Raw genomic sequence first — 121730 nt, forward strand, 5'->3', positions numbered from 1 at the left:
GATTATTTATTAAAATATTACCCTCCCGCTCGCCTTCTCTCCTCCCTCTTTTTCTCTCCTTCCTTCTTCTATTCGCTACTTAATAAAAGATTATTGCATATCATATACACAAGTATACGTACGTATAACTTTTAATTTTAGATAAATATTTATTATTGAATAGAGTTAATGCACTGGCGGCTACCGCAGGAATTAATTGTGGCACGAACGCAGGTGTTTAGGTCTAATCATTATAATTTGTTTCTTCAGTTGAAATGATTTACTTAAGGCACCCACACACACACGTACCCCAAAATATCATCGTGACATACTTATTCTATGTTGCATCGGGATTAATTTATTTTATGTTGCACGGGGTAAAATTCACCCGATGGATGCTACCACCATCTAAGCAGCCCGGGCTCCACATCATTATGTGGAGTCGGGACTCCTTTTCATGGGGCCCGAACCCTATAAACGGTCCAGATCCACCGAGTGAAATTCATCCGATGGATCATAGAACTTCCATCGTCACAGTTTTTTTGATTGCCATATTCACTGATAGCTAGGGTTACAGCCAGCACCTGCTTCCGTCACTGCAGTTACTATATTTACCTCAAAATAAATAAATATATAATTAAGTTCTATATTTAATAATACTTTTCTTAGATTTTGAAATTAAAAATAATATTTTTATATAAAAGCTGTAATATAATATTTTTCATGAATCGAATCGAATTAAATATTTATCTTACAAAATTAATCTGTGAAACGGTTTGAAAAAAAATTACGGTAAAATTTAAATAATTTTAGTTTATTTGCTTTATTTTTGTTTTAGTTTTATGTATACGTACCCAAATAATCTGGAGATTCTTCTTACAAAACATTCAGATAATATTGTGCAAAACACACATGCATACATTGAATTTGAGTTTATAATTTATTGTAATGATAGACATTGAAGATAAAATTGTCATTTATAATATCGAATATATTTCTTTTAAAAAAATCTTTATTAGATATCAATTATGTAACTAACATATCAAATATGGTAAGATATTGTATTTTTAAAAAAAACAAAATAGAAACTGAATAGGAGTGCTGTTCGAAATTCGGATAATGCGGATAATAATCATACATTTTATTCAATAATCCTGATGAAACATGGACAGTGTTTTAATCCATCATTTTTCCAATCCAAATGCCTTGAAAACGAGTTAAACATGAGATAATTAAACAATCTTGGTTTAATCAAGTTTATCAAACATGACCTTATTAATTAATCAATAATCCTGATAGGATTCTTTTTCGCAGTTTAATATTGTATATAGTATATAAATAGCGACCACACCCATTACCAAGAACAAAAATTATTCATACCTGAGAAACAAATTCCTTTGTCCCGTGTTTTGTCCGTAATTACTCACATCGATCGATCTCTCGCTTTTTTCACTTTTCAGCCATAAATAATCATCAATTACCACAGTTAGATCTGTATAATATCATGGTTCCTTCAACCACAACCAGTTCTTCCAAGCCCCTGAACCCTCTTGCACCCGAATACCACCGCAAAACCTCCGCCGCGGTCGCCCCAGAACCGCCGCAGTTCGTCTCGCCATTTATTCCCGCGTCCCCACAACCGTTCTTCCCGCCACCTTCTAATTCTCTTGCCTCGCCGTCGTTTTTCTGCCACCCTTACGAGTTCTATATGCCCACTTTACGACAGCCCTCGGCTGATATCTGCACGTACTATTGTTACCCACCTCCAGAAAACCCTTACAGTGGACCTTCGACGATGCCGCCGACGAATGATTCTTCTGCCGCTGTCCCGCCTGCAGGGGTGACATCCAGAACGGTCGGTGACCGGAAACCTTTCCCCCAGGTTAGCATAACACTGCCTAGTGGAGGTTTCACGCCAGACAACGAACATGTTAGAAAATCTGTGCCTAAAGAGGAAAACCGGCACGTGGTGTTGTCGCTTAATCAGGATGAGGAGAATACGACTATCATGTTGAAGAATATACCATATGATTGCCCGTATGTACTCTTGACCTTTTATCAAATCTCTGGTTTTTTTTTTTATTTTTTTTGGAATATTTCTAATGTTCTTTATCGGATTTCTTCCTCATGCATGTTTAGTAACATTATATATATATCCTTGTTTTTTGCAGACGGGAGTACCTTTTAGAGTTTTTGGATCGATTTTGCGCAAAGTGCATCCCCGAGGAACAAATCAACGCTTCATACGATTTCTTGTATTTGCCGATCGATTTTAAGTAAGTACTTGCAGTTGTAGTTTAATATATATTTTAAATCTAGATCAATTTCGTCAAGAAAGCATGTCACGTTATTTAATTGTGTTTGTGTATATCTATATATAAATTAAAGTTTCATTAATTATCTAATTTCATTATTAATCGATGATCAGAACTAGGAAAAGTAGAGGCTTTGCTTTCTGCAATTTCACTACCGCCGCGGCTGCATGGAAGTTCTTCGATACTTTTAATTCCACGGAGTGGGATCCTCTGAAATGGAACAGATGGCCCAAGAAAATGGAGATCGCCCGCGCCAAAATCCAGGTATATATATATATATATATATATATATATATATATATATATATATATATATATATGATGATCTTATGAATGAATGCTATATGTGAATCAACATAATACATACATATATTCTTCTGGTTCGATTGTTGTTCTGAAATGGGTGTGTTTCTAATAATTAATAGGGCAAAGAAGCTTTGATAACCCACTTCTCCAACTCAACATTCGAGTGTGTCATCGATGAATATCTGCCCGTGTCCTTCAACCCACCTAGAGATGGGTCCGGCCAGCACGTTGAAGTGAAGAGTGTAGGGAAACGTATAAGAGCAATACCACATTGGGAACCCCGCGCGCGGCAATCATTAGGCCTAAAAGCCACATCTGGTGGAACTCGAGCTCTGTGTATCTGAAACTTTGAATGATTGGATTTTCTGCAGTTGTAAACCGATACCACCGTCACTACTAGGCCTAGCTCCTTGCTTTACAATATATATATAAATTACATTACATGTTCAGATTAGGGAGTTGTTTGATAATCCTGGCCGGTACTGTGTAATGTGGATATATATTTTCCTTACGGAGATCTTAAATTTGTTTCTTCCTTTTTTTTTTTCAACAAAAAAAAATATGTATTTGTTCTATTCAATTTAACATGTGAACTTGTGTTAATGGTAGGTTGTTTACATGCAGTGCGTTTGGTTACAAAAATAAACTCAAAAAAAATATTTTGCTTTTAAATATAATGTTTTTATTAAAAAAATGAAGTGTTTGGATAAAAAAATAGTTTTTCAAAAGATAGAATTTTGGTTTTTGGTTTTTGGTTTGAACTTTTTTTTAATAAACGTACTCCCTCCGTTCCATATATAATGTCTTCTTTGAATTTTTACACAGATTAAGAAAAATTTATTGGGAAATTAAATTTTATATAAACTTCTTATTTTATCCCTATTTAATGTATTAAAAATTGATTGCACAATTTTCAAGGTGTAGTTAATAGGGGTATGTTAGGAAATGAGTGTAAAAAAATATTACTAATTATGGTATATGACTATATATTTGGGACAAATAAAAAAGAAAACATAGATATTATAATTGGAACGGAGGAAGTATTATTTAGTTCACGTAAACAGCGAACAACAAATATAACGACACTTGCATGAGCTATAAGCATTTGAAGTAAAAAGTTAATTCCCTGCATGAAAACCACAAATCCGATAGCTAATGTTGATAAATATTTATTACGGATAAAATTAAAAAAAGTCATTTAAAAAAGTGAATTGTAAATTAGATCATTAAAATTTGTAGAGGGAGATTTATCCGTTTGGACATGTACTTTAAAAATATTTTTAGTGTTTTATAAAAAAAAAACTTAAAGTATGTGTTTGGATAAAAGTTTGGTAAAATATTTTTGAAAACTATTTTTAAAAAAAGTGTTCTCTAAGTATAGTTTTTTAAGAACACTTGAAAGATAATTTTAAATATTTTTAGCAAGGAACCATGTAAGACAAATATGAAAAACATGACTTTTAAAATGTTTTTATAGAATAGTTATTCAAACACATATTTATTCTTAAAACAGTTTTAAAAACATTTTATAAAAAAAATTTTAAAAACACTTTTATAAAAATATTTTATAAGTACATACCCAAAGATAACCTTATATTTTTTTTAATAGTCAGTGACATATATATTTTAGGAGTTATTTGCACCAAACACCCATGTGAAATATTGAAAATGCACACTTTTCCCCTATAAAATTTTAATAGACATCTTAAACCCTGACCTTTTAAAAAATTGGCACACTCGCCCCCTCAGATGAGTGATTGTTGCGCACGCGTCCCTCATGCGAATGGACAAAGATTTTGATATTTTTTTTGAACCAAATACCCCTATGAAATATTTAAAATGCATATTTGACCCATGTGAAAGTAATTTTTAAATCTATTCAACTCATAATACATAATTTTTATTAAAGTCTAATTATAAATAATTTAGCAAACACTTTTCGTTTTATTAATTTTATTTTTAATTTTTAATTTATTATGATTATATAATTATTTTTTAAAAAATATTATTATTTTATCTTGTTATAATTATTTTATTAAACTTTCTTCGTGTTTCCAACTTCTCAATTAAAAATGCATTCATAAACGAGATTTAAATACCTAAAAGTACCAAAATATTAAATCAAAATGATAATTTCATGCATATTACTTTTCAATTTAGGATTATAGATTTTTGAAACAAAATCTAAACTTTTTAAATGCATTGCAGAATTTGCATTAAATAATAATACACGATATTTATTAAGATCTAATTATAAAATATTTTTCAAACATTTTTAATTTTATTTATTTTTAGTTTTTAGTTTTTAGTTTTTATTTTAAATTTATAATTTATAATTTATTTATTTCTAAAAAAATTATTATTTTATCTTGTTATCATTATTTTATCAAATCATTTCGTGTTTTCGACTTTTCCATTAAACTTGATTCATAAATAAAGATTTAAATATCTAAAAATACCAAAATATTGAACCAAATGATAAGTTCATGAATGGTACTTTTCGATTTATAATTATATAAGCATGTTATTTTTTTTTATTATTTATTACAAATTGTGCATTGCATATTCTCGAAAAATTTAAATTTGGTTCCATAATATATAGTACTAAATAGAAAAAATAATATGTTTGAACTTATCTGTTTGGTTCAATATTTTGATACTTGAAATTATTTAAATACTTGTTTATGAATGCATGTTTAATAGAAAAGTTGGAAACAAGAAGAAAGTTTAATAAAATAATGATAACAAGATAAAATAATGATATTTTTTAGAAAATAATTATATAATCATAATAAGTTTAAAATTAAAAATAAAATTAATAAAACGAAAAGTATTTGCTAAATATTTTATAATTAAATTTTAATAAAAATTGTGTATTATGTGTTGAATAGATTTAAAAATTATTTTCACAGAGGTCAAATATGCATTTTTAATATTTCACAGGAGTATTTGGTGCAAAAAAAAATATCAAAATCTTTGCCAAGTCGCATGAGGGGCGCGTGCGCAACAATCACTCATCTGAAGGGGCGAGTGTGCTAATTTTTTAAAAGGTTAGGATTTAAGATGCCTATTAAAATTTTACAATAGAAAAGTGTGCATTTTCAATATTTCACAGGGATGTTTGGTGTAAATAACTCTATATTTTAGTTATATTATATTATATATATATATATATATATATATATATATATATATATATATATAGAGAGAATAAATGATATAGTTAATTCACTGGCGGGTACCGCGGGAATTAATTGTTGTGGCACGTACGCAGGTGTTTAGGTATAATCATTATAATTTGCTTCTTCAGTTGAAATGATTTACTTGAGGCACCACCCCTACACACGGTTTCTTTGATTGCCATATTCACTGATTAGCTAGTGTTACCAACACCTGCTTCCGTCACTTCAGTTGCATAGTTTAATATATTTATTTTTTAAAAATTATAATAAACATATAACTAATTAAGTTCTATATTTAATAATATTTTTCTTATATTTTCTAATAATGAGCGGTTTTTACATAGGTTTTTAAAAGCCTGCCGACATTAATTGAATTAATTAAATAAATATGGAATTAGAAGTTTGTTTGAACATTTTATTTTTTTAAAAATCATTTACTAACATATGTGGAAAACAGAAGTTTGTTTGGATGGCCCGGATATTTGGAGAGGGGGTATTACCCCCTCTGCTGGGTGAATGACCCCTAAATATGGGTGAGACTATGCTTCAGCAGGTGTGCTACACCTGGTGAAACTTAGCCGTTGGATCATGGAAGCTCCTACATTAATCATGTGGATCCCACATGATCTCTTGATCCAACGGCTGTGCTGCACCTGGAGAAGAACTTCAAGTACAGCATAGTCTCACCCCCTAAGTATATATAACATTGGGGTGAGGTGCTGACTGCAGTAGCCGGGGTTTCTTTGTTTTTACGCGAATTTCTTAATTTTGTTATAAAAACAAATGAAACCAAACCGGACATACCTATTTAAGAGTCTAATAATAATGATGGTGGTCATAATGCTAAAAATATTTTAAAATGACAAAATAAATACATTTTACATCATTAATTAATAATAATAATAATAGAAGTAGTAGTAGCATAATTTAGATTCAGCAAAACTTCAGGTAAACAGAAATAATAACCGAACTGATTATATTCAAAAATTCTTTTTGGTAAAATCCAGAAATTGAATTTCTATTTTCCAACAAATACTGTCACATTAGTTACTCAATTTGTCTTTGATTATTTTTATTAAAAATCAGTTAAATTGAGTAAATCTAAGCTTCAAAATTTTTTATATTCAATCTTGTTATATTTTTTAAAATTAAAATGCTTATTTTTAATTTATTTCTCAAAATTTTGGTTAATTTTTTTTAAAACTAGTGCATTAACGTTCATATATATAATTTTTTATTGATATTAATTATCGTGTTACTTTCAGAATTTTACGATAAATTATATATTTAAAAATTATATTAAGATTAAAAAATATTTATGAATTTAAAACTATTTAAAAATAAATAAGTTAATGTAATTATAAATAAATTTCAAATAAGTTTATAATTACTTTAAAACTCTTAACTTTATTAAAATATTGATATATATAAAAGATGATATACTTGTAATTTTAAATCAGGCTTCACGGCTTATAGTTATACTTTACAAAAATATTTAGTGACTTAATTTTTTTTAAAAAATATATAAAATATTTTAATTATAAATAAAATATTTATATATACCGATGATGGTACAATCGTAAATTTAATTATTCTAAAAAAATAGTGATTTTAATTTAAGATTTTTTGGCCTCTACTTATAAAGTGTAGATAATAGATTTTAATTTTTTTCGATTTTAGTTTTTAAGCTACATAGATTTTCCATACGTCAATTATTATTTTTTGTTTAAAGGAGATTTGCCGATCATTTTAGGGTCACCGAAATTTTGTTAATCCATAATTTTTGTAATAGTATTAGTTATTATTGCAGATGTTAATTTTATTGATTTTTTAAATTTTAGAATTTTTATCATTACTTTTAATTTTATTTTATGTATTATCAGTTTTCATATATAAATACTAGAATTTTCATTTAGATCATGAATAATAATAAAATTTATCGCCTGTCAAAAAAAAAAAATATTATCGGAAAATTCTAAGGGGCTGGGCTTCGAACCTCGGCCCCATGTGTAAATAAAAGAGGGACCATTCAATTATAAAGCCCAATTAACAAATTTTTAGAGGCTAATTTAAATATAATAATAAAATATAAAATATTTTTCGATTAAAAGGCGCACGCGGTGGTGTTGACCTACGACTGTGTATTGTAGCTGCTAATTTTGTGTGTATCTTCTCTTCAGCCTCTGTGTCTGTGACTGCTCCGTGCGTGACATTTCTCAGCTTCCTTTGCAAATTGTGGCGTTTCTCCGGCGTAGGTCACCTCAGGTTCATCTCTCTCTCTCTCCATCTCGTTTACTTTGTTTCCATCTATTGCGAAGCTTCAATGGCTTGTTACTGATGCAAATCAACGAATTTGTTTAATGTACGGTTTTTGTGTATTTTCCTGCTATAATTGATGTTTTGTTATTCTTATTAGTGGTCATTTTTGTTGTTGATTCGAGTAACTCTCGTTTGCATTGATTATATGTCAAGGTTGTATTTAGGATTTCAAAATTTTCCGAGCGAATAATTTGACTCGAGCTATAGTCAAGGTTGCAGATCTGTGTTTGATGTTAAAGTTGTTGTTCCTTGGTGTTTTCATCAGATGCGTAAATTTATGTCCACAAGCACGACTACACAATGTAGATTTGGGTGTCATGTATCCCTTTTCTTTAATTTTATATGTATCCTATAATTAAACAATAACTGATTGTTCGCCTCCAGTTATTGGCTGAAAACTTGTCCAAAATTGAAATTGTAAAAGGAAGATTCATATTTAAGAATAATGTAATTTCGTAATGAACTGTAAATTGTTTTAATTTTAGAAATTTATGATGGCTAATTAATGCGTATTGTGGAAGTCTTTGGCAGTTTGGCTGTGTTCTGTCATAACTTGCGGAAAGTCTATTAACACATTACTATGGTTAATGCCTTGACGGCTGAAATAAAACATTAATATGGCCGGTTTAGTTCATAGAGAGAACTCTCACCCTGGTTTGGAATATTCGAAGGACTGATGACTCTCCAGTACCCAGAATATTATTTCTTGCAAAATTAATTCCTCTGCATGATACCGGATAAGTGTTGCCGAAATCCAAATATATGAAGATGAAATGGTTTATGTCATGACTCGTCCGATTTTGCATGTCTATCACTTGTGGGGCAATTTATGCATTTGTTCAACTTGCTGTTTGTAAAGAAATAGTTGTAAATATGAAATTTTGTCGCCACAGCCTGTGAGCCAGCTGAAACACTCTACTATGTAGTTGGCATGTTTTAAAATGATTTACTATCGGTGGTTAGATATCATATGCTTGTTGTGAGAGGTGCTTGTACCGTGACACTAAGGATGTGGTTCTCTCAGTGTGTTTTTGAGTTCAAGAATTTGACAGTAGCTAATTTCCTTTTCCATGCATGATGTACGGTGGTATTGTTTGTTGAAAATTGCAATGACAGTGTTGGAATCTGGTGTTTACAAAAGGAAGGATGAGTGAAAATTTCCAGGAATGATTGATATGGACTTGGATGTGTGGTTGTGGTGGACAGGGAAGAGGGAGCAACTGTGGTGTTGGGGATATTGTTACGCGTAGAAGTTGGTTGTTGATTGGGATATTTAAGAAAATGAGCTTAGACAGGAGCCGTAGCAGTAGCAGGAGCAGAAGCAGAAGTAGGAGTCCAATGGATCGTAAGATCCGTACTCAGCGCTATTCTAATCGTGATGCACCGTATAGGCGGGAGTCGAGGAGGGGCTTCAGGTTATTTGGTCTTGATCCATTCATTTTTTTCACAGCTATTATTTTCATTATTGTGTGTGTTGCATTGAAGAGGGGGCAATTGAAGCGAGGGATCAATATGAATGGAAACTATATCTTTTGCTGTACCTGGCTACTTTCTACGTGTCTTGGGTCTTGACTGAATCTACCTCACACTTGATTTTATAAATTCGAAGAATATCTGATTCCTTTTGCTCTCTCCTCTCAAATCTCAATACTTCACTCAAATCCAAAGTAGATTGTATAAAAATACACGATGGAGGGTTCAAAGAAAAGGATTGAAAAGTTATTTTTTGTCTGTTAGTTGCTTGGTTTTTTATATGCTTTGGATCATCATGGCCTAGTCTTACTCTTCCCCCTCTATTTTATGTGCCGCTCAATTGCAGTGAGAATAGCATGTGCAACAACTGCAGGAGGCCGGGCCACTTTGCCAGAGAATGCCCCAATGCAGCTCAATGCTACAATTGTGGTCTTCCTGGGTAAGTTTTTGTACGAGCATAGTGGGTTGCTTACATTTAATCGTGTTATAACTGCTGGTATCTCTACTCTACTGTTTTTTATTTCTTATTCTGTTTATTTTATCGTTTTTCTGCAAGGGCTGTTGGGTGAACTAACATTAATCCTGGTGCGCGGAATTTGTTGCTTGGAGTTAATGTTTGAACTGGCTCACTTAGTTAGAAACTATGCTCAATTTATTGCGACATACATCACAAAAATACATAGGTTTATCAACTGTTCTTTGGTCGATCGAAAGTCAATGGTGGAATGTAGATTGACTGAATTCAATGTTGGCAAATACTATCACGTTATCCTATGTCCCAAGAGGGAAAGATATTCATCACGAGCGTAATCATTTTGTATAGTTGCAACTGCAAAAAATATATTGCAATGGTCTTCGTCCATCTTCTTTGAATATATTTCCGTACCATGTATTATCCCCGCCTGAAGTTTGATTCTTACTGGGCTTAAAAAATTTGAATCAGGCATATTGCATCAGAATGCAACTCAAGATCTCTTTGTTGGAACTGTCGTGAACCTGGCCACATGGCGGGAAACTGTCCAAATGAGGGCATCTGCCACACCTGTGGAAAGGCAGGCCATCGTGCTAGGGACTGCACAGCACCACCTGGTGATCTGAGGCTGTGCAACAACTGCTACAAGCAAGGCCACATGGCAGCCGACTGTACCAACGACAGGGCTTGCAAGAATTGCAGAAAATCGGGCCATATTGCACGTGACTGTCAAAATGATCCCCTCTGCAACACATGCAATGTATCTGGGCACATCGCTAGAGATTGCCCGAAAGGCAGTACAATTGAAGAAAGGGTGTTTGGAGCTCGTGGAGGTGGCTTTCGTGACATTGTGTGTAGGACTTGCCACCAGGTGGGGCATATGAGTCGGGATTGCCTTAACATGACTATATGTCACAACTGTGGAGGAAGAGGGCACGTGGCGTTCGAGTGCCCTTCTGGTAGGTTCATGGACAGGTATCCCCGAAGGTACTAGAAGAAGAAGTTTGTGGCTTATGTATCAAGGGTTCGTTCGACCTTATCCCATGGGTTTTACGGGAAAGTTTATGCTACCCCAAGGGCAGTGCCATTGGGGTGGCGTGTCAATTCGTGGAGCCCACTAATTTTAACCAATCATACTCTACCACGTCACCCAAGGGCAGTATAGACTTTCCCGGGTTTTACCCATGGGGTAGGTGGCAGCATGTGAGTGGTCCCCCACATGAATTGGCCAATCACATGCCTACACGTACCCCATGGGTTTTAACCCATGGGGTAGGACCGAACAATCCATGTATCAAGTTCAAGTATGCAATTTTCTTTGTTTCGTACTGATAAAACCCATGGGGTAGGACCGAACAATCCATGTATCAAGTTCAAGTATGCAATTTTCTTTGTTTCGTACTGAGCTGAGATTGATGTTTGCACTCCTTGGTACTTTCGTGGTTGGACATCTTTATTTTTGTGTCTTTTTTGGAACTATTTGTTCTCTGAGACTTATTTATGTCTAATGAAATTTGTACTCATGCTATTCGTACTCTATTTTCTTGCGGTATGGCATGGGCCACGCATGTGATCCGTAAAAGAATTAGATTTTTTTTTAAAAAAAATTTCATTATAGCTATCAAAATTTAAATGATAGAAGATAAAAAGATATTAACTAAAGAGATGTATAAAGTATAAAATTGAGTAGATAAAATATATTTTCGATATTATGAAAAGCTTCATCAATCTATCAAAATTAATTAGTATCAAATACTTATCATTAATAACAATTATGTTATATATAAAGGCAATGCTCATTGCACGGTTGCACTTGTTTTCACAAGTATATTTCACTATGTTTTGTTAATAATTTAACATTCCTACTTCCTTTTCAAAGTTCCGTTGTAGTCTAGTTGGTCAGGATATTCGGCTCTCACCCGAAAGACCCGGGTTCAAGTCCCGGCAACGGAAATTACATTTTCGCATTTCCTTTTTGAAAAATTTAATGTGCGAAGTTTGGTTATACAAATTCGTTTAAAACCCTAATTTTGTAGATCTCCAAAAGGTATTGGCTTCTCTTCGTGATTCTCCTATGATTCTTATTTACTGACGTTTTTTTTTTAAATCGCTTTCAAATCTTCAGTATGTGCTTTTCCCTAACGTTGCTGAAATTATAACTTGTTTAATTGAAAAAACAATTCTCCATTTTTAATAATCAGAAATTTTACAAGGAATTGAAGCAGAATTGAGTGATTAGAGTTTCGATTTTCGAGGATCGAACCGCTTTCCGCTATAAACGACAGCATTTTCGGGAATGGCGGATGATGAGATGCCGGTGAGGTTGATGAATTTCGTCTCGGAAGAGCAGTTGCAAGAAACTCGGAGAACTCGGGGTGCTCGAGTGGAAGATGGTACTGCGCAGAGAGACAGGTCCCTTTACGAGATTTTGCAGGAAAACAAGGATAAGAAGGATGCCGAATTCAACGAACGATTCAAGCACAGGCCACCTAAAGCTTTGGATGAAGATGAGACCGAGTTCCTGGATAAACTGGAAATGTCGAGAAAAGAATACGAACAACAGCTTGCAGATGAAGAAAGGCTGCAGCTGGAGAGTTTTCAGGCAGCCGTAGCAGCACAGTCTGATGTTGTACATGAGATAAAGGAGGCACCTTCGGTTCCCAAGGTCCTCGAAAAGAATTCAGCAGTACTAGGAAGGAGGAATACTGCAGCTCGTCCGCTGGGAATGCTAATTAAAGTGACTCGACAAACTAAGAAAGCAAAAATGGACTTTGCTGATGCAGTAGAATCTTCAACCGTGGTAAGATCATTTGATAATGATGCGAAAGATGCGGCGAGAAATCAGGATTGTGGTATTGATGAATCTAGGCTTGTATCTAGTAGCAGTGGTTTGGTGTCTTATAGTAGTGATGAAAGTGAAGATTGATTCCAAAAATTACATTTGCTTCACAAAAAATTGTTCTGTTTTCTTTTATATATATTGAAAAAGAACCTTTTTTTTTGAGGATTTTTGATGGGTTATGGGAGGAAGGGCTTTATTGATTGCTAATTAAAAAGCTGTGAGATCGGGCATATGTTGAAATTTTCAATCTTTCACATGGTTTTTACCTTGAGAACGCTGTGCTTTTACATTGAGAAGTTTATTTTGTGTCCGGAGATATCGTCACTGTAATCACTTGCGATTTCGTGTTTTATCGTGTATTGATGTGCATAATGGTTGTGTTGATCCCCCATATACATATGTTTGAACTTTGAAGTGGTGATCCAACCACTTGCCAATCAGATACTTGATCAAGTTTTTAAATGAAGTCGGATTTTATCTTTATCGATATAGAAAGGTTTTATGCATGCCCTGATGTTTAAATTGAAATCTGGAAACTCTGCTGTATGTTGCTAGTATTTGCGGTAGAGACACCGAACAACTTTATGGAAGGCTGAAGGCTGTATCATGGTGTTTATATTCTGTAGAAATTGCCCTATAAACACGCTTCCATTGGAATATGTAACCAGAGATGATTATTGACTAACCAAATGCCGCGAAATATAATTGTCTTAAGAAGCAACTCGACTGTGCTGCTCATGACAAAATGGGTTCTGTAAAGGGTCAAAATACCGATCACTTATGGTCATGACATAACTTGGAAGATGAATATATTTTAGAGACCGTCGTCGTTCTAGAAACATTTAAACCGAAGCAATGAATCGGTATTTTTGAGAAATGGAATTTCGGCATCTCACCTTTGGAGAATGACCTTTTATATAACATCTGGGTAAGGCCATTGCAGGTGTTTCAAGGCATCGAAAGTCTTGAACAATGATCCATTTGTTTCATATTCGCTGAGTAACTGTTGATGTTTTCCTCAGGTTTCAATGTTTAATTTCGATTTGCAAGCCAAGCAGTGCATTCCCAAGAGCTGCACATACTTTGTGCAAAGAAGAAAAACCAAGGTTAACTATGTTGTATACATACCATTTGGCTGGCTAATTTTTGTGTGTGTGTGTGTTTTTTTTTTTTTTTTTTTTTTTTTTTTTTTTTTCTGGTTAGTGAGGGAGAACCCTAACAATAGTTGATATTTGGCAAAACTCTTATAGCTGATATTTTACCACGAATGTTGGCCCCCATAGTTGTAATCCTTAAAAGTTGATTAGCTTTAATTATCAAAGCTGACCCATCGTCTTGTATGGTGCACGCTGTAGTACCAAATCCTGGCAATAAACTATGACCGTTGAAACAGAAACATTAATCAGAAATTACTATAGCCTCACATTTACATGCCCAATAGAATCTTTCAAACAGCTCCATTTTTGGAAGAACGTGAAGTCTTGAAAATATCAAGGTTTTTTTATTTGTGATTCTCATTTGTTTGCCAATTTTTTTGTTCATACTTGAATATCAGCCTGCACTCTTCGCCACCGCAATTGTTTCTTGAATGTTGTGAGGTCTGATATAATTTGTTACCATCTTTTAGTTTGAAAACGGAGCTTTATTTGTGGGATTTGACGGAAATATTAGAAATTAACTTTGAAATACACCGGGGACTTTTTTTTTTTTTTTCGCCCCCAAATCACAAATTGTCATGAAATTATGAACAAATGGGATTTCGGCCTTCGGGATAGAACAAAGACTGATGTCATAACTTTGATGTTCTTCCACGGAAAAATAATGATATCACTCAGTTTCTAAATTTCATTCAGAATTTTTAAACATCCCAAATTAAGTTGCTGCTGCTGCTGCTGCTGAACTAGTTTTTTTTTTAAGTTGAATAAATGATTGTGAGACAAATGAATAAAAATGGAGCGAATATTAGACAAGACTATATGAGTGGAGTACGTACTGTGTATGGTTCAGTCTATTTTAGCAACCAAATTATCACATCCACTTGGCAAGCCACGATTGGTCTAATCATGACAGCCGCAAATGTGACATCTTTTGTCACAACACTAGACACAATTATAAATTCAGCCATGCATGAAGAAGGTTGATGTGTGGCAAAGAGAGTGTTAGTGGGGGGATAAGATTTTTGAACAATCCTTGGCCTTTGCTTCTATAATTTCACTTCATAGCATCAAATTTCTTGAACCTCCCACCCCCCCCCAAAAAAAAAAGAAAGGAGAAGGGAAAGAAAATCATTGATTCCAATGGCCTCAGCCTCATTCCTCAAGTCTTCTACTGTTCTTGACAAGTCTGAGTTCTTTAAAGGCCACACCCTCCTCCGCCACCCATCCACCTCTGCTGCCACCATCCGCTGCCACCCCAAGGCGGCACCATCTCCGCTCACCGTCCGCGCAACCGCCTACGCCGATGAGCTCGTCAAGACTGCGGTAAATGGCTGACTTCATCGTTTGATTTGGTTCAGTTCTTGCACAATGCTTTAAAGAACTGCCTTTTGTTGAGGAATTAGTGTTTAGTTGATTGAGAGTCTTGACTTTTATGGTAAAAATGTGTTGGGTGTAGAAAACTGTTGCATCGCTGGGGCGTGGTATTCTTGCCATGGATGAATCGAACGCCACTTGCGGGAAGCGTCTAGCATCCATCGGGCTGGAGAACACCGAGGCGAACCGTCAGGCTTATCGCACGCTTCTCGTGACCGCGCCTGGACTCGGCCAGTACATCTCTGGCGCGATCTTGTTTGAGGAGACTCTCTACCAATCCACCATTGATGGCAAGAAAATAGTTGATGTTCTTGTTGAGCAGAATATCGTCCCTGGCATTAAAGTCGATAAGGTAATCAATAACATCCCGTCCCGTTTCTAGTTTAGCCCAGCTGATCATATGGTTAGCGGGATGGATCCAAGAATTTAGTCGATGTTGTGACTATGCTGCTCTGTGGGGCAAAGAGATTTGAATTATTCGTGAATGCTTATATGATATAATGGGATTTGATCTATGCAGGGTTTGGTTCCCCTTGCTGGTTCAAATGACGAGTCATGGTGCCAAGGTCTCGATGGCCTCGCCTCTCGCTCCGCTGCTTACTACCAGCAAGGTGCTCGTTTCGCCAAATGGTAAGGATATTTATTGGTACTTTTGCACTACATTGAAAATATATGTAATGCTAACCGGTAGAGACCTTGATAAAAGCATTATGTCCTTGATTCTAACCAAATTTCTTGATTCCGGCCTTGCTTAGGCGTACTGTTGTGAGCATTCCCAATGGTCCATCTGCGTTGGCAGTGAAGGAGGCGGCCTGGGGCCTAGCCCGTTATGCCGCCATTTCTCAGGTACTTAATTACTATAGTCCCTTCTGATTTCAACTGTATGATATCATGCAAATCATAAAATTTCAAACTTTTAACATCCAACTGTTTGATTAACTCCACTCCACATGATTTGGCTTATTTTCATGATGATTCAGGAGGCTGGATTGGTCCCGATTGTGGAGCCAGAGATCTTGCTAGATGGCGAGCATGGGATTGACAGGACTTATGAGGTAGCTTTGAAGGTGTGGGCTGAGGTGTTCTTCTACTTAGCCGAAAACAATGTGTTGTTTGAGGGTATTCTCCTCAAACCAAGCATGGTCACTCCTGGTGCCGAGTGCAAGAATAGGGCGACGCCCGAACAGGTTGCCTCGTACACACTCAGCCTCCTCCGCAAGCGAATCCCCCCAGCCGTTCCTGGAATCATGGCAAGTATTTCCTATTCTACGTCATATACGTGTGTTATGTACACGAGTCGAGTTTGAGTTTTGAGGCCACATTTTAATCTTTTGATGAGCAGTTCTTGTCTGGTGGGCAATCTGAGGTGGAAGCAACCTTGAACTTGAATGCCATGAACCAAGCCCCGAACCCGTGGCACGTGTCGTTTTCCTACGCCAGAGCTCTTCAAAACACATGCCTGAAGACGTGGGGAGGACTCCCGGAGAACGTGAGGGCGGCTCAGGGCGCTTTGCTCATCAGGGCGAAGGCTAACTCCTTGGCTCAACTCGGTAAGTACTCCGCGGAGGGAGAGTCGGAGGAAGCCAAGACAGGAATGTTTGTGAAAGGCTACAGCTACTAATAAGCATGTTTCACTACCAAAAAATATTGGTCCGCTTTGTGACGAATTTATGAATGAAAGGAAAAATGATGCGCTATTCATCGTTGATTTATGTAGTTGGTTTTGTTCATTGTTTTTTCACTTTTTAAACACTCGATAAACTTAATTGGCACTGATGTGTGAGCAGAAATGAAACAGCTAGTTTGTGTGCGCGTGTACAACAAAAGAAGCACGATAAATTATGACACCAATATTAATTAGTCTACGTCCCTTGACTTCAATAATATAGTAAAGTATATGATGACAAATATTAGTTACACTTGCGACCATAACTTCAATGGGCATCTGATTCATTTGCAGAAGTCTTCGAGGTCAACTCCTTTAAATAAGACATAATTATATATGAATATATAATCCTCAAGCATGAAATTAAGATCGTTAAAAATAAGAAGAATACATTGATTTACATCATATTTAGGTAGTAATTTACTTCTAGAAAGCACTTTGTATTTTTCCTTGACAACTAATCCCAAACACTATCTTAATAGTCTGATTTTTATAAGTTTTTAAATCTTTAATTTTCACATGAAATAATTAATTTTGGAAGATAATGCCCTGTCTGGCCATAAGGTGATATGAACATTGAACACCACTATTATAAGAAAAGTAAGGCTTAACAAAATATCGGGTAATACGAAATAACCTATTGAACCGATTTAATTCGGATATTCTATTTTAAAATGTGAAAATTTCAGTTAAAATGTTAAATCGGTTAATTTGCTTTGTTTTAGGTTTTGTAGTTTTGTTATTCATCATTGGACTTGGACGGTAAAGTGTTTTTCGGTTATTCCTAAACTTGGCCAGTACCAGAAGTCCAGAACCCAAACCCGATAATAAACAATTACAATCTTGTAAAGAATTAAAGTTTATTTTAAAAATAATTCGATTAATTATGTTCAATTTCGATTTTTCGTAAAAAAAATCAGTTAAAGATAACAATAATATTCACTCTTAAATCCACCCGTGAGCCTTGGGGAACTGCTCTAAAGATAACTTAAAATTTCCCCAGAATAATAATTAATACTAATAAAATCACAACAACAATAATGAAATTCAATGTTTCATAATTATAACTTGATTTTAATTTAATATTGGATCAAGACCCGTTGTTCCACACGTTAAATGAAGCATGCTTACGTACATAGTTCATGTATTCGAGGAGAGAGAGAAAGCAATTGGGTTTGAATTAAATATACAATCAACCCTTCAAAGAGTATTTCTTCCCTGAGAAGGCCTGGAATTTGGGATCTTCTTTCTTTGGATCTTCTTTCTTTGGAGGCTCTTGCTTGGTGTCTTTTGAACCGTCCTGTGATATAGGTAAACAGATATCAGATCCAGAACATCTGACATCTTATAATTGAGAGAGAAAGTCGGAAAAATATGAACGGCTTGACATTCTTTTGTGATGGAACGTATCTGTGTCATATCTTGATCATGGAATCTGAATATTTTTCGGTTTTCCCACTTAGGAGTTAGGCGCAGGAAAACGATACCTTTGATGATTCCTTAGTACGGTTTGCATTTGAACCAAAGACGAGCTTCCCCTGAGACTGGCGATTGGCGCTCTGTGAACTGGAACTGGATGCAGAAGCTTGTCCGCCATCATTGGAAACATTTGGTTTCTTGAAACTGGGTGCAGATGAAGAGGCTGGTGGAGGCTGGGTTTTCAGGGATTTTCCATCCAGTCGTCTCCCAGTACCAGTAAATGGATTGAAGTTAGGTTCTGTCTCAGCTGCAGGCTCCTGGCCTGAACAAATAAACAGAAAAAGGCAAAAAATGGCCAGATAATGGTTAGCAGCTGACTAGCAGAGGAAGGTTTGTCCAAGAAGGAATCTCTACTTCCTTGAAAGGAGAGTGCAAGAAAGAAATGTATCCATGTTAAATGAAGAGATGAAGTTTGCAGCAGCGTATTTCTTAAAAAAGGGAACCTACAGTGAGGAGTAAGCAACCTCTTGATGAAATATATTCAATTGCCAACGTACTAAAGTGATAAGAATCTGAATATAAGAAATGAAAAATATTTATTCAAAAAGAATGAAGAACGTTGAAAAAAATGTACCTTCTGTTCCTTTGCCTTTTGGAATTGGCAGTGCGGGTCTTTCCGGCTCCTTGTAATCGAGAGGAGGGGCAAAGTCCACTTCACAATCAGTTTCAATAATACTTATGGCATTTGAAGGCTTCGACTCAATTATATCTATGTAATACTTTTTATTGTTATAAGCCACCATGATGCTATCTCCAGTGGTTAAACAAGAAAAATTCCTTAGTGTCGTCTCCAAGCTGCAAGAGAGAATTTAAAAAATAAAGAGAAGCTACAAATCAACCAAACATCTGTGAATCACAGATACAGCAAAAAGTTAATTTTATATTCAACACTCACATAGCTTTAGGATTTGATATATCCAAGAAGTCTTTTGTATGAGGTTGCAATTTGACATATGTACCCTTTGGAAGAGTAACATTTTTTACACGTACAATATCTCCTTCTTGCAACAACAGATTCTCCATCATCTGCACAATCACAAAACATCAAATGGTGTCCCAAAGTCCTAAAAATCATAATACAATGTGCATGCAGATTGCACATACCCAGTAAGGCATATAGATCATGCCTTCTTCTGCAATAAACTCCAAAACTCCGCAATGAGAAAGTCGTTCGGTCGCAGTGTTTCGAAGCTCAAACAACATAGGGTAATCAATTTGAAGTGATGCTGTTAGATAAAGTCAAGATAGATCAAGGCTGAAAATCAGTAACTACCCAAGCCCAAGGAAGAGGTTTATAAACAATATAATGTCACTAAAAGACGATAAGCCACATAAGAAAGTGAAGGAAACTAACCAAGACGATCTAGAGCTGAAGGAGGCATGATTACTGAAACAACAAAAAAAGAGGTTGAATAAGACGTCATCGGTCAAGGAAACATACTATTCTGCCCACAGTTGTAGTATATTAGACTGCTTACCTTTGTCACCATTTTCTATCTGTGCCTGCAAATTAAGAGAGAGGAAAAATCAGAATTAGATCAAAATTGGTTGAAGTATTGAATTCTGTAAAAGTTTTGAGTAAATTACAACAGCAAGAGTAGATGCATCACATGTACCAATAATATATCTCAAACGTTGTAGGACAGGGAAAAAAAATAAAAAGGAAACCCAAACAACGAGTTCCAGTAAAAGAACACATGGAACCCTGAAAAAATTCTTCAAAGGGTATCCATGGGCTATAAGTTACATCTGTGAGCATCATTGCAAAATTAAAGATAAAATCTATTAAAAGTTGTAGAGGCCATCAAACCTTGTCAATAAAAGACGCAGGATAGCACCGATATGTTTGCTCAAATGACATTCCGTGGTATCCATATCCATTAAAAAACTGAAACAAGAAAGCCAAAAATAAATACGAACACGTCTACTTAAGGCTCTGATAGGTCATAACTGCAATACACAAAATAAAGAGTGATGAAAATTCGCAAATATACATCCTCATTGACATTAAAAGTGATGTCCTGCATGCATAAAATATCCACAAGGCCATTCCAAAGCAGCGAAAGCCCGAAACTAGTTTGGCAATGCAGTGTCAAGCCTAAGAATCCATATTACTTTTGAGTTTAGCAAGGGCTTTTATTGTGTTAACCTATCACATTCTCAATAACTCTAGAATCGCTTTGTCCCATATGAGGGACCCCTGATCAAAAAACTGGATGCATCTTAAAAGGCCTTAAAATCTTTTGGGATGCCAAAATTATCATACTCCACTGAAAATCTAGATTATTAGTTCAGCAATATTTTAGGTTTGAATCAGCCACAAGAATTTTGAATTTCCCAGCGGAAATATCAATGACCACTTCACCAATTTACATAATCAACCCAAAATGAAGAAGAATACCAAATGCAGACCACGAACTATAGTCACACTTAAACTCTAACCTCAAAAATACTAGCAGTAGAAATCAAAGTAACAATTTACGATAATCATTATCCCTAAGAATAATATTTCCCAGTAAAGTCAATTGGAGATCTTAGAAGAAAATTTTCAGAGCAAACAAGAGTTTTAATTTACAAGCACAGAAAAGAACAATTCTTTCCAGCATAGCTTCAACACAAAGCCACATAAATTCTTAAAAATCGGAATTCATCTCAAGGCGCACCATATTTGATAAATCCCCAACGAAGGAAACACGCTCTCAACTCTGAATTCACCTGCAGAAAAAAAACAGTCACAAAATCTGATTAATCAACCAATAGAAACGGAAAAAAGAATAAATCAATCAGAAAATAAAGCCGTTCTTTTGCGTGAATCCGCAGCGCGAACTCGAAGGAGAGGAGAGTACTTCGAATAGCAGAACGAACGCAATCGTCAATCTTTCACCAAGATTTCAAGGGTAAGAGAGAAGTCTAGAGCCCAAGTCAGATTGGACGTAATTGAAGGAAACAAACTGGAGAGAAATAATATAGGAGTGGAAAGATCCGATGGTGTCATTCTTGTGCACGAATCTTAATCTATCGGTGGTTGTGATTGGGCTGGGTCTTTCCAATTTCCTCTCTTTTCTAAGCCCATCTTTTGAAGCAGCCCATTAAATTATTATTAATTATTAACAATATTCTAAATAGTAATCATTGCTAATAATTATATTAATAAATATTTTATTACATAAAAATATCTTAACTATTTGCATTATATTTAGGCAAAATTTCAATTTTATTCATGTTTATATTGTTGTGTGACATTTTTAGTACTGTATATTTCATTGAATCAATTATCGTCCTCAAACTATACATTTTGTTTAATCAATTTTAGTCATTTTCATCAAAATCATGTAATTAAATGTATATAATGTCATAACTAAAAGTTATAATTGTGTTGTTAAACACACGTTCATATCTCAAAGATAACCACGTATTTACAAATATTTAACAATATTGGTCATTTAATTACATGATTTTATGATGAAATGACTAAAATTGATCAAAAATACATAGTAACAGACTATAATTGATTCATTGAAAAATACAAGATTAAAATTTTCACACACCAATACATACATAACCAATATTGACATTTTTCCTTATATTTATAGTGTTAACGCCATTTTTGGTAATTATCATAGTATAAATATTTTATAGTTAATATCTTTATCTTTATCTTTAAAATCAAAAAATTTAATTTATCTAAACATCTTGATATCTTATTTTACAGTTCAACAAAACCTGAAATATGGGAAAAACATGAACTGTGAATGCCTTTTTGAAAAATCATTTTTAATCAAAAGAGACATCTTATAAATAAACTATTATAAGATAATTCTAAAAAAGTCGACACTAGAGCATATATTAGAAAAAACCAAAGTTGTCATGATAACTTATACATGAATATAATACTTGAGTGCAGCAGCAGAAATTACATGATTTTTAATACCGTACAAAGCTACAAAAATACACAAAGTTGATAAATCCATCAAATAATAAACGCTCGATGAGCTCCTTTATTCATTAGGAGGAAAAACCCAATATTCTAATACAAAACAGCCACCAAACAAAGAAAGATCCGTGGGATATCTTGGATGAGAGTAAAAATTTCATTCAAAACAAGCCATGATTTGAGTTATCCACTACTCAGCTCTAGACTGGCCGGCCCGAGAAGACAAAATAATGCCAACAATTAGGCCGTAGAGTGCCAGAGCTTCAGCGAAAATAAGAATAAGGATCATCCCCACAAAAAGCTTCGGCTGCTGTGCGTTGGCCCTGAAAAGAAGATTTCATGTTGAGATCCATTTAAAACACATATGCATAAATATACATATAGCTGTTTGAAATCCTCTCCCAGAATGAAAACTGGGGTGGTTGTAGCTGATCACATCACAAGGACATAGAAAGATTTAAGTCATAGCTCAATCGTCGAGAATTTCAAAATCTGAAGCCAAACAAGAACATGTCGCAGCATGACAACACTGGTATGTTTTCACTATCCATCCTCGAATTTTGTTGGTTCTAGTTTTTAACAACTTGGTGTTAGCGGCATTAGGTATTAACGAAGACTAAAGATAGTTTATTGCCTTTTCTTTTTTCCAATTTACCATTTCTTTTTCAACAACTAACAATACAAACTGAAGGCGTGTATTTCAACATCAACTACATCAAATTACAAATCATACGGGCAACCATAAACAAGCACAATTAATTGCTTCATGACTGAGCAAACATAGCAATGACATTTGAAGTTAAAATTTTTTGCTAGATCCTTAAATACTCTCTTGGAATACATACACTATATGTGTTCTTCAAAACTTCATTAAAATTATTCCTAAATTTTAATTCATTGAACCTCTCAAATTGGCTTCTACAGACATGAATAAAACCACCATAATAAACCATGCTGACAACTATATTTAATTCTGAGAGAAACCTGGTGATATCACCTAAGCAACTGAAGAAGTTACAACATCACAAAACAAATCAAACTTGAGCGCTGAAAGATTAGAACTTTCCATGAATTTGATACAAACATACCTAACACCAGCATCTCCAACAATCCCAATAGCCATTCCGGCGGCCAGCCCGGCAAGCCCACAAGAAAGGCCCGAAGAGAGATGAGCATAGCCATCAAACAGGTAATAAGACTTAGCTTTAGGGTTAATACCAGTGCTGATAATCACAGCAATAATCAGACCGTAAATACCCAAAACACCAGCCATAACCACCGGCACAATTGACTTCATCACCAGCTCTGGCCTCATCACCCCCATCGAAGCAACACCAACGCCACTCTTAGCAGTCCCATATGCAGCACCCATACCTGGGGGAAGACAAAAGAAAACAAATAAAAAAATAAGAAAGAAAGAAAGAAATTTTGTAAAGTTATCCAATCCAAAATAAGTGTCCCATGGCTATGGCAGGTCACTCAGTTAATTCAACACGAAATGAGAACAAGCATACGTTTTTATTGGTTCCAGTCAATCTACTCCAACTCAGCTGAATTACTTGTTCCACGACCTAATTTACAAGTTCAAGCGAGCAATCTTATCATGATCTCAAAGACTACACCATAATTTCATACTCCGGTTGGATCCATGATTAATCAACGAACAACAAACAATCTCGTTTTCCTACGGACAGAATATGAATTTCAAATACTTCATCAACAAGGTAAATTCTCATTAACCATGAGTCTACTATAAACCAACAAAATGAAGAAAAAACGGCGTACTCATTGATTTCATCCACAGAACACAAGATCGAGACATATATAAACAAAAATTAAGAAGTAATCATATCAAAGGGGAAAAACCGTAAAATATTTACATGAGAACACAAGGGCTGCAGCGGCGCCGAGGAATCCGAAGAAGGGAGCAGTTTCATCGCCGCTGAAGGTTGAAGACATTGTTCCGGATCGAAATTCAAGCTCTAATTCGGAAATTTTTTGCTGGATCTGATTCTAGAGATCGATTTCAATTTTTCTTCTCTGTGCGTGGATTCGGCTAGTAGGAGAGAGGCTTAATCATTCACGAGCAATCGGAAAAGACAGAGACAGCCTTTTTTTTTTTTTTTTTTTTTCTCCCTAATTAAATTAAATAAAGGGTTTATAAATATATTTTTCTTATTTATTAAATTTTAAAAAAATTTAAATTAACAAAGTCAGCTCTGAAATGTACTGGATTGGGCTTTGGGTGCTTTCGGCCTTTCTTCGAGCCCATTGGGAATAACAAATACTACCATCTATATTATAACTATATTATTTGTCATTTTATGTGTGAAAATAATTTTTTTCATTTGTTGAAAATTTGAAATAATTATGAATTTATTTTAATAAGCTTTAACCCCTTGGTCTTTTCTTATCTAGCTCGATCTAAATCCACTGGTTACAATCATGTCATTCACTTTATTCAAAATGGACATTGTTATGTTAATGGAATTTCTGCCACTCAACCAAACAAATATTGTTCCTATTTTTTTAAAATAAAATAAAACCAAAAAATATTAATATTAGCATGATAACTTATATTATTTAATCATCTTTGTCAAGAATTTTCTTGTTAAATATTATTATAATATGATATATTGAAAGTTTGGACAATGAAGTTCAAGTTCTAAATTCTTCTTTTTAATTCCATGATTGCACGCTAACAAATTTATCAACTTCCAGCTTCCCTTAGAGGTAAATTAATTGTATTGGCCAACAAGAGCAATAATTGATCATGCGAATTAAATCACGAAAAGTATAAGTTGCCCTTTGATTTCTAATTTCATTATTTTCAATTAATCGAATTGATGGCATTTTTGGAATCGTGCTGGTTTTTCACTATAATCTTCTTTTGTCACCAGAAGTAAATGTCACATGCATATACAATAATATGATACGCAAATAAATATTAAAAAAAAATGGTGGAATATTTGGAACGAACACTCAATTGAAATTTTACAAACGTGTGATAAATGATAATTACAACCCAAGAAAACAAATCTTATAAAGAACCATGCACATGCAATGCACGTCAACAACACCAAACCGACAATACAAACACTTTAAAATTAATTCACTTTTCCTCTGTCACTCATATTCTCTCTGTTCCTTTTGCTAGTAAATTTATTTCTAAAACTATAATTTTTTTTAAAATTGAAAAAAAAAAAAAAAAAAAACTCCACTTGACGACATGGAAAACCAATTTCTTGTTCACACCGCATGCATGCAACAAATAAATCAAACACAAACGCTAAACGCATAAAAAAGCTTAAGGATGGTATGGAGGTAGTGGTGGGAAATGGCCGAATTTGGGGTGGTGGAAGTACTTTGGAGGAAATTTGATCTTGGGCAATGGCGGAAGCTTGGGGATCAGTGGTGGGCATGGCTTCTTATATACCGGCGGCTTGTAAACTGGTGGTTTTGGCTTGTATACGGGGACCGGTGGCTTGTAAACTGGAACCGGCGGCTTGTAAACTGGTGGCTTTGGCTTGTAGACCGGAACCGGTGGCTTGTAAACTGGTGGTTTTGGCTTGTAGACGGGGACCGGTGGCTTGTAAACTGGTGGTTTTGGCTTGTAGACGGGGACAGGTGGCTTGTAGACTGGTGGTTTTGGCTTGTAAACTGGTGGTTTTGGTTTATAGACGGGAACCGGCGGTTTGTAGACGGGGACAGGCGGCTTATACACCGGAACCGGTGGCTTGTAGACGGGAGCCGGTGGTTTGTAGAGGGGAACTGGGGGCGGAAGAGGCTTGACGACAGGTGGGTAAAGTGGCTTATGCTTGTAGATGGGCGGAAAGGGAGGGAAAGGCGGCCAAGAAGGGAAGCTGATCTTCTTCCACGGATGCTTGAAGAAAGGCCAAAAGGTTTTGGAAGCACACAATGCAGTGGAGAATTGCAGATTTTGGCTCGGCCCGAAGGTTCGGACACCATTCGTTTGGGATTTCAACAAAATCTTGGTGGATTCGACGCCATTGTGGGCTGCGCAGGGGACGGCGGCGGCGCTGTGGAGCTGCACGTAGCAGTTTTGTTGAGGTTGTTGCGAGAGGGAGATCTTGAATTTTCCATGTTTGTCGAGCTTGGTATCTCCCATTCTTTTTGTTTCCCCACTTTTGAGCTTACAATCAACGCTCGCAATGAGACCTACATATATACATGTACACATACATACATCAACGCTTGTAAATATATATATATATATATGTTAATTTGATGTGGCCAAAATTAATTACCTGAAAATGCTTGACTGCTTTTAATGTTGTACTCCTTGCAATCAGCACACTCTGCTGCCCCGACAACCTCGAACAATGTCTTATCATCGGCATGATCAGCACTGCAAAGCCCCAATAAAGACACCAAGAGAATGCCCCAAAGGGCTGTCTGACAAAGGGAATATTGAACCCTCATGATTATTTTAAAACTTATAATAATTAAATCTTCTGATGATCAAGAAACCCCACCAAAACTACTTGAAAAGGTCGAAAGACAGACAAGAATCAGATCAAGGGCATGCAGTAGCCCGAAGTGAATATTGTTGAGTGATTGCGGGAGTCGAAGCAGTTCGTTATATAGAATGGCACACCGACGGAAAATTAATGTGGGCACATGTGATTGGGCCCCATCGATGGCGACATGCATGCGCAGCTTAGCTAGCTAGCTAGCAATGTGGTCATGAATTTTCCTTTCATTGAATGAACTACAACTGCATCATTTTCTTTTCCATCCGCAAACCTACTCGCTCACTCTCATTAAGAGAGTTGATCGAATACAATGTGTTTGATATTTGATATTTGAATCATGAATTCTACATAATATACAAGATGTTGGTGATCTAGACTCTAGATGGTGATTAATTTGGATTTAGCCGTATTTGTATTTGATCTTGCTAGGCGCTAGCGTTTGCAAGAACTTAGTTTTTCCCACCTTCGTCTACATATACATATATAATTATACCAAAAAAAAATTTCAAATGTCCAACTCGTCTCCGATCACTAAAATCCAGTACCGTGTTTTAATTATGCCAAAAATAAAAAAAAAACAACATGGTCGGGAATGAGGTTGGGAAATATGAAAAGTCTTCATTATACCAAATATTATTTTGTTAATTAGTTAAAAGTATGGAATCACTTAAAAAAAGCTCTTGCACCACCATCTTCCGACCCCAAATTAAATGATATTTTTTTATTACAGTCATTCAAAAATTTGGAGAAATCTAGAATTCGAAGTATATATATATATATATAATTTTGATAACGCACATTGGTGAGCAGGATTTTCATGAGCGATTGGGTTTTAGTGATTTCTGAGGGAAAAAAATGAAACACTAAAACCCACACGAAAATCCTATAACACTAGGGTGCATGCGTAATATCAAAATTGTATATATATCTATATATATAATTAGTTTGTTCATTTTGACAGATATTAAATTTGAATATGCTTCGAGCATTAAATTAGTACTGTGATTATACTTCAGTGTCTCAACCGTTAATTAAGGATTAAGAAGCATGTGCTTTCATTAATTTGCGGAGCTGGAATATATATATATATATAATAAGAAAATTTAATCTTAATCTTTAATCTTTATGATGGTATGCATATGCGCCACTAAATCGTATAATTAATTTGGTCCTGTGCATGCATGGCATAATTTTCAATCGTTTAATTTTTCTATAAAAATCTTATAAAATAAATGTATTTCTGCATAGTTGTTTTATTTGAACTGTAAAGTAAATATATATTATATATTAGAATACTTTCTTTTTTTTTTTTTGCTGTTTGAGTTCCTAAATCATTAATAAAATTTATGTTTTTTTTTTCTCATGTTGATATATATGCTTCTTTTCTATCATGTGATTGATATAATAATTTGGGTAGGCCTTTCTCTAAGGAGGCCTCCTATATTTGTGAAGCCTATTTTATTAAAGTATATTAGTTTTTTCTTTTCTTTTCTTTTCTTTTGGAATACCTCGAATTAATGAGGTCTCGCTATACATGTCTCTTGCACATAAATAGTGTGATAGGTTTCTAGGTCCCAATTGTTCTACTTATCACTATATGTTATAATTAAGTATATGTAAATTACTTAGGGAAAAGATTTTTTGCCATTATAATCAGAATTTTGATTGGACCTAATTGGGTTTCAAGCGGGTCACTTGTATTTATCTCGCATACAAAAGTACCGTTTGGTTTGGGTGATAGAATAAATAGTACCTGGATAAGTAATGTAATGTAATAAAAAATAAATAAAAAATGTTAGTTAATATAATATTTGATTTGACTGATAGATTATGGTTTTTTTGATTTGATTAATTAAATTTTATATAAAAATGATAAATTACCCTTTTGTCTTTTTAATAATAAATAAAATATGAATAATATTATTTATAAAAGGTAATATATTAATTTAAATTCGATGATTGGATTGATACGAAATAAATAATTAATGATTTGATTGATACATAATAAATAATTAATAGATGGATAAATAATATGACGAGAATAACGCGAGATTGGACAGATCAAGAGAATTAGAAAATGTATTTATGTACATTAATTGCAAATCTAATTTTTTGGTGGGAAATATATATGTGGATGACTTTTCTCACTAAATCAGATCAAGACGTTAAAATAATTTATTTCCAATCTCGAATTTGATTCTTATACGCCATAATGAATTTGGTTAGGCAGTTGAATATTAAAGTATTGGAAACCAATAATTTTTTTATTTATATTATAAAAAATAATGTAATTTTGCTGTATTATTGATGTGATTTGTGGGCTATTCTTTACATTAATTTCACCTCGAAATATCGGGGGTCACGTCTAAAGTCCCAAATGTGCATCATAAGTCATACAAGTGGGGCACACGTACCAGAAAAATCTTCTCCCTTTTTCCAAATAAAATCATATCGATTGTTAAATGTTTCCGACGGTCACAATTTTCCCACATAAATTATTAAATTACAAATAAAAAAAAATGCAATTCCAATTTCAATTATTAACTAAATCACTTTGCAATAAAGGAGAACTAAACATATGCACACACACGACAAAACACACACAATCTATATCCCACTAGATAAAGGATCGATTATTGCGAACTTCTTACATCATGGTGTTTTATCTTATAATAATCTAAAATTATTATCCAGAGTCTTCTTCAAATTTTTTAAAAAATCATTTGGATATTAAATTCGTCCCCGACAAAAATATATGGCGCATCTAAAAGATTTTGCTTCTCGGTGCAAGAATACAATAAGAGGTGAAAGAACGAAGACCCATTGTTCTAACTACACAAAGATAAATGAACTTTGCTCGTATTTACAATTAAAAAATGACATTTCGACATAAAAATAATAATACTATTTCACGAGTCATTCAAATACAGATGCTAACAAGATTGACCAATAAGACATTGTGTTATAAAAAAATATTGAGTTTCACACTCATCAATGATCATCAAGCACCACTAGATCTCATTTCATAATTTTTTTGATATTCTCGGGCAATTCCTTGTCCATATATATTCTCTCAGAAATTAGTATTTATTATGGTATATATTGCATACACGAACACACACTAATTCCTCACAAAATATCCAATTCATATTCATCCAAAGTGAGGGCCATCTGAATATAGTTGATTAAAACATGCATGAATAGAGACAAGTCTCGCGTTCCACAAAAATGTCGCCTCAGTATTTTCTCTTGTCAACTCGTTTCAAGTCACCTCTAAGAAAAAAAGAACATATCGTGCTACAGTAATGAGGCAATCGAAAATCCGATAATTTAAAAACAGACTTACTACTCCTTCATCTTCCTCGAGTATTTGAATTCCTATGCTCCCTCAAAGAATCTTCGCTCATTGCGCTGATTCTTCTTTACAGTGTGCTCTTCGAGGATGAGCATCTACTTCTTCTTCTTTGTTTTGTTGGCCTGAGACCGTGTGTATGCAGTTCCCTGTATATAAAAAGTAGTAAATGGTCGGATACCATTTTCCAAACGAATCGAGCTTATGGGAGGTGATCAGGACAGTAGCATTCGTAACAAGTTTGATGGGGACCCAAAGCCACCTTAATGAAATGGCTGCTGCAGGGGATTGTAGTTGCAGAATTCAAGATTGTGACCTTCTACTGTGATGTTAAGTTATAAACTACAATTCTAAAAAGATCGAGCTCATGATTGTTTGGTTCAACGATTAATATTTACCCATCACCATTGATGATTGCACTTTTTGACGGGTCTGTGTCGAAGTAAAGTCATAGGATAAAAGATATCAGGGATGTATAAATTTTTCCTGACGAAAAATAAATGACCGGAGATATGAATAAATAAAAAATAAAAAATAAAAAAAAAGAAGGAATAAATTTGGAGAAAGTGCGCTGTGCTACACACCTGCAACCATTCATCCATTGAGACGTCTGTTGTCTTAGTTCCAACTTCCACCTTTGGTGCCTTCTTGGATTTCTAATTAATAACATACATAGAACAAATGTAAGCATCCGATTCAAAACGAGAAAAAAGTGCCCATCTATGATGGAAACTACTAAATTTAAAGATGGAAGCAAACTAATTTACTTCTATAAACAATCAAGAGCCTCAACAGCATCATTTAAAGGCAGAAAATTAAATTTGAAAGTGGTTAAGAAGCTTGATGGGGGAGGGTGTGATGGGCAAAGGGATCTGTAAGCCACCCAGTGTGAAATTAGTTGGCTCTGCGTTTGATAAATGAAATGAGATGACGGGTATATATTACACAAAACATGTGCATTTGATAAATGAGGTTGAATTTAAAAAGGTAAAATCATAATTTGAACTTTAATTAATCAAGCAAAATGTGGTTTCTACTATAGTTTTGTTATAGTGAGCTTCCTTTAGCAAAACTCAAGGGGCTTGTTCTAAAGTTGCTTACGTCCTCAAGTAATTTTCTGGTACAAGATATATTCTGTGAAACTGACAGTGAAGAGTTTAAGTGCATATATGGTAATTACCTTTGAGAATTCTTGTATTTGACTTCGTATCCAAAATCCTAGAAGACAGACAAGGGCTGCCCCAAGGCAAAACAAGAAAACTGACTCAACACCGAGCAGACCACCTGGCTCAGTAACTTCAATGGTCCCATTGTAGAAAGTACTCTGGTATGGGTGCTGGTCAATCTCATAAACAATAGATCCCACGAGAACATATGCACCAGACTGCAGGACAAAGTCGATTATATTTTGCACTTACAAAATTTCTTCATATTCAATGCTGCTAAAACACTTGGAACAGTAAAATTCAACATGTCTAAAAGTTACCTGTAAGAACTTGCTAACAGCGTAAACGTAAGGGAAAGTTGCGTGAGCTGATGGAGGAACCGTGGCATTGTTAAAAGCCTAGTGGATAAAAAAAAGCATGAGTGGCAAAATCCCAAATCATACTGGTCTGAAAGTGTTACTGACAGATAAGTGTGCAATTTTTATCCCAGACAGAAGATAGGTGCCGAATCCAACAAAGTTATCATCTAAGAGGTCTAACCAAGTATCAGTACTATATACTCCTTGCATTGGAGAGGAACCATAAAGACCTCACTTATGATTCACTGACACAGGAAGAAAAACGAAAGAATAAGGTATTAGAGAGAAGGTGTATGCCCAACATGTATGCACTCAGAAAACTAAGTAAACAATCTTGATCAAGAATCATCAACAACAATGTGTGAATTTTTCTTGCTCTGTTATTACAATCTTAAAGATCTGCTAAACCTGAACGTAAAGAATGCTAAGGTTGTATGTCAACCTCATAACGAGAAGCACGACACTTGATTGGGTTGAATAACCAACCATCTTGTTACGCAAGTCAAAAGTCACCCGTATGGTTTAATAAGCATCTCCAGGCACAAAAATTCACTGGCACTAAAATTCCAATTACTAATGCACGGAGTACAGAAGAATCCCATAAATATGCTTAAAAACCTGCCGAGGTTCACCAAGGACGAAATGGTTTCTATTTATTAAGCATTTTTCCTAGTAAGATTAAAAACTGATTGCAGGAAGCAAGGAATTTAATAAATGCAACATGGCTTATTAAAACTGTAAAATTCACTTTAAAAATATGAGGTCACATAAAATTGTTCAACAAATTCAGGCATAACAAGGAAAATTGGTTTCCAAACAAATACAACACACAAGCAAGGTGTTACATTCACAAATTAAGAACTGAAATTATATCGCAACTAGAATGAAAAGGCCTGCCACAGATGATCCCTGCGTACAATAACCATAGCTAATTGCTGGTATTCCTCCAGCCAAAGCTAGTGCAACTCACAAAATGAAAATAACCTAATGCATAACGCCCTCGCTTCACATTCTTATTTGCTTCTTCTTTCTAGAGGCTTCTAAGGCCTATTTAATCTTGGACCTATTTGGATCTAGGCCCAATCATAATTGGGTCCATAACAGTACCCAAATTAAGAACTGCAATTTTATTGCAACTACAATGAAAAATGCTTCCAAGAGATGTACTCTGTTAAGAAACCCTATCTAATTGCTAGTATTTCCCTAGCCTAAGCTAGTCACACACACATACAAGGAAAATAACCAAATGAATAACAATTTACTCTTGCGCCCACTACTCAGAACTCGAGGATCATCAATTCTCATCCAATTTTAAAAATCAAGTTTGTTCAAGATTACTACTGTCACCAATACAAAAACTTATTTCAAAATATCTTACTAATTGAATAAAAAAACTTCCAAATGGCAAAACACCCCACATCAAAGGAAAAATAAAAACTCAACACTGCATAAAAATTCCCCTTTCAGAAAAATCTAGTAGAAAAGTATAATACATCGCAGAAAAAATAAGCAAGATACCTGTGCAGTAAGATTTTGCAACAAGTAGCTTGGATCGTATGCGGGGTGAACACTGGCGTGGATCGCAATAATGCTAATACTTGAATCCCCTGCTATCACCATCCAAAATGTGACAAACAAATTAAGCCATTCATGACTTTTCAGCATAAAGTACCAAAGAATCAGGAATGGGTTTATAAGTCATTTTGCCATTTTCCACGCTGTGAAAGACAATCTTAGAAACAAATCAACAAGAAGCTATAGCTATGTGATGTCAAAATTAAAAACAACTCCAGACGAAAGAAATAAAACATTTATGTTTCAATGTTTCAACCATACACAATTGCACAAAGAATTACCTTCATTTTTCATTCCAACTAAGAGTTCACTTTCCTCCCCAGCTGCAACCACTGAAAAATGAGAGAAGATAACTCGATATGTGCGTAATTATAAGATGGGTGCAAAGGTTTCATTGTATCTCATAGAATAACAGGAACGCTAATTAACACGGAGAGGACCATTCTCAAACAACAAACACTAACATTTAGAGGGGTTTTTTGGGAAAACACAAACTGTTTCCACGCCTGGGGCTGGACCAAAATTCCCAACACCAAAGTCCTGGGCATCTTCACCAATAATCCCAATATCTCCGTCCTCAGCTGAATCAACAACTTCTGCATCAGGGTCGGGCTCACACCTTGCAACTACCAAGCAGTAAATGTATCAATGAGAAAACAAATTTCTGGTGAGCAATAGCAAGTTTAAAGGGGGATGTTCTCCTACTAAATGCAATATAACTTGAAGAAAGCTAACCCCTTCGTGACAGTGGTTTCGTCAGAAACTAAAAATAAAATTAAAATCTCTTTAACTTGGGACACAAGCTCAAGAAACTTATCGAAAGGACATGATACTCCCTTAAAAGTGACAAACTCCTGGAAATTAAAGTAGCCAATCACGAGAAAACCTCATCGTGCGCAAAACAATGCTTCAACAACACTACAGAGTTGATCCGCAACAGATATTCAAGCAAACCCACAAAATCGAATAATAAATGAGGGGGAAAAAAACCACCAACGATTATATGTCTGAATAGAAATTAATAAACAGAAGTCAGGCTAAAATTAATCAAGGCATAGTCGAAAGGAGTATAAAAGACGGCTCCAAGACAAAATAGAATCTCGATCTGATCTAATTCTACTCACTGCAGATCCTAACAAAAGCCGAAAAACAAAAAACTCGGCATAAAGATAAAATCTTTTTACATGCATGTCATCGAGACGGTCAAATATAACAGCCCAAACCAATTCCGAATGAAACAGAAGGGAAAAAATAGTCTTTACAAAGTGAAACGGATCTGTATCCAAAATGCTTACCTTGTAAAATTGAAGGCGAGATGATAAGTAGGCAGAGAATCAGAAAAACCCTAATTGTCATTTTCCCTCGATTGCTTATCCCACGGAGATAAAACGAGGAGACTTCGCCTGCTGATGGGCCGCGCACGTATGTGCAGTGAGTAGAGGGGGGACTCTCTCTTTAAGGCGTGGACTAAAGATCGAGGTCAAAATAGAGATACCCTTTTTTGTCGGGATCAATCCGTAATTTACGAAATTATATGGGCCCAACTATAATTTTTCTAAACGGGTGGGGGGCGGAATACGAATATTCAAGGAAACGTGGTGTAAAGTTTATGTGCCATTCGTGGCAGATGTCAACTATTGATTGGCTGCATGAGATTTCCCAACACATACGAGTCATACCTGAATGTTGTTTCGAAAACAAGAAGCCCAATAACCAAGCCCATCAAATTATAAAACGATGGCCCGTTCATTAATTATTAATTGGGAAAATAAACATTATTTAAATGGTTAATTTATTTTAGTAATTAAAGTCAATTAATGCATTGTTAAAAAAAATTGGTAAATAGCGAAGACATGTATAAATAAGTTTAATATTTAATCTACGGCAACTTGAATTTCGAGATTATTTGAATGTAGATGCTATCTTTTCTTATCCATTGGCAATTGCTAAGGAAATAAAGCAATAGAAGATAGTAGAAAATTTTTGTAAAAAAAAAAATGAAATTTTCGAGATAAATGTTGAATTGAATTGACGAATGGGATGGATAAGTATTCATAAATGTTGGTAATTAATATATGCAATCAATTGTGGAGCTTTGGCTGTTCGACTTTGTGTTTAGTTTACACACATCCATTTGGTGAATGCATAATAAATAGAGTATGATTTTTGAATTTATTTTAATGACGTAAAAATCTGCCGTCACTATTTTTCAGCTGAAACAAAGTAAATCATCGTGCTAACATGATAATATGCAAACTATGTTACTAAAATAAACCACATTGAACAAATCTTTTGCTATACAATACTCTCACCCAAAATATATTGGAAAAATTAGGACGAACTCCTGACCATTTTATTAAATAGATGATAATGTTAATAATGAAATATCTTGTGTTGGTTTATCAACAAACCATTCCCAACAAGAGTTATAAGCCCGTCATAATATTCAAAAGAGTATTTATATACCTTAAAAAGATATTGCAAAATAAAATTTGAGTAGTTATTTTGTGAGATAATTTTATGGATCTATAAATTCGTAAGACATATTGATCCGATCTATTTATTCAGTAAAAAATAATATTTTTAAAATAAATTTTATAAATTTTTTTATAAATCGGATCGGTTCGAAAAAAAATCTCACAAAGTTACTCTGCAAAACAATTTCGTTAATTTTTTAAAAAAAAATTATTTCTATATGGTTCAAATATCAATTGATATGAAATTATAATCATACATCAGATAGATTAATCGGATACTCTTGCTACAACAAAGAAGTCCATCAAAACATGTCACCTAACCGGCTAACTCAACCAAATAATCATACGTTTCTTTTTGCTCAATCTTTCTGTCCATTTTCTTCTATTCCTTTCTTGTTCTTAGAAAAATCCATATATGAATGGTTTGAACTAAAATAATTATTGAAATTTGGTTGGATTTAATGTTGCATATAATAATACGAAATTAATTAAAAATACTACATTACTTGGATAACATTCAAAATGATACTATTATTATATTTTCGAGATAAAACAATAATTATTGGAAATGATAGAGAAACAATGGCCAACATTGACAAACACGCCCCCAAGGCAGTGGCTTTCACGCTCCCGTCGCTCGCGTGGTCAGGTGGTAGGTAAGAGCCGATGACTTTTAAGAACGACGCCACACGTTAAGCAAAAATATCATTTCAGAATCTCAAAGCGACAGTGCACTGGCCTAGAAAGCGGCGGAGCTACATCTATCTTCCGATGGCTTTGGTGTCAGCGTCACTAGGCGGCGCCGCCGCGTCTCAACTCTCTCCTCAGCTGACACAGTTCTCCGGCCTCCGCAAAATTTTCGTCAGGTTCGAGAACTCGACATCCGATTCTAATTCAACACAGTGCTTGCTTCAGAACGTAGATTCGCATGTACAACTCGCATCCTCTCGTAAAGGATGCCGCGGTGTGGTAGCGATGGCAGGATCCGGCAAGGTTCTGAAACATCTCGTGTTTTATTTTGTTTCTTTCCGTTTCGGATTTTAACGAACGCTTCAAGTTCCTGTTTTGCCTTCAAATCTATAATGTGTTGGCAATCACTTGTATTCAGCACCAAAGCTGATAGTTATATTCCTTTTACTTGCAGTTCTTTGTCGGCGGGAATTGGAAATGCGTAAGTATCTCATTCTTGATTCTGTTGTCCGATTTTTTCTTTGCCTGTTGTGCTTCTTTTGTTGTTGGCAATCCATCGGCAGCATATTCTTTTTTATTTGTTTTTTTAGATATAGTTGAGTTGAAGATTCACATTACTCAAGGGCTGTAGCTCTTGGAAAGTAATATATCAATCAATTTGTATACAAGTTCAATCAAGCTGTTGAATAAACCAGGCAATAGGAATTCTTAGTAAGTACTCCAATTTAAATTTATTTTAAATCTACCTCTGCGGTGTCGACAGTTTCATTGAATGCTGCTAAAAAATTGGGTAATGTTAATTGAGGAACATTGATAACTTAAGGACAAAGCGAAAGAATGATTGGGGAGGGAATACAATGCTTGACGTGTAATGGAATCTAAAATTCGAGAAGGAAAAAGTAAAGGAATATTCTATAAAATTTGTTGACCGGATTATCACAGGAAGGTCCATGATTTTTCACTACGTATGTAAAGATTTGAGAAGGAATTATCCTTGTATAGTGTATAGTACAGGCTTCTTAAACAGTTGGTGAGAACATATATCTATTAGACTGCCTAGTCCCCGAGCTTGAAGTTTATTCTTTTACCTGATCTAATTTTGATTAAATACTTCAACGATATGCGAGAACATATATCTATTAGACTGCCTACTCCCCGAGCTTGAAGTTGATTCTTTTACCTGATCTAATTTTGTTGTAGTTTTTTTCTCTTTTGGAAAAATTCCTTCTGCGAAAGCTTTGTTCATATGTTAAGATCTATTAAGTAACACCACACTTCTGACCTGCGTTGATGCATGTTCACCTGTCAAACTACAGGCATTTCAGACCTATTTAAATGTCCTGTTTGTGCTGTTTTTGCACTAATATATATGCGGTGTAAAGTTGAATTATTTGAGTGTTACGTTACTTCTGATTCCCTTTTTTGTTTTTGTTTTAACCTATGCTCCCTTCATTAACTCATTTGTTTTTCTTTGATTAGAATGGTACAAAAGACTCCCTAAGCAAGCTTGTCTCTGATCTGAACGGTGCAGCATTGGAGTCTGATGTTGGTGAGTTCTTCTCTCCTATTAAAATTATTAATGTGATATAATAATCTTGACTACATTGAGGGGTTGTATGGCGTCCTTATTTCCTGAGCATCTCTAGTTTTAGATTCCGCTGCCATAATTTATTGCAGTGTATTTCACTCTTGTTCTCATTTTTCTCTTGGCTCGATTTCCAATAAATATGAAAATGTAGGCAGATGAACAACCATTTAAAAGTGCAAACAGCAAAACTATTTTTTTCAAATTTTCCCACACCACCCCATGTTTCTTTCCAGGAGCGAACAATGAATTTGTATTATCGACGTTTTCTAAATCCTGCCTTGAACTGCAATTTGTAGAGTTAAGTAGAATTGCATTGTTATCATAGAATTTGTAGGTAGTTGTAATCGTTTGTAAGCGTGTTATCACTCATGAAGATTAAGTTATTGTTTCATTTTTTAATATGATGGTGTGTAAGAAAAGGTACTAAATTATTTGGTACAGACTACAGATGGGAAGGGAAGGGAAGGGAAGGGAAGGATTGGTATACTTTCTTTCTAAGATTCAGAATTCGTGGTCCTTTCGTTTTATACTTTCTTTCTAAGATTCAGAATTCGTGGTCCTTTCGTTTTATATATACACGTATCAGTGTGAAGCATATTATTCAAGTGAAAAATGGGAATTCGTTGCTCTATCTAGTATTTTGCCTTTGACCTATGCAGATGTTGTTGTGGCACCACCTTTTCTCTATATTGATCAGGTGAAGAACTCATTATCTGATCGAATTGAGATAGCTGCTCAGAATTGTTGGACTGGAAAAGGTGGTGCATTTACTGGCGAGATCAGGTTTGTTATCTCAATATGCTGTTCTCTAGATCAAGGTTAGCTTGCTTGTGGAAAGAAAGGATTTGCACATTTTTTTGCCTATTCATTTGACTGGGTACACTATGAAATGTGCTATTATTGGCTTGATATGCATTTCTAATAGATTCGAAAGGTGAACTGTGGTATCTCATTCATCTAAAGAAGTTGGAAAAGGGGAAAAAAATCTCAGAAATTGGTTCTTTTGCTGACATTCTTCTGCATATCTTTAATTTGGCTGCAGTTTAACAGATGATTTTCATATTTTGGCCATACCATTTTAATTGATTCCACTTGAATTGTTTCACATGCTTATTTCAGCTGGTTATTCTAGCCATTTTCTGCTGCAGTTTTGCTTTTGGTTAATAATCGTTAATGTAACTCTATTTGACCTTTATAATCGTCCGATTGTGCTAGTTACTGTAGGAGCAAGGATTTACAATTTACTACTACATCTTGTACAGTGTCGAACAAATAAAAGACCTTGGCTGCAATTGGGTGGTTTTAGGGCATTCCGAGAGGAGACATGTAATTGGAGAAGACGATCAAGTAAGATATGAGAGTATCCCAGTTAAAAGTATTTCGTCCCAAAATCCAAAATATACATATCAAGATCATTATGATCACATACATGTCACCAATTATTTTTCCGTCTTTCATAGCTTCCTCTAAAAGGATATGGGAAGAAACTATGAGTTCTTATGATTTTAAGACTTTCTGTTTATAATTCTTGCTAAATTTCTACATGTTCTAAATCCTGTTCATTCATCAAATTCTGTAGTTCATTGGGAAGAAAGCTGCTTATGCATTGAGTCAGAATGTCGGAGTGATTGCCTGCATTGGAGAGTTACTAGAAGAAAGAGAAGCAGGAAAAACTTTTGATGTTTGTTTTCAGCAGTTGAAGGCTTATGCTGGTAAGTTTAGATCTCTCTCTCCCCTTATATACATCCCTGTGTCCATTTGTGAAATTGAAGGGAATTAATTAGTCCTTTATTTTTCCTCACTTTCATGATATGCAGATGCTGTCCCAAGTTGGGATAAGATTGTCATTGCATACGAACCCGTATGGGCTATAGGAACTGGTAAAGTGGCCACACCAGAGCAGGCTCAGGAGGTGCATGTCGCTGTTCGTGATTGGCTTAGTAAGAATGTGTCTGCAGAAGTTGCATCCAAAACTCGCATTATTTATGGAGGTCTGTAATTTCCAGCTTGAGTTTTGTAATTTTTTTGAGTTCCTATCTTATATCCACCTATTACAAATATTAAGAGAATATGACTTCTATTACTTAGTTCTCAAATAATCTTTGAAGTTTTGATTTTGGTTCGAAGATCCAATGCAATATCAATTATCTATCCAGTTCCAAGATTTCGGTAGTCTCAGTTTCATGTTAGAATGGTAGTGACAAATTTTCTTCATTTGCCCATTTACCTGTATAATCTCAAAATTTTCATCCATAGGTTCTGTCAATGGAGGCAACTGCGCTGAGCTTGCAAAGCAAGAAGACATCGACGGATTTCTTGTAGGCGGTGCATCCCTGAAGGTGTCATCTTGTTCTCCCTCGTACTTCTGTTTTGCACCCTGTTAATTGCTTGTGTACCCTGTCTCGTTCTCTCTTTTTGTTTTGGTTAATTTCACATACTGTACTTCGCAAATAAACATCATCTTCTTCTTGCGTAAAATTGGAGAAAGATAGCGTTGTTTTATGTGAAATTTAATACAAAACACAAGGACTACGCTTCATACTCGAAGCTAAAAGAGCAAAAAGGTCCACATTTGACATGTAATAAATTTGTTCTCACAGATATTGGTGGAAATGTGTCTCTTATCTCTATTATTTACTCCCTGTAGGGACCCGAGTTTGCGACTATAATCAACTCTGTGACTTCCAAGAAGGTCGTTGCATGATGTTTGAATAGTCACAAAAGCTTAGAGAATTGCTTTAATCAAAGCTCATCTTTCGGACAACTTCACCAGACCGTCCCTTCATTTGCTTCAATTGTTCGAATAACATCATTTCTGATGAAACCGGTAGAGTTTTCCGGAACATCGTTTCCTTGAAGAGAATCCATCGAGATTGCGGTGAGCCCTTGTACGGATCATATCGCGATGTTGTAACTTATATAAGTATACCACACTTCTCCAATATATGACAGATCCAACGTCTTTTAAATGCATCAGTTTTGACATGTAGTGAATCTCTCAAGTTCTTCTATTTGTGATTTTGACATTTTCTCTGAGACTATTTTTTTTGCTTATTTTGATTTATTTGTTATCCTTTTTACGCTCATTCTGTTGCTGAAATATCCTTCTTTCTAAAGCAAGGTTGGCAGGAAACGGTCCTTCACAATTTCCTTTTTCTTTTTTCTTTTTTCCCATTTATATATATATATATATATATAATTCATGTACAAATATAAAAAAAAAAAACATAATTTGTCTTCCTAAATTTCTCTAATTTTCTTTTCGCCAATACGAAATTTCCGTCTCTATCTCAGTATTCAATATTCAAATATTCGATAAGTGCTTAAAGGAAGTATTATTATTATGTAAGAAATAAGATGCACGATGTACCGTTCAAAAAAAAAAAGAAGATGCACGATGTATAAAGCTGTAGCACATTCTTTTATATGAAAAATGTGGTACATAACGAGCTTGAATTAAATGGTATATAATTAATAATAAGAACATTAATCTCTGTTACATATAACTGGAAACATAACAAATAAAAAAAGTTTAAATGTAATCTTAGTTTTCCAAGGTGGCTATCACCTTATTCGTAATTAATTAATATTTTTTAAATTTTACGAGTTAAACCCGCTCGATTAATTTATAAACCGATGCCTATTAATATATACTATATGCTATGTGAACAATATTCAGACCTAGATCACGAAGTCGAATTTAATAATTTTCTCCATCTCTTTTATTTAAATGAATGGGCATACATTGTATTTTACATAATATTATTTGTTTTCCTACGTAAAATATATAGTCATTGCGTGTTTACAATAATGGGATTATTAATAATAAGATATATACTCATGTAATGTTGTATAATAAAATATGAGCTCAGTGATTGGAATAATAATAATAAATAAATAAAAGAAAGACTAATTAATTTAATAATCACTTCAACTTTGAAGATTAATTTACATGACTGCAAATTCACGTGGCAATATTTCTCAACGCTCCAAAGTCCAAATTCCTATAATTAGTTGACTTGAAATTAATGTTAGGCTTTAGCTCAACTACCTGAAATTAATGTTAGCTCAATTAGCTAGTAGCTACCAAATTCAAAGCAAAATATTTTGATTCTATCAGGCGCTTACATATATATGTAATACTAGTATCTGGACACACACAATATTTACACAATTTTTTTTTTTGAAATTTCGACTTCGTTACGATATTTTATAAAATTCAATACATATGAAACAAAATTTAGTAAGATGATTTTTTAAATTATAAAAATTTAAGCATATTTGTAGAAAAACTAATATTTGCACTCCACCTTTTTATTTTATTACTAATAATTTTCAATAATACTTGAGTGACCTTTATATTCAAACCACGCATATTGTTTTTAAAAGGTAACCTTAAGTACAATTAATTCAACATTTTTAAAATTGACTTTTGTTTTGGTTACCTGCATATTATATCATCGTGAAATTCCGAAAGTGTTCAAAATTTTTTTTTTCCCATTCTTAAAAAAAATTGATTTTTCCAAATAGGTTTTCAAACTTCTTCAATAAATAAGTAAATGCATGTAACACATGCTCCCGAAAAGTATAATAATCTATACTATATTATAAAGTATCAAATAATTAATTTTGATGTCTTTGTGTAATATTATACTATCATCTTTTCAAAAATTTTAAAATTATTTAAGTATTTTTAAAATCCATATCTATACCTCTAAATTTTTAAATAGTTATATCAGTTTTAACTAAAAAAAGTGTTAAAAAATCATTAATTTGAAAATAACGAAATTATCATGTTTAATAATTACAAGCACTCAACACATACGTACAAAAGGCCACTAGTAATAATGAATAATAATACTATCAAAAAAAATTAATTTTTATACTTTCAAGATGTATATAAAAATATTTTTCTTCCCTTTTCAGTTTTTAAAAAAAACTTATGACATAGTTTTTGTAATTAAAATTATAGCCTCGCAACATAATTTTAAATGTTACAACAACGTTTATAAAGTACGCATAAAAAAAATATATAATAGAGTTTTTTTTTTAAAGGAGGTAATTTAATAGAGTTAAAAAAAAAAAAGGAAACAACTCATTTTTATTTATAGTTTTTTCATTTCATTTCCATAAATTTAATCAAAAAATGTTTTTGGAGATATAAATTTCATCCATTTTCAAGAATCCTCTTCCCTTAAAATTCGATTGCCGCATCATACTCGCATTTCTCCTTCAACCATTTTCCTCTCACCTTCCTCTTCTCATTTCCCTGTTAAAAAACCCAAAGGAAAACGTACGCATACAAGCATATAGGTATGAGGGCTCCACAAAGACCGATCCAAGCTGTGTCGTCGTGGGTGCGGCGGCAGCCACCCAAGGTGAAGGCGTTTCTGGCCGTCATCAGTGGTATGGCGGCGCTCGTGCTCCTCCGCGCAATTGTACACGATCACGACAATCTTTTCGTAGCTGCGGAAGCGGTTCACTCGATTGGAATCTCTGTTCTTATTTACAAGCTTATGAAGGAGAAAACTTGCGCCGGTAATGGTTCAATTTTGTGTGTGTTTATGTGTTGGTTTAGTTTACGTGTTTGCTAGTGCTGGGGTTACTGTTTTAGGGTTTCATTTGAATTGGGTGGTTGGTGGATGAGAAAGTTTGACACTTTTGGGGAGATCTTGTTCCGATTAAATTGGAAAAATGGGGAAATGTGGGAAGTGGCGTTGCTTTAGTATTTCTTGTGTTGCAAAGATGTGATTTTCTGTACATTGTTTTCCTTTTGTTATGGAAAATATAATCTTGGGGTCTAGTTGCGGAATTATTTGCGCCATTCAAATGAAAGATGGAAAAAAACATTAATCCTGCCTAAAATCTGTGTTTTTTCCTTGGACCTTTGTGTTTTGCTAGTTTTTTGGGGCCAAGATCAACCATTAGTTCGACTTGAATTGTGAACTGTCTTTATAATTCCAACTAGTGTTTGTTTTTTAATTTAAATTTTCATGCTCCTAACATTAAGTTTGTGCAGGTCTATTATGGGGTGTAAATATAATGTGCTGTAAACTAAAACATTGTTTTGCTTCTTCTATAATTTTGGTGTTGAAGGTAACAGAAAGTATGTGTTTGGGTTGCATTTCTTGGTGAACTATCTCCACTTTTAGTATAAGAATTGGGGCGTAGTGTGGATCTTTGGTGCTTTCTGAATGGATTGTTTTGTAATTTCCGAATGCTAATTCCCTCCAATTGTTTTTAAATTAAATGTTGCAGGGCTTTCACTCAAATCCCAGGAGCTGACGGCTATCTTTTTGGCTGTTAGATTGTACTGCAGTTTTGTTATGGAATATGACATACACACGTTGCTTGACATGGCTACACTAGCGACAACCTTGTGGGTTATTTACATGATTCGGCTTAAGCTAAGGTCAAGTTACATGGAGGATAAGGACAATTTTGCACTATACTATGTGGTGAGTTTTAATATGTGCATGGGAATCATATTATCTTTGTCTTATTCTCTTGCCAAGTTGGAATAAAATTTGGATTTGACTGTTAAAAAAAATGAGTATATCATTTCTATGTGTTGCAGTTGGTTCCTTGTGCTGTTTTAGCTCTGTTGATACACCCATCTACATCACATCACTTAGTCAACCGGATTGCTTGGGCCTTCTGTGTTTACCTTGAAGCCATTTCCGTCCTACCTCAACTAAGAGTGATGCAAAACACTAAGGTAGAGTTGTACTTGGAATTTCTGTGTTACGTGCTAGCTAATTCCCGTTCATGTAGTAATTTTCGCTTGTCAATTCCTTTGCTACAGATTGTTGAACCATTTACGGCTCATTATGTATTTGCATTGGGTGTTGCGAGGTTCCTGAGCTGTGCCCATTGGGTTCTCCAGGTTTGATACACCAACTTTATCATTATTTTTTAAGCATTCTTCAGTTGGCTTGGTGCAAAATGCGAATCACTGCAACTACCTATTATCTAATAATCCTACTCAAACGTTGCACCATTACTCATGAATAGTTACAAGGTACTAAATGGGAGTAAAATGGGCTTCATGGAGTTATGTGATATGGTCATTTTATTTTGTTGAGCATGTGGAAGTTGATGTTTGACGTTCCCTATCTGGCTATTTCTTAGAAATCAGGCTATCAGGCCTATGATGTAATTTTTTTGTAATTTATGTGGAAATTATGTTTTCCTAAGTGTTATTCATATGATCTGTACTTACTGCGGAATTATGTTTACGCATTTTGGAAGAATTTGAAAGTCTAATGGTTTTTGATATTACTCATCTGCTTGTGGAATCGCCATTGTGTTAATTCGTTAGAGGGGAATAATTCGCTGTGCTATCCTATGTGATACAACGATTGAGATTTGACATTTAGGCTCTATGCACCGGAAAAGATTTTGAGTTGCACTACTACCACAAGCTAGATTTTCATTGCTGTCTTACATTTGTGATTGCAATTGGCAGGTGTTGGACAGTCGTGGTCATCTTCTTGTGGCATTGGGTCATGGACTATGGCCATCAATGGTTCTTATATCAGAGATTGTTCAAACCTTCATCCTGGCCGACTTTTGTTATTACTACGTTAAAAGGTCTGCGTCCTTGGTCGTATAACTATCTTGCATAATTCACTGTATTTCATCTCATCAATCTTGACGTGTTAACCTGCAGTGTATTCGGAGGGCAGCTTGTGCTGCGCCTTCCTTCTGGCGTGGTGTAATCACTTTGGTCCACGACACAGCTCAACCCAGTCCCCTTCATCATGAAAATCTGGTGAAATGAAATGCTACTTACTCAGGCAGATTCCTTATTTATATCAACCCGTTGGTTTACTATATACCCGATTGACTAAACCGTCGCAGCAGTAATTTGGTTTTACAATATGATTAGGCTGTGTAAGCATTTGAATGAATGATGATGATACTTGGCGTAGAACCCATGTTGGATGATGTTTCAGTTCTCTAAGGATTACGTTTTGTATCTCTGGACCTGTAACTCTCCAAAATGGATTGAGCTTGGGCCGTGTTTGGATTATACTTTGGATGAGGGGTAAACACTCAATAGTTTTGGTTTCTAGACACTTCAACTGAACAAGTATGTTTAAAATGGAAATAATTGAATGGAAAAAAGTATGTTTAAAATGAAAAAAAAAAGTATGTTTAAAATGGAAAAGAAAAATGAAATTAATATAATGAAATAATTGAATGATCAGGGACATAAATTTTGATTGGATGTTTTTGAATATTTTTTCAATTATACATTCTCTACTCTGTGTGTGTGTGTGTGTGATATTTTAACAAGAGAGATTCTCGTTGTACCCCAAATATGTAATGACAAAATAAATTCATATTTTGGAATCTAATTTTCTATATATATATATATATATATATAGATATATATATGTTTATTAAAAACAATAATCTATTCAGGAATTATAAATGTTTTTCCTTCCCAAATTTTAGCTACAACCTCACTCACATATAATGATAGAGACAGTATTATTAAAGATTTTGTATCTTTAATTCATTAATTGATCACTAGAAATAATAAATGTAGTCATCCTTAGAAAGTAAATACATGTAGCCTTAGCCTATAAGGAACAGAAACACAATCACATTAATTAATACCAAGAACCGAGCCTAAAGTTTGGTTTTCTTTTCAAAACCCATTTTTTATTGTACAGAAAATAAATCAAATATCATTATCCCCCAACCCCCAAAATACCTTTTCCGAAACTATTTTTTTTATCCATTTCTTTATTTTTCAAAGAAACCATTACGTTTATATTAATTTTTCATAAATTGTAAAAAAAAAAAATTTATTTTTACTATCAAATTAGAATTCTTTAATTGTAGCTCATTTCAATCATAATTCACACAAATATATAATAATAACAATAATAATAATGTAAATGTTTTTTTTTTAAATTTCTTTGCAATATTTTAGTTGTCCTAAGAGACTTGAAAGTTCTACACTTCTACTCTTTTTGTAAAGCATATAAATATAATATATATTATATAACAACAAATACATGAGATGAGACTGCACCGCCACCAATAAACGCACTATATGTCTCGATTTATCATTATCAGTATCATTTTTCTTCTGGGAAAATTTTAAAATCCTAATAAAGATAAGAGATTTACAGAAAGAAAACAGCTGTGAAGCAGAAAACACGAAGGAATAAGGATGGAGAATTTTGTTTTGTTTCAAGTGAATAAAGTTAGTGAAGGGGGACAACCTACTACGTACTAATAATAATATACATACATACATACCTACATACATACACATGTAATTTATATTAAAAAAATTATAACTAAACACACTTTCTCATTATATATATTACTAATTTATATTGCTCCTCTGACTTTAATCGAGTGATTCTTATCCTCTTTTTTTTTGTGTGTTTTCATGGCATAATACGTTAAAATATAGACGGGAAATGTTAATTTTAGTGGATAAACATGAAACTTAACTTAAAAAGAGACAAAAAAAAATGTATATTAGAAATTAAATGTATGCACATAAAGAGTACTAGTACATTAATGTAACCATCTAAATTCTAATGTTTCATTGTCTCCAATTATTTGCTAGTTGGAACGACTTGATATTCTAATTTCCCTTATCTCCAATAATTTGCCAAAAAACAAATTTGGGTTGGAACGACTTGATATATTTTGACTATAAAAAATTTGAAAATAATTCCTAAACCCATATTCCCTCGTAATTTAATTTGTATGAGAGCCATGCAAGAAGATCACTATTTTCCTTCTGTGTTTTGAAATTTTTTGACCCATAATTTATTTAATATATTAAAAAAATGATTGTATTTTTTCTATTCGAGTCGGTAGGCTACATTATTGGCATTGCAGAGCTCTGCGTTGTCTATTTGCATGCACGTACTTACTTCTCTGAGTTTCTATCTTGGCCCATCATAATATTTATTCAAGAAAATGCAAACCTTCCCGGCCTCTTTCAATATTATGTGATCAAATTTTCTTCTATAAATAGTTCCCTTATTGTCACTTTCTTCAGATAAAAAAAAAACTTAAACTAGATCTCTTGTAATATTTCATATAGAATCACACAATTAATGGCTGGTTTCAGAGTTCTTATTGCTTCAATCTTGCTCACTCTGCTTGTCTTGCAGCAAGTCCAAGCATCTCAAGTAAATAAAGCTTTAGTTATTACATATATAAACATATATCTCTCCAATTTAATTTAAAATCTTCAAATTATATTTTGGTGACTTTAATTATGATATATATATATATATATATATATGCATATTGCAGATTAACAAGGCCGTTTCAGGAACTGTGGCTTCCTTCCCGAAAATAGGTAATTTATGAAATTTTGTTAAAAAAAAACTGAAAAGTTCTCTATAGTTTGTTTTCGTATTTTACGAGCTAATAGTGACACTATAGTCTATATTTGTTGTTTTGTTTTTTCTGCAGACTGCGGCGGGGCCTGTGCGGTGAGGTGCAAATTGTCATCGAGGCCAAGGCTTTGCAAGAGGGCTTGCGGCACATGCTGCGCCAGGTGCAACTGTGTTCCGCCGGGCACGTATGGAAATTACGAGGCCTGCGCTTGCTACGCAACCATGACAACTCGTGGTAACAAGCGCAAGTGCCCGTAGTATATTATATAGTTTGCATTTTCTTGAATAAATAAATATATATTATGGGCCGGTGCTTGTTTGATTTCTTGTGCTTGAGTTCTTGTATTTTCGTTTGCTTTGTTCTTTTCTTTCAAGTTACTTGAAGCGTAACTGGAATTGTTTCTTCGTTCTGGCGTGGAATAAGATTTTCTATATGTATATATCTGAGTGACACTGTTTTATTTGCTAATTATAAGCTAACCTGAAAGGTGGTAATTAAATGACGGAAACAGGGCTATTACAGATGATATGTTAATTAAAAAAACTCTCAAATGAAATCAAACACCAGATTAATAAATTCCTTTAATACGTTCCATGTGATTCCTCATGCATGTGCTATGCTTAATTCTCAAATTTTCACCAGACACCACACGTCAACTTGCTCATCACCATCCAATCAAGATTCAAAGAGGGGCTCACTTTGTTTCATATATACAAGATCTATGAAGTTAAGCGAAAGAAGTATATGATTCATTCATTCACGCATCGATAGAGCATGCCACGAAATAACATGTATATTACATTTTCATTGAATATGTTTATTTATCTTTATTGTCCCAAAAACCCTGCATGTCACCGGGCGCTGAATTCGGTATTCAGATGATGGAAGGATTTGAAGAGGAGAGGACAATGCTGGTTGTTTATTTCAAATATGAGCATGTACCTAAAATTTGTGTCAAATTATTAAAATTTAGACCTGTTATTTAAGTGTTAACCCTGTAACAGAATCTATCTTGGAATCCATTAATGCAAAGGATGACTTAGATGGTCCCTGTCTCTTTCAAACTAGGGACAATGGAACTTCAGACATGACATGGTTTCTTTTCCCTACTTTTCATCAAGTACTTAGACTTCCATATTTGCTAAGGAGCAGCAGATCTATGGCCCAACAATAACCATACCTAGCTCCTAAGGGGATGTCCAACACTTTTTTGGACTAGTCTGTTACACATGGCTTGCCTAATGTGATTTACCTGACTAACGTAGTTTGCAGGCTATTGCGTTAGTTCGGGGTTTACCCATTGCACACAGAAGGTAACGGCTGCGGGTTCCCATGTCAAAAAAAAAAAACAATAACCATACCTAACTGCAGAAATAAGATTCATAACTGGTCTAAGGCTGCATATGGCGGAAAGACGACTCTTACCGACATGTTAGGAAGCCAACAAACCTACGGATAGGAATCTCCATGGAAATCACAAAAATTCAATGCTATGACAACATAATGGCCCCTCTGTGCCATATGCTATGTTATCTTGAGTATGATGTTTTATCGTCTGAGTTTTCCTCGTTTCAATCTGTTATATATCGATTTTTTAAGATGTCATATGCGATTCCTCATGTGTTATGTTCCTCAGAATTCACTAGACTCACACCACACATCAACTGCCACTCTGGTCAAGAATTCCTATATATACTCCACTCAGATGACCTTATACAAACACAAGTCACAAGTACTCTTCAAGAAACTAATCAAGCTTTCTACCAAGGTCTGTAGTCTCCTCCTCTGTTCTTCGTCGATTCATACTTCAAAACAATGATGGCCATTCGTCAAATTCTGAGATGCTCTTCATTCAAAGCGAAAGGATCGACTTCAATGGGAGCTGGTGTTCCAAGGGGTCATTTTGTGGTTTATGTTGGGGAGAGTACCGAAAAGAAGAGATTCGTTGTTCCAATATCATACTTGAATGAACCTTTGTTTCAAGATTTACTGAGTCGAGCTGAAGAAGAATTCGGATTCAATCATCCAACTGGTGGCCTCACCATTCCCTGCAACGAGGATCAGTTCACTAATCTCACCTCTTGCTTGGCCAGATCATGATATGAATGGACGAAAAATGAAACATAGAAAACTTCATATGCTAGATAGATTCTAGGATCTTTTTCCGTTTCAATACATAGACTAGTAAAGTCTTGTTAAGATTGTACATCAGCCAAACTATATTACAGTTTCATAAAAGGTTATATAACATACAGAATCTTCATATTTTTCGCTCTGCTACTTCGTTGACTCCAAACAGTTTCATCTCGCCATTTTTCTTCTCCACAAGCCAGTTTTATAGCCAAATATGTTAGATTCAAATAGTTCTGTACATCAACATAGTTGGAACAATCTTCTGTTCAGATGCCTGCATGAAATCATAATAATTTAAAGCATCCCTTGAATGTTTTATTTGTCCTTTTTCCCCCCATAAAAATCTGTAAGGTTTCATATATAGCATCTGGACCGGGACGGGGACCTTCTTGTCACACCTAGCATCACAGGTTAGAGGTAATACTCGATACAATAATCAAGCTTTATTAGTAATTATATCGCATTTATTCATACCTTGCGAAAACAATTAAATTTAGCTTCTACAAATCCCCATTATGTTAGTGTATGAACATTTTTCAAACGTTTCACACAAACCAAGAAGAGATCTAGCACTGCATAATTCAAGAAATGTGAGCTTTGAATGCCAGAGAACAGATGTTTTCAAGTTTTTTGCCCAATGTCATCACATAAATTTTGCTTAGATCTTTTCTTCCAGAGACATCAGACATATTGTAAGCATCATTCTTCCAAGCAATGTGTTATTTTTTTATCCAACATTCACACAAAACAGCACCTTACAACCCTGTACTACAGTAAACAGAATCTTTCGAGGTCCGATCCCTAACGTTAGCTGGTCCATATATAGTTTCACCGAGAGATAAACACCGGGACTTTTCATTTGATCGATGATCGCGACATTCAGAGGGACAGTGGCAAGTGAGACATGACATGGTTTCTGTTTCCAAGTCATTATCAAGAATCTCAGCTTGCATATTAATTGAATGACCCTACCAATCATAACACCAAACAGCAGAAATAAACATAGATAAGCCTCTCACTTTGATGTTAGGACCCCAACAGGCCAATTCGTCTGAATCTCTCTACTGAAATCATACAATGCAATGATATGACATAATGAACCTTTGCACCATAAGCCGTATCATCTTGTATACGGTGCAGTACCAAAAAAACGTACACGGGGTTTTCTTGTTTTTGATCAGCTATCGACAGTATTCAATTTGGTTCCTCATGTGCTATGTTACTCAAAATTCGCGGCCTCGTTCAAGATCTCTAGCTAATATGACATTAACATGTTCGTCTCTATAAGTATACACACACTTGGATATGTCGCCTCACGCAACAAACCTTCAAATGATGCATCTTTAGCTTGGTTTCTTATTACTTTTAGCAGATTCTTTCTTTTTATGTTCTTCCTTGTAATTCAACTTTACTACTTCAGAACAGATATGACAATTTGTCAAATGCTGAGACGGTCTTAACTCGAAGCAAACGAAACATATTCGATGGAAACGAATGTTTCATAGGATTAACATTTGGACCCTTTCTTCTCTAGAACATGTAACTTTCTTATATTTGTTGTATTTGCTAACAAAATAAATTAAATTGAATAATCTCTTTTTAATGATTCTTCGTGAACCAATCAACTATTTCAAGTTGGATAATGCTACGTGTACATAGAGTCTTACAAAGAGGCTTACACGTCATATTAAATTAGGAAAATATATCAAAATTTTTTTAAAATATCTATATTTTCAACCTACAATTATTTTTCTTGTTCAAAAAAACTCTTAACAAAAAGTATTATATTTTATTTTATTATTTATTGTGTAGTATTAGGGGTGTCAAAATTAAACCCGACATCAGTTTACAGATAATTATCGAATTAAGGTGGAGGTTTTGGGGTTCAGGTTAGACCCGAAATATTTGAATTTTTTAAATTTTTAACAAAATAATTAAATACACATAATAATAATTAATATATTTTAATTTAAATACATAATAACAAAATCTTACTTATATAATTTTATATAATTTAAATTTGAAAGTTCAAGTGTACAAAGTTTAAAATATACTTAATACAAAAAATAAAAATTATTTTTAAAAATTAATATTTTACAAAATAATTATTACATGTTGAAAATCTATGATACAATATACAATATTTTTTTTTCAAACATACAATATATAAAAATATAGTAAATATTTTTTAATTCTATAAATAAGTAAATAACTTTTTAAAAATTTATCAAATCCGATCAATAGCGACCTACTCGAACTCGACTAACCCGATCAACCCAAACCTAATGATTTGATTTTTTATTTTGTTTTTTAACAAAATAATTAATTACTACACATAATAATAAATAAATATATTTTAATTTGAATACATAATAATAAAATATCGCTTATATATGATTTAAATTTGAAAGTTTAATTTTAAAATTTTAAAATATATTTAATAGAAAAAAATAAACAATTATTATTTTTGTTGAACTCAGTAAATAATTATATTTTCATAATTATATTTTAAAATTTTATAAAATATTTATTTTTGTTGAACTCAGTAAAATTAATTTTATAAGTAAGTAATAAAAAATAATAATATTTTTGTTAAAAGATTTTTTTAGCAAGACAAAGAATTAATTGTAGATTGAAAAAAAAAGAATTTTTTAAAAAAAATTTAAGATACTTTCCTAATTTAATATGATATATAACCCTTTATATAAAACTATATGTACATATAGCATTATCCTTTCAAGTTTGAATTGCTATCATCATCTCTATACAACTTTTTAAATTACCATACCTTAAAAGTGGGGGACTGATTTCTAAAAATGAAAAGGTTGAGGGTCGAAATGTAAATATCCAATCATCGAAAGACACGTACTCACATGGTACTGGTCATTACAAATTTGATTGTAGGCCTTCCCGTAGGAGATTTTGATCCCTGCGATGATCCCACCCAATTGGGAACCCTAAGTACATTTCGAGCTTCGAGCAATTTAGCAATTCATTTTGTTTGTTGTAATGTCTCAGAGTCAAGGTGCTGATCAGCCGGATGTAGCTGACCCGCTTCTAAAATCACAGAGCTCAAAAATGGCAAAATCGGAAGACAATGAGAAAAAAGTAAGATATTTTCTGTAATTTGCGATTATTAAATTATTGGGAATTGGTGAAATGTTTGAAAGAAAATCGATTGACATTATCCAAAAAGATCATTTTTGTATGATTTATGAATTTTGCTAATTTTAAAACACTTTGTGTGGTTGTTGCGAATCATATAGAGCTTGGTTAAGAAGCTTAAAGATTCAGAAATCTGTCTTCCCATTGTTTATGGTAACATTGCGGTTTGGCTGGGCAAGAAGGCGACCGAGTGAGTATTAAATTTGTTTTTTTTTTTTAAATAATAATTTGTGAGATCATAGCAATGGTAGTGTTGAAAGTGTTTGATAAAATTATTGATTAGTTTTTCATTTATCACTGTTCTTTTGCTTGATCAGGCATCAATCACATAAGTGGACAATATATGTTCGTGGGGCGACGAATGAGGATCTGGGAGTGGTGGTAAAGCGTGTGGTATTTCAACTGCATTCGAGCTTTAATAATCCCACGAGGATTATCGAGACTCCGCCTTTTGAGTTATCCGAGTCTGGATGGGGTGAATTCGAAATTGCCATGACCCTTTTCTTCCATGCTGATGTCAGCGAGAAACCGTTGCACTTGTGAGCCACTCAACTTGTTATAATGTTATCTTTTGTGTATGGAACAGACTAGGAATAAAAACAACAGTTGCGCCATTTTTCAAATATGGTGGTGTCGTTTCTTGTTTGTGTAGGTTTCACCATTTGAAGTTGTATCCAGAGGATGAGTCTGGTCCCCTTTCCATTAAGAAGCCTGTTGTTGTGGAAGCCTATGATGAAATTGTTTTCTCAGAGCCTACAGAGGCGTTCTTTGCTCGGGCACAAAATTATCCTGCACTTGTTGTACCTAGACTGCCTGTTGACTTTACAATGCCTCCTGGTATGTTTTGTTCTGTTTTTCTTAATCGAATTTACAGTGTTGGTTGTTCATGACACTGTGGGAATGATATCGATTCATCTGGTTTTTATAGTGCCTATGGAGGAACATGGCGACGGGAAGAGAGGTGACACCAAAGATCATCCCCTGAACCAATGGTTTACCAATTTCTCTGAGGCTGATGAACTATTAAAACTCGCTGCAGCTCGCCAGCAGGTAAGTAATGATATGAGATCGTACAATATCAAACATTCTGAGCTTGAAATGCTTCGAGATTGGGAGGGGAATATCACTTTTCCCACTGCATAAATAAAATTAAAAGAAGTAAAGAATGACCTCTGAAAAACCACTGTTTCGATGGTAATAATCTATTAAGAAAAGAAACTAAGATGTAAATTGTTAGGAGACAGAATTTGAACTGCCAGCGACTTGCTTGTTCTATTTTACAGTTCCCTATGTGAATGAATTGATGAATTTGCCATGTGTTTCAAACTTGTTTGCTGCTATATTAGCCCAATCTGTATAACGTGAATGGAAGTACGTGATAGTACGCTCTTTCGTATACTCAAATACTGTTGCTTGGCTGTTATCTGAATACATAGGTGCAAGCACACATTGCAAGACTGAGAAGGCAGATGAATTTGATAGATGGGCAGCAACAACACTTGAAAGCATCTGACCTGTAAACGTTCTTTACATCCAGCCATACTGGCGTAGGTTCGGAACGCTATATCCCGTGCGCGCGCTACAATTTCACCATACACAAAGCTTGAAGACAAGCAAAGGTTTTATGAAAACTAAGGATGAAAAACGGCATTCCATGTTCTGTAGCTTTGTGTTGCTCCATTTTCTGAATTTTTTGGCAGAAAACGACAATGGATTTACGCATCAAGGAAAGTGCCAAAAAGATGTCTCATGACTCTCATTTATCATTTCATCTTCTCAAAGTCTCCGTGTTACTTGTAACGTTTTTGGAATTTGTGTTTATTATAAACATTTCAAATTCCCCTCTTTAACAAAGAGCAAAGCTTTATGATCATTCTCTTTAATTTTTCTATCTTTTTTTTTTTTTTTTTTTCAAATCCTCTTTTTAAATTAATGCTGAAGAAGTATACCATTACAGTAATTTTATATTAAAGTAGTGTTTGTAATTACTTATAGGAAACCAAACTTTGCGAAAGAAAAAATCAAAAATACTTCATAAAAACAATCACAGACACTACCTAAAACTCACATAGAATTGAATACTGAGGAATATAAAAGCTGCAAAGGTTTCACGAAAAACACAATTAAGTTATATACAGACATCACATACGTAACCTTGACGAAAATGCAGTTCAGTTTCTTTAGTATCAAGTATCCTCGACAGCGTTGCCCGACAAAGAGCAAGGAACAAAGAAATAAATGTCACTATCATGTTGAACCCAAAAAATAATCAACATAAATACAAATTAAAACATTTCATCCGACGAACAAATTCTACAGACACAGCTTTGTTCTTAGAGCATGAATCTGACGCTTCATTGTATTATAATTTGTCTGTAAGCTAACATATATGTGATGAAAATGGGCGAGCGGTAGGATTTTTTGGACTCCACGCCTCCATGTGTTGCACTGAGGTGCAAATTTGTGAAAAAACAAATGCAATGTAGCAAAAACCGGTAGATTTGGAGAAAAAAGATTTAAGAGAATAGGTCGGCGATTGTACTGTTCTGGAGTCACCAAGGAACCTATTGCTTTGATTCGTTCATCTTAGATGAACTGCCATTCATTTGTTGCTGCTGGTGCAACTGATGCGAATTTAATTGAGTTGGCTGCTGGCGTAACTGGAACATATGGGAGTTGATGGAAAGCTGCTGAAATTTGGTGGCGTCGTCACTGAGTTCAGAAGTGGCGATTTTCAGGCGTTGCACTTCAGCTGTCAGAGCTTCGTTTAGTGCTGTCATAAGAAACCAAAAGCAAGTGAAACTCCGAAGGCTCAAGATCGTCAAATTTAGTTGCAATGACTGAATAGTAATTGTTGGATTATGCAAGTTAGGTTCGTGACGCACAACCTTTCACGTACCCATTTGTGTGGAGTCGGATACGAGAACATTTTTCTGATAGAGATGAATGTATTATTTATACTTAGTTGAATCGTGAATCAGCTACATCGAAAAACAAAGAATTTCATGTTCTCTCTTATGACTCACTCCCTGATCCCTGTTTAGCAAGTTATTTTTCTTGGAGCATCTAATTCTTCAAGGGTTAAATGTGCATTATGCCAAATGCTCTTGTGGTATTCCATTGAGAAAAAAGGAGTTTAAGGATACTTCACATCATTTACAGTAGGAGGCAGTTTGCCACAAATATCCCAATTCTGAATTATGCACTTAATTTATAACAGTGGCACTGCACCAAAGTTTATGGAGGTGCGGATTGTTTTAAAATACACGATAATAAACCATAAATGTGTATCATCTAGGAGATGTGATAGATATTTTCACGAGGATTCCTCCCCATAGCTAATCAACTATTTAACATGCAAAGGACACTAATTATTGCTACAGCAATGGTTCAGGATGTCTATAGTATTTTCCTATAAATTATCTAAAAAATAAGAGGAAAGAAAGAAACTAAGTCTCCATAAAACACGAAGTTAGAAGAACTAAAAACTTTAAATCATAACTCACCATCTCGGAGTTGGGCCTGTTGTTCCATGGCCTGCAGCCGAAACTTCAGCTCATTATTCTGGTTAGTCAGACCGGCAGAATCCCGCTGAAAGCAAACAGAAACCCGTCGTCAAGAAAAAGTTTAAAACCCAAAAATCCTGAGAAACAATAAAAAAAATCTAATCAATCTCTCACCTGAAGCAAAGTAAGTTGTGCGGACAATGTGGTTGCTTCTGTCTGTAATGTTTGGACCTTGTGTTCCAACTCTGCAATATATCTTGTTTTCCGTTCTTTTGACCGAGCAGCAGATTGGCGGTTAGCTAAAATCCTAAAACAACCATATTCTACTCATAACTCGGTGCATAAAATTCGTCTATTTCAAGAGCAATGAAAGCAAAAAGGAAGGACAAATTACCTTTTGGCCCGTTTTGGATCACTTAATGCAATTTCAGCTAGTTTCTCATTCGCCATTATCTTTTTCAATTCAGCACCACTAAACTCACCATTGCCAAACTCCAAGCTAAATGAATTTGAATTTGCATCCAGAGAATTAGTAGGCGAGAGTTGACCATGTGTCCCAGGAGATGGGGGCATTTTGGTTGATTCATCAGCAAAGTCAATCTTACCCATAAAACTATCCATAGAGATGCTCCTATAGTGTCGAGTGGTCGGAGCGATATCACCCCCAGCATTTCTTTTGACACCCTCCCTTTTCTGAGACACTCCGGGTCTTGTCATGTTGTTTGCACCATCATTAACACTACTGGTTGCTTCATTATCACTGTTGTCACCTCCATTCGTCTTGCTACCACTGGCTCGACCATCCAAATCATCCCGATTCTCACTTCCGAGTTTTTCATCAGTACCCGAAGAATTGAATGCATCGATGTTGTCCAAATTCATATAAGCAGAGAACAAATCATCAACAACTTCCCCTTCTGACTTTCTCTCCCCCATCCCTTCTGCACTGCTCTCACCTCGTTTTTCCCAGCTCGACTCTCTTTTAACCAACGTTACAGGTCGAGAAACAGAGCTATCCAAAGCACCAGGACTCCTCAATGGAATTAGAGGAGGAGAAGACTGCATTATAGATGAAAATCCAAAAGGGATATCACTATTGGAACGTCTATGAGCCTTACGAAGAGGAATACCATCCCCAAGCCTCAATGAGTTACCCCTTGTGAAAGCAGAGGGAGGCAGCAACGAATGCAGATTACCACCACCATCCTTGTCCTCCATAGACACGTCCGCCGACGCTTGCTCAGAAACCGGATTCGAAGGAGATTCCCGATACGGTGACGGGCTTAAAGGTGGCAAGGAATCGAGTGCAAAGAACGAGGGTTGAGACAAAGATCTAGTATGTGATGGCCCCGGGCTATTACTAAAATTTTGCATACCAATTTGCTGATTTCCGGAGCGGTTCACCGGGATCTGCGAATAAGGTGAGATAGGTGGAATTTGGGGATAAGAGGGTGGGATGCCAGCCCTTTTACCACTATTTTCGACGCCTAAATTCGGGGATAATTGTCGAATTTGACCATGAACTTGCGGCGTGCTCAACAGAGGTACATCTTCTTGTTGATTCATTAAAAAGGGATTCTGTTGTTTCGACAGTGAAGACGGTGATGTTCTGAACGATGATTGAAGTCTTCTCATAGTATCACTGTTAACTTCCTCGTTACCACTCATGTCTTCAGTTTCCACAAAATTTAGTCCGGGTTTAAATACAATTCAGTACACTCAATCTGAAAATCATTGAATCAACAAGCTATTATTCTCTGAACACGATATTAATCTGATCAAAACTGATCGACTAATAAAATTGCAGTAGGAATACCAAATACATACGTGCATTCAAAATCAGAACGAATAAACAGCGTCAAAACCAAAAAAAAAAGAAAAGAAATCATAATTAAAATCAAAATTTTCCGAAAGCATTCGTTACTCGAAATATTTCCCCAAGAGCCGAACGCCTCAAATTAGCAAGAGTTTATCTATCACATTTCCGGTGCAAATCACAAACATCCCTCTGGCGCACGCTCCATGTGATTGATTAAAAGCGTGTATTAATGTGTGTGTGATTATATACACATATGTATGTATATTTCTCGCTCTACAAGCAACTTTCCCTCTCTAAGAAGATAGAAGTTGACGGATGAAACAAAATTTTCTCGGATTTCAGGACAAGTAGTACATTAGTCCTCCCATTTACTTTCCCACAATACTAGTCTCCTGCCTTTCTTCCCAAAAATGCGTGCATTTAAGGTTTAAGCCGAATTTCAATTTACTTGAAATTAAATTTGAATGTCAATTTCCATTTCATTGCGACTGAATTTCCTCAGTAATGCCTTTTTCATCTGCTTCCATCTATCAAGAAATGTGAATCTCTCTCCCTATGTCTAAAACTTGTCCGAAATGCGAGCAAAAATTTCTACTGCTGCGCGTGCATTGCAACCTCTTTACCATCTTCATTTGTTTGATGTTTTCATTAAAACAGGAAAAATCTATGGATGATCTTCACTCGATATAATTATTAGCGTGAGATTCGGGTAGACCCACCAAAAAAAATGGAAAACCCACCCATATTTATGTGTTTTAAACCCATTACCCAGCTTGGCTCGACTAATCTCCTACCATCATCCCCTTAATGCAACCCAAGTAGTTTCGGACGCGACATAGCCTATACACACCTGAGGTTAGCCGGTTGCCCCAACTCCAGTGAGATCTGGCGAGATGATGTCTTCCAACAATAAAACACGACAGCGTTGATCCGAAACAGATATTCAATCAAACTGTCGGAATGGAAATAAACAAACAGAAGTCCGACCCAAATTAATCAACCCACAGTCCAAAGCAACAAAAAGAAAAAAAAACAGCTTCGCAACTAAATAAACAAAAAAGTTTCTGGATCTGATCTAAATATCATTCTCTGTAGATCCAAATGCAACAAACACAAAAAAACAGCAGAACTCAGCAAAAAAAGATAATCTTTTACATGCATCTGATGCAGACAACTCAATTATAACAGTCCCAACTCCCAATCACACAAAGGAAGGCAAAGCCATAACCTTTAAAAAACAGAAAAGGATCTACATCCAAAATTCTTACCTCGTAAAATCGGACAAGATGTGAGAAGCAGCAAGAGAATAGCAAAACCCCTAATTGCCATTTTCCGTCCACTGTAAGAGACTTCGCCTCCGGATGGGCAGTGCGCGTGTGTGCAGGCAGGAGAGCAGAGAGACTACTACTCCTTTATGTTTAAGGGTCAAAATAGGAAACCCCTTCTGTAGGGATCAATCAGTAATTCACTCATTTATATGGGTGCATAATTAATTATCTTTCCAAGGAGGGGTAAATTGTAAGTAACTAATAACGCGTCGAAGCGCCGTCCGTGGCAATTGGCAAATGTCAATGCACCGATAAAATAATAAATTATTTTATTTATTTATTTATTTTTATTTTTTTTTAGCTCAATTATAGTTGGTAAATGAACTAATGAGGTAACAATGTATACAACTCATCTTATCTTATATTTAAAATTGGTCGGTCGATGTATATCTATAATAAAAAATAATATTTTTGATATTATATATATATATATATATAAATAAAAGAATGATAACTTGTACACTAGTGTGTCAGGTATCATCAGTCGGTACATAGCTTTTATTTTTTTTAAAAAAAATTGTTATATGCTAACATTCAATAAAAAAAAATTATAAAAAATTAATTACTGTAGTGGGTTGATGTCCATGATACCCTGCATCACATCTTATATATTATATCTGAAGAATTTTTTTCCATAAATATAAAATCGAATAAATCTCCAACTGGATTTACCCTTACAACATTATCATATGAATAAGATCGAATATATTCAATATATGTGTAAATGAAATATTATGAAATGCGTAAGTTATTATTTATTTTATTAAAAAGACGTGCATTTAACATTTAATAATAATTTATGGACAAATTTAATTTCAATATTAAATTATTAAAACTCTAAAATGCTTTTGCTTGGCAAGAAGATGACGTGTGTAAATGTATAACGAGGCAACGATCACATACAAAAAGAAAGAAAGCAACCAACCTTGTGTTTATACAAATGTTCTAAAAAGAGTGAGGTACATCTATGCATAAGATCAAGTTTAAGCAAGTTTAATACGAGTTTAAACGTGAAAAAAATGTTTTTAATTTTTATTATAGTTTTAATTATTTTAAGACAAACATTATATAAAATAAAAAAATAATCATAAATATAAGATTTAATTGATGTTTCAATTTCTAAACTATAAATATACATAGTTATAAAATTGTTTTCATTTTAAAAAACAAATTAAATATTTCGTTCTAAAAACGATTACTTAATCGAGCTTAAACATATTAAAAATCAAGTGAAATTAAACAACGCTTCAACGAAATTTTTAGAACACTTGTTTATATATGAACGAAATACAAAAGAATGTATTTTTTTTTATCTCACCTTCTTATGTTTTTGTTTTGCTTCATCCCACCATAATAAATTGTAGGTTGACAATTTTCCAAATGATTTGTGCTAGTATTTTCCTACCCGCGTCTAAAAGACAAACCATCCCTACCCGCCGTTGGGTTGGGGTGGGTTGTGGTCGCCAGTCTCACTCGTCCATTTTCACACTTTTATTTATCACGTGAAACTATGATGTTCTTGCTTCAGAAATAAGTCAATATCCTGAAGATTGAAACAGAATCAGCGCAAGACCAGAATCATTTGCCTCAATCCTCCAAAAACTAAATAGTTACAAGTAGAGAAACCACAGATCTCAAAACTGAAGCCAGAATGAAGATAAATTGTCCATGGATTATTTCATCAGCCAGCAAAAAACCACAGAATGGGCTCCTTCAATGATGCCCCATGGCCTCAGCTTTGTTTTGAGATTTGGCCTTCGCCTGGTAAAATAAAGATAATGATAAAAATTCAGTCTTCTCAGCTCTAGGCAGGAGAATAGAATATAACTGCGCCTCAACGGTAAAACAGAGAACATCGGATACACAAAGTAAAAGTAAATAATATTGCAGAGAATATTTCTTCAAATACATGAGACATCACGGAACGCACAAGTAATTGAATCGAGAGAAAAAACTTAAAGAAAAAAATAATATGCAAAGGACCTTTGAGATGATCACATTAATCACATTGGTCAGCAACTTCATTTTCAGAGGTCCAAAGAAGCATGCAAGTGTCAACATAAAGGAGAGAATTTAATGACAATGCAGAAAGGAGTACTCACATTCAAACGTATAAACAAGGAAAATTAAAATAGTCATGTGCACCAGCTTTTTGAATCACAGGACTATATAATCAACTCATTGCATCTTGAGCAACACGTGAAGCACCGCTTTTCATCTTTGTAATTCGAATAATCTAGAGAGGACATTATATTTCGTGAAAGCTGCAATGCATATGTTCAAGCTGTGGCATTGATGGATTGATTGGGTAAAGACGATAAAAATGTGAACTCCTTTCGAAGATCATAAAAAAATGAACTTTTGATTCAAAGTGCAGAACAAAAGTCGATCCTCTCACTCGGCTGACCTTACTTGAAAATATGAGAAGTGATATCGGTGGCCAACTGACGATAAAGTTAAACCCCATGATACTTACATGCAAGTGCCAATCAAAAAGACGATATCAAATATCAGTATATCACCAGGAAGTCTATAGCAATCAATCACTAGAACTTAAACTAATGACAAACTTTCTGAAGAAACTAATGTCAAATGAGAGAAGCAAAGGGAAGATTCGTAGACAAACTAGACGAACATAAGGTTGTGCTAAATAAGAAATTTTTCAGAAAAAAGGATAGCACAAATTCTTTCAATCGAGACAATCACCAGGTTTAAAAACAGGGCAGGCAGACCCAGGATTCGGGGCTAGAGGCTAGATCAAACTATGGGATGATTCAATATATTATGCATGCGAAAATGTCTAAAGACGATAAGTAATCACAGCACAACAAATGATGGCACATCAAATTTATCCCCGAACATTTGACATACGTACACATCATTAGTTCAACAAAAAAGCAGCAGCTTGAATCTAGTTCCTAAATTCGGGGCTTTGGGAAGCCATATATTTTGTTTTCCGTCAATCAATCATCAATATCATAATTGTGCACGAATCATGTAAGTCAAGCACATTCCACCCCAATTTCACAACGTCAAATACTCAGATTCAGCTGAGACACAGAGAAGAAGGAAAGAAAGAGAGCAAAATACCCTTAGAAACTTGAGCTTCATATTCCCGTAAACGAGCCCGAATGATAAAGCAGATACCCGAGCCACCTGCCATTCATCAAAATTCAAACAACTTTCATCACTCTCCCTCTCGCACACACATAAAAACACAAAAAATAAGGGGAAAAAAAAGGGGGATAACAACGGCGGAAAGTGTGAAAAATCAATCAATTACCAAAGCGAGCGTGCTGGCGCCGGAGTACAGTCCAGGAGGCGGAGCCGCCATCGATGAGAGTTGAGCAGAAAATAAATCAAAACACCCGATGAAATTGAATCTGTTGCGTGCTGAAAAAGAAAGAGCTCTAAAAGAACCATTGGCTTCTCTCCCAAGTCCCACGCTCAAGCCCTAGCTTTGTCTCTCACGCGCCTCATCGTGCGAGTAACGTAATCATCTGAGGAGTTTTAAATGTTTTATTTCATTTACCACCTCCAATTATCCACTATTTATTCAAAGTCAACGTATTTATCAGTTGCTTGGATATCTCGTAACCTATACGGCCATGCCTACTATTTGATTAAGTTTGAGTAATAGATAACAAAAAATTTGGTCCATCAAAGAGAAACCAAATAAAAGTTACATTTTTAAGGATTGTTTTTTAATCATAAATAAGTGATTTTGTTTTTTGGCTATCAATTTTGTGTGTTTCTTAAATCTAAATTATGTATTAGCTTTTTCTCAATTTGTTTGAATTGTAAAAAACTTTTGAATTCTTGATTCTGCTTTATAGAAAAGTGGTTGAGCTGAAAATTTTATATAATCAAAATAACTTATCAAATATTGCTCACTTTTGATTTTCAGTTTTTCAATTTTTGTTTTCAGACACTATTCACTTTTAATTTTTTTTATTATTTTATAATATATAAATTAAATCATTTTTTTAATAGCAAAACATAGTTGCAAAATCTTATATCTCAACTAAACTAAAGCTAACACCGACAAAAATAATAATAATTGTAAACTTCACTCCCATTCCCACTAGAGCCGCTTTTCCACGATTAAGAGGGTTAGTAGTTATTTGGCATTCAATTAGTATGGAATAATTCAAAAAAATTATACAATAGTAATTGGAGTTAAGATTGCATTATTATTTGTATAAAATGATTTTTTTTGCAAAAACAATCTTGATAATGATCGTAAATATTTAGTTTGATTAAATTTAAAATGCGGTTCATTTGACTTGTACTTGTATTTGCTTTTGCTTAACTTATACTAACTTGTGTTTGCTTTTTGTTTCAATAATTTTTAATTTATATTGTATAACATTTGATTTGATTGAAGAGCCCTTTAAACCATATTCTCCTCATATTTGGAAGTGCTTCTCTCTGGTCAGTGACACTTCTCACTTTTGGAAACGAGAATGAGCGTGAAAAACGATACATAAAAACCTTTGTTCCGCAAACATTTTTTTTATTCCAGACAAAAGGCAATATTAAAGCACAACTCAATAGAAATCTAAAGGAGAATGAATATATATATACACATTTTTTTTAATAATCGAATCTCCCGAAAGACATTGTAAGAACATTATATTTATTTCATAAAAAAAAAAAGAAGAAAAAGACACCGTTTGTAAGAAAAGGAGATATGGATGAGGAAGATTGCGAGAAACAGGGACGGGGCAAACGAGGGTCAGTGGTTGCACATATTTTCCTCAACTTTGCTCATTTTTTAATATGTAATCCTCCAAATTTATAATAACAGATATTATTCTAAATGTAAAATGATTTATCCACACATGGCACAACCCCTCTTGTGATTAAAAAACAAAAAAAATCATTTTGAGCCTTTTAGTTTAATTTATTTGCTGGTCCCAGTGAGAAGAAGAATGTGACAAAGCATAGAAGGAATTAAAAAATAATTTGATCGATTCAGACAAAGCCTTCCCCACTCCTCATTCAATATTCATCCCGATCACAATCAGTTTATTTATTCTTTATTTTTCCTTGAATTGTGGAGAGTTGATTAAGGTGCATGGGCCGCAGCGTAACGTGCCTCCTCAACTACCTTTTCATTACTCTAACAGGAATTCTGGGAATTTGACACATTTGGCAATTTTCAAATTGGCTCTTTTAAACATGGTCACCCTGCCACCTTATGTATATAAATTTATATATTTTGAAAGAGCCAACCTTGTTTTAGAACATAGGGGAATCTTCAAGATTTAATTGTCATTATAAGATAAACAAGTAACTAGTCTTCCAGGTCGGACAAATTATTTTTCAGATGTTTTTTTTGCCCTCGATAAAATGATTATTATTTTTTAATTCTATTAACATGTCTAATTTGGGTTTTGGCCTATAAAGTTTCAAAGTCTGATTGATACACTAAATTTTGATTTTTGCTATTTTGACTCAATTACTGGCATGTCATAATCCAACAATTTTCGATGAAATGCCAGTATTTTTGATCTCGACAATCTCCCAAAGATTTATCAAAGTGTAATATTTGTTACTCCACCATTCATCCTTCTTGGTGTTCGATGCATACATATGGTGATATGGGTTCTCAATAGTAGAAACAGTTTTTGAGACCCAACTCCGGATAGCCTTTGGATCCATTTCAAGTATTTTGGAACTACGACCATTAAAGCCCAATATTCTGATTTCTTAATTTACTCTGTATCCATTTCAAGTATTGTGGAACTAAGCCCACTAAAGCCCAATATAATGGGCCCTTCCAACTTCTTTGAGTTACTTTTGATCCATTTTTCGGTGTTCTGTTTTTTAAATCATGGAAATGATCCATCCTAGAAGATACGAGTTTCAACTTTTTGGTCCGTATTACCACATTAGAAGATAAACTGAGTTCAAAATAAAACTGTATTTTCTCGAATTGGACACGTAACCTTTTAATTTTAGTCAAGATATACCTAAATACGCTATGTATCTAACATAATACTAAAAATTTAATATATTATTTATCAACTTAGAAATATAAGTGGTAATTATTAGATAATAAGTAACTTCAGATCTTTTTTTTTTTTTAAAAAAAAAGTGATGTTACAAGTGCTATAAAACATAAAAATTTAATTTGTCAAAATCTCACGATACATTAAACATAAAATATCGCGACATACAATAATAAAATCTTAAGATATATTTGTTGTATGTTTAATATTATTAAAAAAAATATGATTTGGAAAAAAGCATATGCATTTTTTTAAATTATTAATCGTGACGGATGTCAAAATCCAACCGTGGTAAAATAGGAAAACGTGTCCTCATTAACGCCAACTATGGTTACTTTTTTTAACCCTACTCACCACGCGTCATTCGAAAAGGTACATGTCTCCAGATAACGCCACGCGTCCACGTTCAACGGCGGAGATTATACCCCCTTCCATTATAATATCATCATCACTATCACCACCTAAACCCTAGCTAACTGAATTTTGCAGAAATGGTGAATCCCAGGGTTTTCTTCGATATGGCAGTCGGCGGCCAGCCTGCCGGGCGGATCGTGATGGAGCTCTACGCGGACGTCGTTCCGAAGACTGCTGAGAACTTCCGAGCTCTCTGCACCGGCGAGAAAGGCGTCGGGAGATCCGGAAAGCCGCTCCACTACAAGGGATCAACCTTCCACCGCGTTATCCCCGGGTTCATGTGCCAGGGTGGAGATTTCACCGCCGGGAACGGAACCGGGGGAGAATCGATCTACGGCGCCAAATTCGCAGACGAGAATTTCGTGAAGAAACACACTGGGCCTGGAATTTTGTCCATGGCGAATGCGGGTCCGGGGACGAACGGATCTCAGTTTTTCGTCTGCACGGAGAAGACAGAGTGGCTGGACGGGAAGCATGTGGTGTTTGGGCAGGTGGTGGAGGGGATGGAGGTGGTGAGGGCGGTGGAGAAGGTGGGATCTGGTGGTGGAAAGACCTCCAAGCCTGTGGTGATCGCCGACTGTGGTCAACTCAGTTAGATTTATTAGGGTTTTTACATTCCTCTGTGTCGTCGTTTTATTTGTTAAATAATGGGACCCGATGTAAATCATTTTGTTTGATTTGCAATAGCCGTGCCGCCCATGCTTAGGGACTACTTACATCAAACTATTATCATAATAATTACATAAATCTTGGTTCACTTTCAGATTTCCCCTCCACGGTTATCTTTTTAAAAAATAAACTACTTCAATTTCGTTTATTTAATCAATAAATTACTCCAAAAAAAAAAAAACGTGCTTGCTTTTCAAAGTTAATGTTTTTTCCTATAAAAATGAAATTTATTTAATGATCGACAAAATATTGTTGGTTGATGATATGATCACTTTCAGTTATATGTTAAGGCATTTGCATGAATAAATAACTCTTGATATATTGGGCTATGCAAATAATTTAATCTGATTTGCAATTGTTATGGATAATGACAAGTGAGAAGCTAATTCAATTTTATCTTGTAAGTTATATCTAAAAATCTAATCTTTATAGCAATATATTTGAACAAATCCAGGGTCGAGACCAATTCGTTATCATCACAAATCTATTTCTCAAGTTAGTACGACGAAATCGAGTCAAAGTTAGTTCATTGTTGATATATTGGTCAAATGATAGTTTAATGATTCTTGGGTTAAAAAAAAATAAAAATGATTCTTCTGCCATGCTGTAATTTTACCTTTGTATATTAATAATATGAACATATGCATCAGAGTAAAACTTGTATAAAATAAAATAAAATGGCCACCTTCGCTTGGGTGCTTTGATATGAACCTATCATTCAAAGATTTGAATTTTGAACTGGGGAAATACTGACTGTTTCACATGTTTCTTTGTGGTGTCCACATTTCTGAACAACTATTCTCATCAAAGATTCACAAAGCAGACAGTAGTAGATGGACATTAATGAAGCAACTCCTTGTTCATTTTCCTTGACAAATCTTACAGCGACACTTGTACAGTTCCTGCTCCAACTCTTTCCCTTAATGTCAAAGCTAAATCCTAAATTCCTAATAATTTCCGCAACCTTAAATGCAACTCCGTACCACCATCCTGAATTGAAGCCACGATTTACAATAAATGGAGGCAGGTGAGCGTTGCAGCACTGGCGCCGATTATAATTAGTACCGTGTCACTTTTTTTCTACTCGTTCAAATTCGTCCACACCAAGATTTCTCTTTCTCAAGCTTCACTATTTAAGGTTCTGCAGACACCCTTTTGTTTACTGCTTAATTAATTCACAGCTCCTCCGGATCCATGGATTGGTCAGGGAAGCTTTTCTTCACGGGATTTCTTCTTGTTTTTGCAGCAGCGTCCATTGATGGAGTATATGGAGATACAATGGTTACTGGGACTGTCTTCTGTGATCAATGCAGAGATGGCCAGATATCCCTTTACGATTACCCCTTGTCCGGTAAATTTTCGAACACTTACTGTGCATAATTATGCTGAGTTGAACTTGTTTGTATGTGTGCAGCGAGTGAAAGTAGTAGTTTCTTGTGTGCAGGAATGAACGTGACATTGGCCTGTCCAGGCAGTGGCGGCCAGTACTCGACATGGAGAGAAGAAACCACGAATTGGGTGGGAAATTATGCGATGAAGTTTGATGGGACCCCAGATTTGAGAGGCTGCTATGCGCAAGTTTCGAGCAGCGGGCTAGGCTCGAGTGACTGTGGGGTAGCCGCTGGTCCAGCTGGTGGCCTGAGATTGATGTTCAACATGTTTGATATGGAAATGTATACCGTGGATCCATTGCTAGCGCAGCCCGCCGAGCCTATGTCCTTCTGCCCAAAATCCCCCACGCCCACGGTGCCTGTTTCCCCTCCACCAGTAAGGCTTCCACCGGCTCCTCATCTGCCTCCATTGCCTCGGTTTCCTCCGGTGCCTCCGACGCCATTCTTGGAAGCTTCAGCTTGCTCACATCAGTAAGTTTGATTTTACATTAACTCGTCTAACTTTCGAACTTCGAAAAAAGCTTCTAGAAAGCGCTTCTGGTAACGATAAATCTTCACACATTGTATGATACTTCTTGTAGACAGTGGATGATGCCAGAGCACAGATGCTATTGGAAGGTGGTGAGCCCGGACACCAAAGTGGCCCTCGTGTTCGGCCCTATCGCGGCCGAAAAATACGGCACAGACTTGACCTTATGGCAAGGCATGACTGGAAGAGGCGACCCATACAGAACCCTCCTAAGGGAAGGAACAACTGCACTTTTGAATTCATATAATAGCATAGTCTTTCCATATCACTCATTTGCTGTAATCCAACACATGAACTGGGCGTTAATGGGGTCGACTCGACAAGTCCTCCGGACCGCTTTGGGCTTCATGAGGGCCAATTCAGGAACCAGATTCAATGCTACCTGCAGATTTAATGCTTGCAATTGATCCAAACATTTGCAGTTTCATTTGGATCATCGTGCGTTTCAGGGCTTTTCTTGTTTATCAGATCTTACATGTTTACTACATGGATTTATTGAGGCCTAAGACATGATATTTCGTTTTTGTTTATGTTATGTTATGTATGATTGCCTAAGAGACTCACGCATATGAATGTGATATAGCCATTGACTATGAGAAGCATTTGAATTTTATTCTGTTTAGTACTTTATTCTGTTATGATTGATAAATGATACGTAAGTCGGTCCATTTGCAAACTATTTATTTATTACAAAGAACAGAACCATAATTGTTATGCCCGACACAACACACACTATACAATTGAACACATGAAATCAAACTGCTAGAATTACAAACTTCAAAACATGAAATATGGAACAGATGAGATCGAGCGTCATGTCACGATCGATCAATAATGCAATACAAACGCATTATACTCGAAAACAGTATCACCCGAACTATTAGACGGGATGGTATTCACAAACGCAACACCTCTCGCCAACATGAAAGCACCCGTTCCACCAACTATAGATATCTGACCTAGCTCGACAGCAAGGCACGAATTACGACCAACAAAACTAAGTGTGCTCCCATTGTACTTCTCATCCGTGAACACGACAGTGAACGTCATGTGTAGGCTAATCTTCTCCAACGAGGCAAAAGTGACGATCCCTTCTGCCCGACCCATCACCTTGGAATCCGGCTCCGGCCCGACTGTCACCGGATCGTCTATCACCACGACAAGGCCGAAAAGTGTAGGAGAACCGAAAGTAGTGTTTGCCTTGGCCACGATGACATTCGTCGTGGTGACATTCTTCGTGTTTGGCGTACTAAACACATCACGAACGTAGAACTGGAGCGGGGTGACCCTTTCCTTTACCCGGTATCGGGTATTCAGCCATTTTTGCACTAATTCAGGCCCCATTGCCACACCATTGGCAATGCCCATAATAGAGACAAGTGTTAAAACCATGAGGGATTTCTCCATGTTAACTTCTAATTTTCCTTGATGAATAACTTGAAGGGTTAAATGTATAGTAAGATTGCATTAGTTTATATACAGAATTAAGCCGCCTATGAGTAATATAAAAAAAAAAAAAAAAGTCAAAATATTCTCCCTAAAACTACAAGAAACTTGCACATTCTACATCTCGTCTTCCACAATCTATATAATGCGTACGCGCAAAATTAGGTGCAAAGTGTGTCTCATATCGTGTCTAAATATTGCGTTAAAATATTTTGAGATTAATATATATATATATATATAAATAAGTATGGTTTGTGCTATAAATTATACAAAACATTCAATTTCAGAAGGATAGGGAGATTTTATGAGTTTATTATATCATGACTTATTTTTCTTTATTTTGTTAGGCGTTTTTTTTAAAACCTTGAACGAAATTTTTGGGGATCAGAATACCTTAATAAATCCTACAATTCATGAAAGAACATACAACAATGGATCAAATGCTAATAAAATTAAAGTTTGACTTTATGTGACGTCCTTTTATCATTGACCAAAGTTTAAGGCATTAAGCTAATCTAGCTTATGGTTCAAATAAAGAGCGTGCTTTGATTAAAAAAAAAAATTGGAAATATAATTTTTGAAAACTAACATTTGGATGAGAAAAGCTTGGTCAAAAACTAGAAAATGTGGTTTATATGTTTCGTTTATGATACAACGAGGTTTGACGGATTTTCATAACGAAACCCGTACAAATAAAACTCTAATTAGAATTCTTATAAAGACCTTAACCTTGTCATTAGACCGAGAAATTTTTGACGTGATTTCAAAGTTTCTAGATCAATTTTTTTTCCCTTGAAAATTTAAAGCTCTTTCAATCCTAACACTAAGGTAGTGTTTGTCTTCAAAAAAAAAACACTAAGATAGTGTTTGTAACCTCTAAAAATAAGTGATTATGAAGATTTTCTTCATAAATTTGTGAAGAGAATCTCCATAATCACTTATTTTTAGAGGTTGCAAACACTACCTAAATTAAACTTAGGGGTTGGACCGGAGTTTCTTTAAATTCATGTCGCAAATCTTTTACATGCATGCAAGTGTAGACACGTCCCTTTATAAAATAATAATAACGAAAATCTCAATGCTTCTATTAGGAAATAATTAAATAATTCAATACTAGAGAAATAAGTTTTCCCAAAAATTAATTATGGATTAATTTAAGTCCCATCACATGGATATGAAATTTAATTTTTGAAGAAAACTATATATCCGTCAATGATTAGCTCCAAATTAACAGGTCAAGGACCAAGAACATAGCTATAAATCTCGCTACCCCATCTATATAATTAATCATAGGCAACATGATTCCATGAATCCCGTACAACACAAAAATCATCATATATAGTTTCTACATATATTCTCCGCATGGTTCATCATAGCCAACGCCAAAGGGAGCAATAACAAACAAAAATGAAAACCAATGGCCCCAAAATGTTTGCCAAGAAAGAAAGGGCACATGCATAAACTTCATTTGTATATCCAAGACGTGCTAGACGGCCCTAACGCCACCTTATGGGAGGTGGCGCGATCTACCATCACTAGCGATTCTCCCACGTCTTTCGGCCAAGTTATAGTTATCGATGACACGATAACATCCGGCCCTGAACCTACTTCGAATGAACTGGGTCAATCACAAGGGCTCATCACTTGTAATAATACAAGGGGAGCACGCTCTGTGTTTTGGGAAGGAAATCAAAATCCGGCAAGTACCATATAAGATGCCGGTTGTTGGTGATACTGGAGTTTTTCCAATGGCTCGTCATGAATACAGTATTTCCAATACATACTCTTTCAACCCGAACACCAAGCCGGGTCTACGAATATACCGTTTATGTAACTCTACGTGAATCAGGTTAAGAGTTGAGATGTTGGCAAATCAGTGATCACATGCATATTAATATTAATTAATGGTGTGAACCATGCACATTAAGAAAGATCCAATATATACTATTATAGCCAGCGACAATTAGTGAAACATATTTTTCGAGGAAAAATAGATAAATCATGTCTGAAAAGACTCATTTGACAATAACTTACCAGAGAAATATATATTAAATGTCATATATAATTAACTTCATATGTTTTTACAATAATATTTACCAAGATTTCATAATTTGAAAATGATGAATAATACTCAATCAAAAAAATGATGAATTATACATATAGTATCACCTGTCTCAAACATACATCGCTTAATATATGACATCAAACAATAATTTAACAACATGCATTTCATCTCAAAACACTCTCTTTACAGTTGCAACAGTAATAATAATGTTAAATTTAAAAGTATATCTATGTACCAAATGATATAATTGATTTTTTTAATGAACCATTCTTTTAGTCAAGCTCGCTAATCCCAACAACTTTAGATAACTAATTGCTATCTTTAGATGTAAAAAAATAAAGCTATGAAGTTAGTATTAATATACTTTTAACTTGATGAAAGCGGATGGATAAACCTGAGCAAATTATAACAATTTTCCATTATCACATTTTAGTCAAAAGACTTTTCATTTTTTTAAAAAAAGATATCGGACAATAAAACATATACATGAAGGTGCATGCTTAAAAACATCATAACATATCATAACTTAAATTATCTTAAATAACATAACACATAAATATTGTTGAGCAAATTATTTTCTAACATCGCATGGTTGTATCCGTAGTGTAACCTTAAATTATACATTAAATACTGATCAGCGTGGAAACCAACGTACGTGGCGGTGACGAATCACCTCTTAAATTGGCAGTAAACTGCCCTTCAATAGTTCACATATGGGGACGAATCCCCCTCAAATCTTAAATTGTCACACTACTTCAACTTCCAACATAAAATATTTTCTTATTGCTCAACCTTAAACATTTAATCGTACATAAAATTAATTTCATGAATGCATGTACTTAATTAAAATGTGTGTCCTTCATATATATTTAATTTAATTTCATACTAACATATAAATATTAAAATAAACCCCCATGCATAAAATAATTAAATATATATTCAGGACACATGCAAATTTCTCATTGATTGTACTGGACTGCTGACCCTAAACTCTCAAGCCCATTTACTTAAATCTGGCCCATTAACACTGAGACTGGCCCATTAACATACTTAAGCCCAATAAAATTATTCTAAGCCCAATTAAATAATTCAAGCCCATTAACAACCAATTCTGGCCCAATGGGCCCAAAAGCCCAAAGACTGGCCCAATAACTTTCATGGGCCCTAAAGCCCATAAAAATTAGTGGGCTCACTTAATTAAATTAATTAAGCCCAAATAATTAAGTTCAACCCAAAATAATTAAATGGAGCCCAAATCATTTTATTTTTAATTAATTGGCCCAAAAACCCATTAAATCATAAAATACTTTAAAATTAAAAAGAGTCGAGCCCGGCCCACCAACCCGGACCCGGACCAACTTAACCCGACCCACTATCCTACTGACCCGACCCGAACCACTCAGACCCGGCCCAGACCCGAAATTAGCCCAAACCTCCTCCCCCTACCCCTTTCTCGGCCAACAGTTTGAGCAGTTCCACGAGATTCGTTCGTGCCATCTGCTCCAGAAACATTTGGCCGTGAAACCATCTCATAAACGTAGTGCACTCAAAGACGTTTCCAAAAAGCTAAAAACCAGCCAAAATGATGGCATAACGAAGGAGAACGGACCTCTGCAAGTCAGCCTATCCTAGACTTGCGCGCAGACCTGAGCAGCGCCGGGACTTTCAATCGTTCTTCCTACTCCGACCATATTTTTCCGTGAAACCACTTCTCAATCCTAACCAACATCTAGATGGTTCAAACCCTTCAGGCCTCACCCAAAATAACGGCCTGGAGAAGTAGAACGAAGTCTTCTTCCTCAAAACCCTGAACTTGCGCACCTTGGACCCAGAACTGATGCAGCTCGACTCCAGCCCTGTTCCAGCCTTAACCATCCAACAAAACCCAGCCTAGGGACCCTAAGACTCCCTTTGAACCGTGGACCAGCAGCCATGCATGCTCATAACCATAAAAACGTGAGTATGATAATGAAATCAAAGAACCATGTGCATACCTCCAGAAATCCGATTTGTTTTACTGAAAATTTCAATGAAAAGTTTGATGCCTACACACACACACGCATAATAACTGATATGGCACGAAAAATAGAGAAAGAATCATGCCTTGCACCGTAGTTTGAAGAGAAAGGAGTGCGTAGAACGATTCCGGGACGACGGGACGACGAGCAACCTTGAAACTTCGAAGAAATTCGGCTATGGAACCTCCTTGGCTGTGGTTCGAGGAAGAAGATGATGAATAGTAGGGAGGTAGGCGGCTGATGGGAAAAATAACGTGGGGTTTGGGTAGATTAGGTTTTGTTTTTGTTTTAATTAAAATATAGGTTAATTAAATATAGATAAAAGGTTTTAAATATAAAAATATACAACTTAATCTTTCAAATAAAAGTTAAAATCTGATAACTCAATTTAAAAATATAAAAATCCCGAAATTACAAATTAAGGGAATTTTAAAAATAATTAAAATTCATTAAAATGGCTAAATTTGAATAAAAATGGACTCCTGAAATTATATAAAATTAAATACTAAAAATTTTGAGGAAATAAAACTCAAAATAATATTTTTGGGCTCTAAAAAGACTCATAAAATAATTTGGATAAAAAGTTGTCATCTCGTCCGTCCACGGTCCCGTCTACGCGATCAAAAACAATTAAATACTAAAAATCATAAAAATCACTAATTATGGGTTAAATGCTTAAAAATAAATTAAATCATGCACAAATAATTCACATAATTATTTAACCCATAGATCTAAAATTTAAATAATTAAATTCCCTAATTATGCATGCAGATTTACGTATTTAAAAATATCGGGTGTTACACACTGCCTTCTTCTTGAACATTTGGGGGTATGGAAAAGGAGGTTTGTACATCGTTTTTTGCTCAGGTTTAGACTCTTTCTCCTCGACCTTCTTCTCATCAACTGCAACTTTTTCAGAAGTCTTTCTCTCATATTTGCCCTCTTCATTATCCACCTGCTTCCCACTCCTCAACGTGATAGCATTACACTGCTCCTTGGGATTCACCTCAGTATTACTTGGGAATTGGCCTCTGTTATTATCTTTAAGTACGTTCGCCAACTGCCCAATGGTAGTCTCCATGGATTGCAATACAACACCCATGTTGGCCACATTCGTCTTTAAGCTGTCTAGGCGAGTCTCAGTCCTCGCCATCCTCTTGCTCGATTCCTGCACAAAAGCATTAACAACATCCTCCAAAGGAGGCTTACCCTCACCCTTATTTGTATTGTATCCCGGAGGAGGATTCAACACATTATTATTATTTGCATATGAAAAATTCTCATGATTACGCAAACTAGGATAATATTGATTGGGTACAGGATTACCTCGATAGTTGTTGTAATTTCTGTTTTTCACATTTTGAGCTTGATCCACACTCTCAAATCCATCAGCAGAATTTACGGCAGTCGCCAGCGATGCTGTCTTAATAGAAACTTGATTGACTTTGGTCAGTGTAGCCAACTGTGTAGAAATAGTAGCCATCTGAGCAGTCAAAGCAGTGAACGCATCAACCTCATGAATTCCAGCAGGCTTCCTTATCGCAGATCTCTCACTCGGCCACTGATAACTCTTAACAGTCATTTGCTCAAGCATCTCATATGCCTGTTCAGAAAATTTAGAAAATATTAAACCTCCTGCTGCAGCATCCACAGAAATCCTCGTTGGGCCATTCAAACCATTGTAGAATAACTCAATTTGTTCCCAATCTGGAAAATTATGGTTTGGACACTTCCTAAGCAACTCCTTGTACCGCTCCCAAGCTTCATAAAGCTGCTCAAAATCTTTCTGTTTGAAAGTAGTGATCTCAATTTTCAGCTGAGCAGACTTGGCAGGAGGAAAGTACTTAGCCAGAAATTTAGATGTCATGTTTTCCCATGTAGTGATACTCCAAGAGGTAATGACTGTAACCAACTACGAGCATTGTCCCTAAGAGAGAACAGGAACAATCGTAGTCTGATGGTGTCCTCAGTAACACTATGAATCTTCACTGTGTCAGCAATCTCCAGAAAAGTACGCAGGTGCAAATATGGATCTTCAGTAGCTGCACCCCTAAGCTGATTTTGCTGCACCATATTAATCAGAGCTGGCTTCAACTCAAAATTATTTGCCGTGATGTTCTGCCGAGCTATCCCAGAATAATGAGTATTGATCACTAGTCGAAAGTGATCTCTGATCGGCACCGGAGCATTATTGACAGCTCTTTCCCTTTATTCAGCCATTTGTTGCAACTCTTCTCTTCTACCTTTTCTCAAAGCTTTAGCAGTTTTCTCGATTTCCGGATCAAAGAGCAGTGAGTCGTAACTTTGGCTTTTTCGCATAAACTGCATAGACAGGAAAGATTTAAAATTAGAACCAACAAAATAAAATAAAATGCTCTAAATCAAAATTAAGACCAATTAGCACAATTTAATATAAATCAAATAAAATTCATTCCCCGGCAACGACGCCAAAAACTTGCGTATTTTTCGCTCGCAAGCGCACGATGTCAAGTTATAATACAGGAATTAAGTCCAAGTCGATCTCACGGAGAATGAATAAATGATATTATATCAAATATTTGCAACTAATAAAATCCTAATCCTATGTAGAGCTACAAAATTGGTTTGATTTTTATAAAACTAAAATTTGCAAGAAACAAAACTAAATAACCACGAGTTCACGAGATGAAAATTCAATAAGCGATGAATGCTAGAGGTTCGACTTCACTTGACTGTCCACCACAATTTATTTCTAATGATTGTTTAATTATCAATTCTTCTAGTTTATTAGCCAATAATCCCTATTATTTTCTACTACCTCTCTCGAGTGTCAAGCAGAAATTCGTATTCAATAGCAAACTCAATATTTCTATCTAAGTTCAACTATTAAATCCGGTAAATAGCACAAGAATTCTTCTGATGACTTCTATGAAGTTATATGCCTCTCGAACAATATAAACATCAAAGATGTATTTTCTTATGTCGTATTCAAAATCTCCTCTCTCGAGTGATAGATTCTAAATAAAATATCATTCAATCTATGGCCAGTAAATTGAAAGCATTAAAATCAGGAAAATACAAATAAACTGTGCGAATAAATTTAAATATCTAAATCAAAATATGTCAATTATGATTTCCAGTCAAGATCCGTCTACCTCTAGACTAAGAAATTAGTTCATAACGCAATTAAAAATCAAATAACTCATGTTTTTCCAACAATCCATAAACTAAGAAAAATAGAGTTCAAAGAGAAACTAGAACGAATTAGAATGAAGCTTCTCCGTCGCCGGATGCCGCCGTCTTCAGTCTTCGTACCGGAATCTCGAGCTCTTGTGCACTTCAAAAATTCTCAATAGCCGTCTTCTCCTCTGAAAACTCCCTAAACCCTCGTCCCCTCCAGAATAAGTCATAAAATCCCTTTTAAAACTCGATTAAAGACTTTCCATATTTTTGGAGACTGCGCAGCGCTGGAACGCTAATAATTTGGCGCTGGGGCGCTCAAGTTTCGTATTTTATTTTTCAATGATGGACGTCTAGTGCTGGAGCACTAAAAAGATGGTGCTGGGGCACTCTGGACATGAATTTACGGGCGCTGGAGCGCTGGAAAACTAGAGCTGGGGCGCTACTTGTTCTTCCATTTTACCATCTGCGTAGAAATTTTGTAAAAATCATAACTTAAGTTCTAGTCATCGGATCAAGATGAAATTTTGGCAAAAACTTTAAAACATCCTAAAATTCAATTTGAATGGTGAAGATCGGATTTTGATGTCTCTAACATTCCCAGTAATTTTCTGAAGTTTGTTGTCCCGTAATTCGGTTTTCCGCTTCTTCTTGCTAATTTTTTTCAAATCCTTGCAACTCACAAAAACAACAACAAATACGCATAAAATTCACTCGATACATCACAAAATCCAAGTCAAATCATATATAAATTAAGTGCATAAAATGCACTTATCAGATGTCTAAACTCGAGAGTGCTTTTCGAGCTTTCGGGTGCACTGAAGAGCAGAAACTGAAAGTTCTAGAATTTGTTCTAGAGGATCGAGCACGCTTATGGTGGGATGCCAAAGCTACTCAAGCACGTACTGAGAGAGGACAGGTTACTTGGGGGGATTTCTGTCAGCAGTTTCAGAAACTATATTTTCCTCCAGCAGTTCGACAGGCACGATCTATGGAGTTGCTGACTCTGAGGCAAGGATCAATGACTATTGATCAATATCAGCAATGATTTCTTGATCTGCTACCTTTCAGTCATCATATTAATGACAGTGATGCGTCCAAGTATGATATCTTTCTGCAAGGCTTGAATCAAGATATCTACTCACAAGTTGTTGTCTGTGATGATCCGACATCTTATGAGACTTTGGTGAACCATTGCCGTCAAGTGGAGAAGAGCAATAGGCGGGAACAGTTGATGATGCCAGGACATCCTGGTGGATCTCTTGGGCCTAAGGTTCAATCTGTTGTGCAATCTGGACCTATGTCTTCTTCTACTACTTCTACTTCATCTGGTTCTCGTGGTTCATGAGGTACATTCCGTTTTGGAAAAAAGAAGAAGAAGGAAGAGTTTTGCAGTCACTGTGGTGGGAAGCATCCTGCAGCTTCATGTCGGAAGGCTACTGGTGCTTGTTATATTTGTGGTGAGCAGGGACATCTGCGGAGAGATTGTCCTCAGCGTATGGGTTCTGCTAGTGGATCGGGATCACAGGTTGGATCTCAGGCTTCTACTTTTCCACATCAGCAGCCAGCACCACAGAGTTCTTCTGGTTACCGTCCACAGACTCAAGGGAAGGTATTTGCTCTGTCTCAGGAGCACGCTACTGAGGAAAGCGATCGCATGTTGGCAGGTACCTTTTTGTTATGTGGTATTCCTGCATTTGTTTTAATTGATACTGAAGCATCACATTCCTTTATTTCTAGCCGTTTTGTTAAGAGACATAGATTACCTTATGTATCATTAGATATGGATTTAGTTGTATATACTCCGCTGAAGCAGGAGGTAGTAACTAAGCGTCTAGTGATGGGTTGCCTTCTAGAGTTTGAGGGTCATGTGTTATCGGCTAATCTGATGATTTTAGCGATGGCCGATTTTGATTGTATTTTGGAAATAGATATGCTTACTTTGCATCACGCTACTGTGGATTGTTATCAGCGTCTGGTACAGTTTTATCCGGATGAGGGTGATAGTTGGTACTTTTATGGTGAGGGTGCGCGACCTCCGATGCCACTTGTATCGGCTCTAAAGGCATGTCATATCTTAGAGTCAGGTGGGGAGGGCTACCTCATCTATGCAGTTGATATGTCCACGAGTAGTCCGGGTATCGTTCAGTTACTGGTTGTCATCGAGTTTCCTGATGTATTCCCTGATGATATTCCTGGTTTTCCTCCGGTTCGAGAGGTTGAATTTGGTAGTACCAGGAACTACGCCTATATCCCGAGCACCTTATCGTCTGGCACCGTCAGAGATGAGGGAATTGAAACAGCAGTTACAGGATCTTCTTGATAAGAGATATATTCGTCCAAGTGTTTCTCCGTGGGGAGCACCTGTTTTGTTCATCAAGAAGAAGGATGGATCGATGCGATTATGTATTGATTACAGGCAGCTGAATTGTGTCACCATCAAGAATAAGTATCCTTTTCCACGGATTGATGATCTGTTCGATCAATTACATGGTACTTCTGTCTACTCTAAAATAGATCTGAGATCTGGATACCATCAGATGCAGGTACGAGACTCAGATATTTCTACGACTGCTTTTAGGACCAGATACGGGCATTATGAATTTCTGGTGATGTCATTCGGTTTGACGAATGCACCGGAAGTTTTTATGAATCTGATGAATAATTTATTTCGAGAATATCTGGATAGATTTGTCATCGTCTTCATTGATGATATTCTTGTCTATTCTCATGACAAGAATGAGCATGCACATCATCTGAGGATTGTTTTACAGACGTTACGAGATAAGCAGCTGTATGCGAAATTGAGCAAGTGTGAATTCTGGCTTGATCGGGTAGTGTTTCTCGGTCATGTGATTTCTAGTGAAGGGATATCCGTTGATCCTAGTAAGATAGAGGCAGTGCTGAACTGGTCTCGTCCGACGACGGTTGCTGAGATTCGTAGTTTCTTGGGTCTAGCTGGTTATTATCGTCGGTTCATCGAGAATTTTGCACAGTTGGCCAGACCTTTGACTCGGCTTACTCGAAAAGATGTTGCCTTCATATGGTCCTCGGATTGTGAGGAGTCATTTCACGAGCTGCGTAGACGTCTTACTACTGCACCTGTGCTAGCCCTACCTTATGGATCAGGAGGTTATGTTGTCTATACTGATGCCTCTGATCAGGGGTTAGGATGTGTTCTTACACAGCATGGACATGTTATTGCCTATGTTCTCGACAGTTGAAGACGCATGAGAATAATTATCCAGTACATGATCTCGAGTTAGCCGCCATTGTATTTGCGCTCAAGATCTGGAGGCATTATCTTTATGGCGAGAAATTTGAGATATTCACAGACCACAAGAGTCTGAAATATTTATTCACTCAGGCGGAGTTGAATATGAGACAGAGACGCTGGATGGATCTCTTAAAGGATTATGATTGTGAAATCAAATATCATCCAGGTTCTGCTAATATTACTGCTGATGCTTTGATTCGGCAGGTGAGACTTTCTGCATTTCAGACTAGTGAAGTATCTCTGTCTCATATGATTCAAGAGTGTTGTTCATTGAGTTTTACGCTTAAGCACAGGAAAGGGAGAAATGGGATTCGATTGTATACTATTCTATCTGAGCCAGCATTGTATTCTCGGATCAAAGATGCTCAGATATCTGATGTTAAGACTCAGCGTTTGGCACGTCTAGACAATGAAGTTAATACATCTGGATTCCATTATCAGGCAGATGGTTTATTGTGCTTATCAAATCGGGTGGTTGTACCGGATGTTGCGGAGCTCAGGAATGATATTCTTTCTCAAGCTCACAGGAGTTGATTGTCAGTTCATCCTGGAAGTATGAAAATGTATAAGGACTTGCGAACCAGATTCTGGTGGAAAGGGATGAAGCGGAGTGTTTATCAATTTGTTTCGAGATGTTTGGTTTTTCAACAGGTCAAGGCTGAACACCGACGACCAGATGGATTACTGCAGAATCTTGAGATTCCCGAATGGAAGTGGGAGCACGTGACTATAGATTTTTTCACCCACTTGCCTATGACTTCACGTTAGTGTGATGCTATCTGGGTTGTTGTTGACCGTTTGACGAAATCAGCACATTTCATTCCTTACAACCGGGAGTATTCTTATGATCGCATGACACACTTATACATCCAGGAGATAGTGCGATTGCATGAGATTCCAGTGAGCATAGTTAGTGATAGAGACCCGCGATTTACCTCACGTTTTTGGGGTAGTTTTCAGCAGACGTTGGGTACCACTTTGAGTTTGAGCACTGCATATCATCCAGAGACTGACGGGCAGTCAGAGCAGACGATTCGTACATTGGAAGATATGTTACGTTCTTCTGTCATGGACTTTGGCTTATCTTGGCAGAATCAGTTACCTTTGATCGAATTTGCCTACAATAACAGTTATCATCGTAGTATTGATATGGCACCTTTCGAGGCATTGTATGGTCGACAGTGTCGTACTCCGTTATTCTGGGATGAAGTCGGGGAACGACAAGTCGAGGGTCCTGAGTTGGTGCAGCAGATTGTAGACAAGGTAGATTTGATCAAGCGGAGGATCAAAGCTGCTCAAGATAGACAAGCCAGTTATGCTAATATTCACCGCAGGCCATTGCAGTTTGAGCCTGGTGAGTATGTATTTTTACGAGTGTCACCTTTCAGGAAGGTGATGAGATTCGGTATGAAAGGCAAGTTATCACCTCGTTTCATTGGGCCTTTTCCGATACTGGAAAAGATCGGAGATGTTGCTTATCATTTGGCATTACCGCCGTATCTTTCCAGTATACATAATGTTTTTCATGTATCGTTACTTCGACAATACATAGCTGATGAATCACATGTGATTCAGTCTTCTGATATTCAGCTAGAACCAAATCTGTCTTATGTTGAACGACCACTCCGTATCCTAGACAGGAAGGAGAAACTGCTTCGGAACAAGACTATACCACTTGTGATGGTATAGTGGCAGCGCCGAGGCTTTGAGGAAGCAACTTGGGAAACCGAGAGCCATATGCGAGCAGAATATCCTGAGTTATTTGCCTTATACTTTTGATTACCATGTAAAGATGTAATTACAGTTGTTGTAATAAAACATGGTTTGATGTTTTATATTGTTATCTTGATTTGTCTTTAGATTTTATTTCGTGGACAAAATGTCTAAAGGTGGGAAGAATGTAGTAACCCAGAATCCATTTTAAGGTAATAATATGTTAAACATGATTAAGGGTTAGTAATTAACCAATTTTGGCGCTTAATAAACTAGAAAGATGATTTGACGAACGGAGCTTCCGTTGGCCATCAGACGCAACGATGGAGGGGAAGAACGGACGCAACGTTCCTCAAACGGACACAACGTTCCTTGAGATACAGGTAGGAATGAGGTGGCCTGATGACTAAGCTACGATTTTTGACAAGTATCAAACATGCAGGAACGGACGCAACGAACCCGAACGGACGCAACGTTCGTGTCCGGAAATTTTGGCTATAATTAGGGGTCTCCGGAGTTCATTTTCAAATACGAAATCTGAGTTTCCTTCTTCGATCAGTTATATAATGTGAGTTATACACTTGAGGGCCCTATCGGTTATAAGAGAGGTTCTGGAATAACCAAGGTATGGTTATAGTCATCTGGGACTAGCGACTCCAAAGGGCTATCTACGGACGAAGGCTTGGAACCTAGGATCTACTATACTTGAACTAGCCTAGGGTACGTACACATTGACTGAGATTGCCAGCGAGTATACATGTTTATATGTTGCATTTATTTGGCATTTTATATGGCATGATATATGATTTACCGCTTTCTATACTCATATGTCATGTGCATATACATGTTGAGCCTATACCTTGTTATACCTGATTATAGAGCCGCTCAGCTCTATACTCAATAGTCTGTCACTGAGAGTACCGTGATGGTGGAGACATGTATGTCTGACTACTCTGGTGTACTAGACGAGTGTGGTTGCACCCAGAGGTTGATCCGTGCGGTGGCAGCACTCATGTGGTGCCGGTACTGAGCATGACTTTTTAGATGACCCTTTACCAGTCATCATGTTGCATGCATTATATACATATATTTACTCATGTTTATGTACTGGGCGTTAGCGCTCACGTCCTAATTGTTATCTTGGACACCCTATTCCACGGGGCAGGTCGCAGGATGGATGGAGCTGGTAGTTCAAGGCAGGACTAGGAAGCAGGAGCCTTGAGGAGTTAATTATACAGCAGGATTCGATATAGCTGTATAATGTTTACTTTTAAGTTTTTCGATATGGTTGTATCACTACAGCATTAAGCCTAGATATATTTTACTAAGCTGATATGTAATTTATGGATTATGTTTTCGCACGTTTTACTCTGTTAAGTATTTTGCTGTATTAAGTTTAATGTATGCTATTAGTTTCCAGTTAGTAGGTGATTCCATTCAGGGTCACTACACATCACTGTCCCATGATTCACCACAACAATATCCACACCATTTTTCGCAGCAAATTTCAAAGCAGCCTTTTCAGCAAGTGTCTTAGAAAGTGCATACCGAACCTAACAAGCCATGAATATGAGAAGATCAATACTAAGCCACAATTTTTGATTTTTCTAATTAAAATTTCAATTATTTTAGAAAAAAAGATATCCTCAAGTAAACACCAAACACTTGTTTTCCGATTAACACAAGTGCAAACATTCATTAAATTGGAACTGATAAACGCATAAAAAAGGGGCAAAAAAGAAGTCAAACCTGAGCAGCCTTGTAGGCAGTGAGGGTGCTTTCAGCAACTTCTTTTCTTTCAGTACTGGTTTGGAATTCAGCCAAATATCTATGGTAATCCCCTTTCGTCTTGATATAGAAAACTTTAGAATCGGCGGCGGCCACAGAGGGAACAAGAAGCGAGTCAAGCAGCTTCAAAATCCCATCACAAATATTAGAGAGCTAGGTCTCGATCTTGGATACGTAGCCCTTAATCGTGGTAACATGACGCTCATTTCCTCTGGTGTGAGGCCTCGGTTCTAAACAATAATTAAGCATACAAGATCCAAGATTAAAAGCAATAATGATTTTTTTAAAAAAGGGCCTCGCTCGATCGGTAAAATTCAACCGATCGAGCGAGCAAAGAAATGCAAACTCTCTGCTCGAATAATTCCAGCACCGCTCGATCGGTAATATTCAACCGATCAAGCAGGCACCCTTTTTCAAAAATAGAAACATGGTTGCAGATCCACCGCTCGATCGGTCAAACTCTACCGATCGAGCGGTCACCTCTGAATAGAAAAATCAGAAATTGCTCTAGTTCAAATTCCAATACTATAGCACTCCAACCATGCATAACTCAACCAAATAACAAACAATACAAGGTAGTTCTAGAGTTCATACAATCTCAAACTAGTAGAACATGCTTCAGTCTAGCTTATTCAAAGCAATACAGTACAAAACGAGTTCGGACTACAAAAATTTTGAAATACAATTCCGACTTCTCCAAAACACCAAGTTCTTACTTCTAATCGACTCAACCCCTAGCCATGCAGCCTCTGACTCGGTCCTGCCCCACCGTTGCCAAGCACACATACAAAAACAAGACAACTGTCGGATAAATCCGGTGAGAATAATATTTCCAGTAAAAGAGACAACATGCTATATCAAATAAGCATTTCAAAAGAAATACATCAACTTCCAAATATCCAAATGAAAGTAATGAATTCATGACTTCAAAAGGTTAGATTATCAATCCGGATAATCAAAAAGGTAATCATTTCCTCCAATATCTGGTTTGGGATCCTGAGGATGAAATATCACAACAATCACACCAACTTCCCCTTTTGAGGTGGACGATGTATACTCCAATCCTCCAGACTCCAGGGCGTTCAATAGAGAGTTGATCGACAACTGTAGTAAATCGTCTACCAGTGCCACTCGACTATAATCCCTAGATCGTCTAATTAAAAAAAAAACGAAACGATCGGCTCAATATGAATTCATATGACAACTAACACATTCAATCAATAAATCAAATAATTCGCATAGACATGCAAGTATGTGATTTTCCTAGGATACTCGAATCAATCCGGATTCGAGTTAATCGTCCTATTCCATCCAAAAACGTCCTTTACCTTTTTCAATTTAGTTGAAGCTCCAATTCTGGAAAACAACAACGATAATCAACAATGATCAATTAAATCTCACAAACAAGCTAGGTAAAACTCATTACCAACTCTGTCCCTTATTCCATGGTTCGAAATTCTGTCGACTCTGAATCCAACGACCTTCAGTAGATCTGAAAAGAATTCATAAAGATCAATATCGACATTCAAACTCCAAACACTACACGGTTCGATCGATTCAAACTAAACGATATCCAAAAACTCAAACCGACGGCATAACGGCTATACTCTGATCAAACTGGAAACACAGACAACAGGATAATATCGATACCAATTCATCAATAAAGACTCAAACCCATCAAATCTCAAAACTCAAACTTTCGAATATCACAAGAAAAATCATAACAATTCCGAACGACGCTCTATTTCAATTCGGACTAAGAATAAATGATAAGAACTAGTCCAAGAACATCATAACCGAAAAGAATCGAGTTCCAACTACATCCGAAAAATAAAATATATCCGATCAAATAAAAACTTACAATAGAACGAAGCCTTCGATGCGGTGATCGCTACTCTGCCTTCAGAAATAAATTCCAACGAACGGATCGACCGGAAAGTGAAATCACAAAGCTTGGGAAAGCTTGGAGGCGCTTCAATGGAGAAGGAGGCGGATAAAGAAGATGATGAAGGAGATAAAAATTCAAAATCCCTTATAAATATCTAAAAAACTCCATATTTGCGTTTTAGTCCCTGAAATTCTCAAAAATTTCAAAATATACCCTGATAAATATCAAAACGGCCCTTGACTTCTAAAGTCTCTGATTTTCTCAAATAAGCTCAATTAATATAAATTTGAGGCGTTACATCTGGATACCTCCTTCTGCTCTATGGAGGAAATAATCCTCCAAGGCGCGCGACGGTAAATGGAAGAGAGGTAGTGGGTGGCGATGGGTGAGTGATATTTGAGCTCGGGTGAAAATGGAAGGAACGGGTCAGAGAATAGGGGCGTGAGCTGTGAGAAGAAGGGCGGCTAGGGTTGGGTTTTGTAGAGAAGCATGAGATAGGAGAGAAGGGTGAGTTAGCTCTGAGAGAGAGAGAAAAGGAAAGCGAAAGAAATTAAAACCAAACCACAACCACAACGGGTTGAGTAAAGTGTGGTATTAGATAACATAAAACAACAAAAAAGAACAACGGTAATAAATATCCGTTGTCATATAATAAAAAATACACGTTTATAGACAACGGTTATTAAAAACCATTGTTGTAGGAAAAAAAACCCGCTCATAGATAACGGTTAGGAAAAAAAACCCGCTCATAGACAACGGTTATTTCAAAGCGTTGTCTCTGACCTATTAAATACAACATATTAGCGGGTTTTTTGGATATATGACAACGGTTTTAAATAAAACTGTTGTTAAAGAAAAAAAACGATTTTTTGCTGAAAATCGTTGTCTTTATAGTGTTGTGTATGACCATATTTGTTGTAGTGTTTAGGGGGATGAGTGTTCAAGAGAGGTTACCTTAGTATAGTGGTTCTGCAACAGTCACAGAAGGGGTATAGTTATGCGACATTTGGATTCTCTTGTAAAGAGATGTAGAGTAAGATTTTCTGCTGACAGAATAGTCTTGAAAAAGGTATTCCTCAACTAGTAATCATTCTGAGCAGATAAATTATTCAGTCGATATTGGAAGATATCACTAGATGGAATTCTCTAGATGGACTAATTGTTTATCAAGGATCATTGAATTATTGTCTCACTTCGCCAGAAATATGAAATCAGATCTTCTGGTGACAGAGATTGTTGAGGATAGAGGATAATCATTTGATTAGAATGAGTCCAAGGATTAGTGATTGGGCAAAAATAGTATTGTAGTAGATTCAAATTGATGCAGGATTAATACCAGTGATTACTCTTGATTATCTTCTGACTTTGTCCGAGATATGATTTTGAAAATGATTGCCCAGAATAGAAGACATGGAACTTAGTAAAAGATTGAATTTGCAACTTGGTGTCTATCACTGACGGGACAGAGATAGACTTGGTAGTAAAATTATACTAATACAGGTCAATGTCAGTAACTATTTTTAAGTATCATCTAACACCGTCAGAGATAAGGTAAATCAGTATAAGAATTTGGTTATTCCAAGTGTTTTGGGTTCAGATAATTTCTCGATGAGTAGAACTACAAGGATCATAGTTGTTGATCTACTGAGTAATATTCTAACAATCGAGAATTGATAAGATGATTGACTTAATTGATTGATCATTTCTGGTTTAGACTCAAGAGATCAGTGTGAACCACAATGGATCAAGTGTGATTGATACAGTCAATAAATAATAATCAGTATTAAGTTATTAATGACCAAAAGGTAATTAAAGCAGTTCGATCTTTAAGCTTGTATGCTTAAGAACTTAGTCGGAAAATGTACTTAGAATTCCTCACTTGCTTGGAAATTTTTAGGAATGTATTAGTTCGGATTTTGGGAATACTTCTGTTAAAAAGGACTAATATATAAAAAATAATATTTGTGATATTGGAAATCAGTTTAATCTTATTTCTGAAATTGTCCGTAACAAATATAGATTTTATAACCCAGTAATGGGGAGATGGAATGCCTCTTTTATGAAAAGGACAATTTGAATTTTTGGGTATTATTTGATGATTAGAAATCATTAACTCAGTTTCAGAGAAAAAAGATAGCAACTGAGATATATAGTTAATTATCAGGTCTAGTGAAATAGTTTTCACTGATTTCCCAAGATGTCTCTTGGATGCGTTAGGCTATCGATTACTTGTTCTTCTAAAATTTCTAGAGTTAAAGATACTTTAAACACTTGATTGTTAATTCTAAAATTTCCCAAGATATCTCTTGGATGCGTTAGGCTATCGATTACTAGTTCCCAAGATGTCCCAAATTTGTCGCAAATCCGCAAGCACCTTTCACATGCTTCTTTGCTAACATTTCTCATCACTTTTGCATTTAAAATCTGAATTAAATAATTTTGGTTTTGAAATTGCAAATTAACAAATGCATACTAGACAATTCTTAATTTTATGAGATGGCAATTTGTAACGCAATTGTTTTTCATTATGTATCGTTGAAGAATCCAATTTTAATTTGGCTAAATTTTTCGGTATTTAGAAGTTCTAAAAATATAAATCTAAAGAAACTTTTAATATTTAAGCAAATTACAATAAATAAATATCTATCAACCTCCTTTTGCACCAGAAGCAGCGATTATATCTTTTATTCGGAATTATTGTTCGAATGCAAGTAATGCTTCATGGATTCTACAAAGTTGTCGTCGTCAAGCAAATTATGTGGCTCATCTCCTAGCTTCTCATGGACTATCTTGTGGATTTTTAGTGGACTTTGTTAAGTCATGTCCGAGTTTTTTAGCTCACTCTATAAAGCATAACTTGTTGGGTTGATTTATAACATGTGCTTTTCCTCAACAAAAAAAAAAATGTTAGGCTTTGGTTATGTGTGTGGCCGAAGGAGTAGCTAGGTAGCATTTTATGATCATTACATGTTAAAAATCAAAGGACGAAGATATTTACATTTCAAAAATTTATAATTACACTCCTATTTTGACATTTAATGTATTTTGTTACAAAATTATCCTCATTTAATTATTTCAGATTTTTACAAGACTAGTTTGTCCCTTTTATAAGCATATGTACTATATATAAAGTAAGAGCAATTTAGTGGTCTCTTAGTATGCGCACTTTAATTTTTATTTTTTTTAAAAAAAACTCCACAAAATTATCAAATTGGGGAAAAAAATAAAATCAAATACTTGAAAAAAAAATTATATTATACACATACAGAACATAATATTTGTATATAACATTACACACAATGTGTGTGCGGTGGGGCTAATACTTAATTATGTTTCCAAAATGATTCATTATATATTTATCGGGTTAAAGAGTTTCTCAAATTTTTTTTGCAAAATTAATTTTTTGAAAATATTTTGATATACAATAAATTAATAATTTACTCCGTTAATTTTTTTTTCAAAAATTATGCTTTGTATATATTGTTTGCAAAAATTAAACCATTTTTAGTTTAGAAACAATATTTAAAAATATTTGTGAAAGATATTTTTAAAATATTATGTATCATTTTTTATATTATTGTATAATTAGAGAAAATTATAGGTATAAAGTGAAGCCAATTAAGTCAAGTAAATTAATGTTTACAATTGAAAATATTTTTCATTTTGACTTTTTTTTTTTTGGTTTAAAATGCTCCATTGGCGTATTTATAATTTATTAATTATATGTTTTGAAATTTTAATTTAAGATAGTAACAAAATTTATTCATTAGTAATATATTGTAACAAATGAAAGTATTATTTGTAAATTTGTTGGATTATAAAAAATAAAGATAAAAGAAGCAATACTGGCCGTGATTATGAAAATACTAATAAACAAATCAAATTAATTTTTTTAAAAAAAATTTGTACATTATTTTTATCAAACTTATTTTATGACATAATAAATCGTTTTTGTTCTTATAGTTATACCATATTTTAATTTCTGGATGTTCTTGAAATTTAAAATATTTAATAACTAAATTTTTGAAAAAGAGTAAATATCTAATCTATTTAATTAAATTCAAAATCCTTTTAAGAATATTTTTGAAAAGAGAAAGTAAGATTCTCTTATAATAACCTCATAAATAACGTTATCTCATTTTAAAACTCAATTAAGTATATAAAGAAAGGGCATATTAGTCGTATGAACATATATGAAATCATTAGCAGAGGGTAATTTTGTAAGAGAACACAATAAATGTCAAAAGTGGAGTGTGATTATAAACTTTTGGAGTTTAAATATATATCATCACCCAAAACCAAATGATAATAATAAATATATATATTATTAATAACAATTTGCAATGTGTTTTTTTTTCTTTGTTTTGGAAACAAATCAGATGAATATGTATGTATGAACATTACTTCACATTGTGCTTAGATGGATAGATTTGACCATTGCTTATGTTTTGATTTTTTTAAAAAAAATCTAGCCAGATCTTTTAAATGTTTTTTTTTTCAGACATGTTGTTTTATACATTTTGGAACAATCTCATATGAAATCTGATTCACACACTAGATTTGAATTATTTAACTTTAAAATATCCACAAGTAAATATGTAATATTGATATATTATATATAATATGTAGAAGGAAAATTGCATTTTCTGTCCAATATTTTCATCTACCATTATTAGCCAATTCTATGCCACACAAGTCTCACTTCCATTACATAAATGTATAATCACGTGCTAGTGCAAGCAGCCTTGAACCTTACAACTTAAAAATCAAGTATATATTCGAATTGAAGTACTGATGAAATTCTTCTTCAAGAAATGGCCAAAAACGTAGTACTTTTGATTCTTTTTTTTCTCGTTGTTCATTATCGCCAGCGCCAAATTAATTAGGGAGACATCATAATCAGAACGAAGAATCATGCATGGCTGCTTCCACATACTTGTCATAGGTAGAACTGTCAATATGGGTTAGGTCCGCCGGGTTGGCCCGGTCCGCCACATAATTTAAGTGGGTTGGGTTGAAATTTTTTAAATCCAACAAAAGGTGGGTCTAGATAGGTCAACCAGCTTAGGCCCGCGACTCGCGCGGGTTGGCCCTGAAAAATTAATAATTTCTTTCGGGCAACTCATAGTAGTTATCGACGATCTGATAACATCCGGGCCGAACCCACTTCGACCAAACTCGGTCGAACACAAGCTAGGGATTGTTACATTCACGGACTTGCATGAGTCAGGCCGATCGAGGTCATGAGTTACAACTGCGGGTAAGCTCAGTGTTTTCGGAAGAAAATTTGAAGAAACAATTGGATTCAGTATCTTGAATGGAAAATTCTATTAACGCTATCCAAATCCCAATAAATCACGCCAATAATAATCAGATTCATGATTTGTGAGCGATGATCTTCTTGCAATTTTTTTCTTCTGATAAGAGAATTCTGTCGATGGAACAAAACAGATACGTGCGTGGTTCCCATTTATGCACAAACGGTTATTGAGTATACCATTTATGTATCTCTTACGGATCAATTAAAGTGTTAAATTAGTGGCATATAATTGACTAGCTATGTCAATTTGGGTTAGGCCCGCTGGTCGGCCAGACCCGCCACACAATTTAAGTGAGTTGGGTTGACATTTTTTCAACCCAACAAAAGGTTGGCCTAAATGGGCCCACCCGCCAAGGCCCGCGACCCGCGCGGGTTGGCCCGCGGGCTTGGAGGATTATTAATTTATTTTTATTTTTATTATGATATATGTATTTTTTAATAAAAGTTATGAATTTTTTTTGTATTAATTACTTTATATAAAATTTACACACATGAAATCAATAATTTAAATTTTTATTAATATATTTCTATTAATATTTATTTATGAAATGAGATTTATAATTAATTATAATTTTTTTATTTATTTTTATTTGTCGTGAGCCAACCCGCGGGCCGGCCCGTCTAATCCGCAACCCACCTTGGGTTGGGTTGGGTTGGGTTGATGATTTTTGGCCCGCTAGAATGGTAGGTCGGCCTGCCATTGACCCGCCAAAAGGTGGGTTTTTGGTGGGCCGGCCCGGTCCGCCATGGGTTGGCCCGTTTGACAGCTCTATCTGTGACTCTTGTAATGCTGACTAATTCTATTTATTTAGCTTATGTTCTCCACCAGTAATTGTAAAATTAAATTTCACCATTATATATATATATATATGAGTCGCGTCTGTGTGTGATTAAAATATTAATACTATTTATTGTATATATATATCTATTTTGTTTTATAATAGTTGAGAGACACATACTAACTGCTAACATGAGGACACCAACTTTTGTTTTCGGTTATACCCTCTCATCTCATTTCTATCAACTATCCCACTAAACCTCCCACTCAATCTACCTACAAAAAAATTACATATAAAAATAACTTTTATTTTACACACGCATAAGCGTGTGCTTTTTTTACTAGTATATATAATATTTTTGTTTCAAATCATTTTACATTTGAAAATTTCAAATGAATTTAAATTTAAAAATGAAATGAATGCACAAAAATAGAGAAAATCATGGACAAATGAAGTTTAAAATAGAGATAGAGAGTTTGTTCTCATTTTTTTTGTCCTTTCTAAAAATATTTTAAATTTTTCGTATTTGGATTCATCAAATTAATTTTAAGCAGTTGCTAAATAATATCTCTTCTTTAATAATATAGTAAAGTAAGATAATAAGATATATATTACACGTGGTCTTTAAATTGATAACTAAATAAATCCACCATGAATTCAAAACTCTAGACAAAGATAAAAATTTATTTTGAAGTTTTTGAAAAGTGGATTATACTAATTACAATTTACAAAGGGTCGGAGCGTCAAATTAAGTTTATTTTAGAAGACACGTGTGCACATGCACACGTATACACATATATATATGTATATATATATATATATATATATATATGATACCAAAAATTTATCTCGGGTTAGGTCTGGTAGAGCGAATCTTCAAATCCTCCACAAAGCGGGTCGGGTCAGCTTCACGTGCACTACACACAAACAAAAACCTCGTTAAGGGACGCCTAAGGTGTTTTTGGTGTGATCCCTCTAATGCCTAAGTTAGTGCTCGAAAGTAAAGAGATCCGAAGTTTTTTTCGGTGTAACCCCTTCGATGCCTAAGTCAGTGCTTGAAAGTAAAAGAGCTTGATAAAAAGTAAGAACAAAAAAATATGCGTGCGCGAGTGTGTGAGCAATGAGTGAATAGAAGAGATGAATGAATAAATCATGAACCATACATGTAACCTTGATGAGGTAGAACATGTCTTAGAGTAGGACTCTCCTCTTGGATCACGTAGAACACGCTTATCAAGATATTCAAGAGTCTTAAATCATATCAAATCTTGGATTCGTAAGATATTGTCCTTATCTGTTGTAGATTTTCATGTATCTGATAAAGATCGAGGTTCTAGATGTTGGCCCGACCTGGGCTCGGGTCGGGTTTCAATCATACCAGCTAGGGCTCAAACCCATGAATTTGCGATTGAGACCACGATCTCATTCCTAACTGGGCCATCCCAACCTGGTCTCCTTATTACATAGGCTAGGCCTTTAATGAGCTTCCATTTACCTTTCTGAGAATATAAATTATTGGGCTCGGGTCGAATTAAACTCATATATTTTTTAAAGGCATTAATATATATATATATATATATATATATATATATATATATATATATATTAATGAGTTGGTCTTTTGTGAGACATTTTCATGATCTTTATTCGATGAGTCAAACTCACTCATATTTACAATAAAGAGATATACATTTGACATAAAAAGTAATACAATTATGTCATAGGTGACTCAATTAAGATATTCATTTTATAAAATTTATCCTTGAAACCGTATAACAAATAATTCGGTCGCAAAAGTTCGGTTACTTAAATTAATTATATATGTATTAAAAAACACAAAACAAAAAAGAATAAGCATAAACAGAACTAAGTTTTGTGATGTAAACTGCAGTAAACTCGTAAAATATCCACAATATAATTTAATGAGTTTTATTACAAAATAAACCAAAGCACTAAACGATTTCAATTTGAATTCTCTATAGTCTATATCTGTATAAAGTGGAAAATTGCGTCAAAGTATTATGCTCACTATAAACTTTATTACAGTCTGGGTCCGTTTGAAGTTGGTGATAAGATAAATAATATATTGTAATAAAAAATGATAGTTAATATAAGATTTGATTTGATTGATAAATTATAGTTTGTTTGATTTGATTGATAATATATTATATGAAAATAGTAAATTAATATTTAATTCTTTTAATAATTAATAAAAATATGAATAATATTATATATAAGAGTAATATAGTAATATAAATTCAATAATTTGATTGATGTAAGATAAATAATTTATAATTTGATTGATGTCAGATAAATAATTCAAAGATGAATAAATAACATGACAAAAAAAACGTGAGAGTAAATAAGATAATTTATAGGTAGATTAATAATATATAACTTCAAACACAATAACACACCCTCAGTACGTATATTCTCAATTAAAATTCTTTTTTATATATTAATCGCAACATATATCTTAATAATTATTATATAATAATAATATAATAATCATAACTAAATTATTGTACACATATTATGCATACCATACTTATCCAAACACACGTTTAAAAAACATTTCACCTGCTTCGCATTCAAACAAATTAAGATGGCGAGAAGTGTGTAATTAAAACCTAATTTTTGCTTCGACGCATTATATATATATATAGATTCTTGTAGACGCGGGTCCCTCTTGCTAGCTAGCAGCATGGAGAAATCCTTGTATATATATTCATTGATTATTGATCCAAATTAAAACATACATATTATGATATTAAACATGGAGAAGAAACCCACACTACTTCTAACACTACTTCTCTCCTTAGCAACAATCTTGGGCATCGCCTATGGCATCCCGACCAGCCCCGACTCATTAGAAAAGTGGTTCAAAACCGGATATCCGGTGAAGGAAAGTGTCACCCGACTCCAGTTCTACGTTCGGGATGTTTTCAGCCCGCCACCTCCAACAAATATCGTGGTGGCTGGAGCAAACTCAACCTCCAGTTCGCCTACCAGTTTCGGCCTTGTGGCAGTGCTTGATGATCCGGTTACGATCGGACCGGAGCCCGATTCCAAGATAATTGGTCGGGCACAAGGGATCATTGTTTTTTCCTCGTTAGAGGAAACCAGTCTCCACATGTCGTTAACTATTGTTTTCACAGATGGGAAGTACAATTCGAGTACAATTAGTTTTGTTGGTCGCAATGCGTATCTCACCAAGCTACGTCAGATATCTATAGTTGGTGGCACCGGTGCTTTCGCGTTAGCGAGAGGTGTTACGTTTATCAATACTGTGTCTTCTGATAGTTCAGGTAACGCTGTTTTCCTTTATGATTCGGTCGTGTTACATTTTGAAGTACCTAATCGACATGATGAAGGGCAGGGTGCCGATGATCTCGGGCGTGTGTTTAAAAATATGTTGCATGTCATGTATTGAAGTTGGTGTAATTGTAGTGGTGTGATGTGATGTGTTTTTCAAGTGTGTATTGTATTGTGTTGTGTTGGGCTTAATGATTAACATCATGGCTCTTCTTCGTTGAAAATAATGACAATAATGTAATTGTCAAATGTGGTATGTACCATAAAGATTGTATGTTGCTTGCACGGTTACATATTTTCAAGAATGACTCGTCACGGACGTCAAGGATCGACTATGTTGCATGAATATTAGCTTATTAACAAGTGAGTTTATAATGCCACTCATAAGGAAAACTTTTTTTTGGAGTGATACAGTACTATTTCGCTGGATTAATTTATGCCCTATAAACACCGTTTCGTTCATGATTTGGATGATGATGGATGAATAGTTTAATGATTTTAAGTGGTGGCTAAGATTTTTGAAGTATGTATTTATAAAATTTATGTAATATATTAAAAAGTAATAAATCAATATGGATTGTGTTATAATCAATTTGGGCTAAAAAGATAAAGAATTTGGTTTAAAAAATGAGATATATATCCAGGGCATAGCCATAAACTTTTAATTTGGAGGGCAAAATTTTGATTTCATTTTTTGTCATCCTCCCAATATATTTTTTGAAAATTTTCCCACGCGATAAATAATTCGCACAAAATAATTGCTCAATTTAACTACAAAATACCCAAATAGAAACAGTACAATCAAATAACTCTAATACTCATTATTTCATCTTCAATCCTATCTTTCCAACAGACATGTGAAAACATTTTTACGAAGTATTAACTCAATCTTTAAAAAATGAGTAAAAATTAATTAATAATACAAACATACAATTAACAAAAATATCAAAATATCACACCCAAATTTTATCAAACAAAATCATCTCTCAAATATTTAATACAAACTGAAAATTTCATATATGTTAAGAAAAGAAATAGATTCGTTAATTTTCTCGATATTTTGCTAAGGTTATTTACACTTCAACCATTTAAAAATTATGTGCTAAACTATTCAAAACTTTTAGCCCAAAATTTTAAATTCCTGCTGGGCAATAGCCCAGCTTTGCCAACACAATATATCTGCGCCTTTAATATATCTACTATGGGCCAAATCACGCCCAGGCCAGCCACCCCACCTCCACCGCCCGTAACACTAATCTTTGAAAAAAATTGAATCAAACATTGAACATAATAAAAATAATTAATTAATCAATGTGTTATATTTCACATCAAACGGTGACATTATTACATTAATCAATCCTTGGTAGAGGTTTGAGGGATTTTCATAACTAAACTCGCACAAATAAAACTATAATTAGAGTTCTTATAAAGACCTTCTCCTTGTCATTAGACCAAGAAATTTTTGACGTGATTTCTAAGTTTCTAGATCAAATTTTTTTTTTCCTTGAAAAATTAAAGCTCTTTCAATCCTAACACTAAATTAAACTTAGTGGTTGGAGCCGAGTTTCTTTAAATTCGTGTCGCAAATCTTTTACATGCAAAAGCGTAGACACGTCCCCTTTATAAAATAATAATAAGGAAAATCTCAATGTTTCTCCTAGCTAGGCAATAATTAAATAATTCAACACTAGAGAAATAAGTTTTCCCAAAAATTAATTATGGATTTAAGTCCCATCACAAGGATATGAAATTTAATTATTTGAAGAAAACTATCCCTCTCAATGATTAGCTCCAAATTAACAAGTCAAGGACCGAGGACATACATGGCTAGAAATCTCATGACTGCCCCCTCTATATAATTAATCCTAGGCAGCATTAATCCCCTACAACATAAAAATCCCCTACTAAAATTTTTCTCCTAAAAATGGCCAAAATTATTATAGTTTCCATATTCTCCGCATGGTTCATCATAGCCAACGCCAAAGGGATCAATAACAACAATGAACACCAATGGCCCCAAAATGTTTGCCAAGGGAAAGAAAGGGTACATAAACTTCATTTCTATATCCAAGACGTGCTAGACGGCCCTAACGCCACCGTCTGGGAGGTGGCGCGATCCACCATCACCAGCGGTTCTCCCACGTCTTTCGGCCAAGTTACAGTTATCGATGACACGATAACATCCGGCCCTGAACCCACTTCGAATGAACTGGGTCGATCACAAGGGCTCATCACTTTCACAGGCATGCAAGAGTTGGCAGGGTCCATGAATTGGAACCTAGTGTTCACTGCAGGTAAATACAAGGGGAGTACGCTCTGTGTTTTGGGAAGGAAATCGAAATCCGGCAAGTACCATGAGATGCCGGTTGTTGGTGGTACTGGACTTTTTCGAATGGCTCGTGGATATAGTATTTCCAACACCTACTCTTTCAACCCGAACACCAGGTATGGGGTCTACGAATATACCGTTTATGTAACTCTTGTGGATCAGGTCAAGTGTTGAGATGTTGGCAAATCAGTGACATGTGCATTCATATTAAGTTCTTGTAATGCTGAACCAATAAAGTGAAGTTCTGGTTTCATATACTTGCAAGATTATTATACAAATGGAAAGAAAGATCCGATACTATTATAGCTAGCGGCAATTAGTGAAACATATTTTTCGAGAAAAAAATAATGTCTGAAAAGACTCGTTTGACTAACCAAATCCATTCATTTCATTAGAGACTAAACGTTGAAACATTTTTTTTTCAATCGATCATATTACGTTAAGCAGTAGGAAAAAATGAGTACAATTAGGCCCGCCCGACCCGTATTTTTTGATAGTGGTCCGTTCCCAAGTTGTTTTAAATCTTATATCGAAATGATTTGACATCCAAACAGGAATAATTAGTAGGTGTTTTCTATTGGTGTTGTTTACACCCAAAACAACATACTGCGGAATAAAAAACGTGAATAAAAACTAAACAGTAAACAAATACTTAGAAATATATATGCACAAGTAACCAGTACTTGTGCGGTGCCTTGTGGCAAAATATATAATCACTAGAAAAACATTCAGTTTACAAAAATAATGCAAGCGAATGTCTATGAAAAACCACTTTTCTTGACAGATATAGAAAATAAAACTTCTAATTTAATTCATTTCTTATTTTAGTTTTAAAAACTTTTGATTTGCAATTTCGGAAGAGTATATATACCGGTCCTTATTGCTACTTTTAGTCAATTCTCATCGTAGTGTGTTGACATAACGCTAGAAAATAATGTCGTGACATATGAACTTGTTGAGACAACTTATGTCAATATTTCTATGGAAAAAAAGGGGGAATTAAAATAAAAACACGGGCCGATTTATTGGACTGAAACTGCAAATTGAAAGCTATTATAAGGGTTTATAATGGAAAAGAACGAGTTATATATATGACCAAGATATATTATAAATCTTCCCATTAACAAGATGCCTAGAGAGCACAAAGGAGCTAGCTAGTGAGGTGACAACTTGTTTTCGAGTATACGGTGTTGGTGCTGCATTATTAATCGACTGTAAACATGAAATGCAGCAGGTTGATGATGATGATGATGATGTCAAATGTTGTAGTTACATTACTATTTCATGTTTTGATGTTGTAATTGTGGTAGTTTGTTTAATTTCATGTTTTCAAGGGTGTAGTTTAAGTTATTGTTGTATTCACGCGTTCCCTATTTTATCTCCTTTTATTAATTAAATACATTTTGTTTCCGATTACTTGTTCTTCTAAAATTTCTAGAGTGAAAGATACTTTCTTGTCGCAAATCCGCAAGCACCTTTATTTATTCACATGCTTCTTTGCTAACATTTCTATGTCGGGAGTTGAAATTACATGTTGGGCCATGCATTTAATAAAGGTAGGTGGCTGTTGAAAGAAGAAAATGAAAAAAATGCGGTTTTCACATCGAAGGTTTAGATTTTGACATCTATAAATAGATGCATTTTTCGGCATTTTTTGCATCCCATCCTCAAGTTTCTCCTTTTGATCTTGAGTGATCTTCTCTCCTTAATTATTTCTAAATATATTTGTGAGATAGATTTTCTCCTGTATAAGAGAGTGAGTGTCTCTTGAAAACAGAGAGAGGTTGTAATTTTGCAAATATTATAGTAGAATCTTTTGGTCTTGCCCGTGGTTTTTATCCTAATAATTTGAGGAGTTTTCCACGTAAATCTTGGTCTCTATTTTATTCTTCAATTTTCATAGTTTCTATCACGTGATGCCGCACTTGGGACCAACATTCTAATCTCTTTTGCATATAAAATCTGAATTACATAATTTTGGTTTTGAAATTTCAAAGTAACAAATGCATACAAGACAATTCTTGATTTTATGAGATGGCAATTTGTAACGCAATTGTTTTGCATTATGTATCGTTGAAGAAACCAATTCTAGTTTGGCTAAATTTTTCGGGATTTAATTAGAAGTTCTAAATATCTATCATGCCCTTAAGATTTAAGCAAATCACAAATAAATAAATATCTATCAACCTCGCTACAAGATAAGAATGTGAATGGCACAATGTTGGGCTTTGGTTGTGTGTGGCCGAAGTAGTAGGTAGCATTTTATGATCATTACATGTTAATTAAAAAGCAAGTGATGATGGCACATACTATCGCTTCTTTTGCTTCTTCCTCACATTCTTCCTCACATTCGTCCTTTTTATGGGTGAATGGGTGAATGGTAAGTTTTTTAATTAGTTGGTACAACTTGTATTGAATGATTATTCATAACAATATATATACAAGTTTTGCTTGCTCAAAAAAAAAAGCAAATGATAATTAAAAAAATATATATTAATAATAATAATAATTTGAAATGTGTTTTTTTTCCTTTTTTTGGGAAATAATCAGATGAATATATATGTACGAAAATTACTTCAGATTGTGCTTGAATGGATAGATTTGTTTGGCCATTGCTTATGTTTTGATTTTTTTAAAAAATATAGCCAGAACCTTTGAATGTTTTTTTTTCTTTCCAATATATTGTTTTATACATTTGGAACAATCTTACATGAAATCTGATTTACACACCAGATTTGACTTATTTAACATTAAAATATCCACAAGTAAATGTAATATTGATATATTATATATTATAATATGTAGTAGAATGAAAATTGCATTTTAGTTTCAATATTTTCATCTACTAGCCAATTCTATGCCACACAAGTCTCACTTCTTCTATATATAGATGTATAGCAAGCAGCATTGAACCCTACAACATAAAAATCAAATATATATTCGACATGAAGTACTAATTGTTGTGAAAAAGTAAAAATTTATGGTAAAAAGTAAAAACTCCAAAACTCAAAATATATCAAACTCTACACTTCACAATATTTTTCTCTCAATTCAATTGTATTTTTCATCACAAATGAAGACCTATTTATAGATCCACATTTGAGATTAGTCCAAAAATAAATACATCATCATCTACATCATCACACACTAATTTTCCACATTTTACAACTTAATATTCAACATTCAACATTCAATATTCAACATAATATTAATAATAATAATATTTTTCAACGCTCCCCCTTGTGATGATGATCGTGATATGATGAATGTCTTCATTACGTGTTTTATACTGCCTCGTTAAAAACCTTACTAGGAAAAATCCAGTGTGATAAAAACCATAGTAAGGGAAAAAGAGTGCAGCCACGTAAACTCCCCCTCATGTTAATATGAGTGATTCTTCACATATTCCGCAGATTGCGCATCCCAATGTTGTATATATGCTTTCTGAATATCGTCGTGGGAAGTGCCTTTGTGAAGAGATCTGATGAGTTCTCACTTGATTGAATATAACAGATATCAATATCTTTATTCTTCTCAAGCTCTTGAGTGTAGGCAAAGAACTTTGGGGGTATATGTTTTGTTCTGTCACTTTTGATGTATCCTTCTTTCATTTGAGCAATACATGCAGCATTATCTTCATACAACGTCACAGGCTTCTTGTCTACTGATAATCCACAAGAAGTTTGGATATGTTGTGTCATTGATTTTAGCCAAATACATTCACGGCTTGCTTCATGTAGCGCAATAATCTCAGCGTGATTTGATGAAGTTGTTACGAGTGTTTGTTTCTGTGAACGCCAAGAAATTGCGGTGCCTCCACGAGTAAATACATATCCGGTTTGAGAACGTGCCTTATGTGGATCAGATAAATATCCAGCATCAGCATAACCAATGATACTTTGATTGGTGTCTTTTGAGTACAAAAGTCCCAAATCTGTTGTTCCTCGTAGATAACGAAATATATGTTTAATTTCGTTCCAGTGCCTCTTTGTTGGATATGAACTGAATCTTGCCAATAAATTTACAGCAAAAGATATATCAGGTCTAGTGTAATTTGCAAGATACATAAGGGCACCAATGGCACTTAGATATGGTACTTCTGGACCAAGAATAACTTCATCATCTCCACATGGACGGAATGGATCCTTTTCTATGTTTAATGATCTTACGACCATTGGAGTACTTAATGGATTTGATTTATCCATATTAAAACGTTTAAGGATCTTTTCTGTATAATTTGCCTGGTGAACAAAAATTCCACATTCTTTTTGTTCGATTTGCAAACCCAGACAATACTTGGTTTTTCCAAGATCCTTCATTTCGAATTCTTCCTTCAAGTACATCATAACTTCTTGAATTTCTTTATTCGTTCCAATGATGTTTAAATCATCAACATATACAGCAATAATTACACATCCGGATGTTGTTTTCTTGATGAAAACACAAGGGCATATTGGATCATTTACATATCCCTTTTTCATCAAGTGATCACTTAGCCGATTATACCACATTCGGTCTGATTGCTTCAACCCATATAATGATCTTTGCAATTTTACAGAATAAAATTCTCTGGGTTTTGAACTTTGTGCTTCAGGCATCTTAAATCCTTCAGGGATTTTCATGTATATATCACTATCAAGTGATCCGTATAAGTAAGCTGTAACAACATCCATAAGACACATTTCCAAATTTTCAGACACTGCCAAACTAATCAAATATCGAAACGTAATTGCATCCATAACAGGAGAATACGTTTCTTCATAATCAATTCCAGGCCTTTGAGAAAAACCTTGTGCAACAAGTCTAGCTTTATATCTGACTATTTCATTTTTCTCATTTCGCTTTCGAATAAAAACCCATTTGTATCCAACAGGTTTTACACCTTCAGGTGTAAGGACTATAGGTCCAAAAACATTACGTTTATTCAGCGAATCCAATTCAACCTGGATAACATCTTTCCATTTGGCCCAATCATGACGAGTTTTACATTCACCAAAAGATTTTGGTTCATGATCCTCATTTTCATTTACGATGTCACAAGCCACATTATAAGAAAATATCTCATCAATATCTTCTATGTCTTTTCGGTTCCATATTTTTCCAGTATTAATATAATTGATAGAGATTTCATGATTCTCGTCAGTTTGTGGTTCTGACAGAATATTTTCATCATCAGGTGATTCTTCTGGAACACCATTTTCTATTTTATGATCGTCGTGTTTCTCTATGCCTTTTCTTTTTCGAGGATTTTTATCCTTGGAACCGACTGGTCTTCCACGCTTCAAGCGTTTTATGACATCATGAGTGTCTTCAATTTGTTTCTTTGGAATTTCAATTCGAGCAGGGGCATTTACAGCATGTATATATGATTTTGTTACCCCTTTTGTGTCTGCAAATGCATCTGGCATTTGATTTGCAATTCTTTGCATATGCACAATTTGCTGTACATCTTTCTCACATTGTTTGATCCTTGGATCCAAATGTAACAATGATGGTACATACCATGTGATTTCTTTTTCGATGTGTTTCTTTTCTTCCCCTAACACTGGGAAGATTTCTTCATTAAAATGACAATCAGCAAAGCGTGCTGTAAACACATCGCCTGTCTGAGGCTCAAGATCGAATGATTGATGGACTATCATAACCGATATAAATACCGATTTTTCTTTGTGGACCCATTTTTGATCGTTGAGGTGGTGCAATAGGCACATACACCATACATCCAAAAATTCTCAGATGAGAGATATTTGGTTCTTTACCAAATGCAAGTTGCAATGGGGAGAATTTATGATATGCACTTGGTCTGATGCGAATTAATGCCGCAGCATGTAAAATTGCATGTCCCCATATAGAAATAGGGAGTTTTGTTTTCATAATCATTGGTCTAGCAATCAGTTGTAGACGTTTAATCAATGATTCAGCTAATCCATTTTGCGTATGAACATGAGCTACAAGATGTTCAACAGTGATTCCCATTGACATACAATAATCATTGAAAGTCTGGGATGTAAATTCTCCAGCATTATCAAGTCTTATTTTCTTGATTGTATAATCGGGAAATTGATTTCGCAATTTTATTATTTGAGCTATCAATCTTGCAAATGCCACATTCCGAGTTGACAATAAGCATACATGTGACCATCTGCTAGAGGCATCGATCAATACCATAAAGTATCGAAATGGTCCACATGGTGGATGAATTGGCCCACAAACATCACCCTGAATACGTTCAAGAAATATTGGTGATTCAGTTTGGATTTTAGCTGGCGATGGTCTTATAATAAGTTTTCCAAGAGAACATGCTTTACATTGAAACTTATTATTCTGAAAGATCTTCTGGTCTTTCAATGGATGACCATGCGTATTTTCAATAATTCTTCGCATCATTATTGAACCAGGATGTCCCAATCGATCATGCCAATTTGTTAATATTGAAGAATTATTAACCACCATATTTGATTCGATTGGCCTTATATGTGTATAATGCAATCCAGTAGGGAGCATTGATAATTTTTCAACCACATATTTCTTTCCTGATTTATATGTGGTAAGACACATATATTTCTGTTTTCCATCAGTTATCGTCTCAGTATCATACCCATGAGAGTATATGTCATTAAAACTCAACAAATTTTTTTTCGATTGTGGTGAATATAAAGCATTATTTATCAGAAATTTTGTACCATTAGGTAACAAAAAATGTGCTTTTCCATAACCTTCAATCAAGTCTACAGGACCTGATATGGTATTCACCATTGTTTTTGTTGGTTTTATTTCCAAGAAATATCTTTCATCTCGCAGAATAGTGTGTGTTGTACCACTATCTGGTATGCAAATTTCCATGATATTATTTCCATGTTTGCTCATAGCATTTTCCATATCAAACTTCACAAAAAAAATGCAATAAAAAAAAATTAAGTACAATACAAATGCAAAATATAACATGCTTTATAATACAAGAATGCATGAAAAATACAAATTTGTTACAATGTAGTCCCACCAATATTTTAATCAATGTCTTCGAAATCTTTCAAAAAATCTGCAGCATTGAAACTAGTTGAACCAATTAAACGGTCACTATCTTCAACAAAATTTGTCTCTTTTCCTTTTCCCTTTGTCGATTCTTTATAGAGCTTACATAGGTGCTCAGGGGTTCGACAAATATGTGACCAATGTCCTGGAGTGCCACATCTATAACAAACACTCTCAGTTCTTTTTGAGTGATTTTCATTTTCACTCGTTTTTTCATGCTGCCTTTTTGGTGGATGGTTCGTGACGTTCTTTTGAGATGAGTTATTGAAATAACTATCACGATTATTTTCATATCCACGGCCGCGACCACGACCGCGATAATTTTTACGTCCACGACCACGTCCACGCCCATTTCCTCGACCTCGTCCACGACCAAAATCTGGTCTATGCCTTTGATTTTGGTTTTCATTTTTTATTACGACATTTGCTTCAGGAAATGCCGTTGATCCAGTGGGTCGGAATTGATGATTTTTTACTAACAATTCGTTGTTCTTTTCCGCCACAAGAAGACATGCGATTAGTTCGGAATATCTCGAAAATCCACGCACTCTATACTGTTGTGGTAGAGTTATATTCGATGCGTGAAAAGTGGAAAATATTTTCTCAAGCATTTCCATCTCTGTGACTTCAAGCCCACAGAATTTCAATTGTGAGACTATTCGATACATCGCTGAATTATAATCACTGACTTTTTTAAAGTCTTGGAATCTTAACATATTTCATTCATCACGGGCGGTCGGGAGTATAACTTCCCTTATATGCTCAAATCTTTCTTTCAGCCCTTTCCATAAAATCATTGGGTCTTTTTTTGTGAGATACTCATATTTCAATCCTTCATCAAGATGTCTACGTAAGAAAATCATAGACTTTGCCTTTTCTTGTGAGGATGATATATTATTTTCTTTTATGGTATCACTTAGACCCAATGACTCAAGATGCATTTCTACATCGAGAGTCCATGGCATGTAATTCTTTCCGGTGATATCGAGCGCAACGAATTCAATCTTTGTCAAGTTTGACATGGTGGTACTAGAAAAATAACAATGCATTTTATTAGTTAATTTCTATTAGTATGACAATACAAAATAATGGAAGAATGTAGATTACAAGTGCGTATATAAATAGATAAAAAATCTGTGGTGGAAAATCGCCGGTGAATACAAAACTCGTGAGCATGATGATCATAGTCGTTATGAAAAATATCCTTATAAATGCCATCATCTCCATCTTCGAAAAAACCGAGGATAAAATATTTTGAGAGAAAGAATGAATTTTGGTGTGATTAAAAATGAGTTTGAGTGATCATATATATAGGCAAAAAAACTAGCCGTTTATGACCGTTTGTGACCGTTGGGGGTAAGAAAAATCGAGTATGTGTTGAATAAAAATTTTGTGATAATGATGCAATGCATATAATGATAATCATAATTAAATAATTATATATATCATATCACATTATTATAAGGTCGGTGTCGTAGACAACCTTTTATATAATAACATGAAATTATATATTGATATAGTTAGTATATATACATATATCATATCACGTTATTATAAGGTCAGTGTCCTAGACAACCTCTTATATAATAACATGAAATTATATATTGATATAGTTAGTATATATACATATATCATATCACGTTATTATTTAAAAACCTTAGAGGCTTTTATACTTGTCGTATCCCTTACCGGGAGTGTGGGATGTCGTCTTAACATCCTCCCAGGATTTATAACAAGTTTTTAAAAAAAAAAACTAATTTTTTTTTTATAACATGATAATATATATTAAATATATATACAATAAATAAATAAACAATAAAATAAAAATTCTTACATGTTGAATATTTTTATCTTCTCTTTGTGTTTTGGAGCGTCGGAAATCTTCGAGCGATCGTGCTGATAACGTGTTGTGAAAAAGTAAAAATTTATGGTAAAAAGTAAAAACTCCAAAACTCAAAATATATCAAACTCTACACTTCACAATATTTTTCTCTCAATTCAATTGTATTTTTCATCACAAATGAAGACCTATTTATAGATCCACATTTGAGATTAGTCCAAAAATAAATACATCATCATCTACATCATCACACACTAATTTTCCACATTTTACAACTTAATATTCAACATTCAACATTCAACATTCAATATTCAACATAATATTAATAATAATAATATTTTTCAACACTAATTAAATTATTCTTCAAGAAATGGCAAAAAACGTAATACTTTTGATGATATTTTTCTCTTTGTTCATATATCATCGCCAGCGCCAAAGGGAGACATCATAATCAGAACGAAGAATCATGGCTTCCACATGCTTGTCATGGAAAGAAACTAAACGTGTGCGCAAACTTCATTTCTATGTCAAGTGGCCCGAACGCCACCGTATGGGATCTAGCTAGGTGGCTCGATCCATGCACCGTCACCAAAGGGGGAAGTCCTTAGCTGCCCAGGGTAGTGCCCGGAGGGCAATCCAACGGCCCGGACATTGTGCACATCACCATAATGTGATGTGCACAATGGCCCCGGGCCATTGGATCTGGCAGAGCGGATGGTACCGGTGTGCCAGCATAGAATTTGCCCACCAAAGGTTCCTTTTCTTTCATGCCAAGTCGTAGTTATCGACGACCGGATAACACCCGGGCCGAACCCACTTCGACCAAACTCGGTCGAGCACAAGGGATTGTTACATTCGCGGACATGCATGAGTCGGCGACGGTCATGAGTTTCAACTTTGTTTTCATTGATGGAAACAAAGCAGATATGCGCGTGATTCCCATTTATGCACAAATGGTCATTGAGTATACCATTTATGTATCTCTAACGGGTCAATTTATGTATCTGTGACTCTTGTAAATTGTAATGCTGAATAATTCTATTCACCAGTAATTGTAAAATTAAATTTAAAAATAAAATGAAAGAACAAAAAGTAGAGAAAATCATAGACAATTTTTTATTTTTTATTTTTTATTTTTTGCTTTTTCTTTTCATACTCAATTAAAATATGAATATTATATATTATATACATATATAAAATCCGAAAGTCTCAAATTACAACAATCTCTTTGTCCATTGCTTTTTGCCATTTTGGATTTTGTAATGCTTCTTCAAAATTCGTCGGTTCTTTTTCATTTGTTTCTTTTATTATTATAACATTGACATATTTAGCATTTGATTTTCGAACTCTTGTCGACCTTATGAGAGAAGCTGATTCTACTACTCCACTAGATTCACCTTCCATGCTTGGTTGTTCAAACACACATGTCCTCCAAGAATTTTGTCTTGTTCCTTCTTGGATATCATTCCAAAAATCTGTAACATCATTTTTATCTATACCCAGCTAGATTTGGAAATATGGCAATACATCTTTAATGAGATTTTCATTTTTTAACCATCACCAAGAACATGCTTCATCAAACACCATATTTCGAGATGTATAGCACTTGCAGATGTAGGATCACAGCTCCTCCACCCCTTTCTTTGATCATCATATCCTACAAAAATAAAATTAATTAGTCTTCTTGTTCATTTTGCTACGTAAATGATCAGGTATAAACACGAAGCAAACACAACCAAAAACTCGAAAATAACTGACCGTAGGCTTCTTATTCCATAATAATTCAAAAGGTGAATGAAAACATAACTTTGGTTGAGGAAGCCGATTGATTACGAAGGCTGCAGTTCGCATTGCTTTTGCCCAAAACCGTTTAGCAACATTTCTGGCATGAAGCATACTTCGACATATTTTATCTAGATGTCGATTCTTTCTCTCCGCTACTCCGTTTTGTTGTGGAGTGTTTGGACATGTGAATTGATGATATATTCAACATTCTCGAAGGAAATTGCAGAACTCGTTTTAGGTAAATCCACCTTCATTGTCAGTGCGAAGACAATGAATGCTTTTACCTATTTTTGCTTTTGCATCTTTTCTGAACTCTTTCAACTTTGAAAAAATTTCGAACTTTTCTTTCATGAAATACACCCACAAGTACCTAGAGAAATCATCGATAAAAGTTAGCATATATTTCATCCCACCGATGGAAGCTTGCTTGATAGGTCAAAACACATCCGAGTGGATTAATTCCAATGGCTTTTTTGCTTTAAATTTGGATTCTTCATATGGAAATTGATGTGCTTTTCCATATTGACATCCGGCACATATGGTGTCTGTTTTAACTTCATGTTCTGGCAGCCCCTTCACTAATGATTTTTTCATCATCTTATTTAGCTTGAAGTAACTAACATGACTTAGCCGCATGTACCATAAATCTGCGGTCTCATTTTTTTTAGTTTTATCAACATAGGAAGTTTTTGCAGACATCACATAAACTGACTCCAGCCGTCGTCGCTTCATCACTGGCTTTTTCATGATCTCAAGATTACGATAAACCTTTACATCTTGCGGACAAAACAACACACAATGACCTGAAGATGTTAACTATGATATCGAAATGAGATTATTTTTCATACCTGGGACGTGATAGACATTGTGGACGTACTGAGAGATCGTCATACCGCGTTGAGCTATAGACAAAAGTTCACTCTCCAAAAGTTGAAGCTTCGTGTCATTTTTCTTTGAGAATAGCGTGGCAAATGTATCCCAAGCTTTTTTGGGAGTTTTGGCATCCTTTATATGCTCTAGCACATCTTCTTCGACCGTAGTCTTTAACACAAAAATTGTCTTTCCTGCTTTTATCTTTCATTTTCTTAATGTACCATGTACATCCTCTGCCTCCGGTTGCACAACTTGGCTTCCATGGACAACCTCCCACAAGTCTTGACCTTGCATGTAAGACATCATATATGTAGACCAAGTATTTTAATTTTGGTTGTTAAGCTTCTTGATTCCACCAATAACTTGAAGATCACTCGTCTTCTCAATTGGAAAAGAAAGAAGAAATATCTTATTGTCAGCAACCGTCTGGCTTTGATACCACAATGATAAAAGATAAGCAGCAACAAATATGCAATATAAATGGAGAGAATATAATTTATTTGGGATAATTCAATGTGTGAAAATGTTTTGCCTTTTGTATACATACAATGAAAAGCCACGTACCTTAATTCTCTCAACAGATTCGTATCAAATTGAGAAATAATCAAATACTAGCTAAGAAATAGCTCAGACTTTGACCCACTAATTATTTGACTTGGTAACAACTAACTTAATTACCATTTATTCTAATAACTTAAAAAAGAAACAAATAAGTGTTGATGTTGTATTTTAACATAAAACTTTATTAAAGTCATTAATATATTCTATTATTCTCAATTATTCTTTTTTATATTTAAATCGCAACATATATCTTAATTATTATATGATAATAATATAAATCATAACTAAACTATTGTACACATATATATCATACCATACTTATCCAAACACACATTTCAAAAATTACATGATCACCTGCTTTGCATTCAAACAAAGATAGCGAGAAGTGTACTTAAACACCTAATTTTTGCTTCGACGCATTATAATTTATATATATTCTTATATAGACGCGGGGTCCCTCTAGCTAGCTAGCAGCAGCATCATGTAGAAATTCTTATATATTCATTGATTATTAAGCCATAAACAATATACATATTAACATGGAGAAGAAACCCATACTTCTTCCAACACTACTTCTCTCCTTAGCCACAATCGTGGGCATCGCCTATGGCATCCCGACCAGCCCCGACTCATTAGAAAAGTGGTTCAAAACCGGATATCCGGTGAAGGAAAATGTGACCCGACTCCAGTTCTACGTCCGGGATGTTTTCAGCACGCCAACTCCAACAAATGTCCAGGTGGCTAGAGCAAACTCGACCCCCGGTTCGCCTACCAGTTTCGGCCTTGTGGCGGTGATAGATGATCCTGTGACAATCGGGCCGGAGCCCCAATCCAAGATAATTGGTCGGGCACAAGGGATCATTGCTTTGTCCTCGTTGGAGGACACCAGTCTCCACATGACCTTAACTATTGTTTTCACAGATGGAGAGTACAGTTCGAGTACAATTAGTTTTGTTGGTCACAATGCGTATCTCACCAAGCTACGTCAGATATCTATAGTTGGTGGTACCGGTGCTTTTGCGTTGGCTAGAGGTGTTACGTTTATCAATACTGTGTCGTCTAATAGTGCAGGTGACGCTGTTTTTCGATATGATTCGGTCGTGTTACATTATTAAGTACCTAATCGACATGATGAAGGGCAGGGTGCTAATTAATCATCTCGAGTGTGTGTTTAAAAATATGTTGCATTTCATTTATTGAAGTTGGTGTAATATGTTTTTCAAGTGTCTTGTATTGTGTTGGGCACAATGATTAACATGTCTCTCCTTCGTTGAAAATAATGATAATCGTGTGTGTAACTCAATGTAAATATGGTATTTTTCTTTCTTTCATATATGTCTTTCGTATTTGGAAAAATTGTAGATTTGGTCGTGTATATTTGTCACTTTGTGATTTTGGTCTTCTATATTTTTATATTTCAGTTTTAGTCCTATATGTTTCAATTTTTGGCAATTTCGGTCCTTTTTATTCAAAAATGCTTACGTGGCACTATACACGTCAGCTCCACATCAGCACTGAATTTGTGCCACGTCAGCGCCATGTCGGAAAAAAGGACTAAAATTGCCAAAAAATAAAGATAGCGGATTAAAACTAAAATCTGAAAATATAAAAGACTGAAATCGCAGAGTGACAAACATACATGATAAAAAAAGCAATTTTCCCTTTTTTTTATATATATTATTGTTTATTAGGATAAGTGGAATACTTTTCCTAGCTTTGCTTACGAATAACTTGGTTGTGATCATTTAAAATTCTTAATTTTCTAGAAATTTTACAAGCGCAGACACGCAATAACGTTCCCCTTTATCAATAACTTTATTTGGAGATAAATACGATGCTTTGTGACATAAGAGTGTATCAATTCACACAAAAGTGTGTCGGATTCCTGATTAAAGATAATGACAGAATGAACAAGCCAGACATCTCAAGTAAAATTCAAATGCTTCTAGAAGTTTAAAATATTCTCATAAACATTATTTAAAATAAATTCAATCTTTCTCATATACTCATGTACTTCGTTCCAAACTTGAGATATCGATATCATATCAATCATGCGTCCCCTGAAAGGGATTCGTGAACAGACTCCCCACTCTCCGTCTATGCAATGTCGCCAAAAATCGCACAAACAAATAGAAAACGTGAAAAGTATATCTATAGAATTGTAAATGAAATGCGAGATATTTGAAAAAGATTTCTGATCTGATTGCAGGACTATATTGGACGGATACGTCGGCGCACGACATACACATCTATTTTCCTATTACTGATACTGTTATATTTCGAAGATTCACCAGATAAATATTATTTTTCCTTGTCTTTTTGCAATAAAACATTGGGTCAGTTTTTTGTTTTTTTTTTTGGCAATTATTAAAAAATTATTCCTGTGAATTTGTTTGATACATATCGTAGTTATTCATATATAGCACCTAATTGGTCATATTAGGTAACAAAATAATTGCAATAAATACAATATGACAAATTCCAAAATACGAATTAATGAAATAATAAGTAAGAAATATAAAAATATTCTGTGATTGGGCCATGTTATACGCATCGTGTGCTTTCTAATGATTGATTGATATTAGCACGGTAAATTTTTATCATTCAAGTTGACGTTAAATTAAGGTTAAAACTAGAAAGTTCTTCGGGTTTTTTTAAAAAATTTAATAAACTCTTCATATTTTCTTCGAATTATGTTCATAGAATAATCTAGTAAACTTAACAATTTTATAGTGAATTCAAACAATTAATCGTTGATTTTGCATTTGATATTGATATTAATTTTAAAAATTATAGTTAGTGTCGCTAATTAATATCAGAAAACTCCTGATATAACATGCATAGAATAAAGGGGGTGGAAACTGATAGAGAATTTAAACCTACCTAGTCAAAAATAAGTACTTGAGTAACTATAAGTCACACATAGGCTCCGTTTGAATTTGGTAGACATTTTTTAAAAAAAGCACATTTTTAAGCTATAATTTTTTGCTTTTGAAAAAGCTGTAATTTTGATTAAAAAAGTGCTTATTTAAACATTTTTTTGATCAACCAAACACTTTATTAAATGAAAAGCAATTAAAAAAAATACTTTTTTGGCCTAGCTTTTGAAACCAAACGGGGCCATAATTAATGAAATAATTAATCCTTAGTTTATATATATATATATATATATATATATATATATATATACACACACACACGCAAAAACAATTATTTAAGTTTAAAACTCGTGATATTATTATGCTAATATACATATAGAAATAGTTTAAAACTAACAAACGAAATTGTGAACCTTAGCATAATTAAAAATCGACAATAAAGAATGGAGTTAAAAAATAATTACAGCCATGACAAAAAGAACGAAGTTATTAATAAACTTATCCCAAGATTATGAAATTCTAATAAAGAATGGAGTTAACAAATAATTACATCCATGACAAAAAGAACGAAGTTATTAATAAACTAATCCCAAGATTATGAAATTCTAATAAAGAATGGAATTAACAAATAATTACAGCCACGAGTAACCTCAAGATTTTGGTGAGGCCCCGTAGACCCAAGTACTAATCATAGGTTCAAATCTCATCAATTGTTGCGTGAAATGTTGGGTAAGTTAGGTTTAAATCCATCTCCACATTACAATCAGCATTAAAAACGAAAATAATATTAATGATAACTTCAAGAATTTAACAATCTCACACAATATTAAATAATTGAAGACGTGTATAACTCATTAATTATGACTTTCCATCTATATATAATGATCCTAAAACGTCTCTTTCATTATGGACTGTCTCCGCAAAGTCCAACAACCTTGCACATTATCAAACCCCAACTTCATCGCATAGTCACAACTTTTGCCCAACCACCGTTCTTGCAAAAATCATCTTCGTGTTATATATATTGGATCATTCCAAACTCTGGACCTTGTGCAGTATAATGTCGTGAGTCGCTAAATAAAAGCCCGGTTGAAAATGATCTCCAATAATCCAGCCCAGCTTCTCCAATGTAAATTTATATGATTGCTTTTGCACCAAAAGAAAAGAACAATCCAATCGTAATGCAGTCTCATTGTTGCTTTTTTTAATTTTACTAATAAAAACAGCTAGTGTAAATAATAAACAGACTTGGTAACAGATATGAACAATGGAACACAAATCTATCTCTATTTTGAAGTTAATGTGTCCATGATTTTCTCTTTTTTTCGTACCTCCATTATAGTTTTAAATTTGATTTTAAGATTTAAATAACATACCCATTACCTTTGCGGATGCTAAATTAAAGTAAAGGTCGTGACTTGTTAGACCTCGTCTAAATCTAGAAAATTTAAACTTTATTCCCACAACAATTTAAAACGACTCGATTTCGAGGCCATGAATAATGGTTATATCATATCATCATTATTACTATTGCAATGCATCATTAACCATTTCGCGATACTTAAGACTTTTTCTTACAATATCTTAGTTTCACAATACAACCATATACTAAGATAGTACTTTGGTAGAACTTTTAAGAATCAATTCTCCATGTTTTTCTTAATCTTAAACAAAATTTAATAAAATTTCAAAATTCTTCTATAAAAAAATTGAGTACCTCTTAAAAGTTTTTCCAAACAATACTTAAATCGAACATATTATGTTACAGAGCATCATTACCTATCAATGTTCTTCACAATTCTGCTTTTATTACGTCAAACTTTAATTTCAATAAGAAAATGATTTTATATTCATTATAAAACATTTAACTCGGTTTAACTTCAAATTTTACAATTAATTATACTAATACACACACACACACACGCATATATATTGTATTTTTTTTTTTTGAAATAGCATATATATATCGTATTATATTGTTAAATAGTGTTAAATAAACATATAGTTTGGATAGAGTAAGATGAGAAGCCAGACGTCTAATTAGGAATTGGAAAAAGAAAAAATTGTCTCAACGGATTTAAATTGTAAGGAGGCTCTTCCCCGGAAAGATATTATTTTTAAACACCAAACAACGCTGTCAGAATAACATCAAAGGTAGCAGACCGGTATATCTTACTCTTGAGGCACCCAGGGTTGGAAAACATTAATCAATACGGGCAATGGAATAGAATCAATCAACCTTACTTTGAAACTCCGAACCTAGCATTCATTCATGCTGTTAAATATTGGGTTAAAAACTCCCTCGCCTCCGGAAAGACTTCGAACTTTCATAACTGCTTTTAGTACCAATAGATCCTCGTTGGAATAAAAATATTTTTCATGAATCATCAAGCATATAGACCTAAGAAACCCACGTGATTGGTTGGTTCGACAAAGTTCGATGAGTAGCAATATCAATGGCATTTCATTAACCAATCTATTGCACAATCTGACCCCTTCACGTGAATTCAAAGGAACCATACTATTCAACAATGTCACAGAACCAAGAACAGTTACTGTTTCAGGGGTTTAGCCTCTAGGCAGCACAAGGCTGATCCTTGTAAATGACGGATATTTATTTCATAATGGAGCTATATAATACTTCACATTTGAATCCATATGCAGTTGCCAAAACTGCAAGTGAGAGTGTTCATCTATGACCAAAGATGTCAGCCAACAACGACTCGCAGTTCACCTCTACATTGTGGTTTATGGAGTGGCATTCAGCTAAACTGCTGAGCCAAGAACATACAAGAGATCATCCTCCCCTGGCCGGAGATGATTAATCTTTCTCAATTTTTCAATAGCTATCACCATGACATGTGAATACTGATACAACTTGAAAATTAATCCCAGAAGCCATACATTACATAACGAGAATATGCCACTGCAAGAGCAGGCAAAAAACAATTTGTTGATGTCTAAATTGGAAGACATGGAGAACATAATATAAAAATGATAAAACATACACCACATATATTTGGTTTAAGAAACGAAAGTGGTGCTGAAAGCTGGCTAAATTGTATTATGATTGGGAAATGCTGATCTACCAGAGGATTCGAAATACATGAATAAGCTCAGGTGTGGAGACGATCCTAATTCTGAGCCAAATGGGAGATCTTAAATACAGATATTCAACTGCAGATTTAGGAACGAGCCGGGAAGACACATCGCTCAGAAATACAGTCATTCACATACCGTATCCATAAAGGCAGAAAGATCACCAATTACATCAAATATACAAGAAACCAACGAAATCAATCTACCACATATTTCCAACACAAGCTTAGATCGAACATTACAATTCGTGTACAATGACAATCACAATTTAATAATTAATAACAAACTAAAAGGTAGAACAAACAAATCAATGGAGCATTGAAGTAAAAATCGACAATAACAAGAAAGACCATGAGAAATATGAGGGCAAATAGACTAAGATCATTCGAGCCAAACATGTACATCCATATACATGTACATTTCGCGAACAAAAATAGACACCACTCTAGTTTCAATACCAACATAACATAGGAAAATACCATCACTAATGAAAAAGGTGACCATTTGTATCCAAAAAAAAAAAAGAAGTAGATCCGGATGAAAACAACCCAATTTTAAGTCGTATGACACAGTTCACCAAATCAGAAAAGCGAATAAAAACCGAAGACAAAATAAAAAGGGCACAAAACAGCGAAATCTAGGCGATCTTAAAGAAAAAGGAGTAGCTTAGCGGTTGGCGTTCGGGCACTCACGAGAGAAATGACCCTCCTCACCACAGTTGTAACAAGCACCTCCTCCTCCTCCTCCTGCGCCCCCGCCGCCTCCACCACCATACCTCCCTCCTCCACCTCCGCCATACCTACCGCCTCCTCCACCGCCGCCTCCCTGCGTGCACTCCCTTGCAAAATGACCACTCTCACCACACTTGTAACAACCCCCGCCTCCACCGCCGCCGCTACTATACCCCCCGCCTCCACCACCATATCCACCTCCGCCACCACCGTACCCACCGCTTCCATAGCTTCCTCCACCGCGACTTCCAACTCTACCACCACCTCCGTAACCTCCACCGCCACCACCTCTACCACCTCCCCCGTACCCTCCGCCGCCGCCATCTCGACCTCCATACGAACCACGGGTGCTTCCCTGCACAGATCCACCATCTGGACCGGTCACGTTGGCCGCCTTGGCCCGGCCATCGCTGCCTTGCTCCACCGTGAACTCCACAGACTCCCCATCTCCGAGGCTGCGATAACCATCGGTCTTTATAGCCGATTGATGCACGAACAGATCTTCACTACCATCATCGGGAGTGATAAATCCGAATCCCTTTTCGTCATTGAACCACTTGACAGTCCCCTTTTTAAGCTCACCATCGGCCATCTCTAAACCCTAGCTTTCTCTCACTATAAACTCACTGCTTTTTACGCGTGAAAATTGTGAATTTTTGTGTTGCTTTTATATCCGAAGAGTATAGGGTAAGCGGATTTCATTTTCGAATTAACCAATTTTAATTTCCCAGTTGGGTTCCGAATTTTCCTATCTTTATTTTTTTGTCTTTTTAAATACATTTGTTATTTTTTTCCTAACTTTGGGAAATGAAACCGACATTGTTTCTATCGAGAAAATCCAACGGCCAGGGATTGATGGATGTATGTTTATTTCACATGTGGATTTGGGGCTCTCAAATCTGCTTTTCTTTTTGCTTTGATATAAATAATAATAATAATAATAATAATAAAATTGAATATATTATTTTCAGTTCTATTTATGCTCAAATTCGAAATAAATACCGATGAAAGTAGGGAAAAGGGGTTTCACTATTTATGACAAAAAAAAAAAAATTTATAACTAATCGTGTCTGCAAACAACAGCGTTGCGTGTGTGATTAAAATATAAATATAAAAATGAGTTACGTGTATGATTAAAATATGAATATTATTTATTGTATATATGTATTAAATTTTGTTTCAAATCAATTTAAATTTAAAAATAAAATGAAAGCATAAAAATAGAGATTATAATGTACAAATAAATTTTAAAATAGAGATAAAGATTTTGATTTATCTTTTTATTTTTATCTTAAAAAATTTAAAAAATTAATATTATATATAGTAAATTCCAATTATGACCCAAAAAATATCCAAATTCCATGATAGTTTTGGTTAATGAAAACTTATAAAAATTCATCACGTATAAAAAAAATTAAATTGTAGACAAGACAAAGTAATAATGAAGATTATAATAATTTGGTTGCGGTAAAAATAATAATAATAAATAATAATAAGAAAAGGAATATTAAATTAAACCAATAAAAAGTTAGTCAAAGGTTCAGTGCGGACTGCCCAGTGAAAAGAATAAATGGGGACGGGACGATTCTGTGCGTTTTCGTCCTTTTTTGCCAGGAGAACTCCTTTTGGGTGGGTTGTGTAAGTGTTTGCATCGTGATATATATATATTCACATATTTTTTTATTATATATCAAAAAAATATATGGAATAAGTATTTTATATTTTATAATATATTTACTATAACAAACTAACTTTCAATTAATTAATAAATTTTGATTTGAAATAACTGTTATACTCTAACTTAATTATCAATAAAATCAAAATTATTAGTCAAACTAATCATTTTATATGCTTAGTCCTTTTAGTCATTGTATGAAAGTGTGTTTGAGTATTCATGAATGTCAAATTCTATTTTATCTTCTAAATTTTACCCAAAAGCAAGAAGCATAAATTTTATGCTTTTTTTTTTGCTTCTATTTTTTGTTTAGGGTTTATAATTAAGAATTGACATTTATTCTCTTAATAAACGACAATGTTAAATTTTATTTATATACGAGTTTTAATAGTTTCTATTTGAATTTATAAAAAAAATTCAATCATATTTTATTAAAAGAATTTATTTTTTTGAAAAATATATTGCATTTCCATAAAAAAATTTATACATATCTTGTTTATTAGATTCATACAAAAGTCGGTTTTCTTATATTTTTTTAATTTTTGTAATTTTTTATTAATATTATATATTTTTTGAATAATATTTTTTGTCATTTTTTATATATTTATTTTTATTAATCTTATATATATATTTTTTAAGATTTAATGTTATAAAAAATAAATTATTTTTGATACAAATGTAATAATAATTATAAAAACACATTTTGTTATGGCGTGAGTGTTAAATTTTAAATAATTAAAAGAGATCAATTTTATATAATGTAAGAGTATGATTTTCATTTAATAAAAAATCAAGATTGTAAGTAATTATTCTCCAAACATTTAAATTTTTTAGCCCGTATTAATTTTAAACTTATATTTTAACACTTTCGGTTTTATCTTTTTATAAACTTCAAAATAATCTCTAGACACCCCTAAATCTAAGGTTAATGGAGCTAAATTTGTCATAGTCGGGTCACAAGCTCACAGCCCAATTAGTATTGAAATTTGAATGGACTAGGTGATCATCTAAAGCCTAATCTTGTTTGATTTGGACCCAGAACAAAAAATCAATATCCAGTCCAAATTCGATTTCTATATGGGCTTGCAGTCTATACCGTAAAAACTGGGCCCAGTTCATATAAAAGTCCATCCAATAGCATGGGGCTATGTGGCACCCTTGACAAAAATTCCACTTTGTAAATAATTTTTCATAGTTGGAATCAAAAGTAGTGTTTTGGAATTGTTTTTTGTAAAGCAAAAGCTAAAAATTGTTTATTAGAAATAATTACAAACACTATCTTAAACTCGTTCATGCTCAGGTATGTCCTGAACAGACGTTCATGCATACACTTTTGGGTTTTTTATATTATATTGGTCGATTACTTTTAATTGTTCGTACATAAATTTTTGTTTATCATTATATATATATATAGACGATTGAGTATAATGTCTATACATGTAACATGTTATGTGTGTGGAATTTTAGAGTGCACGATAAATGGGCGGTGTAGCACATGAACAAGAGCGTAAAATTTATTTTTGCCTCGGTGCTGTATTGATGACTGGAGGCCAATAATTGAAAACCAACAAATAAATGGAGAATCATACGGAGACACACAAAAGAGAGAAAAGCTTTATAACCACTTGCCCCGGATAATATGCGTTTGGTTTGTAGAAAGTTTAAAAGGCATAAAACATCCTGTGTAAAATTAATAGCATGTTAGACCCTATGTTTTAAAAAAATTAGCATAAAAACCCCTATGAAAGGGTATAAATGTGCCCGAGTTTGTATAACATAGGGGTGAAATGTACTACATTTTAAAAAACTGAGGGATGCATTAGCCTATTAATATTTTTTAGAAAGTTTTATGTCTTTTAAACTTTTCACAGGGGGTGTGAATGCAATTAGCCCTTGGTTTGTACAATAAAAGGGTGGATTATTTCCTAACCAAACATTATCATGCGCCTTATTTATATTTTTTTTTTCTCGGCTCTATTGTTTATTAACACTAACGTTTTTGCACACTTAATATGTGTGCATATGTTAATTGCATTTTAAATATTATATTTTGTGAGATGAAAAATTGATTGAAAAAAACTTGATTTTTATTTTAAAATAGAAAATAAATTGACCAAGTTATGAGAAAATTAATTTATAATATATAAAATTAACGATATTTTAAAAAGGGTTGATTTGGATTAATGATAGTTAATAAAGATAAATATGAAAATTCATATAAATATATCAAAAATAGTTATTATAATAGAGTGTTGCTTCATTATATTTATTTATTATTAACACATTTTCGAGAGATTATGTCATAAGCATTCCAGAATAACGACGACGACGAATTTCACGGTCATAAAAAGGAAAAAGCAAAACAAAACACCGAAATGTAGTTTATGCGACGCCAATTTATTCAAATTGTAAAATTTATAAAATAAATAAAAATATGTTAAATAACTCAACATTTATTTCTTTGTTTTTTGAAGGGCAGATAGCATTTATTATATAATAATGTCCCACCATAAATATAAATATAAAGATTTAAAGAAAGGGACTCCACTATGACGTTTGACCACCCTTTTTACTCTTTTTCAAAGACCAAATTCCTTCGC

General features: G+C 34.6%; 20 protein-coding genes, 1 long non-coding RNA gene and 2 other non-coding genes across 28 annotated transcripts; 15 read left to right on the plus strand and 8 right to left on the minus strand.

Moving 5' to 3' along the window:
• The first annotated feature begins 7922 nt into the window (after positions 1–7922).
• On the plus strand, positions 7923–11495 carry LOC140881090 (uncharacterized). Of its 2 annotated transcripts, none has more exons than XM_073286111.1 (4): positions 7923–8047; positions 9308–9516; positions 9921–10013; positions 10518–11490. In XM_073286111.1, the coding sequence occupies exons 2-4, from the start codon at positions 9383–9385 to the stop codon at positions 11038–11040; spliced, it is 750 nt and encodes a 249-aa protein (XP_073142212.1). In that variant the 5' UTR covers positions 7923–8047; positions 9308–9382; the 3' UTR covers positions 11041–11490. The 2 variants fall into 2 exon arrangements, with proteins under 2 accessions (XP_073142212.1, XP_073142211.1); XM_073286110.1 differs by having other exon boundaries at positions 7934–8047; positions 9218–9516; positions 10518–11495.
• Positions 11496–11926: 431 nt separating this feature from the next.
• TRNAE-CUC (transfer RNA glutamic acid (anticodon CUC)) lies at positions 11927–11999 on the plus strand. Its single transcript has one exon. It is a non-coding gene; the product is annotated as a tRNA-Glu (tRNA).
• Positions 11966–13078, plus strand: LOC140884684 (uncharacterized). 2 transcript variants are annotated; one of them, XM_073291516.1, is made up of 2 exons: positions 11966–12093; positions 12248–13078. In XM_073291516.1, exon 2 carries the CDS (start codon positions 12343–12345, stop codon positions 12970–12972), a length of 630 nt encoding a protein of 209 aa, XP_073147617.1. In that variant the 5' UTR covers positions 11966–12093; positions 12248–12342; the 3' UTR covers positions 12973–13078. The 2 variants fall into 2 exon arrangements, with proteins under 2 accessions (XP_073147617.1, XP_073147618.1); XM_073291517.1 differs by having other exon boundaries at positions 11972–12093; positions 12260–13078.
• A 1974-nt stretch (positions 13079–15052) lies between these two features.
• Positions 15053–17120, plus strand: LOC140879857 (fructose-bisphosphate aldolase 1, chloroplastic-like). Its single transcript, XM_073283795.1, has 6 exons — positions 15053–15368; positions 15502–15771; positions 15940–16049; positions 16175–16265; positions 16400–16669; positions 16762–17120. The coding sequence occupies exons 1-6, from the start codon at positions 15186–15188 to the stop codon at positions 17038–17040; spliced, it is 1203 nt and encodes a 400-aa protein (XP_073139896.1). The 5' UTR covers positions 15053–15185; the 3' UTR covers positions 17041–17120.
• A 1003-nt stretch (positions 17121–18123) lies between these two features.
• On the minus strand, positions 18124–21530 carry LOC140882279 (uncharacterized). The gene is made up of 10 exons (XM_073288190.1): positions 21411–21530; positions 21228–21279; positions 20375–20452; positions 20043–20067; positions 19919–19951; positions 19669–19790; positions 19460–19590; positions 19139–19359; positions 18573–18826; positions 18124–18385 (listed from the first exon to the last, which is right to left on the minus strand). The coding sequence occupies exons 2-10, from the start codon at positions 21228–21230 to the stop codon at positions 18278–18280; spliced, it is 975 nt and encodes a 324-aa protein (XP_073144291.1). The 5' UTR covers positions 21231–21279; positions 21411–21530; the 3' UTR covers positions 18124–18277.
• Positions 21531–22426: 896 nt separating this feature from the next.
• LOC140882757 (V-type proton ATPase 16 kDa proteolipid subunit) lies at positions 22427–24610 on the minus strand. Its single transcript, XM_073288942.1, has 3 exons — positions 24379–24610; positions 23587–23872; positions 22427–22821 (listed from the first exon to the last, which is right to left on the minus strand). The coding sequence occupies exons 1-3, from the start codon at positions 24455–24457 to the stop codon at positions 22689–22691; spliced, it is 498 nt and encodes a 165-aa protein (XP_073145043.1). The 5' UTR covers positions 24458–24610; the 3' UTR covers positions 22427–22688.
• A 906-nt stretch (positions 24611–25516) lies between these two features.
• LOC140883735 (uncharacterized) lies at positions 25517–27053 on the minus strand. Its single transcript, XM_073290316.1, has 2 exons — positions 26767–27053; positions 25517–26677 (listed from the first exon to the last, which is right to left on the minus strand). Exons 1-2 carry the CDS (start codon positions 26939–26941, stop codon positions 25806–25808), a joined length of 1047 nt encoding a protein of 348 aa, XP_073146417.1. The 5' UTR covers positions 26942–27053; the 3' UTR covers positions 25517–25805.
• A 3021-nt stretch (positions 27054–30074) lies between these two features.
• On the minus strand, positions 30075–34873 carry LOC140880495 (translocon-associated protein subunit alpha-like). Of its 2 annotated transcripts, none has more exons than XM_073284996.1 (8): positions 34742–34873; positions 33911–34072; positions 33728–33778; positions 33390–33478; positions 31833–31910; positions 31527–31730; positions 30931–31002; positions 30075–30495 (listed from the first exon to the last, which is right to left on the minus strand). In XM_073284996.1, exons 1-8 carry the CDS (start codon positions 34800–34802, stop codon positions 30445–30447), a joined length of 768 nt encoding a protein of 255 aa, XP_073141097.1. In that variant the 5' UTR covers positions 34803–34873; the 3' UTR covers positions 30075–30444. The 2 variants fall into 2 exon arrangements, with proteins under 2 accessions (XP_073141097.1, XP_073141096.1); XM_073284995.1 differs by having other exon boundaries at positions 33390–33481.
• Positions 34874–36531: 1658 nt separating this feature from the next.
• Positions 36532–41281, plus strand: LOC140881635 (triosephosphate isomerase, chloroplastic-like). The gene is made up of 9 exons (XM_073287103.1): positions 36532–36916; positions 37068–37094; positions 38093–38162; positions 38861–38984; positions 39464–39548; positions 39781–39913; positions 40019–40192; positions 40458–40540; positions 40849–41281. The coding sequence occupies exons 1-9, from the start codon at positions 36695–36697 to the stop codon at positions 40903–40905; spliced, it is 975 nt and encodes a 324-aa protein (XP_073143204.1). The 5' UTR covers positions 36532–36694; the 3' UTR covers positions 40906–41281.
• A 2111-nt stretch (positions 41282–43392) lies between these two features.
• Positions 43393–46182, plus strand: LOC140881621 (uncharacterized). Its single transcript, XM_073287080.1, has 6 exons — positions 43393–43739; positions 44460–44659; positions 44779–44919; positions 45007–45087; positions 45670–45794; positions 45874–46182. Exons 1-6 carry the CDS (start codon positions 43517–43519, stop codon positions 45920–45922), a joined length of 819 nt encoding a protein of 272 aa, XP_073143181.1. The 5' UTR covers positions 43393–43516; the 3' UTR covers positions 45923–46182.
• Positions 46183–48145: 1963 nt separating this feature from the next.
• On the plus strand, positions 48146–49026 carry LOC140880774 (snakin-2). The gene is made up of 3 exons (XM_073285523.1): positions 48146–48373; positions 48501–48546; positions 48663–49026. Exons 1-3 carry the CDS (start codon positions 48299–48301, stop codon positions 48842–48844), a joined length of 303 nt encoding a protein of 100 aa, XP_073141624.1. The 5' UTR covers positions 48146–48298; the 3' UTR covers positions 48845–49026.
• Positions 49027–49160: 134 nt separating this feature from the next.
• LOC140880773 (uncharacterized) lies at positions 49161–50821 on the plus strand. Its single transcript, XM_073285522.1, has 2 exons — positions 49161–50355; positions 50446–50821. The coding sequence occupies exons 1-2, from the start codon at positions 50055–50057 to the stop codon at positions 50685–50687; spliced, it is 543 nt and encodes a 180-aa protein (XP_073141623.1). The 5' UTR covers positions 49161–50054; the 3' UTR covers positions 50688–50821.
• Positions 50822–53616: 2795 nt separating this feature from the next.
• On the plus strand, positions 53617–55749 carry LOC140879865 (transcription initiation factor TFIID subunit 14b). The gene is made up of 6 exons (XM_073283811.1): positions 53617–53828; positions 53987–54075; positions 54203–54424; positions 54538–54722; positions 54814–54935; positions 55322–55749. Exons 1-6 carry the CDS (start codon positions 53730–53732, stop codon positions 55403–55405), a joined length of 801 nt encoding a protein of 266 aa, XP_073139912.1. The 5' UTR covers positions 53617–53729; the 3' UTR covers positions 55406–55749.
• A 291-nt stretch (positions 55750–56040) lies between these two features.
• LOC140879863 (bZIP transcription factor 29) lies at positions 56041–60638 on the minus strand. 2 transcript variants are annotated; one of them, XM_073283807.1, is made up of 6 exons: positions 60479–60638; positions 60061–60162; positions 57786–59115; positions 57566–57698; positions 57392–57476; positions 56041–56658 (listed from the first exon to the last, which is right to left on the minus strand). In XM_073283807.1, the coding sequence occupies exons 3-6, from the start codon at positions 59057–59059 to the stop codon at positions 56450–56452; spliced, it is 1701 nt and encodes a 566-aa protein (XP_073139908.1). In that variant the 5' UTR covers positions 59060–59115; positions 60061–60162; positions 60479–60638; the 3' UTR covers positions 56041–56449. The 2 variants fall into 2 exon arrangements, with proteins under 2 accessions (XP_073139908.1, XP_073139909.1); XM_073283808.1 differs by lacking the exon at positions 60061–60162.
• A 1369-nt stretch (positions 60639–62007) lies between these two features.
• On the minus strand, positions 62008–64008 carry LOC140879868 (uncharacterized). The gene is made up of 3 exons (XR_012149539.1): positions 63822–64008; positions 63629–63694; positions 62008–62299 (listed from the first exon to the last, which is right to left on the minus strand). It is a non-coding gene; the product is annotated as an uncharacterized lncRNA (long non-coding RNA).
• A 2999-nt stretch (positions 64009–67007) lies between these two features.
• On the plus strand, positions 67008–67732 carry LOC140879867 (peptidyl-prolyl cis-trans isomerase 1-like). Its single transcript, XM_073283813.1, has one exon. It carries the CDS (start codon positions 67047–67049, stop codon positions 67563–67565), a length of 519 nt encoding a protein of 172 aa, XP_073139914.1. The 5' UTR covers positions 67008–67046; the 3' UTR covers positions 67566–67732.
• A 612-nt stretch (positions 67733–68344) lies between these two features.
• LOC140879864 (uncharacterized) lies at positions 68345–70183 on the plus strand. 2 transcript variants are annotated; one of them, XM_073283810.1, is made up of 4 exons: positions 68345–68776; positions 68885–68989; positions 69083–69500; positions 69611–70183. In XM_073283810.1, the coding sequence occupies exons 2-4, from the start codon at positions 68917–68919 to the stop codon at positions 69963–69965; spliced, it is 846 nt and encodes a 281-aa protein (XP_073139911.1). In that variant the 5' UTR covers positions 68345–68776; positions 68885–68916; the 3' UTR covers positions 69966–70183. The 2 variants fall into 2 exon arrangements, with proteins under 2 accessions (XP_073139911.1, XP_073139910.1); XM_073283809.1 differs by lacking the exon at positions 68345–68776 and having other exon boundaries at positions 68787–68989.
• Positions 70184–70353: 170 nt separating this feature from the next.
• LOC140879866 (pterocarpan synthase 1-like) lies at positions 70354–70975 on the minus strand. The gene has a single exon (XM_073283812.1). The coding sequence runs from the start codon at positions 70963–70965 to the stop codon at positions 70387–70389; it is 579 nt and encodes a 192-aa protein (XP_073139913.1). The 5' UTR covers positions 70966–70975; the 3' UTR covers positions 70354–70386.
• Positions 70976–76799: 5824 nt separating this feature from the next.
• Positions 76800–76905, plus strand: LOC140885682 (small nucleolar RNA R71). Its single transcript, XR_012151100.1, has one exon. It is a non-coding gene; the product is annotated as a small nucleolar RNA R71 (small nucleolar RNA).
• An 18882-nt stretch (positions 76906–95787) lies between these two features.
• Positions 95788–96444, plus strand: LOC140883997 (dirigent protein 21-like). Its single transcript, XM_073290656.1, has one exon. It carries the CDS (start codon positions 95788–95790, stop codon positions 96442–96444), a length of 657 nt encoding a protein of 218 aa, XP_073146757.1.
• Positions 96445–98232: 1788 nt separating this feature from the next.
• On the plus strand, positions 98233–98917 carry LOC140885276 (dirigent protein 22-like). Its single transcript, XM_073292233.1, has one exon. The coding sequence runs from the start codon at positions 98251–98253 to the stop codon at positions 98827–98829; it is 579 nt and encodes a 192-aa protein (XP_073148334.1). The 5' UTR covers positions 98233–98250; the 3' UTR covers positions 98830–98917.
• Positions 98918–111285: 12368 nt separating this feature from the next.
• Positions 111286–111861, plus strand: LOC140884019 (dirigent protein 21-like). Its single transcript, XM_073290682.1, has one exon. The coding sequence runs from the start codon at positions 111286–111288 to the stop codon at positions 111859–111861; it is 576 nt and encodes a 191-aa protein (XP_073146783.1).
• A 5222-nt stretch (positions 111862–117083) lies between these two features.
• LOC140882461 (uncharacterized) lies at positions 117084–118100 on the minus strand. The gene has a single exon (XM_073288477.1). It carries the CDS (start codon positions 118045–118047, stop codon positions 117391–117393), a length of 657 nt encoding a protein of 218 aa, XP_073144578.1. The 5' UTR covers positions 118048–118100; the 3' UTR covers positions 117084–117390.
• Positions 118101–121730: the final 3630 nt, after the last annotated feature.

This window comes from Henckelia pumila, chromosome 2, assembly GCF_033568475.1.
Source record: "Henckelia pumila isolate YLH828 chromosome 2, ASM3356847v2, whole genome shotgun sequence".
Taxonomy (NCBI): domain Eukaryota; kingdom Viridiplantae; phylum Streptophyta; class Magnoliopsida; order Lamiales; family Gesneriaceae; genus Henckelia; species Henckelia pumila.

Bases quoted from the DNA above. Each gene is read 5' to 3' on its own strand.
- LOC140881090 (XM_073286110.1), top strand. From the start codon at position 9,287: ATGTGTGGTTGTGGTGGACAGGGAAGAGGGAGCAACTGTGGTGTTGGG. The intron at 9,517-9,920 runs GTTATTTGGTCT...GCTCAATTGCAG, and splicing joins GAGTCGAGGAGGGGCTTCAG to TGAGAATAGCATGTGCAACA. The intron at 10,014-10,517 runs GTAAGTTTTTGT...AATTTGAATCAG, and splicing joins TACAATTGTGGTCTTCCTGG to GCATATTGCATCAGAATGCA.
- LOC140884684 (XM_073291516.1), top strand. From the start codon at position 12,343: ATGGCGGATGATGAGATGCCGGTGAGGTTGATGAATTTCGTCTCGGAA.
- LOC140879857 (XM_073283795.1), top strand. From the start codon at position 15,186: ATGGCCTCAGCCTCATTCCTCAAGTCTTCTACTGTTCTTGACAAGTCT. The intron at 15,369-15,501 runs GTAAATGGCTGA...TGTTGGGTGTAG, and splicing joins ATGAGCTCGTCAAGACTGCG to AAAACTGTTGCATCGCTGGG. The intron at 15,772-15,939 runs GTAATCAATAAC...TGATCTATGCAG, and splicing joins CTGGCATTAAAGTCGATAAG to GGTTTGGTTCCCCTTGCTGG.
- LOC140882279 (XM_073288190.1), bottom strand. The intron at 19,791-19,918 runs GTTAGTTTCCTT...TTTATCTAACAG, and splicing joins TTCAGCTCTAGATCGTCTTG to CATCACTTCAAATTGATTAC. The intron at 19,360-19,459 runs GTGAGTGTTGAA...TCTCTCTTGCAG, and splicing joins ATATCAAATCCTAAAGCTAT to CTTGGAGACGACACTAAGGA.
- LOC140882757 (XM_073288942.1), bottom strand. From the start codon at position 24,457: ATGTCTTCAACCTTCAGCGGCGATGAAACTGCTCCCTTCTTCGGATTC. The intron at 23,873-24,378 runs GTAAATATTTTA...GTCTTCCCCCAG, and splicing joins TGCAGCCCTTGTGTTCTCAT to GTATGGGTGCTGCATATGGG. The intron at 22,822-23,586 runs GTATGTTTGTAT...TCTTCTTTTCAG, and splicing joins GTTGGAGATGCTGGTGTTAG to GGCCAACGCACAGCAGCCGA.
- LOC140883735 (XM_073290316.1), bottom strand. From the start codon at position 26,941: ATGAGGGTTCAATATTCCCTTTGTCAGACAGCCCTTTGGGGCATTCTC. The intron at 26,678-26,766 runs GTAATTAATTTT...GTATATATGTAG, and splicing joins AAGCAGTCAAGCATTTTCAG to GTCTCATTGCGAGCGTTGAT.
- LOC140880495 (XM_073284995.1), bottom strand. From the start codon at position 34,802: ATGACAATTAGGGTTTTTCTGATTCTCTGCCTACTTATCATCTCGCCT. The intron at 33,779-33,910 runs GTTAGTGTTTGT...CTCATTTTTCAG, and splicing joins CCCAAAAAACCCCTCTAAAT to TGGTTGCAGCTGGGGAGGAA. The intron at 30,496-30,930 runs GTGTGTAGCACA...TTTTATATACAG, and splicing joins CAATGGATGAATGGTTGCAG to GGAACTGCATACACACGGTC.
- LOC140881635 (XM_073287103.1), top strand. From the start codon at position 36,695: ATGGCTTTGGTGTCAGCGTCACTAGGCGGCGCCGCCGCGTCTCAACTC. The intron at 37,095-38,092 runs GTAAGTATCTCA...TTCTTTGATTAG, and splicing joins TCGGCGGGAATTGGAAATGC to AATGGTACAAAAGACTCCCT. The intron at 38,985-39,463 runs GTTTGTTATCTC...CATCTTGTACAG, and splicing joins GCATTTACTGGCGAGATCAG to TGTCGAACAAATAAAAGACC.
- LOC140881621 (XM_073287080.1), top strand. From the start codon at position 43,517: ATGAGGGCTCCACAAAGACCGATCCAAGCTGTGTCGTCGTGGGTGCGG. The intron at 43,740-44,459 runs GTAATGGTTCAA...TAAATGTTGCAG, and splicing joins GAAGGAGAAAACTTGCGCCG to GGCTTTCACTCAAATCCCAG. The intron at 44,920-45,006 runs GTAGAGTTGTAC...CCTTTGCTACAG, and splicing joins GAGTGATGCAAAACACTAAG to ATTGTTGAACCATTTACGGC.
- LOC140880774 (XM_073285523.1), top strand. From the start codon at position 48,299: ATGGCTGGTTTCAGAGTTCTTATTGCTTCAATCTTGCTCACTCTGCTT. The intron at 48,374-48,500 runs GTAAATAAAGCT...TGCATATTGCAG, and splicing joins AGCAAGTCCAAGCATCTCAA to ATTAACAAGGCCGTTTCAGG. The intron at 48,547-48,662 runs GTAATTTATGAA...TTTTTTCTGCAG, and splicing joins GGCTTCCTTCCCGAAAATAG to ACTGCGGCGGGGCCTGTGCG.
- LOC140880773 (XM_073285522.1), top strand. From the start codon at position 50,055: ATGGAAATCACAAAAATTCAATGCTATGACAACATAATGGCCCCTCTG. The intron at 50,356-50,445 runs GTCTGTAGTCTC...CTTCATTCAAAG, and splicing joins TAATCAAGCTTTCTACCAAG to CGAAAGGATCGACTTCAATG.
- LOC140879865 (XM_073283811.1), top strand. From the start codon at position 53,730: ATGTCTCAGAGTCAAGGTGCTGATCAGCCGGATGTAGCTGACCCGCTT. The intron at 54,425-54,537 runs GTGAGCCACTCA...TTGTTTGTGTAG, and splicing joins AGCGAGAAACCGTTGCACTT to GTTTCACCATTTGAAGTTGT. The intron at 54,936-55,321 runs GTAAGTAATGAT...CTGAATACATAG, and splicing joins TCGCTGCAGCTCGCCAGCAG to GTGCAAGCACACATTGCAAG.
- LOC140879863 (XM_073283808.1), bottom strand. From the start codon at position 59,059: ATGAGTGGTAACGAGGAAGTTAACAGTGATACTATGAGAAGACTTCAA. The intron at 57,699-57,785 runs GTAATTTGTCCT...TGGTTGTTTTAG, and splicing joins GATCCAAAACGGGCCAAAAG to GATTTTAGCTAACCGCCAAT. The intron at 56,659-57,391 runs GTGAGTTATGAT...TTCTTATGACAG, and splicing joins ACAGGCCCAACTCCGAGATG to CACTAAACGAAGCTCTGACA.
- LOC140879867 (XM_073283813.1), top strand. From the start codon at position 67,047: ATGGTGAATCCCAGGGTTTTCTTCGATATGGCAGTCGGCGGCCAGCCT.
- LOC140879864 (XM_073283809.1), top strand. From the start codon at position 68,833: ATGGATTGGTCAGGGAAGCTTTTCTTCACGGGATTTCTTCTTGTTTTT. The intron at 68,990-69,082 runs GTAAATTTTCGA...TCTTGTGTGCAG, and splicing joins TTACGATTACCCCTTGTCCG to GAATGAACGTGACATTGGCC. The intron at 69,501-69,610 runs GTAAGTTTGATT...TACTTCTTGTAG, and splicing joins GCTTCAGCTTGCTCACATCA to ACAGTGGATGATGCCAGAGC.
- LOC140879866 (XM_073283812.1), bottom strand. From the start codon at position 70,965: ATGGAGAAATCCCTCATGGTTTTAACACTTGTCTCTATTATGGGCATT.
- LOC140883997 (XM_073290656.1), top strand. From the start codon at position 95,788: ATGGAGAAGAAACCCACACTACTTCTAACACTACTTCTCTCCTTAGCA.
- LOC140885276 (XM_073292233.1), top strand. From the start codon at position 98,251: ATGGCCAAAATTATTATAGTTTCCATATTCTCCGCATGGTTCATCATA.
- LOC140884019 (XM_073290682.1), top strand. From the start codon at position 111,286: ATGGAGAAGAAACCCATACTTCTTCCAACACTACTTCTCTCCTTAGCC.
- LOC140882461 (XM_073288477.1), bottom strand. From the start codon at position 118,047: ATGGCCGATGGTGAGCTTAAAAAGGGGACTGTCAAGTGGTTCAATGAC.